This window comes from Sitodiplosis mosellana, unplaced genomic scaffold (assembly GCF_009176505.1).
Source record: "Sitodiplosis mosellana isolate CC-2019 unplaced genomic scaffold, AAFC_SMos_1.0 Smas_scaffold_3, whole genome shotgun sequence".
NCBI classification, from domain to species: Eukaryota; Metazoa; Arthropoda; class Insecta; order Diptera; family Cecidomyiidae; genus Sitodiplosis; species Sitodiplosis mosellana.
The window spans coordinates 3,307,653-3,448,088 of NW_022595246.1; the positions used below are offsets into that span (position 1 = coordinate 3,307,653).

At 35.7% G+C, this 140,436-nt stretch overlaps 18 protein-coding genes and 1 non-coding gene across 45 annotated transcripts in view; 11 read left to right on the forward strand and 8 right to left on the reverse strand.

Annotated features, from left to right (window-relative positions):
* The first annotated feature begins 1,440 nt into the window (after window positions 1–1,440).
* Window positions 1,441–6,445, forward strand: LOC129566407 (chromosome-associated kinesin KIF4A-like). Its single transcript, XM_055442298.1, has 10 exons — window positions 1,441–1,745; window positions 1,840–2,031; window positions 2,140–2,302; window positions 2,388–2,777; window positions 2,879–3,033; window positions 3,157–3,464; window positions 3,531–3,773; window positions 3,841–4,973; window positions 5,059–5,299; window positions 6,173–6,445. Exons 1-10 carry the CDS (start codon window positions 1,656–1,658, stop codon window positions 6,270–6,272), a joined length of 3,015 nt encoding a protein of 1,004 aa, XP_055298273.1. The 5' UTR covers window positions 1,441–1,655; the 3' UTR covers window positions 6,273–6,445.
* Window positions 6,446–8,801: 2,356 nt separating this feature from the next.
* LOC129566408 (putative mediator of RNA polymerase II transcription subunit 26) lies at window positions 8,802–14,892 on the reverse strand. 2 transcript variants are annotated; one of them, XM_055442300.1, is made up of 6 exons: window positions 14,128–14,880; window positions 12,821–13,274; window positions 11,040–11,121; window positions 10,879–10,963; window positions 10,578–10,767; window positions 8,802–10,469 (listed from the first exon to the last, which is right to left on the reverse strand). In XM_055442300.1, exons 2-6 carry the CDS (start codon window positions 12,839–12,841, stop codon window positions 8,817–8,819), a joined length of 2,031 nt encoding a protein of 676 aa, XP_055298275.1. In that variant the 5' UTR covers window positions 12,842–13,274; window positions 14,128–14,880; the 3' UTR covers window positions 8,802–8,816. The 2 variants fall into 2 exon arrangements, with proteins under 2 accessions (XP_055298275.1, XP_055298274.1); XM_055442299.1 differs by lacking the exon at window positions 12,821–13,274 and having other exon boundaries at window positions 14,128–14,892.
* Window positions 14,893–15,660: 768 nt separating this feature from the next.
* On the forward strand, window positions 15,661–18,009 carry LOC129566409 (uncharacterized protein F54F2.9). Its single transcript, XM_055442301.1, has 6 exons — window positions 15,661–15,972; window positions 16,066–16,214; window positions 16,307–16,478; window positions 16,572–16,786; window positions 16,936–17,131; window positions 17,277–18,009. Exons 1-6 carry the CDS (start codon window positions 15,820–15,822, stop codon window positions 17,955–17,957), a joined length of 1,566 nt encoding a protein of 521 aa, XP_055298276.1. The 5' UTR covers window positions 15,661–15,819; the 3' UTR covers window positions 17,958–18,009.
* Window positions 18,010–18,397: 388 nt separating this feature from the next.
* LOC129566608 (small nucleolar RNA U3) lies at window positions 18,398–18,622 on the reverse strand. Its single transcript, XR_008687751.1, has one exon. It is a non-coding gene; the product is annotated as a small nucleolar RNA U3 (small nucleolar RNA).
* Window positions 18,623–23,521: 4,899 nt separating this feature from the next.
* Window positions 23,522–43,501, forward strand: LOC129566053 (glutaredoxin domain-containing cysteine-rich protein CG12206-like). Its single transcript, XM_055441588.1, has 5 exons — window positions 23,522–27,765; window positions 41,307–41,540; window positions 41,946–42,011; window positions 42,314–42,499; window positions 42,629–43,501. Exons 1-4 carry the CDS (start codon window positions 26,623–26,625, stop codon window positions 42,491–42,493), a joined length of 1,623 nt encoding a protein of 540 aa, XP_055297563.1. The 5' UTR covers window positions 23,522–26,622; the 3' UTR covers window positions 42,494–42,499; window positions 42,629–43,501.
* Window positions 43,502–43,790: 289 nt separating this feature from the next.
* On the reverse strand, window positions 43,791–47,317 carry LOC129566052 (protein O-mannosyl-transferase TMTC4-like). The gene is made up of 9 exons (XM_055441587.1): window positions 46,985–47,317; window positions 46,373–46,880; window positions 46,138–46,238; window positions 45,789–46,031; window positions 45,443–45,621; window positions 44,901–45,383; window positions 44,687–44,828; window positions 44,483–44,597; window positions 43,791–44,238 (listed from the first exon to the last, which is right to left on the reverse strand). Exons 1-9 carry the CDS (start codon window positions 47,009–47,011, stop codon window positions 43,880–43,882), a joined length of 2,157 nt encoding a protein of 718 aa, XP_055297562.1. The 5' UTR covers window positions 47,012–47,317; the 3' UTR covers window positions 43,791–43,879.
* A 50-nt stretch (window positions 47,318–47,367) lies between these two features.
* LOC129566050 (probable phosphorylase b kinase regulatory subunit alpha) lies at window positions 47,368–57,210 on the forward strand. 16 transcript variants are annotated; one of them, XM_055441571.1, is made up of 16 exons: window positions 47,368–47,524; window positions 47,672–48,657; window positions 48,731–49,846; window positions 49,971–50,051; window positions 50,137–50,226; window positions 50,335–50,487; window positions 51,861–52,008; window positions 52,699–52,863; window positions 52,981–53,145; window positions 53,262–53,510; window positions 53,706–53,882; window positions 55,260–55,435; window positions 55,564–55,803; window positions 55,893–56,031; window positions 56,100–56,308; window positions 56,371–57,210. In XM_055441571.1, the coding sequence occupies exons 2-16, from the start codon at window positions 48,529–48,531 to the stop codon at window positions 56,851–56,853; spliced, it is 3,720 nt and encodes a 1,239-aa protein (XP_055297546.1). In that variant the 5' UTR covers window positions 47,368–47,524; window positions 47,672–48,528; the 3' UTR covers window positions 56,854–57,210. The 16 variants fall into 16 exon arrangements, with proteins under 16 accessions (XP_055297546.1, XP_055297547.1, XP_055297550.1 ...); XM_055441572.1 differs by having other exon boundaries at window positions 47,376–48,657; XM_055441575.1 differs by having other exon boundaries at window positions 47,409–48,657; window positions 55,290–55,435.
* A 120-nt stretch (window positions 57,211–57,330) lies between these two features.
* Window positions 57,331–58,940, forward strand: LOC129566054 (uncharacterized). The gene has a single exon (XM_055441590.1). The coding sequence runs from the start codon at window positions 57,662–57,664 to the stop codon at window positions 58,619–58,621; it is 960 nt and encodes a 319-aa protein (XP_055297565.1). The 5' UTR covers window positions 57,331–57,661; the 3' UTR covers window positions 58,622–58,940.
* A 36-nt stretch (window positions 58,941–58,976) lies between these two features.
* On the reverse strand, window positions 58,977–61,930 carry LOC129566055 (uncharacterized). The gene is made up of 2 exons (XM_055441591.1): window positions 61,688–61,930; window positions 58,977–61,620 (listed from the first exon to the last, which is right to left on the reverse strand). Exons 1-2 carry the CDS (start codon window positions 61,802–61,804, stop codon window positions 60,094–60,096), a joined length of 1,644 nt encoding a protein of 547 aa, XP_055297566.1. The 5' UTR covers window positions 61,805–61,930; the 3' UTR covers window positions 58,977–60,093.
* A 423-nt stretch (window positions 61,931–62,353) lies between these two features.
* On the reverse strand, window positions 62,354–64,117 carry LOC129565670 (uncharacterized). The gene has a single exon (XM_055440781.1). It carries the CDS (start codon window positions 63,344–63,346, stop codon window positions 62,354–62,356), a length of 993 nt encoding a protein of 330 aa, XP_055296756.1. The 5' UTR covers window positions 63,347–64,117.
* A 10,269-nt stretch (window positions 64,118–74,386) lies between these two features.
* On the forward strand, window positions 74,387–84,632 carry LOC129566368 (alpha-tocopherol transfer protein). The gene is made up of 9 exons (XM_055442241.1): window positions 74,387–75,098; window positions 75,170–76,027; window positions 81,044–81,312; window positions 82,688–82,779; window positions 82,880–83,033; window positions 83,101–83,294; window positions 83,400–83,510; window positions 83,866–84,016; window positions 84,140–84,632. Exons 3-9 carry the CDS (start codon window positions 81,123–81,125, stop codon window positions 84,184–84,186), a joined length of 939 nt encoding a protein of 312 aa, XP_055298216.1. The 5' UTR covers window positions 74,387–75,098; window positions 75,170–76,027; window positions 81,044–81,122; the 3' UTR covers window positions 84,187–84,632.
* Window positions 84,633–95,398: 10,766 nt separating this feature from the next.
* LOC129566366 (phosphatidylinositol 3,4,5-trisphosphate 3-phosphatase cnrN) lies at window positions 95,399–109,149 on the reverse strand. Of its 10 annotated transcripts, none has more exons than XM_055442230.1 (9): window positions 107,876–109,149; window positions 107,033–107,768; window positions 100,508–101,149; window positions 100,026–100,201; window positions 99,666–99,810; window positions 99,031–99,218; window positions 98,469–98,904; window positions 98,214–98,314; window positions 95,399–98,065 (listed from the first exon to the last, which is right to left on the reverse strand). In XM_055442230.1, the coding sequence occupies exons 3-9, from the start codon at window positions 100,617–100,619 to the stop codon at window positions 96,290–96,292; spliced, it is 2,934 nt and encodes a 977-aa protein (XP_055298205.1). In that variant the 5' UTR covers window positions 100,620–101,149; window positions 107,033–107,768; window positions 107,876–109,149; the 3' UTR covers window positions 95,399–96,289. The 10 variants fall into 10 exon arrangements, with proteins under 10 accessions (XP_055298205.1, XP_055298206.1, XP_055298212.1 ...); XM_055442231.1 differs by having other exon boundaries at window positions 107,033–107,248; window positions 108,898–109,119; XM_055442237.1 differs by having other exon boundaries at window positions 108,898–109,116.
* Window positions 109,150–109,652: 503 nt separating this feature from the next.
* Window positions 109,653–114,796, reverse strand: LOC129566367 (stress-induced-phosphoprotein 1). Its single transcript, XM_055442240.1, has 4 exons — window positions 114,699–114,796; window positions 111,829–112,184; window positions 110,205–111,565; window positions 109,653–110,105 (listed from the first exon to the last, which is right to left on the reverse strand). Exons 2-4 carry the CDS (start codon window positions 111,841–111,843, stop codon window positions 110,033–110,035), a joined length of 1,449 nt encoding a protein of 482 aa, XP_055298215.1. The 5' UTR covers window positions 111,844–112,184; window positions 114,699–114,796; the 3' UTR covers window positions 109,653–110,032.
* Window positions 112,376–113,897, forward strand: LOC129566369 (splicing factor U2af 38 kDa subunit). Its single transcript, XM_055442243.1, has 5 exons — window positions 112,376–112,624; window positions 112,731–112,885; window positions 112,977–113,131; window positions 113,265–113,464; window positions 113,574–113,897. The coding sequence occupies exons 1-5, from the start codon at window positions 112,581–112,583 to the stop codon at window positions 113,734–113,736; spliced, it is 717 nt and encodes a 238-aa protein (XP_055298218.1). The 5' UTR covers window positions 112,376–112,580; the 3' UTR covers window positions 113,737–113,897.
* Window positions 114,021–114,713, forward strand: LOC129566371 (protein PET117 homolog, mitochondrial). Its single transcript, XM_055442245.1, has 2 exons — window positions 114,021–114,284; window positions 114,356–114,713. The coding sequence occupies exons 1-2, from the start codon at window positions 114,193–114,195 to the stop codon at window positions 114,510–114,512; spliced, it is 249 nt and encodes an 82-aa protein (XP_055298220.1). The 5' UTR covers window positions 114,021–114,192; the 3' UTR covers window positions 114,513–114,713.
* Window positions 114,797–114,894: 98 nt separating the features above from the next.
* LOC129566370 (thioredoxin reductase-like selenoprotein T homolog CG3887) lies at window positions 114,895–116,436 on the forward strand. The gene is made up of 3 exons (XM_055442244.1): window positions 114,895–115,272; window positions 115,377–115,665; window positions 115,784–116,436. Exons 1-3 carry the CDS (start codon window positions 115,142–115,144, stop codon window positions 115,940–115,942), a joined length of 579 nt encoding a protein of 192 aa, XP_055298219.1. The 5' UTR covers window positions 114,895–115,141; the 3' UTR covers window positions 115,943–116,436.
* A 1,141-nt stretch (window positions 116,437–117,577) lies between these two features.
* On the forward strand, window positions 117,578–122,323 carry LOC129565902 (uncharacterized). Of its 2 annotated transcripts, none has more exons than XM_055441221.1 (9): window positions 117,578–117,758; window positions 118,519–119,118; window positions 119,785–120,106; window positions 120,186–120,358; window positions 120,438–120,662; window positions 120,754–120,872; window positions 121,015–121,130; window positions 121,241–121,488; window positions 121,599–122,323. In XM_055441221.1, the coding sequence occupies exons 2-9, from the start codon at window positions 118,833–118,835 to the stop codon at window positions 121,985–121,987; spliced, it is 1,878 nt and encodes a 625-aa protein (XP_055297196.1). In that variant the 5' UTR covers window positions 117,578–117,758; window positions 118,519–118,832; the 3' UTR covers window positions 121,988–122,323. The 2 variants fall into 2 exon arrangements, with proteins under 2 accessions (XP_055297196.1, XP_055297197.1); XM_055441222.1 differs by lacking the exon at window positions 117,578–117,758 and adding an exon at window positions 118,262–118,278.
* On the reverse strand, window positions 120,707–123,291 carry LOC129565903 (PITH domain-containing protein GA19395). Its single transcript, XM_055441223.1, has 3 exons — window positions 122,993–123,291; window positions 122,690–122,916; window positions 120,707–122,545 (listed from the first exon to the last, which is right to left on the reverse strand). The coding sequence occupies exons 1-3, from the start codon at window positions 123,188–123,190 to the stop codon at window positions 122,335–122,337; spliced, it is 636 nt and encodes a 211-aa protein (XP_055297198.1). The 5' UTR covers window positions 123,191–123,291; the 3' UTR covers window positions 120,707–122,334.
* Window positions 123,292–125,674: 2,383 nt separating this feature from the next.
* The window catches only part of LOC129565893 (uncharacterized), a 17,322-nt gene continuing 2,560 nt past the window's right edge, over window positions 125,675–140,436 (forward strand). The window contains exon 1 of the mRNA XM_055441211.1: window positions 125,675–125,981. The gene's annotated coding sequence lies outside the window, so the exon portion shown is untranslated. The remainder of the gene's footprint in view (window positions 125,982–140,436) is intronic.

Below are 140,436 nucleotides of genomic sequence, written 5' to 3' on the forward strand. Positions count from 1 at the left end.
ATCCAAAATACGTCATTGTTGAATTTACTGTTATCGATACTTACGTGTGGATCGGTCTATTGATGACGGCATTTAAATTCAACTATGGATAAAACTGTGAAGAAAACGAAATCCAAAATTGGGTTTCCAAACGCTTAAAATAGATTATTTTCGTGAAACAATTTAAAAACATGCGTCAAAAATGTGACGATGTTCCAATGTTCCATGAATATGAATGCGTGGGTCTTGTTTCGGTCACCGACTTGAGTTATTTGCTTATTATTTTCTAGAAAGTTGGATAAATTTCTACGGAAAACGCAAACAATAACGATCGAAAAATAGAATGAAACCAATTTCTTCTAATATAACGAACAATCAGAATCAATACATTTTCCATTGAATTGAAAAACGACTCGAACATACCCTAAAGTAGTTGAGTCCATTACATTTCAGGATAAACGAAGAAAATAGTCTTTGCTGTTTGATTTGTATAACATTTAGAACATCTGACTATCAAAATTGGGCAAATTGATATCGATTTCCACAACTATATGAATATCAATTTGAGTCCAATTCATCTCAGTGAAACTATCGTAGAATTGTTAAAAGTGATGAATTTATGCGACCACAAGAATTAAGTCCATTTGACTAAAAGTTCATGCTTTGTGCACAGAAAATTCACATCGCAACATTTAAACATCGTCTTGATGAAGCTCCACGCATGATAGAAGAGTTATCGAAACAGGTGAACAATGACCGACTCTCAATCACTAATTCCATCGCAACTTCACATGCAGAACTTCGTTCACGGCTCTAAAACATGACCGAATGAACGGAATAAAGGACGTTGAATGAATGTGTTAAAATATGCATTGTAGCGACCTCAACACAGTGTATTTCATTTTGACTAAATAAAATTTGAATAAAAAACTACCAAATTTATTCAAGAAAAATCGCATTTTTTTTTCACGAAGAAAAATTCGAATCAAGTTTTTCGGATAAATTGATCTTAATACTAATCATTTTGTTGAAACACTATCGACCACAGCTACTGGAATTTCAATTCGGATGTAATCGACATTGAGAAATTGAGCATGACTAAAAGTGAGTTGATATCACAATATTTCCAAAAAAAAAACTATGAAATTTAATCGAATGTAAATGATACTGCTATAATTATGGCCTTTTTTTGCTATTACCGCTAAGCATTCATTAAGCTAAGAACAAAAAGAAGCATTTTCTACAGAAAAAATCAATTTTTCTCCATTTTATGAATATTGGAAGTGTTTGCTTGCTTCTTTTATTCCATTATTCTCTTAGAATTGAAGAACAATATACCATCGGTAATCGTTGTTTGTTCAGTTTTAAAATTTACAGCGATAAACAACCAGCCCGAACGCACTCCAAACTGATTGAGTCAGATAGCCCGAACTGTCAAAACTGAACGAAGCAGTCACCTTACAAAGTTGATGTTGTTTCATTGTGTGCGTGAGTTGGTTTCAAAAAACGTCGTTGAAGTGAATGTTTAACTGAAAACTGTATTGCATGTATGTGAAGTGTCGACGATCGAATGTTTCAAGTTTTTTTTTATCTATTGTGTTTGTATATTCAATGATTTTCTGAATATTTTCGGAAGTAAAATAAGTGAATTGTACTGTTTGCATGAAGAAAAAACCATGAAAAAGAATGAACATGTGAAAACAGCGATTCGGTGGCGTCCAAAAACCGAAAACAAGGAAGTTGTCATTGAAAAAGTGAACAACAAAGTAAATATACCAAAGCAATTGTTGAGCGTCTCAATTGGATTGGATTCATTTTTGTAGTATTTTGTCACAAATTTCTTTTCATTTATTTTGATAGATTATCAGCGTGCAAGGGAATTCGGAGCCGTTTATGGTTGATACTGTGTTTGACAGTTCAGAACAGAGTGAAGTGTTCGATGTTTTGGTGAAGCCACTGATTGACAAAGCGATTGAAGGCTTTGACTTTACATTCTTGGCCACGGGTCAAACGGGCAGCGGCAAAACGTATACCATGGGCTTTGAACGCAGTGTAAGCAATTGAACGAAACAATTTTTTTAAATCGAACAATTAACCAATGTTATTGTGTTCGTAAAATTTCGAATAATTTTACTTTGTTTTCATTGTTGTTTCTCATAGGTGGATCCAGAGAACAGTGGCATAGTCACGCGTGTATTGAATTCACTGTTTTCCCACAAAAATGCGCCCCAATTTCAAATGCAAATATCGTTTATTGAAGTTTACAACAATCAAGCGTTTGATTTGTTGAACTCAACTGGCGAAAAGCCATTCTACACAAAAGGTACGGACAAAGGCATTCATTCTGAATTATTTTCGGTGCATTTTTTTCCAATTCCACTAAAGAGCATCAAATTCATATTTTACAGAACATCCAAATCATCGGACAAAAACAGGCTCTAAGCAATTGGTGAACACTGCAGCGGAAGTATTGACGTTGCTATCAGCGGGCATTGAAAAACGACGAGTCCGCGAAACAAAAATGAATTCGATCAGCTCTCGTTCGCATGTGATATTCACCATTTATTTGAATGTCACACAAAAAGATAATTCTATCAGACCGACGGTAATCAATTTGGTGGATTTGGCCGGCTCAGAAGGCTTTCGAAAGACTGGGAACACGGGTCAAGCTCACGCCGAAGGGAAGAGCATCAACGAAGGTTTGACAGCATTCAAACGAGTAATTGATGCAATGGCATCTGCCCGCCCCGACACTCATATTCCATTCAGAGACTCGGTCATCACTAAGCTTTTACAAGGTTTGTGTTTCTTTCCCCATTTTTTGTGTTGCCGAATCCACTTTACATATTGTCAGATATTTGATTTCCAAAATGCATAACATTTATTGTTCTTTCCATAGATTCGCTGAATTTACGCTCGTATTTGACTTTATTGGGCTGTATTAGTCCGTACAAAGACGATAGAGGCGAAACGTTGGCCACGCTACGGTTTGTATGCGAGGCAAAAAAAATGAAAATGACACCACAAATGAAAGAACTCGTCATCAATTATAGGGTAAATGTTTTGTGCTATTCAATTTAGTAGCAATTTACCATGTTTTGCTATTCAGTATTGACTTTTTGCGGACAAATCCAAATTTTAATTGAATTTCAATCAATTTTTCTTTTTATTGAATAGAAATCAATGACACCGGTCAAGCAAGCTAATGTCAGCCGAACACTGAAAACAACGAATTCATCGCTGAAAGCGAGAAATTCAATCAAATCATTCACGCCATTCAAGCGGCCATTTCCAATACACAACAAATCGTCGCTCTTGTCAAAGCAAATGAGTGAACCACGCAGACCATTTGTATCATCGAATGTCAGTTCGAGTGCATCGAAGCACCACAGTCGAATGTCAGCAATAAGTTCCACATCGAAGAAGACGAGCCTAAACCAGTCAAATAGGAATCTTCGCAGTTCGGTCGGTGGTCAAGCGAAAAAGTATGAATATCAACTATATATTTGTAGGTTTTTCATTTGATTTTATCTTTTTTATTGCATTACCAGACCAAAAGCTGTCATCAATTTGTTCCCAACGGAGGAGAATGATACAAAGTTCGTAAACGATTCCATCTTGAGTTGCGACAATTGGAATGCGTCATCGTCGAGTGTAATTGAAGTTGAGCCAATTACACCTGAGCCATCAAATGTGAATCAAGTACAACTCAATCAGACGGAAATGATTAGAAAGCAATTAGCTCAAACTCTTAAAACCTTAGTTAAAACACCAATGCGTGAACAACTTATCAAGTAAGTCGTCAACGATCAATTAAATTCCCACAAAATATTTCAAATTCTGACCATTTTCGAATTTTAGTAACGTCATCAAGGCCGTTGGTAGCCAGTTTAAGGAAAACGATGGACAAATCGATGAACAAAATGATGTGAAAGATATTAAGCCAGTACCATCAATAATTCAATCATCACCATTGTCATCACCGTTGCCGTCACCGTCACCATCACCATCACCGTCACCGTCACCACCGCAGACGTCAGTACAATCACCTATGAAAAATTGCATTGATCCAACCACACCAATCAAAATCCATCAAACGGTGGAGAAGCATGAATTAGCGGTAATGAATGAAGATGATTCAACTCTGGATGACACGCCCAATGACGTGACCATGATTGAAAATATCATTCCACAAACTGCAATTGATACTCCAATGGATGTGGATCAAGATGAGCAAAAAATATTGATGGTCACTTCGACCAACCATATTCCGGTTGATTTGCCGCCACCTTGTGTCAATGAGCAAGGTGAAACCGCAATATTGAGCTCAGAAATATCATTTCCGCATCTCGATGTGATTACCGAGGTAACAGAAGTGAACTCTATCGAAGAAGCGTCGGAAAAAACGATCGAAAAATCTATTTTCGCTTGCGCATCGATCCAAGAAGACGTTTCTGTTGCGAAGTCTGAACTGTCACAGGTCACACAAAATTATGACCCAATATTTGATGATACCATTTCGGATGTGGCGGATGAAGTCTTAAACCAATTCGTATCACCATTAGTATTCCGAAAAGTGGAAAAAGCTCCAGATCTCGAAGTGACATCGATGTACAAAATTGTGAAAAAAATTCACAACGAGGAGCCATCGATGGCAAATTGCGTTGAATATTCTTACCCTGACGTTGAGTACGAGGAGCCAGCGATGGCAAATTGCAATGAATATTCTTACCCTGACGTTGAATACTCATTGGCTGATCAACAAACGGCTGTGAATTCGATTCCAGAGCAATTCGAAGCAGAAACACCAAAAACACCCCAACCGCCGGTCATCGATCGTACCAAAACCATTCGGTTTGCATTCTCACCACGCATTATATTGCATCGAATCGAAAACATTTTCAAATACCAGCAAAATTTGAAGCGGGCCTCATCGCAGATGGAAACTTTAGACACTCGGAAACCAAAGCGTGCCAAAGTTACACGAACTGGATGTGAGTAATCGTGTTTATTGGCAACATTTTTGCTTGAGATATTTATTTTTCATTCAATTGATTTTACTATACGTTGTAATTTCAGCTAATCGTAAGACGTCACGAGCAAAAGCGAAACCAAAAACACCAAAAGCGACAAAAGCAAAGACTAACGCCACGTCTAGTGCAATAGTAGCCGCAACGCCAGTCCCAACACCAAATGTGGCATCAATATTGATTGAGAACAACAGAGCGGTTCTGCATATCCTTAACACTGGAACGGTAAAGGACATTGGTAAATTGGCGACGATTGGCCCCAAGAAAGCCGTCACAATTTTCAACTACAGGTAATTTAACCCTTTGATGCACAATTTTTTGTTTTTGAATCATTTTGATATATGTTTTGTGCCACGATAAATAGAGAAAGACCTCATACTTAAATTTTTGAAAAATTGCGTATTTGTCGAGAAAATCGGAAAAGAGTCAAATGAAAAAATTAAATTTCATAAAACTAATGATGCAGAAAGTTAAATTGATGTGTTTTGGTCCTACGAGTCCTAATTTGACAATTGGAAAGAATGTACAAACCCACAAGATAAGAGGAGGAAAAATGTGGAATTCTGCTATAATTTCGCATTTTTTTTACAGCAGTACATGAACAGAAAAAACTTTCCATTCAGCCAGCCGATTGTAGCCTGTAAAGTATCAAATGAAAGCTAGTTCATTTCCCTACATTTGTTTCCAAACAAGAATGTAAAAATATTCAGTGGTTTCATAGCTATAGCGTCTGGCGTATCTGGTTACTTTAGGAACCGAAATGTGATAAAGGGTTAATCAAAAACAAAGAAAAAACAATCTCTAATCTCACGGCCCATCAATCAATGGCATTCAAAATAGTCTGAACCACGATTGTGTGTCATGGTTACCGAACAAAGGGGAAAAAAACCTAGCCAGATTTATTTTCAAAGTCTAACGAAACGATTGCATGTCGCATGTCATAAATGCAATGCAATAAAATAAAATGAACGCTTTGACGTTTGTTTCGGGTTCAAATGTGTGAATTTGCCATTGACACCGAAAATGGTTTGATTGCCTATTTCCATGTTGACATAGACTTTGTGTGCTCTTATCCTTTGCACTCAATCATTTTAAAATGTGTTTGCATTTATTGATCAACATTTTTTATTGGAATTTTTATTCGTTCGTTTGTTTCATTTCAGGGCCCTTCACGGTGAATTCGTAAACATTGATAGCATGAAGGTCTTTTGGTCGGATAAGGCTCACCAGAAATTTTTGATGCAAAACAACCTGATCGTTTAAACGAAAGCAAATCAAATAAAAAAAAATCATTTAAAAGAAAACCGATATAATAGAAAACGAGTTTCGCATTCGTTGTAGGAACATAGATTTATTGATATCCCAGTATATATATGTAACTATCGATAAGTATATATTCAATAAAAAAAATCAATTGAAATCCAAATAAAAACAAATATGAGTCTGGATGAAGAAAGAACAACAAGCATTTGAATTGTTTTGTCGATTTTTATTCAATGTTTTGTTCCATTATACAGAATATAATATCATATTAATTTGCGATGATCACGATTTTGTTTTTATTAAAACAGTTCTGTTTATTTAATATTTTTGTGGTTGTTGTTGTCAGTTTCAAATGAATTAGCTCTTCTAAAGAATTTCTTTTTCCCCACATGTTGAAAACAGTCGAATTTATTTGTTGTTGTAGTCAAACTGAAGGCGCAAAATCGAAATTTTGTCTAGATTTCGATGTGATTAGCCGTTGATGGGCACCAAATGATGCCAAACAAAAAATTAAACTGTTTAAAACGAAAATCAGAGACAGAGATCATTTCGAAAACGATTTTGGCAATATAATTTTTAAATTTGATTTTGTAGCAATTTCTTATACCCTTAAGATTGCCGACAGAATTTTCGGTTGTTCTTTTCTTTTCCATCTTCCTTCTTTTTAATAGATATATAAAAAAAATTCGACTTAAAAATGAAAAATGAGCTCGATTTGGTTCTAGCTACGTCACTCCTTTTCCTCCTAAATTTATTAGTTAGTTAATGAAAAACCAAATTTTTTTATACGGACCAATTTACATTTAGATGATTAAGCATTTAAAAAAAAATTGTGACAAACACAGAAACACAGTTTTAAATTTTTTTAGTCATTTTTTGGTTGTTGTTGTTGTTGCTCAAATGTAGGGTATATCATGTGCAGCAAATTGAATTTCAAAATCGTAAACATATCCTAAAAAAATTGTGTGTGTGTTAAATGTTCATTGGTTTTTTTATGTCTTCTTCAAATAGGTTTCAATCTCATTCGAAATTTGATTATATGATGCATGTTGCGTGCACATTTTCTAAATTTTTTTATCTCAATCTCGGCGCCAAAAGCCACAACGTTCATTGTCTCTATTCGGATTCTATAAAAATACAAAGCAAACTTTTTTTTTCGATTGCGTCTATCTCTGAAAATTGGTTGTGTTTTTTTCTTTCAGTCGTTTTCTTTATCTGTCAAAAAAGTAATCACCAATTCGTCATTTTTTTTTTGTTGTATCACTAATAACCCTTATTTGCTTAACTGTAACAAAATAGCATTTAATTTCAAATGTGTCTCCCCGTGATTCTCACGATTGATGCGTAATAAATGAATATGCTCAAATTTTGAAAATGGTTCTCACTTGCCCATTGGTTTGTGTGCTTCAACATGTAATATTAGTATTAGTAGTTTTATTTTTTGGTGCAAACGAGCAAATTTTCCAAATTGCTATCAATCCAATTCGAATTAAAAATGTTTCCTCAAAGCAGATGTAAAGTACTTAGTATGGTTCTTGTTGTTCTTCATAGCCTTAAACTTGGTCTTTGGCTTCGGAAAAAAAATATATTTACATCAAATATATACTTGGCTATTAAAATTCTATTCTGCGTATAATTTTAGCCTACGTGAATGTGAGTGTGTGTGAGTGAGAGGGGGATATTGAAAGACTTAATCCACATTGGGTGTGAATTATTCATGACATTTGCAACAGCAGCAGCAGCAGAAGAAGTAACACACACCGTTTTAATTATTCAATACGTCGTCCCGAATTTAAATATTCACTCACATTTCAATCCAACCAACGGTGTTTTCTTCCTTTTCTTCTTCTTCTTCAACCTTTTTTCTCTCACCGAACATGGATGCTTGTCTATATATATATGTGTGAAGGGGGGAGAGATCCTTTTGCAAACTTAATTAAAAAATCATGAAATATCAAGTGGCGTGGTGTGTAAATGAGTGAGTATGTGAGTATGGGCTGTATGTGCATAATTCGATTACATCTCTATTTACATGAGCCGCTATTGTATTTTATGTAAGACAACACGAACACGTGTGTGTGTGTGTCTGTGTCTGTGTGTAACGTGAGTCAAATATCACTGCAATAGAAGAATAATTTGCGGTCGAATGGTCGCTTGCATTTTTCATTACGAAAAATAACACACATCCTTCTTCCGCTTGACAATTTCATTTACGATTACGGTCACTTTTTCTGTCTATTTTTGAGCACTTTTGATTCTAACGAACAGCAAAGAAACGGACACAAATCGGTTGTTTGTCGTATGTAAATAAGTGGCTAAATTTCAACATATTTCTGCGGAATTTCAATGTTTATGTGCACGAAATAAATATGAATGTTTAATTTCTCAATTTACTCTCTCTCTCTCTTTCTAAACACATGTCCCTTTTCTTGTGTGCTGTGTGTTAAATAATATGTACAACGGTTGAATTTGAACGCTGTTTTTTGCGCGCAGTTGGTGAGCAGTTGGTTTGTGTATTTTTTCCCTCTGTTTTTGGTTTATTTTTTATGCGTTTGGTTCGGCGTCTTCGTCGTGTTCGTTTAACAGCGGACTGTCGTCGTTGATGTAGGACGCTGGCATTGTGGTGCCGGGTGTGGTCGGTGCCGATTTCGATATCCAACCTTTGCGATTCCGGTTAAAACTTAAAATATTACTGCTACCGATTGGGCTACGTAAATTTTTGGCAGCTGACATGGCAAAGAATCGCGTACGTGGATACGATCGTCGATTTTGCTGTAAAGTTGAAGGCCTTTGGTTCGGTTGTTGTTGTTGAATTTTATTTAACATACTGTTTGATGTGGACGATTCATCGCCATCGTAAGCATCGGCTCCACCACCCAATGACGATGATTCATTCGATATTGTGGTCGCCGCACCGCTTTGGACCTCGTGTTGTGATGATGCAAAACCATCGGGACTGTTCGCATTCTGTTGTAATTGACGTATTTGCTCGAGAAGCTCACGAATTTCCCCGGTTGGGCTGGTGGCCTGTGGCGGTGACGTTGGTGAATCGAAATTGGCCAAACTTGATACAGCCGAACCGCTCATTGAATCAGTGTATCCTCTCATGGCCATGCCGTATTTCTTCAAAATTTCCCCATTTACCGGTGACTCTTCGCTGAATGGCAACGAAGCGGACACATTCAGCGGCTTATTTTCATTGATCACATCGAATTTATCGTGTCGATGCTTGCGCAACGGCCCATTCAGATCGTTGAAATCACGATGCGTGGCTCCAGTAGGCGTTGACACAATCAACGAACGTCCGGCAATCGGCATATTCAAACCACAATCATTTGCATCGTCATCAATTGAATCGTATGAATCGAAGAATCCGTTCGAACTATTGCTATACGATAAACTAGTTTGCAATGGTTTGCATTTGGCTTTTGTGCTGTTACTGTTGTTTTGGTTGCTGCTGATGTTATTCTTGTGGTTTAGTTGCTCGTGCACTATTGTCGCATTGTTCATCATATCAAATGTTTTTTGTGTACTCAACGATTGGGCATCGGCTATCACATTGCATGGTTTACTTAAGTCACTATTTAAATCATCGAGAGTATCAGCGTTATTTGTCATTGTGTTATAGTTTGGATTAGCCCGAATATTGTTGTTGGTGCCATTGTATGGTGGACTGGGTTGGTTTTCGTTAGTGCTGTTGCTTTGCAATTCTTGGAAACTAACACTATTTGATGTGCGTCGAAATTGAACGTATGAAGTGTCATCGCCACCACCAATGCCGCCCACGTCGGCCGTTTCATGGGTGAAATCATGGTAGTGTCGATACAATGTAATTTGTTCGCCGTCCAAATTGCTGTTTGTCATGACAACGGGAATGGATCGTTGATTTTGCCCTTGCTCCAATGTGCACATTTGCGATGCGGACCGCGGCATCGACGAATAATCCTGGATGTTCATTGGCAAATTTGGGCTACCGGCCCGTGAATATGGTGGCGGTATCAAGGTGTTTGCTTCGTTTGCATTGCAAATAAAACTCGAACTCAACGAATCAACGGTACTCGTTGCTGACAACGAACCCACCGGTCGAACTATGTAATTACGAAAGTATTGAACCATTAAATAGCTCGCACCATTTTTTCCATTGTCCGAATTGTTGCACGAAAACACCAGCGGATACAAGTCGGGCTTGTTTGTAACCTGATCGATCGAATCGATACAGAGAAGAAGAGAAATAAAAAACGAAATGGTGACATTCAATTAATTAATTAGGTAAACGTTGATGATTTTTGATGCTGAAATACGAACCTCAGCATACGGCGGTGGCGCATGATGGAACGATGTACATCGACTGTATTGCGGTGGAGCATAGCAAGACCCAGTCGAATCACCCGATTGTGAATGTGGCCGAGGTGAGCCCCAGCCACATATTTGACGCCGCTTTTTCCACAACGAACATGCACACAGTATCGCAATCACTATTGCAAATATCGTACACCTGCGAAAAGAGCAAAGACAAACAGTTTTTTTTAGTAACACAATTTTTTCGGAATGAATTACGGTGTGACTGTAGGGACTCAATAGTGAAAATTGAAAACAAAAAAATTACCAGAAAAACCAGTGATTTATGAAGAATAGGTTGAGCACGTGCGATGTATTATTGGGTACTTGTGCCTTTGGCGCACTCGGCGGTGCTGTAAATATCCATTTAGAACATTTTGAAATCGAGAAATAAAATGCATTCTCTGAGGAAACAATCAATGAACGTACCGTATAAGTAGCAACAGCCTTGGGGGCAGCATTCTTTGGGTGGACTGCACCGATGACCTCCTTCACAAGACCGAGCCGACACCTTTTTCAGTTGAAACATACAAACAATATTATTTACGCTGCCTTTTTCTCTCGTTAAATAAATACGTGTTTTGTTTATTGTTGGGTAGAAAAATGTTTCGATTTCAATTGTTCGCAGAATCCAGTTAACACAAAATGCAAAAACAAAAATAATACGAAAAACACACACGCGCAGGACTTGTAAGTAAGATAATAAGATTTACTCAGAAAATTCCATTCCGAAAAATTAATTATGGATTTAAATAAATAAAGCGACACACAACAGGCTCGTTTGGAGTCTCATGCTAGAATGAACAGCACTACACAATCACTAAAAAAAACATGTTAACTAAAATCTATGGAAATTTTCGCCATTTCTGTTCTATTTTAAAATTTCATTAAAAATAATATGATATTTATAGAACGATGACGGCAACTGGGGATGAATGAGTGTGTGAGAGCGAGCGAGCGAACGGACGGACAGATGAACGAACGAAATGCAGACAGAAAACGAGCGAGAGAGACAGAGAAATTGAGATGAAACGCTTTTTACGCTTTTCAAGTGTTCACTAGACTAGAGAAAAGTTTGTCAATTTGAGAAGCAAGCAAGCAAGCCGTGGGTGAGAGCGGCTTGGAATATTATATACTATGTTGGAAAATGATTTCAGAAAAATTAATCAATCGCTGTTGCTTCTTTTTTCCCCTTTTCTCCTCGGTTCTTTGTATATTGATCGAAGGGCGAACTGAATCGTGTTAATGGATGGAATAGAATATATTATGAATATCGGGGAGTTTATCACACAAATTGTTAAGTCTAATGGAAACTTTTAAAAAAATTAACAAAAATGTCGTGTGGCAACCACCAAGCTCAAAAGGACACTGTTTCTACAAAAGCATACAATATACATATTTTTTCGTGTTGAATATGTAAACAACACACAATTTGTAGCTGGATGACAATGAAAAACTAAATTAGAAGCGTTTCAAAAGAAAGAGAGTGAAAGAAAAAACCGTGGCTTCGGCTTGTGTTTGTTGATGAATTGAGAAGGACACACATGGATATTTACATGTATGGAAAAAAAACACCATGGAAAAGGATAACGATTTTTTTTCCTGTATTTTTCACACGTGGTGATTTGTTTGTAAAATTTTCGGAACAAAAAATGAAGTGGGAGAATTAGTGTGCTAGAGAGAATGAGGGAGAAAGTTAAAACAAAAAATGTTGTGTGTTTGTTAAAAAAAAAGTTTTCGTTAACTGAATTTCTGGCTTGAAGTGGATAAATTCACGCGCCGTTCACATATGAGCACACATTTAGTTCCGGGCGTACCATTCCAAAGCATAACAGCAAATATTTTTTTCACAACAAATAAAAGTATTCCAGTAGCAACAACAACACCACCACCACCACCGTCACTATTCGGTCGGTTTTAAACAATCTATTTTCATTTATAAATGCAGTAAATGAGCAAACTTTGTCGAAATTGTTGAAATTGAACGAGATAGAGGGAAAAAAACACAAGCAAAATGTAAATTGGGGACAAAATGTAACGCTAAAAACAAGCATTATGCAAAAAATCTAGAGTTTTTTTTTATGATTGCTTTTCGTTCTAAATAAAATTGGTTTTCCAAAAATGTAATGGCTTTTCATCTAGTTCAATAAGAAAATGGTACAATTTTTTTGTTAAATTAAAAATAGAGATTATATATGTATTGTATTTACTAGTGACTCAGTTTTATGCATAATCAAAAAGCTTCCCACTACGTTATACACTTTGCTTAAATTTCGTGAGCAATTGCTTGCGATGCCCGAAAACAATGTTTAATCCACACGCTCTACTGTGAGGATGTGATGTGGTTGATGTAGAAGAGAAGTAGGAAGAAATGAAGTTGAAGAAAGGATATTTCGCGATAATGTGTGTTCGATTTTCGTGTGTGGCGTGGTTAGTTTTATTGGTTTTCGATCGACACAACATGTAACGAAGCGTTTTGTATGTAAGTATTTTTTAAGTGTGTGTGTTTTTTTTGTCTTTTATCTACGTAACTGTTAGCGAAATCACATAATACGTCATTTGGTTATTGGTTTGACTTCTATTTTGATTTTTAAAAAAAGATTCTTTTTCTCTGTGTTTTTTTTCTATAGTGTTTTTATGTAATTTGCATTTTGTTGATTACCACTGAAAATAAATACGAAACAAAGATAAAAAGATTTTCAATTTAAATGAAATATTCTGTATATTCACGTGTTATACCAACAATTTTCATTTTCTATCAACAACAACAACAACAACAGCAATAATAAACAACAATAAAAGAAAAAAAAACGTATTATGATACGGAAAACAGGATAAACAGAACACGAGAGTTATTCAGCTGGAGTGACAGAGAGTATGCTATAGACATTTACAATATGGTTATATATGATGGATATGGATATATAAGAATCCAAAATGGATACGAAAACAAAGGAATCGTACACACATGTTTTTTGTACACATTTTTTTTCACTCTCTTTTTGCTTGGCAATTGACGCTGAAATTCATCAGGCATTTAACCGAGGGAAAAAAAAGAATGAATAAAACGCAAAAATTCAAATACACCTATATATACACCGTTTTCTTTGATATATTGGAACAGAAAAAAAGAAAATGAACAGAAACAACGGTCAATGTAACACTTAATTCTCTTGCCAACTGTAATAAATATGGACTTAACAATGAAAATATAATTGATTAGTATATGGTTAGCGCTTGGCTTAGCTTAGCTGCTTTCTAACTAGAACGGATGGATTCTCAATTGTTTTTTTTTGCTTTGCATCAATATTCTATCGATTTTAATGCAATGAAATAGCATTAAAGAAATTTTGTTTCGGCCATGTAAATATGAACGGAAAGAGAACTGAACGAAAAAATCGAAAGAAAAAGAACCAACACCAACGATAACAAAAGAAAGTAAAATTGCTTCATATATCGTTGATCAAACAAAGGATTGCTAAGAGATTGTTTTGTATAGGAACGAAAATAGTCTCACGGATATAATTGGCGCAGCAATAACGATGACGAATCCAGTGAAAATCATGAAGTATCCATACTGTAACATTTTCGTATTGTCGTCAAATTTATCGAATTACAGCTACAATGCGCCAATGGCATTGTATGCCTCCCCTCGCGTCCCCACAATCAATTCTCACACACACCGATTTTCAATCACTTTTCACACGGGGCAGCCCAAAATGAAGGGAGAGAGAGAGACGCACAGAGAGCGGATGATAGAGAGAGAGAAAAACTCAAACGAATTTTCACTTCCTTTTTGGCTGCAGATTTTTCGTCGTTTTCGACGTCGCCTTTGTTCTTCTTTTTGCCCAAACAAAATGTAGCACATTCACACAACACCTCGCCAAATTCCAAATTTCGTCACATATAGGAACTCTCAACTCCTTTCTCTCTATTTTTCGTACACCGTATAAAAATTATATATATATATATATGAAATATCTATTACAATAATTTATTAATTAGCTGCAGCAATTTCATGCTGCTCTTTCGACAATTTAATTGAATCAATTGCCGAACTTAGCACTTTATGCACGACCACTGTGTCCTCGTCGTTGTCTCTTTTTTGTTTCACGTAAAAATCTCTTTGTCTTCTCCACGACGAAATACCATTTTCTAATGGAACAAAACGAAAAATGAATGAACGACGAAAATCAGTTTACAGCACTCTGAATAGAATTTCTCGTCGATGCGAAGCGATTATTTCTCATCGTTCTATCGCACCATACCACCACACCACAACAACTTGGCTTGTTTGCCATGAAATGTGAAACGCTGTATCGTTGATAACAAAGTGCGCATGATCTGGTTCGACGGAGGGTCGATATTCATCCTTCTTTCGTAAACCATTACGCGCGTACGACAATTTCTCTCTTTCGCTTCCTTCTTACGCAAAACACACCATTTTTTGGAATGTTGTCGCGCGCGCGATAGAGCTTGTGCCGTTACTGCTGTTGCTGTTGCCCGTCGTAGTCGTCATCACCATTGCCCGTGCTTATTTTCATTCCTTGACTCTTCAAGTGTCGCATAGAACAACACTCATTTGCATATTTCAAACTAACCGCCAGGCATTCCCACATCAAACACACAACACATATACTCACATGTCTTCCCTTGAACACGAGAAACGCGAAGAAGAGGAAAACAACAAACGAAATGAAAATATAAAATTAGGAAAACAGAAAATTGGAACATTTATATTTATCAGGGTATATGTTCCACTTCATTCGTTGAGTACAGAAATTAGAGCAAATTTGAATTCATGGTATTGTTTACGAACATTTTAATTTTTATTTGATGTAGCTTTGCTAAGGGTAAAGATAATATTTTTCGATTTTAAATTCCGTTGAAAATTACCATTTTTCAACTTTCAATTCTATGGTTTACCGTTGGGTCTATGCATGTTTATCCACAACAGAGTAAGGCCTCATTTCGATGCGACCCACTTGACAACCGAAACCAGCCTTTAACCATATGTTCTAATGAGACGTCAAACACTCACAATTGACAAGTCAATAATTCTGATACTCGGCATTCAGTGCGTATACACAACACAGTACAGCCCTTTGAGCCTACGTGGAAACGCACAATTTTCATCGTAAACACAATGCAAACGTTTTTTTTTAACAAATACATTTCCTAGAAATTAACAATACGGCATTTTGTAATCATGAAATTGATAGGAGTTTTAGGTTTATTGACATTAATCGCATTGAATGTTGACATTGTGTCGGCATGGGACCAAGACGAGATAGAAATATACGATTTGGTTGAAGAAATTGGTATTGAGAAAAACTTTTACACCATCCTTAAAGTTGAACAGGTAATTATGGGATTCATTGTTGTGTTAATTCAATAAGTGAGGTTAATTGAAGCGATTGATACTGAAAATTAAACGTATTTTTATCGTTTACAGACAGCCACATCAGCTGAAATTCGTAAAGCATTCCGTCAATTATCGGTTGTACTGCATCCAGACAAAAATGACGCTGAAGATGCCAATGTTCAGTTCCGGAATTTAGTTTCGGTTTATGAAGTCCTCAAAGATCCATCCAAACGTGAAAAGTAAGAGAAAAATTACATTTTCAAAACAAAAAACCAAGTTTTCATTTAATTTTGAAACTAAAATCATTCTCAATTCTCTTTTCGATGATTAGGTACAATAAAGTGCTGAAAGATGGTTTGCCCGATTGGAGATCAGCCATGTATTATTATCGGCGCTATCGCAAAATGGGTCTGGCCGAAATGGTCGGTTTGGTATTTGTCATTTTCACCATTGGACAGTATATTGTTGCTTGGGCTGTTTATGCCGAAAAGAAATACACAGCGGTATGTTCAGCTTGTGTTCAATTTGAACAATTTCTGAATTCGTTCCTAATTTAGCCAACTTGTTTCTCATGTGTCCGGTTTTTCCCATTCTAGGAAGAGATTTTCGGCTCAAAACTCCGAAAATTGCAGAAAAAAAATAAAACTGCTGTGAACATAGATGAATTGTTGAATCAAATACCGACACCGAGCATAAAGAATACGCTTCCATTTCAAATAGTTCGCGGTGTTTGGAACACTCCACGGACAATCAAGAATTTCTTCACCGATATTAACGAGTACAAAGAGCAAATGCGTGAGGAAAAACGAAGGTAAATTGATTTTGACGATTTTTTTTACTGAAAAAAAGTTTTACGTTAAATTTAATCAATTGTTTGCGAGAAATTCTCAAGTTGGAAATCTCAACCAAGTAAAAGTAGCGGAATTTATAATCTTAATCTCTTTTTTCGTTGTCAAACAGAGAGGCTGAGGAAGCTGAACAACAGCGATTACTTGAAGAAGAGTTGGCCAAAGAAAAGGAAGCAAAGAAAGAAGGAATGCGAAAGCGAAAGCCCGCATTCAAAGCCACGGAGAAGACCGATGAAGAGCTGAAGGGATATTCAAAATTGAATATGAATTTGACAAAAGGAACCGGTGTGAAGGCAGTCGAGGCAAAGGTATATACACATCAAAGAAAAGTGTTGCATTCAAAAAACTTTTCTTTTCTTTACTTTTTCGCACTTTGAAGTCAATAATTATTGCAATTTTAATTCACACCAAGTTAATCGCATCACTAACGTATAAATTTCCATCTGTTCACAGGCGCCAGTGTTGAGTGGTGGTTTTTGGACGGATGATGATTTGTCCGAGTTAACGCGGCTCACGAAAAAGTATCCAAATGGCACTCTGTCCCGATGGGAAGTGATCGCTGGACATATGAATCGATCTGTGCACGAAGTGACGTTCATGGCGGCCAGACTAAAAGAGCCAGGCCAGCGACCTGACAGTGTAGCCGAAGCGATCGTTCAAGAAGCTACGAAGAAAGCGAAAAAAATTGCAACCGATGACAAAGCTCAACCAGCAGAGGCCGTATGGTCACAGGAGCAACAGAAACTTCTCGAAACTGCCATAGTTAAGTACCCAAAGACGACTGCTGGCGATCGATGGCAAAAGATCGCAAACACGGTACCAGGAAAAACGAAAGAAGAGTGTTTGGCTCGCTACAAGTATCTTGTACAAAAAGTCAAAGAACAGAAATTGAAAGAGGCATCAACGCAGCTAGAGGCAGAAGAAAAGGTAGAAAAATCGGAAACAGAAAGAGTTGAAAGTGTGGAGCAGCCAGAGGAAGAAGAAGAAGAAGTCAAAGATGAAGCCGAAGAAGAACCCGAACCAGAACCAGTTGCTGAAAAGAAAAGTGGCGGCAAACCACGAAACAAACGAAAAGAACGCAAAAAGCGAATGGAGTTCTCAAGCGATGAAGAAGATAACTATAGTTATGAGTAAAACGATGAAAAAATTTCACTTTTGAGTGTATCAATAAAACGAATTTCAAATCGATGTGTTATTATTTGCATATATCAACAACTTGTTTCTGATGACCTGGTTTAATTAATGGTTTTCATTAGGCGAACCAAACTGATATCTGAATTAAGTATCTGGTGGTCTTTCAACGGTGAAGTATGTCAAGACAGAAGAATCAAAGACGCATTCATTTTCATTCTTTATCGGCTGATGATTTGATTGAACAAATTATTTTCCAAAATCTATACATGATGATACATTCATGGTGTTTTTTATTCCATTTGTTACGAACTTCATAAAACCGAATTGAACGTCGCTCAATTCGCATAAATGAATAAACATACATACATCATTGGGCATAGAACAAACGCAATGTTTGCAAAGTCATTGATTTTTATGTGAAAAAGTTAAAAAAAGAGGTGGCCACTCAGAAAGCACCTTATCCGTAGCCCACTGAGTTAGCAGGTTCGCGATCATCGACGATTGTGGGTTCTGATACACAGAGTGTATCAAATAACCAACACGAATCTCCCTCACGCTTTCGGATAAAGCACCACAACTCGTCATCGTGGTTGCCGTCCCACTCTGGTTTTAGCCAAAGTTGGTATAAGATATACTACAGAAATGATCCTGTGAAGTATAGTCTTGCCGATAGCTTGTTTTGCCATGAGACTTATGCTCTGCGCTCACACATTGCACCAGCGAATTATAAGACAAACGATGTGAACACGAAAACCGAACTAAGCTGAACAGTATATACGGTTCTATGGTACGCATTGTTGACTATAGGCAGAGCAGAGGCTACCGCATGTACCTACGTCATAGCAATAGACTGATAAACGTAAATATTCACAGCACGTGCTATTGCTTTGAGCCATATACACATACACAGTGCGAGCATTCAGTATTTTTTCTATTGAAAAATTTATATTCTCACTCATGCTATACCATGAATGTGGTGATTCGATAAGTTTTGTATAGTTTTTTGATTTTATGATTTTTTCAAAAATTCTTCCCAATTTTCTTGAATCAATTTTTGATGTAGAATTGAACAGTTGCCAATATAGATGATTTTCGGATTTGGTGATTTTATTGTATAACTTCGAAGGAAACGATTTTTGCTTTCAAAAGTAACAATTTGTCTCTCAAAAATGATTGAACATGCTCTCCGTACAAATGTTATTTCGCATTCCTCTCTGCTCTCGCCGATAATTCGCATCTCTCTTTTGTGTGGAGCTTCTTCGTTATTGCGCTGCAAAGAGCACATTTCAAGTGAGCGTCGTTCGAAATATTCTCAATATTTTTGTTTTTTTTCCTGTTATTTTTGACTGTTGCATCGTCAGTAGTTCATACTGGAAATTACACAAAACCAATTAGAGGCAGGCAATTTCGTAAAAAGAATTTCTTTTGCCTTTCAGTTTTCATGTAATAATAATCGGTTCACATATTTTCTCGCGTGAAACCAAGTTTACAAAAAAAATAACATTGTATAAAATTGCGTGCGTCGTGTGATTGGCATAGTTTTGATAATAATAAACATCTTCATCAATTCGATCATGTGCTGCAAAAAAATGCAATCCAATATGTTTTCTTGTGTGTGTAAACCAATATTTATATAATTTATTCGCCTTTCTGAAACTGATTTTTGGCTGATAGAAAAACGCATTCGCGTAATTTCGCGGAATTGCGTTTTTCTGCCCATTCCACGCCGTATTATTGGATGAACTATTGCATCGAAGGGTTATTTTTTTCATTACCACAAAAAACATACATCGGGCAATTAAAAACATTTTGTAATTTTGATTGAAATTCTAACACTTTTTTTGCCTTTCCACAGCAATTTTCGAGATATCAATCTGTTATTAACGGTGAGCTTCCTCACTTTACTTCACTGAATTTCGTTTCAAGAAAAACACAAATTGATTTTTCTTCGGTTATTCATTTGGCCAGTCGTAAGTAACGAAAAAAGATTGTGTTTCTTCAGTAACAACTGTATTGTGTTAATTAATCAGAGAACGATTGAAAAGTGCCGCTTAACTCGTTTCTACTTCCGACAGTTTTACCTCTAATGACTCTTAACTCTCTGACTTGAAGTGATAAGGAACTATTTTCTATTCGATTTTTTTTCTTTCTTTCTCTGCCATGGGATTATTTATTTATTTACTTTCCGAAATAAGCATAAAAAACGACCAATTTCGTTGAGGGGGGAAAACGTTGATTAAAAGTTAGTCACAAGATTTACGAGCAAATTACACATCTTCAACGCCGTGAGTGTTTGTTTTTCCGTATATACCTGGCAAAAGAAAGTATTCAATTCTGCATGAACTGAGTGAAATAATGAATTATTTTGGACAAGAAAAGTTAGTTTTTTTTTATGTTTTTCACCCGCGATGTTTGTGTAAGCACGTAATGTAATTTTCAATTGGCATCGAAAAAAGATTACTCTTTTGATTTCGATTCATTCACGTTTATTATTATTTTATGTGTGTTTACAAGTCGCTCGATTCTCACTGTCTGAAAGTACATCCAAATTCAGTGCCATTGTATGTACAGATGCAGGCTCACAATGGAGCAAATGATATCTCCATTACAATTCGAAAATTATTATGATCTCTTCAGGCGGTTTCTCTACGATTAAATGCCAAATAATTTGGTTTTGTTATTCTATTCGGTTTATATTTTTTTCTCAAGCAAAAATCTCTCGCATGCATGTGCTACAGACAAGCCGCCAATCGGCTGCAAGATATTCAGAGAGGTAAAGAGGGAAAAATGGGAAAAAAAATCAATTACGTGTTTTGAATAATGCTTGCAGCGATTTGATGATCTACGCAAACAAGCACAAGATTTATACTCCACGACGATGGAAACACATCGGCCGCGATGAATATGATCAAACACGAGTGTGTGCTGTGCTCTCACATCTCCGTTTATGGTTTTACGACGCAAGGCACATAAAATCGGTTGATGGATTTGCATTTCTCTATGTCACCAGATATGCTGTGCCTCACTTGGTTAGTAAATACATGAAAATTGATGCTGTTCCAACAGCCTATTCTACCGATTTATTCCACCTGATCTGATGATCATGTGAACAAAAAACCATGTGGTTTCGTAAAGTTTTACAACCAAATGTTTGCATAGACTTGCTTCGCACTCTCATTACAGAATCTCATAAAATTTATAACGGTTCCTTGCACGTAATTTCATTTCTATTCGAAAAAGGTGTGTTTCGTTTATGTATTAGCCAATTGTTCGATGTACACCTCGAGAAACGATAATAATAATTGAAAATTGAAAGTGAGGCGTTACAAATCGAAACAAAACCACAATTTCTTTCTCTCTTTCTCTTGACGAAGCCCATCTCAGTCGATGAATTAACAACAACATGAGTTATTCAAGCATCGAAATCAATTTATGCGATGCGTTTTATGCTGTACAAAGTTCTAGAGACGCTGTTTGGCGTGCACAAAACCAATTTCAAAATGCAATTCAACGATGATTTATGAGTGTTATGAGTGTGAATCGTGAATTTTAGCAAAATCCAACATCGGTGCAATCAAACGAACTTCTATTCGAGACCAATAAATCTCTTGCGTTGTACTGAACTAACGAAAATTGTGTTTTTTTCGGCCACTTGCTTCTAACGTACTCTGTAGTTATCACTACGACGTTCAATTCATGCTCTCAAAACGCATACAATGTTGTGTGGAAATGTGCATTTTTCTTCGTTAATTACAGTGATATTGATTACACTACGGCCGTATCGGAAACACTCGGTAAACAGTGATGTACACATGTGCCGTGTACGTGGATCATTTGAGGTGCATTTTTTCCAATCCACACTTTGTATGCTGCCGCACTAATGTGGAAATTGCACGCGATGGCAAAACAACAAATTGAATATCAAAATCACGGTCAATGAACGACATCTCAACATATCTATGGATATATATTTTGTGTTTTGAAATATGAATTAGTGATTAGTGCCAGTTTTGACGGCTGTATTGTATATCATTCGAAAAAATTTGTAATTCGATCTCTTTCTTTATAACTGTAATTTCTATTTCGAAGGGGGATAATAGCAAGCGAGCGAAAGACACAACCAATGATCTCATTAACTCAACATTTGCTGAATGAATGACATGTGATGAAAATTTATACACTCGTCAAAATCCAACAAGGTGCTTAACGAAATTATTTTTGAAACTGAAAGAAAAAATTGTATTTACTTTCTTATTAAAAGTGGCGAATGAGCATTTGGAATAAATGGATTTTTTCTCTTTGCAATAATGCTATTGTGTTACAACATTATTTCTTCGATGTTTTTCGGCTTTTTATTTGTTATTTTTGTTATGATACCAAATCACTTGTGCTTATATCAAATAACTTGTGTAATATTTGTAAACGTGATACAATTTTTCTGGTTTAAAAGTCAATTTTCGAGCATTTTTTCCCCCCTCTATTATTCTCACTTTTCACATGGAGTAAACATTTCGCTCTAATGTTGATGTTGGTAACATTGTTACAGCAAAAAAAAGGAGAAAAGAAGAAGAGATTAGAAGAATCCAATCAAAATTCAATTCGATGCAATTGCGAAAGGTGGATATATACCAGCCGACGCCACATTTGATCTTCTTGGCCTTTGGGTTCAAAAAAGGAATTATCTTTTTCCCAGGCGTGAATAATTTGGTTAATTTCCTTGCTTCAATCTCTGAATGAGTCGATAAAATAAATGGAAGCGCTCGGCAAAGTTTGCACAATTTTGCTCAACAATAAAGCCAATTTGTGGAGAAAAGCGAAAAAAATTTCAATGTTTACGGCATCATCGTCATAATATGAGCACGTGCGATTATCAGTTCGTGTGTAAAAAGTGGTAAAATGTGTGTTGATTGTCGCTTTCGCTGCCGAGTGTGGTGTGTCGGTTCGGCTCATTCATTGTGTTCGCGGTTAGAGGTCTAACAATCAAATGAGCTCACTGAAAGTGATTCAAGTGCACAATGGCGCAATGATATCTTTACATTACAATCCGAAAATTATTATAATCTTCAATTGAAATGTGTTTGTGTATTTCGTTGTTTTTTTTTCTTTTCTTCTTCTCTCTGTTTGCTAAAATCCAAACTAATTAGTTTTTTTTTATTATTGTTCCAAGATTTACGAATGAAATTGCGGGCCGACGCATACTGCGGCTCAAATCGGTAAATGTGAAGAAATGTAAAAATCAATTACTACACTTTTGCAGCGAGAGCATTTTGATACACACACATTTGTGTGTGCGCGCCGCAGCTCAATGAATAATAAATGCACTCACATCGCATTTATAGATCACAAGCAACAAAAGTGAAGCACTGAAATTATGGCTCAATTGAAGTATATTTATTAACAACGACGGTTGTGTGTTGTTGGCAATTGCAATCGAAATAGATGAAAATAAAATTAAAAACGGAAAGAAGCTAAAGAAATGACTGATAGAGAAAAAAAAACAAAATTGAAAGTGAGACGTTGTAGAGGCAAGTAAAAACAAAACAACAATCTATAGACCCAAACGCTAATATATCTATTTCTTTCCGATGCCGATTTGATTGGTGGTGTCCGCTGTAGCCACACAACAACATTGCAGAAATAACTCAAGCATTCAAATCGATTTAATGCGCTGCGTTTGTTTTTATGGAGTTGAAAGTTCTGAAATTACCAGAGATTTCGAAATTGGCTGTATACAACAAGTATTTTGCCGTAGATTTGAGCAGAGATAACAAGAGTTTAGATAGGTGCGCTGCCTATCAGTTGCTGCAATCTAATGAATTACAATCCAACGATCATAAAATTTGTTTCGATTTGATCTAAATGAAAGTCACACAGATGCGTAAATTATTATGAGCTTTGACACATCACAGTTGGAAAAACAGAGTGTCGATGTCATTTTCGATCTGCCAAATTGCGATTAGGTGATTGACGCCATCATCGAAACCATCAGCAGCTACAATATTGCGGTGGAGTGAATTTTTTCTGTTCAAATTTGTTGGAGCTGTTAAAATTTACATTATGTTGCTTAATTTGTGAATTGCACGCGATGTGCATATGTAATCACGGTCAATGAACGACACCTGAATCTTGTCGATGGTTTCTAAGGCATTTTTCTCGCATGCAAATACGAAAGTAATGCTGATATTTATGCGAATCTGTTGTTATTCGACCTCCGAACAAACGATCGTATCACCTGTCACAAATCACCATGTTTTTTTGCACAGAAATTTTGATTTCATATCGAAGATTGGCGGCGCTGATCATGCTTTTATGCAGCAATTATCAATACCCGAAAGCAATCGATTTTGCGATAAGCATCCAAAATTGGTGAGCACAAACAATGCCAGCAGTAGCCACATACGTAGGAGCTTGCGAAAATAAAAAATTAAAACGCTTTTTGATTATGTTGAAAATGTGCGGCAAATTATGTAAGCAAATCAGTTTTTTTTTTAAATTTCAACGAAATGCAAATTAGCAATAAATATGTTCGTTCCCGTTTTTATGGATACTTTAAATAATAGTTAGATTTGTTTTTTCCTGCTTGATCACTTGATGTGCCAATTCTAATTAAATTTGCATATTTTCTCCATTTTTGTGGTTGAATCCATCAGGATAAGGTAAGCATTGTACCGTTTTACGGGTGGTAATGATTGCATTAATGGTTTAGAGAAGATTGTTGCATTGATAACAGAAGAGAAGGCCAAATTTCGGGAATTCGGACAAATTGATCTCAATTAGGTCATTGGTTTTGAAACAGAACACTCAAACGATGAAAAAATAGTAAACAGGTATGGAGTGTCATCATGGAATGTTTGTCTGGTTGCGTCTCTCATCTGCTTCTACTGAAAATGATACCATCGAGATTGAGTAAATAAATCACGTTGAACTTTTATCAACTGACAACGTATTTTTGTCATGGTTTTACAAACCTTTCTCTATATGATAAACGCCTGTCAATTTAGATCGCAATCATCATTTAATGGCTTTGCATAGAGCTAAATTTGTTTGTTTTTTTCTTCGTTGTCGTCGATCAAGTTGTAGCCAAATATTTGATTCTCTAGAAATGTGATACATGACTATGCCATTAATTAGATCATGAGACCCTAAAGCGTTGTCCAAATTGACTACGGTGTGTCCATTCTAATGCGAGTATTGCTTTCAATCATATATCAATGTCGAACGAGTCGTAATCCACGCTTTCGACAAAAGCCAAACTGGCAGATGACATATTACAAATGTGGGTATTTTTCGCGTTCAATCGGCTAATGAATGTGGGACATTTCACAGTAGTGCATTTCAAAAAGATGTGCGTTGTTGAAAGTGTTTGGTATTTAAATGCTGGTGCTGGTGCTGTTGCGGTCAGCAAGAAATGGAGCCGAATAAAATAAAAAGTGATTTCACATCAGCTAACCATGCTATGGCAATACATCGGAAATTGATTGGTAATGGTAAAACTTTGCGTATTATTACCGGAGCAGTGTGCGTATGTGTGGTTTGGAGAAAGATGAAATTCCATTCATAGGTAAATATGGATGTAAACGACATTACTCATCTAAATGAATCGATTGAAGAAATGAGACCGTGCCAACGAGAGTAATAAACAAATTGTCGAATGCAGATCAATGTAAAGAAGAAAGAAAAAACCTCAGAACTACGTGTGTTGAATCCGCATTGGCCGTCGCATTCAATTAGCCACTTGCAATTTGCGCACTCAAAATATATGCATGCATCCATACGTACACAAACACGATTTCTCGTGAAACGCAGGAAAAGAAATGAGTTGTATGAATTTTCATTCTTCATGCATTCATTCTCTCTCTCTCACTCTCTTGCCGTGGCTTAGCTAATTCAATTGTTGGATGATGATTTTTAATAGCATACACCAGAGAGACCAAGACCGAATAACCATTAGCGAGCTCAGTCGCTTCACTTCAAGCGCATCATGTCCAGCGTAGCGTTCTCGAGCGAAATATATTAAGTTGTTGCATGCACGCGCAGTCTTTCGACATTATGCGATGGAAGCAGCCGAAGAAGGGAGAAATGAAGTCAAAGAAAAATACAAAAGCACCGTGTAACTCAACGCATAAACGCTTTCGTGTGTGGCGCGCTCGCCCCACTATCTCTCGTTCGTTCGCCATGCCATCGCGCACAACCGACACCAACCACGATCGGCTCATGGAAAATCATTTCTCAAAGTGGATTTCACGCGAAACAAGTGTTTCTCTTTTTTCTGTGTACGCTCTCTCTTTATCTGTACTTTGTATGATCGGTGTTTTATCGACGCCGTTCGATTCGAATTTGAGCTTCAAGTGCAGTGCTTAGCAAACCAAACAAAAATATCAAAAGCAAACATCAATAAAAGAAAAATTAGTGATTTTGAAGAAAGAAAAAAAAAAACGCTTTTTTTAGTAGTTGATTTGAGAATCCGATTTGTTGTTGAAATCAGCGAACAGGTGTTCATTTTGAATGCTAGTGGTATAAAGGTGAAAATAATGAGTTCAAAATAAAAGCAACGGATTTTCTTGGAAAAATTCAAAGAAATCAAAGCGAGAAAAAAGAAAAGAATTCCAATTGTGTTATGAAATAAAGAAAAAAAATACGAAGAAAAGAAGAAAATTTATTCAAAATGGTTCAAAAAGTAAATAGTGAAGTGGAAGTGAATACGAAACCAGCGTATATGTATTATTTGATGTCGAAGAGTGGCCAATGTTCGCCGACCAGCGATACATTGGACAGTGGCACGGGCAGTGATCTAGAAACGACACCGACGACAAATGGCAACTCGTACACATTGCCAACATCGTTAACATTAACGAATGCCGTCTCGAAATCGATGCGCAAATTCGGTGATTTATCACTCGATGGCAGCCCACGTCGACTCAAATCCAATCATTCCAGCAACGATAGTTACAATACGGACAGTGAAGAAAGTGAATCAAGCCTGAGCTGCGATTCGCTAAATTCCAGCGAAATTATGCGCATGAAAACCAATACAACGAACATCATACGTGCAATGCCATTCGGCAGTTCGGTCAGCACGGACAGTTGTCCGGAGCCAACCGAAGGCACCATTATCACATCGGACGAGAATAATGTGACGAAAATAAACTTTTTACCACGTTCACTGCTGCGTGATATACGCGATCGTTCGATGACAATAGGCAAGAATCAATCACATGCCGTCGCATTTTCACATCTCAACAGCAATGGCCACAGCAGCCACAGCAGTAACAGCAGCAACAATGGCAACAGCGACACCGACGAATCTAACGATGCATATCGAAATGATAGTAGCAAAACAATTATCGTAAACAGTCATCTGAAGAAGAAAGAGTGCAACAATACAAGTGCCAGTTACACAAATGAACCATTCAATTTACACCATCGACGTGATACCATAAACAATGATTTTGACCATTTGTTTGCGACAAACGGTAAAAGCATCGATCCATTGCGACGAGTCATGCAAAACATGAACAGCAACAACACTGGCAACAATAAGATGAAGAGTGAGAATAAGCGACACATTTATGAAAATGACAAGTATATCAGTTTTCATTTGAATGAACGTGCCGACAATGCAATGTCTCACGAACGTGACACATTCAATCGAACGAAAGACGATGACTCGTTTGCCGGATACAGAGACATCACCGCATCCAATGTTGCATCGACCATACGAAGTTCAAAGGGAACCATCCGTGGTGTTAAGAATCGCGTACGAAACGGCATCGCCACATTCTTGCAAATGCATCAAACCAACGTGAAGGTAAGTTTTTCTTTTTCAATTGAATGCGCTGAGCGAGTGACTTTGTTTACTCGGTAACTGTTTTACTGTCTTCCAATAACGGATACCTAAACTGGAGTAGTTAAAACATGTCCATATTTACCGTTTGGTGTTTCTCTCTCTCTCTCTCGCTTGTCAATGGTCAAGCCATTCTGCATTGAAAAGTAGCCTTCGCCTATCAACGGGCCAAACACATAGATCAACAATATATTCATTTCGCTTGAAAGTTAATCATCAACTCAATTTAGCTGTGCAAACGCCACAGGGTAGGTTTCGGGCGGCATTTTATCGGACTTTTTTTTTAGGTCGGTTGAGTGTTTTGCTGTTTGCGTCGAGTAATTCGTTTCTGGGTTTATCGCTGTGATCGCCGTTTCCGTTGAATTGACTCGGCACTTTTTGATCAATTTGTTCGTTCATTCGTTCATTTTTCATTCACTTCTTCTGCTTTATGTTTCTAATTCCTTCGTCTTTGATAGATCATTGGCCGACTCATCGTGTGGGGTGCATTATTTAATGTTAGCTCTGAAGCCATTGCTGAAGTGTTGCTTCTGACTCTTGAGCGTGTGTTTTCCGTATTTTGATACGTCTCCGATCGACCAAGTCGACACCCTGTTCAACACGATGCGATACAAATATATGCTGCACATCGTACACATATCAATATAGCCATAGCAATCGATTTCCGTGAAGGTATTTTATTTTTCATGAATGATACTTGGCGCGTACGGTAACTGTAACACAGCATTCCATCAGTCTCCTCTCCATATCTCAATGTATGGCCGACCAATATGCACTCAGCGTTCAACCGCAATCTACATACATGCATTTACGCAAAATCAGTCACTTTTTTCTCTTCTCTCTCTCTCGCTCTCCCCAGATGTATCTCATTGCATCGTCGTCGTTTTGCATTCAACTTGTGAGCGAAGTAATCTGGTTCGCGCGACGCGCTCGCGCACAATTGTGTGCATAATGTTTAAATTGAATGCTGGAACGATTGTGCCAAAACAAGTATGCCATCGCTATTTGTTGCTTTGCTTTGCTGTGTATGCATTTTTACCTTGGTTGTTTTTCTTCCATTGGACAGTTGTTGTGCTGATCGGATTTTCTCTTTATATATTTATGGAAACAAGTTTTAGTTTTCGAGTGGAGAGAAGAAAAAAAAACGGTGTACATTTGTGTTGCTTGCGACATTGTTAATTTCGATCTGAAATTCGATCGTCCGATGAACAATGAAACAAGTGCCATTTTTGATTCGTAAATGAATTTGGGCAAAACAAGTTTAATTTGAATAAAAACGCGATCGTTTAAAAGCTAATTAGTTTCATATTGCACTCAAATTTCGAAGACATATGGATTTCCATATTATGGAAAGATTGGCTCTTTCTTTTGGAATTCACCGCTTTTCCTTGCAACAGGTGCAGCCGCTAATTCTCTTTGCTCTTTGCGCACTTTCAATTACGGCAAAATACACTCGATCGATAAAAGTAAAAGAAAAACAAATAAATAAACATCAACAGCAACAAAACGCGTATTTGTAAAAGAAAGTCGAAGCCAGTTCATCATTTCTAATTTCTCAGAATCCAATTAAATCGCATCTCGTTCTATCATCAGCCATTCTCTCTCCTCGTCAAATCGGCGGCCTGCCGTTTTCCATCATTATTCTTGCCATTTTTTTTTTGGTTTCTGCAACAACCAAATCGACGCACTCATCTAGAACCAGATGCGGGGAATTAATATAAATATTTAATAAAATTGCTTGGCAATTTATGCCGTGGCAAAGCAGCAGAAAACCTGAACGCAAAACGAAGGAGAAAAAAAATAGAAAAGAAAAAAACATCGGGGCATAAATATAGCGCGAAATCAAACTAGAATCAAAATCAAATAAGCATGGAAAAAATGGGTACAAAATCCAAAGAAATAAAACACGAACAAACTAACGATGATCGAGACAAGTGAGAAAAAACAAGTATTTGTGTAGAGCAAAGAAAAAAGACACACACACACACACCAAGCATCGAACCCGTCCATGTGTAGTGGTAAAAACATATCAAAAACCATGAATAGAAACGATGAAGAAAATGATTGCAGACAATACAAATTCTAGGAGAACGGAACATAATAAGCTATAACGGAAATCACATCGCATGTACGGCAACGCTCGCGATCGCGCAACAACACACGGGTTCCGAGTGCATGCACGGAATTGTTATGGTTGTGACTGGATTGTTTGTCAGTCAACCAGTGAATGAGAGAGAGAGCGAGCAAGAGCTAATTTTCTACGCAATATTCATCGTTTGAGACACACGAAAAAAAAGAAACCAAAAGAAAACGCACTGAATAAAGCAATTTAACACCATGAAAAAAAGTATCACTCTGCATGTTGAGAAGTTGTAAAAGAGGAAGAAAAAAAAATGACGACGCACAAAAGACCAAAACAAAGCAGAATGAAATGTAGTAAACAAGAAATATAAAAAACTGACTTGATTCTATTCATAATTTCAATGCGTTCGTTGGTTTTATTTCTAGCGCAGCGAGTGTGTTTGTGTTCGCATTCGAATGGATTTTTGGCGTCACAGTGTTTTCGGAGTGTAAATGGGAGAATAATGTGTTACCATTGTGCGAGTCAATGCACCTTAAGCCGGCAATAAAAACCATTTCTCTGTATGTGTGTTTCATTGTGTGCAGCAGCGCTAAATTTCACACCGCGTATCGAAATTAAAGCCACTTTTAATCTGATCGGGTCAACAACAATTATTTCTCAAGAACAATTTGAAACGGTAATACAGTTGACAGATTTATCTGTTGTTTTGAGTCGGTAAACAACAAGCTCTCCTCCGGCGAATGGATTTTTGCGTCAGATTGCTCACTGATCTAGCTCATAATAACTCGTGAAGTAATTATGAACCGAATGTTTTTACTGCTGACATATTTGCTTTTTCCACCTTCGTCGGTGAGTTAATTGTTCCAACTTGGAACTGGCATTTTCTTGATATAATTAGTTTAGCATTCAAAATAAGCCGCCGTTGTTAATTAATTCACCATCAAAAGACGGCAATAATGCTCCGACAATGTCGATGTGCGGTCGACTCAACATCATTAAAATTCGCTTAAAAAATAGTTCAACAAAAAAAGCGGTCTAGAATCGCGCCTTTTGAATAAGGTTTGTCTCGTGATGTGAGATTGATTACACGGCTGGGTGCTAATCAAATTATCGCCAATTTAAACAGAGATCACTTTTTTTCGCGGCATTTGTGTTTGGCTTTCTGTGACAGAAACTTTCGAAAACATTCTACCGAAAGTGTATGAAACCATACGGATCAATCAGGTCAGGTGAACACATCACGTAAATAGTCGAAACTTTTATTACCGGCCATTTTCAACTGCAATTTGCATAAGCTTTGAGCTCGACGGAATTTCACCTAAATACAACAAAACATTGTTTGAAATCCGCGCTGCTTTTTTTCTTCTTTTCGGGTGACCAAAAATAGCGGATAACTGTAAAAAAAAATCTGTTTTATGCTTTGCGCTATTTATGTCGTTTTTGCTTCGTATCGAAACGCAAACAACAACCGAGAAGCGAATAGAATGATCGAGCAAATGAAAGAATTTGTTCTTTACATTTTTGGGCTAAGGTTAAAAGTCGACGATGACGACGACGTCGACGGCAGCAATCTCTGTTACGACGATGATGTAAAAAAAACAGCGGATTGTGCAAGACAAGAATTACCTACTTACAAAAATGACCAACATATAATTACAGTGACCGAATCGGCATATTTCTTTTTTAGAACGGATACGGAGCTGAAATCGACGCGTCAAATACAATTAAGAACCTTCGACTTTGGATTTTTAAAAAACGCTAGATTCCACAAACCTTGTACAAATTGATAGCGTTATTTTTCTGTGTGGCTCATCACAAAAACAACGAATCATCAAACAAATTGAATGCCGCTACTAATCGGAGAAAAAATGATGGAAAACGTCAAATCAACATGATTTATCGATATAAAAGCACATACCGATGACATAGATTCTGGCCATTTTCAGCGTTTTATCTAATTTGATAAAATTTCGATTGATAAAAAAACGACCCAACTGCAAAAAAACCCATCATTTTTATGATGATGTTAAGTGGTTAAGAGCTCGTCTATTTATGGAACATGTGAATCGTTTGCACTAAACGGACTAATGACCTTCTCCTACTTTTTTTTGGTAATTTTCCATTTTTTTTGCACTTTTTAATTGGATGAACGAAAGGTATTAGCAAAAACGGATGTTCAATTTATCATCTACTCAATTATAATTCCGTAGCCGTTGAGTAACTCCCGTTATAGTTCAAATAATTTGGATAAAAACAAATATATCGGTTAAAAACTGTTTCAAAATGCCAAAAATAGTCATTTTCCATAAAAGGTTCGAAGAATTTCTGTGATAACACGAAGATCGCGCAGCAAATGACCGTATAAAATTTATGGAATGTCTGAATAATTTTGCAGAAAACACTTTCGACAGACGCACGGTTTTTTCGTGTATTGTTACGCATCAAGAGCTCTATTGGAAATGTATGTCATATGACACACATGCTCAAGCCACTTGGACCGTTTCTAAAGAGTTTGAAAATTGTCGACGAGCTCTCGATTCGTTTTCATTCGAAATACACATGAAAAGGAAACAAAAAATAAAACGCGAAACAAATATTGTGACTTTCGATCTTAAGCAAGGCACAAATTCATTGAATGAAGCTCTCTCTTTTTCCCAGAGTCAGCACATTCTACTCAATCATCGATAAGTGTGTGAGTGTGGCGAACAGCACTCGAAAATTCGAAATGCACATTAATCGTGCGTATGAATGCGAATTGAGTGTATATATGTGTCAAAGTGGTTTTGAAAATGATCGAAAAAAGCGATAGTTAATCTAGTTGTTTGATGCGAGTAAGAGGAAAATTAAATGGTTTTAAATCTTTTCAGCGATGTTGTCTCAAAAACAGCGAAACGTCCAATTACAAAACAATTGGCAAATGAATGAATAATTAGAAGGAAGAATGCGATAAAAGATGTACATATTTGATGTATTTATGAGTCAGCCGCTTTTTCTGCAATGAGATAGCGATTACGTGTATCTTGCATGAAATCGCTTGAATTGTGCGTTTTTGCGCATGGTGTGGCTTCTTTTTCACGACACACAAGTCATCTCCTAGATTTATTACGATTCCGAGTTACGAGATAACATTTATGCATATATACATTTCCATCGAAATCTCAAATTCATCGGGAAAAACACACACACACACACTGAGTGGAGCATATTGCAGAAAATGTTCAAACAAAAAAAATGTGTAACGGATTTTTCTGCCATATAAGAAGTAGTTCGCGTAACACTACGAGAGCTGTTATTCAATTACTGTTTTGTATTTAAAATATTTTTTTTTATGTAATTCACATATATTTTTTATATGAATTCGTTAATCTCTGCAATAGGCAAAGAATATCCCAAAATGAGCAAGAGAGAAAAAAAGGCATTAGAAACAATCATTGCACTGTTCGTGCACATAAATTGAATCTGAAATATTTCCCAAACATGTACTAATCGCATGTGTTGAATATTTCTTCTTTTTTTATCGGATGGTTCAATAGCCGTTGAAAATATCGCATTTTCTTTCACAACGCACAGCCCAGCAGATTAAATGTCGGTTCACGCTTCATCAAAACCAATCCACCGGCTTACAATTTTGTATTGATGCAATCATCGCGAGCGACTTTGCTTGGTGTTGATTGCATTTCCAAACCATAATTTTTCGTGCTCAATTTAGGCCGAAATGACACACAAATCATCAGCACGCATCATCAAAGTGGAGCTGCTTCGAGTCGGGCACGCGAATTCCATCATATGTGATTACATGGGATATTCGAGAACGGTTAGCAAATGTCGATACAAATGCAAAAATTATGGTCATTATTGTTTGGTTGAAAACAAATTACGGAACATATTTTGGGTTTTTAAAACACAAAGAAAAACAGCCATATATTACGATCATCGAAATATGATGGCGATGCTTAAAAATTAGATCAACAAAATAAAGAGGGGAAAAAAACACGTTATTTCAACAAATAAAGACAGAACAAAAGAAACAAAAACAAATATACAAGGGCTTTGTGGCTGTGACCACACAAAATACTGCAAACAATTTATGCAAGATGTGCTTTGAGAAATCACAGCAAGGCCCATTTAAATGTTGTGATTGCTAAAGATGCCGCACGTTTTTTCGATTCATGATTGAATTTCCATTCCTTTCTCTTCGTGTGATAACAAATTCTCTTAGAGAAGACGAATCGTCCACCGGCTTGCAAATTCGTTTCCATCATTTGCATGCGTTTCAAACACCGGTCGAATGAACGGTGCCTATCACACCATGTATGTGATATCATTTTTTATGGCCCTTTAACGAGTTTTTCGACAGAGTCCAAATTATTGGTGATCCGTTAATCGATTGAAATTGAATGGAATGTTGATTCAATGACCGCCGTGGAACGGTGCATTTAAACTGGATATCAAGCGAGAATTATGTGAGAATTAAATAACTGTACGAAGACAGCAGCCTTACCAAACGGCAACTGTACCTTTGCCATGGTGTTGCGAGTGCATTTCAAATCAATAGCGTAATCATTTTTTTCCACCAAATGATTGTAGTAGGCGCATTCCGTTGCACTGGCATGGAAAGTCTAATATTTAGCAAGATTTATTTTTCCTTTTTCTCGTGCGATCAATGCCGTAAAAGGCTCGATCTGTAGCGAGCACAATCATTTTCGCTCTGCTAGTGTGAGAGCGCACGCAGCAACAGTAACAAATCTTGATTGGATTTCTGGCGGGTCGATTTAACTTTACCGATAGCTATTAATATTCTTTCACAGTTACAAGATATCTATCTCAGCAATGTAACCAGATTTGTAAAAAAAAGTGTAAAACTATCTCAACACCGAGCAGTTGGCGGCCCTCGCTGCTGCTGCCGCCACCATGCAATCGCACCGTTTATATTCCATGCACTTGCAGGCACAGGCACAGGTTGAAAGGCAATATTTTAAGTCGGCACATTCGCTCCGTCAGTTCCTATTTGTAGATGCTTGGCTTCGGCGTTTCTCTCTTTCTCTCTTCTCTTCTTTTCCATTTTGTACAATGGCGTTGCCTGTAACTTGTTTCATTATTTGTACATGTTACGCAATCTTTTATTGCTGATTCAGTTATGTAAACTGGTTGGGAATGTTGTAATATGTGAAAAATATGATCACGTACAGAACCAATCGAATCGCGCCCAACTCAAATCTATATAAATGGCACTTTTTTGGTCGGCCTAGAAGATGCAGAGCAAAAAGGAGAGATAAAAATCCACGATTCCGTTGCAATGATCGTTTATTGGCCATAATTCTGCGAAGTGCGTTGTTTTATCAACTTTTTCAATGTCATCACAGAGTTCAGACACTCGCCAACGTCCACTCAGATTTTTTTTCTTATTCATTCTCATGTGTAAAACTGTTCTTTGTATGAAGAAGGCGATTTGTCCATTCTTCGTATGCAGAAGGCGATTCGATAAGTAGCAGCAACAATCCATGACTGGCTTGATCGTGCAGAAGCTGAAACGAAAGATGAAAAAAACCAACGTAAACATGAGTTGAGTAAATCATCATGCAAAATACTTTTACCTCGTAAATCGTTCACTCATCTCAAATTCACCGTCACACCGGATTTTGTGTAACTTAATAGCACATTGTCTTCAATTCCACTGTGTCTTTAAAACTAACTTCGATTGCTCAAAGTATTCACGTCACTGTAGACGCTGAAATATGGACGATGATTGGCCAAAAACAAAACGATCTAATTTAAATGTTCGTGTTGAAAATGATGATTATGGCCATAGAAAATTTTGCATATGACCACTCGACTTTGCATGTTTCCTGTTTGTTTCTTTTTTCATTGTCTCATCAAAACGGTCATAACACTTTCGCTAATTCTTTATTACAAATGCAGGAAATGCGCGTCACATAATTTCTTAGTTTTTAACAAGCTCCATCATTAGATTTGTAAAAGTGATTCCCAAAACGAATGAAAAAAAAAAACCGTTTGAGTGGGCATTTGTCTACCTTCACGACTGAAAAAAGAAGACATTCATCATATTTTTCACTTTGTCTCTCTTCTCTTGGTTGGCTGGAAATCGGGATTTTATTGCTTTATTACACACTTGCTGTGTATTAAAATCAAGCAATTTAACCAACGACAAAAAAAACAATAACCTTTAGCGTGTGTGTTTCAGCTGATGCTGGCGTTATGCAACGCCGCGAAAGACAGTCAACAACGGAACCTTTTAAGCTAATTTTTTTTTAACAATTTAGTAGGCATAATGAGACGCTCTTCCCATTAAGATTTTAAAAGTCAATATTTCAATAAATTGCCTGCAGATTGTCAGAATGGTGCAGAAGTGACCGTTGCTATTACCATATTTTACCTTTTTCCTATATTTTTTATACACGGGCGCTTTGCCTTGAGGTGCCCAACGTGTTGTTTTTTCGCATATGTTTACTTTCAACATTTGACATTTTCATCGTCTCATTCCCACTGCAATCTCATCAGTGGCAAATTCAAGGCTTGACAAATCGAGTTTAGTGCTGTTATCAAAATCAGCGGATTAATACCGTCATTTTTTGCAAATTAAATTCGAAATGAGAAATCGACGATGGATACGAAAAAAAGAACACCTTTCATTGATTGGTTTCTAATACATGTTGTCATGTCAACGTGTTGCTGTTTTTTTTCTCTCAATCAATACAGCATATGTCGTTGGGCCTTAACATCGATGATGTTTTTTTTGAACATCTCGATTGATTCAAACGGAAATCGATGGCGAACCTGAAATCGTGATCTAGAGCAAATAGAAAAGAAAAAAAAACAACTAAGCATCAAGAGCAATCACAACAAAGACACCATTTTCGCTTTAATTTGTTGCTGTGCGTTTAATTGGATCAGAATGGTGCTAAACTGCATTTTCTACACACCATTTCAGTGACCGATGATCAGCAGCGCAGTTGCATCGATCCAGTTAGCATCATCATCAGTCACCAATTAACCAATGACATCAATGTCAATTGTTTCTATTTGTGGCAATTCCACCCATTTCGCTCGAATCGATTCAGTTCGATACGAGTCTCGCCTCTCTACGTTTCCACTCGTTGCAGTTTAAAAACAAGACTTATGCGCCACGGCTATGGTACGAGCGTAAAATGTAGCGAGATGGATAAGCGCTCGTGCCTTGTGATATCGAATTGCCGCCGCCGATCGAACGAGAGCCGAGAGAAAGAAAGCCTTTAGTTAAGCCATTTGGAAACGTGAAGCAAAACACATTGCCACCATAGTGATATGGAAAGAAGAAAGAAGAGGCTTATAAAACTATATACACACAGATATGCGGTTGGCGCGCCGAGATGCTGATATACAATATCGGATTCGCACAAGATTGACCCACTTTCACAATTTCCCATGTAGAGTACACCGAGCCGAGCCAGCCGATTGTTTGCTCGATGTGTTTGTGTTTTTTTTGTCTACTTCTTCTCGTTTTCGGTGTTGTATTTTAACGGGTTTCGATGATTTGCAGCACTCAAATGACGTGTGTTTGCGCGCACAAGAGTACCGAGCCCGTCGACTTGTCCAAGAGTATTGTCACTGCCATTCTCAGTCAAAATGGTCATTTTTCTTTTCTTCGATTCGATCGGTTTAGCTCTGACGATTTCTTGTCATGCAAATCCATTTCTCTTTCGGGCTCGTGGTGCGACAATGCTCACCGATTTCGCTTTATTGTTTTACTGTTTTAGTCAATGAGCAATTTAAGGCCATTTCATTCCGATTCCCGTTTAATATTCAATTGATACTAAAACCCACAGAGCCACCATTGATAAAGCATTTCTTTTATCTGATTTTTTTTTTCTTCGTCTCTCGTTTCTACTTTACCATCCAAATCGCTCGTAAAATAAAGAGAAATAAAAAACTATATTTCTTTTCATACCAAACTTACACTTACACTCTTTCTATTTGTGCTTCGTTGAATGCTAAATGGATATGATATGCGGCGGTCGTGTTTTGATCGAATCACAACACGAATAAAAGTACTATTTCTACTGCTGCTGCTGCTGCTGCTATGTATTCGCCGTTTTCGCTTTTCTATTTTGCATTTCAATTTAAGATATGTTACTTTTGTTGTAATTTTTGTGTTATGGTTATATATTTTTTTTGTTCGTTTGTTTCATTCAGTGGAATGTTTTTTGTTTCGTTCATTTCTTTCTGGCTGGTTCGTTCGTTCGTGGCCAAATGAACAAAGCCCACCAAATAATGATATCACTAATGCTTTGCGCCGCTTTTCTATAATATGTAAACATAGTGATTTTCGTGTTTTTTTCGTCAGTTTTTTTCCAAATGTTTTCGAACTTTTTCCTATCGCTTCACAGCGCGCGTCTGGTCAGCCCATTCAACTAGTAAAATACTATACACACTTTCTTCCGTGAAATGATTGCGGCCGTTTAACGAATTTTAAAATGCTGATATTCCACGCGAAGAGTGAGAGAGGCACAGAGAGAGAGAGAGAGATTATCATATGGCTTGACGTTATTTCAGCCCCCTCGTGATAAGCATGTTAACCATCCGTTTTTGCATGTAAATCATATAAATATAGTACGAAAAGTGAAATTTCACACCGTGCATTTTCTTTCGAAACAAAAAACTGGAACCAGATTCCCCTTTCGTGCAATGTACTCTCGTGTCATATCACAAAACAATACGTCTTTGTCTTAAGATTTTTGGCCATCTGTGGTAGTGAGCATGGCGGGCACGCGCGGTACACACACATTTTTTCCCATTCAATTAATCGACATTCTCATATCCAGTTGATTTGAGCGCGACTCGTCTGCGCGAATGCCGAGCGCGCACATCATCGACGTTGTGTGCAACGCCAGCACACCGTTTCAAAAGCAATTTGTCCAATGCAGTCTCGCTTTTCAACGGCAACCTGCCGACAAATTAACATTTTTTTACCTATTACAATTAAATTATTTACAATTTTCAAAGCGAACCACATAAATAATTCATAACGCAAAAAACGTACATGTACAATACAATGAAAAAAAAAACAAATCCATTGCCTTGAAGCTAGTGTTTGCTCAATGGCTCAACGATGGCAGCGGCGGCGGCGCTCACAGCATAATTGTCAGTCAGTTCAATTCAAGTGAAACTCAATTAGCGCTAAACAAATAATTAAAAACCGAAAATTGCACAAAAATACACACAATCGCCTGTTTTGTTGAATACAAACGCTTTTCTTGTTTGTTATACACGTAGAGCATAGTTTTGTGTGTACGCTGATCAGCGCCGTTTCAACGAAGCGCACCGTGGTCTCACCCATTTACCAAACAATCGCCCGACTTTTCTTTATAATAAATAAATTTTTTCTTCGTTGTTGTTGTTCAAATTCAGGCGGTTTTATAATATTTGCCGTGCATGATTCGGTTTTTTATTTTCTTCCACCAAAAATTATGTGAGACAACACCCTTTTGTATTCAATTACTGATGCGCGCTATATTTTGGGCACTTCTTTTACATTGAAACGTCAATAACGGATGTGTTTGGTCTACCAAAAAAAAAACTGTAAAATTCTCATTATTTTGTAGAAATATTATAATAATCAGAGTTGCACCGTTTCGTTGAACCGTTCACACTTCGGCAGATGCAGTTCATTGAGAAACGGATCTCATTATTATTCATGCATTGCAAAAGTTCAACACGTCGATGGCTGAAATGGGTGTGTGCGCACGTTTTGCTCAAATCTCACACTTGGTTCAAACGACTCTGAATACAGAGATAGAATCAACCGGCTATGAGGTGTAGCGAAATGTGCAAATTGGAAAAACAACAACAACACGACTTTAGTGGCATTAGCGTTCAAAATAGATAATTTCATAAACAGTTTTTTTTGTTCATCAATCTTGTTTTATTGAATTGTATTCATTGGAATCAGTATCCTATTCAAGCGTCATGCTCTCTCTCCATCTATCTCGCTGTATTTCCATTCAACGGTTATGAATATGAAATAAATTCTTAGGTTTGGAAAGAAGGAAAAAAAGTGGTGAAAACAGAGGCAATTTCCGAGGAGAAAACAAAGGAGTCGTCAGTCGTTGAACAAAATTCCAATCGATTTTTTGAATATTTGTTACGGACAATTGCCAGTCGATAGAGTTGATGTTTTTTTCTTTCTTTTGATTAATCGAAAACAATGGCATACACAGTACGACGAACTATAATGAAACTTGGTGAAGTGTCCGTTATTTTTATCTTGTTCGAATGACAGATAACCAAAAGAATGACGCGCACACACTCACAATGCAAAAACACACTCACAGACACAAAAAAAACAACAATCGAATGCAAACCATTCATTTGCCGTCCGATATAATTTATTGCCTGTGGACATGTATTCAGCAAACGAAGTGTCGATTTGTCAATTTATCAGTTGTTTCGTGTCTTTGGATTTTTGCGCATCGCAATAATTTGTTTTTTTTTTTGTGTGTTGAACCTGAGCAAATTAATTAAAAAGCATAAATATTAATCTGATATTGACATTTTAGTTTGACCTTTTTTCTCTCTCGCTGTCGCTCTCTCTTTCTTTCTTGGTTCTGATCGACAAATAACGTAATCACTCGTTGCAAAAATATTGAATAAAAAGGTTTTTGTGTGCTGTTCGTTGTCGTCGTTGTCGTGTTGAAAGTTCGGTGTTGAGTGTGCTATAGCGACACAAACAAATAAGTCGCTTGTGATGAGGTGATGCTCCTCCGTACAAAAATGCCAGACATTGTGCCAAAAGACGAAAATCATAATGTAATTAAGTCAAGTTGTTATTTACTCTCTTTTTTTTCTGCTTTCTGGTGTCGAAATTTTATTTGCATGCTATCGAATGATGTTTGTTTCGCTGAGTTGAATTTTGACGTTATTGTTGTTGTTGGTGGTGGTGGTTAAACGGCGATGGGCTCGATACAGTGTGAACCGTAATTTAAAAGTCAAACCATCCGAATATGATGATTTTTATTTTTGTTCGTCGTCGTCTTGTGAAAGGTCGAATCGAAAGATAACACATTTCTTTCGGCAATGAACAACATTTTGCATTTGTTTCGGATGCGAGAATATCATTGTTGTTACACATGATGTTTCTGAATCTGGCTATTTCGTATTTTCTGGTTTTCTCGCTTCTGTTTTTTCTTCTTCTTCTCTTGTTGGTTGGAATTTTCTCTGCTCATTTTTAATGGCAACCAAAAACCCAAATTACTAAGCTAATAACTCTCTACACATGTGAATGCAAATAAAACAAGTAAATGAAAAAAAAACAAACAACAGCAACAGATAACATTAACAATAAATTTTTTTTCGTCTCTCTCTCTCTTTCTGTTTTTTTTTCCGACGTCGTGTTCTACTTTCATTTGGCGCGCCGTGTCGAGAGCAGAATTTCAAAGAAAAAGATGCCGGCAAAGTGGTGCTGTACTCGACTAGCATGGGAATCGTACGCGAAACATATGCGAAATGTGCCAATGTGAAACAAATTCTACGGACTTTGCTGGTCAAATTCGAGGAGCGTGACATTTTTATGAGCAACGAATATCAGCAAGAAATCAAAGATCGCATGCAATCGATGGAAATTCAAGTGCCGCAACTCTATGTTGACGGTCAATACATTGGCGTAAGTGGTGTTTTTTTCTCTCGTCCTACTCTTTATTGTTGTCGTGATTTTAAATTCAGTTTTTATTGTCTCGTTTGGCTTTGATAAATGTAAAAATAATGATTGGACATGCTGTCAAAATTTCACTTTCTTTTTCGATTGGAAAACAAATAAACCAAACAAACAAAAAAATATGAAAACAAAATTGAATTAATTGACCAATATGAAAAATCGACAAATAATCGCGGCAAAAAGAGGCCTTTAAGCAAAAGGTTAATCATCTGTAAGAAAAACCAATTCGACGCGATTGAATAATATAAGTGAATTGTGCGGCATTTGCATGTCTCGCCATATTTCACAAATCCTCAACGCTTTAACGGAATTTTCACACATTTTTTTTTTGGTTTCATCTCGTCTATACCTTAGGATGCAGACCATGTTGAACGTCTCAACGAAAGCGGTGAACTTCGACAACTACTTAAAATGTATAAGGTAAGTGTGATTGCTGTATCAATTCTCCATGGGAAATTACACGATGTGAGTGTTTGTGTGTGTTCTCAATTCAACGCGAAAACGTTCTACATTCCTTCAGTTTCTTTCGAGTCGACTTCGCGGTGGCTTATAGAAAGATCTTTCCATCTCAATTTCTTAAAAATAATAAAAATAATAATGACTTGTTCAGTAAACAATGTTACCAAAATTGTTTTGAACTTTTGCGATATTTCTTAATTCGGCATCAATTCTTTTATATACCAAAAACTAATTATATGTTTTTTTTTATTCATCCCATTCAGACCTCAAATTCAGCACAGACATGTCAAATTTGCGGCGGATATCGTTTAATGCCATGCCCCTCGTGCAGTGGATCAAAAAAATCGGTGCATCGAAATCACTTTACCACCGAATTTGTAGCCCTGAAATGTATGAATTGCGATGAGGTCGGTCTAGTGAAGTGCTACAATTGCAACGATTGATAAACTGTTAGTATTTCATTTCTTTTAAATCAATATGAAAATGGTTCGAACAATCGATTCAATTCAATTCTTATTCGAATAATTTCATGCCAAAAAAAAATTCAATGGTCATTTCTATTTGTATCGATTTTCAAGGACATGACGTTCGAAACACAGTAAACAAGTTCAATAATGCAGATGATGAAGGCGCCGGCCTCGACGTTAACTCAAAACGATTCAACTATTCCGTCATTTGAACACACACACATATACATATATAATCAATTAAATTAAGTGGAGGAGACAAGAGCAATGCTGAATGGAATGCGAGGAGATTGTGGATGAGCAATTAAAATTTCAAGTGCATTTAATAATTTGTTAGTTAAGAAATTATGCCGTATAGAGTCAATTGATCATTGTAAAATTCAGAAGAGGAAGAAGAAGGAAAGGCACAACAAAAGGAATGATTTTAAACAACTCTTAGATTTAAGACCATGCTGACTATCTCGATTTGATTTGGGAAGAATGAATGAATGTTGTCCACAGTCGAACAATGCCAAGAGCCAATTGTAGTTTCGCCAGAATGGATAACTGAATAGAAAAGAGAGAGAAAAAAAAAACAAACGAATTGTACTGGATGTGAAATATCATGGGAGAATTAAAATATTGATTTTCACCTAATTTTCTTTTTATAATGTGCAATTTTAAACATAAAAATTCTTTATATTCATTTTTTTTCTGCAGTTCTTCTTTTTTTTAAAAACTTACATTAGTAGAAATTAATCAATGAAATTCGAAAAATTCATGTTTCTGAAGATGTACGTGCGCGGGATTGGCAATTGAGAAAAAATTCACTTTAATTTATTGGTATTTTCTTTTAATTGTAGCCATAAGTTTTATTGTATTCTCTTAAGTGAACAATGATGAACGGTTTTTTTTATAAAAGAAAATATTCCATATCATTCTAATCGGCAATCTGTATGCATAGAAATCTAATTTCAAATGAAATAAATGGAAATCGAATTAAAAGTGTTGACTTTTTTATTGTCTATTTTTAACGGCCATTTGTCGCAGTCATTTAAATAGTGGACTGTCGTCGATTATCATTAACAATTTCATAGTCTGATCTGAATTAGCACGAGAGATTCTGAGATTTCGACAAAGTCTTTGTCTTGAATAGGTAACACACGACATGATATCATAAAAACGCAACACATAATTTTCGCTAAAAATGCTTGCATAAAATCGAAACTCGTTTTTTGCACATTTTGCGCTTGAAAAACTAATTTATTTCTGTATTGAAATGTAAACAAGCTCATAAAGATCATAATCTCACATTCAAAAATCACCGAAATGTTTCAATTTTATTTCTACCTATTTATGTGGTTGGCCACAGCATATAACAAATTATGTGATTTTCTTCTGTGATTTGTCGGCTGATTGTGCAAATGTTGCTTCCCATTTTTGCATGAACTTGATGAATTTCTCGTCTTTGATTTGAAATGTTGGGTTAAGGTTACGCGCCCGCTTGTAATGCTTTATTGCCTTCTGCGGCTGATTTCGTTTCTGATACTGAATGGACAATTGAACATGGGCGACAAAGTTACGTGGATCTAGCTTGAGGATATGATGGTACAATCGCTCCACTCGCTCAAAGTCAAAATTGATTCGGGTAAGTGCACTTGCGATGGCTGACAACACTGGAACATTGTTTGACATGGTTAGATTGGCTCTGTCAATGGCAGCCATCAACTCGTCTTGTGTACCTTTCGATCGGAAAATTGGTGAAGAATATGGAATTTTTGACGAATTTTCAATAAAATAATTTGAAAAAAGGTAGAAAAACACGAAGAAAATTTCTTTTTCAACTTGATAAACTAAGACAAAAACCGTTTTGACAAAATCAAACGATGAAACATGCAAAGAAATATAGCAATTGAAAGAAATATCAAAAGAAGCAATGAGAAACAATAATTAAACGTTGTAGATAAGCAAATGTGCACTATTTACCGTGTTCACTCAAGTATACAATCAAATTGATGTGAGCACGTTGTGACCGGGGTTCAATTTGTACGCTCTTGCGGTACATTTTCTCGGCCATCTTTCGATTGCCCATGCGTAAGTACTGAAACAGAGTATACATTAGATTGAATTTCATTGCCGGCCGATTATAAATCGTGCGATTGGTCGATTGATCAGTTATAATTTCCATACCAAATTGCCCAAGTTGAATGTAATTTTCTCGTTGTTGGGTTTTAGTTTGTCGGCTTTGAGATAGGCAACCAATGCTTCATTAAATGATCCATGTTCAACGTATGATATTCCTAAATTCATCCAGCCCAATGGATGCTCCGGCCTAACGATCGAATTAATCAAAATAAATAAATGAGAAAATATTAATTTGAAAGAGAAAATACTCGACACTCACTCCAAATTCGTGACTCTTCTATGGAAATCGATAGCATTTTGTGTATGGCCAAGATGTCGATATGCGTTTCCGAGATTAATGAGCGTGCTAGTAGTGTTTGGTTGCAGCTCATTTGCTATCAAATTGTATTCGAGTGACTTGCTTTGATTTCCCTTTGCCGCGCTTATTTGGCCAAGATTATAGTAAATCTTCGCATTATTCGGGCAAACACGAACTGCCGATTTGAATAACTGTAAATTATTTTGCCAGTCGATTGATCTCTCATTGGAGCGCATCATGAATAGCAGCAGCACCATCAAACTTATGATTCGAATCAATTTCGGACTCGTTTGAAGAATGGCTTGCGCGCCGAATGCGATAAGCAAGCAATAGCCTATTGAGGGAATGTACAAAACTCGGTCAGCCAATACAAAGCCAACGGTAACGAGGTTAGAGGATGGAATGAATGGTACTATTAGAAATGCCATGGCAATGCGAACGTGTCTGAAAAAATGAAATGGAATGGATGATATTCAAAATGGATCTTGATTTAGAATGATTACCTTGGCCCAACGATAAACGCTCGAATCATGAGAATATAGAATAGTAAAGTGAGTGCTATTCGGTGATCGGTCCATGCGTCGATGAGTTTTAATGAGCCATACGACCAATCGCAACACAACCAATCGGGACAAATTAGTAACCACATGTTTAGGGCATGAATGTAACATGATGTAAGGAGCTGGAGATAAGATTTAGTAGGTGAAAAAATGTTTTGAAACTTTTGATGCAAAATTGACTAAGAAAAGCACTTTAGTCACTGACCAAGGAGGACTTATCTTCGATCACAATAAACTCATTTGATAAGAAAATTTTATTCTCAAATTCAAAATTGTTGATTCAACTTACTCGTGTGAATAGACTTGGATGAGCAGCGATAGGATTTTCCTGAGCTGAAAACTTGGGTAGTTTATATCCCGTAGAAAAAACACGAATCAGCATCAATCCTATTGTCATCAATGTTAAATAAACGCTTCGCACGATGACTGTCTGGCAGCTCTTACGAAGAAATTCGAATCTTCTGCTGACATCACGACGACGAACTTTTGGTAGCGACATATTCGCCAAAAGGTCATACACAGCGCAAAATGGCTAAAAATAAAAATGAAAAATCGTCAATCAATCCTGAATGCAAAATGAAGAGCTAAAAGTCGCTTAAATCAACATTCACAGTCTTGGTGATTAATCAGAAGCTTACCAAGACCATGATCCCAACTTCTTTGCAAAGTAAACACATTAACGCTACTACGAACAGAATGATGTGGCTTATCCAGCTCACTTTACCCGTCTTTTCGTGGCCTAGAAGAGAGGAGTATGCATCAATTTGAAAGGTTTTATTTCGATTTGAGGAACGTTGTATGCTTCTTGAATATTTCTCACTACTAGTAAAAATAATTCTGGCTAAGAGAATCGATTGAAAAAAAGCTACAAACCTTCGACGACATCTAAAAAATGGCTGAACGTAGTTAAAAAGAAGAAGGTGCACATGAGATCGGCACGTCCCACAACTGAACAAATGACCTCTGTGTGAATGGGATGAGCGGCAAACAGTAGTGTTGCAATTGATATGATTGAATGGTCAATGTCTTTGAATATGCGCCGCAAAACATCGTAAAGCACAGAACAAATGACAATGTGAAGCAGTAAATTGACTCGCTTCATGTGCGCCGGCAAATATGTTTGGTCGAAATACCGGAATTCAAGGTGAAACATCAACGTGACCATCGGCCGAAATGATTTGTGGCTGCGTTCATTCGTGAGATTCTGACCCCAGAAATCATGCATTAGAATCTCTTGGACATTGTGCAATATCGACTGATTAGTGTTTGTGACATCCGAATTTTTCACAATCGCTACACCGTCATCGTACACAAAATCATGATGGTACAACAACAAACTCGAGCCGAAGCTCAAAACGCACACAGCGATTATTTTGACCCACTGGAACAATGAAAGAAAAATGATTCCGTTAGCACAACACAAAGAAAAGTCTTGAGATTTTAGTGAAAAAAGAACACTAATTCCATTCTAAACCAATGTTGTACCTGTACAGTTTCCGTCGAAACAGACATCGCTAACCACTTTCTCACAATATAAATTAATATAAAATTTCTACACCAATTGGTGATAAGTCATTAAAATTGTCATCTATTCTGAAGATTTTGCCGAAAATTTATCTAGATCTATCTAAAACTCTATTGTATTTATGCGGATTAAAACGTTGTTTCCGTTGGATTCACATATTCTTGTGATGAGAGAGCGGCTTTTTTCGACACATTGTTCCAATTCTTTTCTATTGGCACAAATAACTACTGCTACCGATTGTGTTGTCAAACTCTCTTGTTTACAATGCCACTGTGCAAACTAATGTCACTTTTTTCTTGCTCCAATAAGAAAAATGTCAATGTATTGGTGCAGCCCTTGAATTCGCGCAGCACGTGCTGATTCATAACAAAACACGCACACTAACAAACATATCATGTGCAAAAGGAATTAGTTGTACTTGTGATAATTTGTTTGTGAATCAATTTTTATAGTTTCATATCGAGCAAAAGCCCGATGATAAAAGTATTAGTACGAATAATGTAAGGAAAATCTATGAGAAAGTCAAGATAAACTAAAAAAAAAGTTCCATAAAACGTCATAATCTGCGAGTGATTCATAATTTTAAAGGAATTGGTTTTACATTTCGCCTAGCACTTTACTAAAATTCTTCAAATTTCCCCTACCAGAAATCGTTTGATAATATTCCATCGATGTAGTCTGATAAGATAAGAGCTATACACCGTAATTGTAATAGCTAACAAAAATATCAACAAACCACACATACACACATGCACGAGCCTCACATGCTTGAGGCCGAATTGTTTAGAAAGAGACAGCTCGTTGTGTTGTGAATCGCGCTTCACATGTGAGATATTAGTTTCGGGCTTCGGGCTACCAGATAGCGCGCACATACATGACTACCAAACGTCGTACTGTCGCATTGAGATTTTCTAAAAGATTATGACATTGACATGACATTTGCTGCCAATTGGTTTCAGTGTTCAGTGGTTGGTTAATTGTGCGAACAAAGGCGAAAAAGGAGTGAAAAAATCCATTCGATTGATTTTTTCCACAGAAACTTTTTTCAATTTCGTTTCGACGTTTACCACAACGACCACAAAACAACCGAACAAAAGAAAATTTCCCGAATATCATTCACGTTGATCGTGAAATAGTTGAGTTAAGTGATTTTTGTGTGAAGAAATTTCTACGTTCTTCTCTCTCTCTCTCGCTATTACGTCGATTAGTAGTGCATTGTCGATTTGTTAACCAGAAAGTAGTGTGACGTTCGTTCGTAATGAGGCTATAATTATAAACAGAATAAGATGACAAATCAAACCACTTGAAGCGATTCTGTTTCATAACTCAGAACTATTCGGAAAATAACACGTAGAAACGATTATCGAAAAAAAACAAACGTCATTAGTGAATGTACATTTGTAGTAGTCCGGCTACCAAAGTGATTTAACAACTGTCAAAAAACGAAAACATTTTCTTTTGCCGTCCCAATCAACAATTGAGTTGCGGAACAAAAATCAAAATAATGCGAAGTCGCAGTAATTCGGGTGTCCGATTGGACCAGTACCAACGAATTGTACACAAATTGATAATAGCACATCAACAGCCAGTAACGGGTCTGTTTCCAGCTTCACCAAACAATTCACATGCTTGGGTATGGCATTTTCATTCAAAATGTGATACAATTTTTCGCTAAAATCGTACAATGACTTTTGATTCTCTTGTAGATACGTGACAATGTGTACTGTATTCTTGCCGTGTGGGGCCTATCAATGGCGTACAAAAAAATCGCCGATCAAGATGAAGATCGAGCCAAAGCCTACGAATTGGAACAGAGTTGCGTGAAATTGATGCGCGGTCTGTTGATGGCGATGATGCAACAAAAAGACAAAGTTGAAAAATTCAAAACCACACAGAATCCACTCGATTCGTTGCACGCCAAATATTCAAGCCGCAACGGACAAACCGTCGTGAAGGACAATGAATGGGGTCACCTCCAAATCGACGCAATTTCATTGTATTTGCTCATCTTGGGCCAAATGACAGCATCTGGATTGCAAATCGTTTTCTCGTTAGACGAAGTTGCCTTCATTCAAAATCTTGTCTTCTACATCGAGTCAGCTTATTGCATACCAGACTATGGTATTTGGGAACGTGGTGATAAAACCAATCATGGTTTACCCGAATTGAATGCCAGTTCAATTGGCATGGCAAAAGCTGCTCTCGAAGCTCTAAATGAGCTCGACTTATTCGGAGCACGTGGCGGATCGGCCAGTGTTATTCATGTGTTGGCAGATGAAGCTCACAAGTGCCAAGCGGTTTTGCAGTCGATGCTACCAAGAGAATCGAACAGCAAAGAATTAGACTCAGGTCTGCTGTCGATCATTGGATTTCCAGCATTCGCTGTTGACGACCCACAGCTAATCGTCAACACACAAGAGGCAATAATTACCAAACTACAGGGAAAATACGGTTGCAAACGATTCCTTCGGGATGGATACCGAACACCGAAGGAAGACTGCGCCCGTTTGTACTACGAACGATGGGAATTACGAATGTTTGAGAACATTGAATGCGAGTGGCCACTCTTCTACTCGTACCTCATTCTCTTTCATTTGTTCCAAAATGATAAAATAGCCGTCTCGAAATATGCCGCTAAACTCGAAGAAGTTTTGGTCAAATCGGACGATGGAATGTACTTGATGCCGGAGAGTTATGCTGTACCAGCCGATTTAGTACCGGCTGAATATTCAAACCCTGGCTCGCAACCACGAGAAGTCGTGGGCCGTTGCCCATTTCTATGGGGCCAATCGCTTTATATTCTTGGGAAATTGCTTCAAGAGGTACCGTAATCAACTCTAGCTACATATCACAGCCGGCGATAGCAGACGCCAGTGATGAAAATTCCGATCTATTTGTGTTTATCAGCTCATTTAATATTGATTTGAATGTCAACATTGATTTCAGGGTTTTCTTGCCGTTGGAGAGCTCGATCCATTGAATCGTCGTTTGGGCGCACAGAAAAAACCAGATGTCGTTGTGCAAGTCGTAAGTGTTCACACATATAATAAATTTTGAATGGAAAAATCATCATTCAAACGATTGTATAATAAATTCTCACATTGCATCACAGGTCATATTGGCTGAGGACAATGAAATACGTGACAAATTAGCAGAACACGATTTGCACGTGCAAACAATAGCCGAAGTAGCTCCGATTGAAGTAAGTCATCGTGCAAATGAAGTATTAGTAGAGTAAAATTTTGCTTCAATTTTCAATTACTTTTGAAAAAAGTTCAATTTGAATTCTAATCAATTTCAATACCACCAGGTTCAACCAGCCCGTGTACTTAGCCACCTTTACACTTATTTGGGTCGCAATAAGAAGCTTGGTCTGTCCGGTCGAAAGTCTCGAGATGTTGGTATTTTGAGTACCAGCAAATTATATTCTCTAAAAGATCGCGTGTTTGCATTCACGCCACAGGTAACCCAAGATTTCAATAGAGAAAAAAATTTCATTTTAAAAAAGAACTAAAAGAAAAAGAAACCATGAAAAGTTGCTTAGTTCCGACCGGATTTAGTTTTCTTTTTTTTTTAAATACAATATTTTTCTCGTTCCCTCTCCCTCAAAACAACAACAACAATACACAAACGATAAAATGTTTTGTTACGGTCGGATTCAATGTGTGATTAACAAACAATCGCGAAATGAACGTATAATGCGATTGGGATGTTAGTTTGTCGATTTGTCACGTTTTTACATCGCGTCTGACAATGAATTGATAATCGACATTTTGAAAGGAGAGATCAATTTCTTGAAATCGGCCTGGCAAAACTTACTCGGACGACCGCTCGTTACGCTCGTGATCAGGCCAGTTAATTTAGGTCGGTGGTGTTTTTTTTAGTGTTTTGCTCATGTATGATTCATTGAGTGTGTGCTTGATTATTTATTGACATACACTCCGTAACTGTTGTATAGTACTTAAAACCCCCACAACTAAGCTTCCATAAGAATTGACCGAATAATAATAAGAAAAACGAAGATTTTCGTTTTGAAACTATAGCCAATTGACTAACTACAGTGCGTTTTGCGTAAATTGACCTCCCGATCCTCGTCATGCAATATTTATTCTTTATTATTTTGTTTTTTTTTTGTCATTTTTGGTACTTTTGTTATTCATTCGCATTTAGCATATTTTTATTTTCTTCATTTTGATTATATTTTTTTCTTGTTTTTTTTTGTTCTTTGTTTCAAATTTGTATGAATTCTGTTTTTTTTCTGTTTCAATTGTTCTCTGTTATTTTATGTAAATTTTCTTTTAAGCTTTTGAATTTACTCGTATTGAAAAGTATTCCTCATAAATTTTGATTCAAATGATTGAGTTTCATGCATTGAAGTTGGTTGAGGGTAAGCGTAAGAAGTGAACATTCGGACCATTTAAGCTTGAAAAGAACTAGACCAACATTTCAGAAAACATAAAGAATGAAATTCGAAAAAGAAAAAAACACCTTTGTTTGCTATTGTTGTTTTGAGCTGAAGTTAAAGTAAAATTATATAGATTTTCTCCCTGTACTACGTTTACAACGTCCGTGCATCAAATTGCATCGTATAGAGATACTAAAAGTAGAGAAAATTTCCCATCGACTATATATTCAAAATTTCAAAAGTGTAGGCCAATTTAATCGATTTGTGTCATACAAAATTCAAAATTTTCAAGAAATTCTTTCTTTTTATTTTATCCCTAATAATTCCAAATCCGTCAAAATTTTCTAAAAGAAAATCAATCAAAATTCCAAATTCTCTCTCTCTCTTTTAATTCAACGATTGGATTTGCATTATTATTACAACCGATGTAGAATTTCGACTATGAAGAATACTATACGACACGTGACCCAGCACTATTAGCTAGCATTTTCACGACTAATCTCGCATTTGTCGCAAGTAATTGGCGTCATATGTTGGGACGACCAACTATAACGTTATTGGCTACTCACTATCTACTAGGTAATTGTTATAGACCACATTTTTTTTATTTACAACAACAATTGTTTTTCTTCTTTTTGTAGAATAGATTTCCGTTTTTATGAGACATATTTGAATTTTTCTCCGTTGGTCGTCGTTGCAATCCGCTTGAAAGTGTCAAACTGTAAAAATATGTTTAGTCTTCCTTTTTAAAACTAGCATGTTATCTGTTTGCACTATTTTCAACTGAAGCTAATACACTTTTTCGTTTTGTCTAATTTTAAAAAACCGAAACCGTTTTATTCGTTTTGAATAAGATTTTATCAAGTTTTTTTTTCGTAATTTTATTTTTAGTTCACTAGAATTTTGTGTTGCGATGTTCCATGTCCGAAGAGTTGCCTGCACCAAATTTGATATGATTTTATTTACATCGCCATTCATTTTCAATCTTACGTTCTCGCTTCTCTTAACGGCTTTAACCTTTTAAAGCACTTTTTTTCATTTCCCAATCATTCCTCCTTAATGAATAATTTCTTTTAATCGAATAATTTAAAACTTTCGTATTTTGAACAAATCAATTATTTTCATAAATATTTCCTCACTCGAACTATCCGCATGGTAGTTTGAATTCTAGTAGTTGATACATCGCTTCAATATTTCTGCATTGAAAATTTGCTTTTTAGCTTGATTTTTTCTTGAATTACCTTGAATTAATGAGAATCTTTCGTACAGATCACGGTCGTGTGCCATTAGCCATGGTTCAAACAATGAAAAAATTGAAATCTGGCTATATTAACGGTACTCGCGTTATGCTCGGCCATCTTGGTGATTTCTTGAACACATCTGCCATCACCGATTTGAGCTTTTTGGGATCACAAGAGGATGGATATCCAGATCGTAAGTACCTAAAAAACCTCCTTTAAGAGCTCCTCTACGATCTTTTACATATTATTGTGAAGGCTTCGAATTATTCATTGGAAATATTCCCAAAATAAAATTTCAATTTCTCAACAGGTTTAAATCCAGATGTCCAAGCCTACTTGAATGAGCATCTCTTCCGTTCCTTCAGCCACAAGAGCACCGTTAGCGTTCGCCAAACTACGTTGCGACCACGACAATTGCGCAGACGAATGTCATGCAAGGGAGCAATTAAGAAGACTCGTTCAATCAACGCAGATTGTAAGTGGAATCGAATATATTTTTGGTATTGCCATTTAATTTGAAGCTTCTAATCATTCTGCAATAAGTGAAATTTCGATTCTCAAACTAAAATTCCATTCTTTCATCAAAATCAGCTGATACCCTTGGAATGGAAGGGAATGTGATTGAACGTCGCACATCAACCGCCCAGCTGTGGGCTGATGCGCGCCAGCAAACCGTACCATCAACATCGGCAACATCACCCGTTACAGTGCCAGCATACTCGAATATATTTGTGACACCGCCGGATCATGATCATCGGCCTCATTTGGAGCGGATGAAAGAGGTTGACAAGCCGGAAATCGCAGCAAGTAAGCTTAGTCAAATCAAGAACAAACACGACGGTGAGACATCAAAATTGTTTTTTTTTACATTGGCACCACTCTAAATTCTGTTTTCTTCCTTTGAATTGAGACTTGATTCGGAAACACAAGCACGTCTATGAGACAAACATTTCTGATTCAAGCCTGATGGACCTTGAACACCGAATGAAATTTTTTTCGATTTATTACTAAATAAATATTCATGCCTTCTTTCAGTGCCAAAAATTCAGTTGGGACCAGCCAGTGGCCGAACACGTGGCAATGCCGACACAAATTTCGCCGACACCGAAGTGGAAGAATTGATTGCCATGCTACGAGAAACTGAGAATTTAGAAGAGCAAGGAGATATTTTACAGTATCTCGTTGACAATCAAGGTCTTGACTACAATACCGGTACGTATTCAAGTATTCAATTCGTCCACATTATTCTGTTCCTTCCCGTCCATCCAACGATTATTATGGAATGAACATTTAAGAAGAAAAAAACACCGGAATGCAATGACATTATGTGTCACGTTTGTCAAACCGTCTGTATCAATTTATTTATCCATTAGATTGCATGCAAAGACGTTCGTCTGATGATTCTGTGATGAAATGCTGTGTTTGCTTTTTTATGTCCTCGAATCGTATTTTGCTCGCTTCATTCGAATGTAAACCACTAATCGCAACCGGGAATGAAGTCAATTGACATCGACTAATTTTGATAGTTTTTATACAAAATCGAAATTGATAATATTCGATTGAATTTTCAAAGGAAAGAAACCATTCGCCTTACATCTTCAGAGGAAATGCAGATAAACAATTCATTTCCAATGAATTCCGATTGGTCGCATGAATGAAGATTGTTCATTGAAGGATCCCCAGTCCTAATTGCATGCTGTTTCATTTGCCGTGATTCAATACTGAATGAATTCAGCATCAGCATGTGCACTAAATCTGCCTGTCTCCGACTAACTTCATTAAAATTGACTATCGATTTTGACCAAAAATATTTTTTAATCCATATAAGTTAATCAATTAAAGGTGTCAGTTTCAAATATACTTCCCAAAAGTGAAACGCAATTGGTTCTGCGGTATCATAACTTTCAACACCGAAACTAAAACGACAACCAACTACTATTTAAAATACAGGCACACAATTTAAACCAAACACAATTTTAAACAAAGTTACACGTCATTTCTCGACTTAATACCAACAACAAATTACACGTATTAATGGATTTTTCGTGTATATTTTCAAAATATTTGCATTTTCCAATTTTTTTTTTTGTGTATATTATTTTTCTTGACTTTTGAATTATTCTTAACCTTATACAAATCCTTCCCACAATTATTTTCTTTATAAACAAAAATCCAAGTTTAAAACAAATTGTTGAAATCCGATGTATTTCCCGCGTACAGCATGGAATCCCAAATCCAAAAATATATATTCACACAAACAGACACATCAACATCAACCAAATCACACCAATTTATTAACCAATTTATATTTCTCTTCTCTTTTTAATGCGCTACATTTTATGCATATTTAAAAAAAAAACTGGACCGTTTTTATTTTGGGCAAAAATGAAAACTAAAAAAAAACATTCATATGGTTTGTGCTGGGTAAATCTCCAATATTTTATGCAACTACAATCAATTAACCGATATTGCCAAACAAACAAAACAAAAACCACCATCAATATTATGCTCTGTCCCAATTTTGGAAAACACATGAACATTTTTAATGCGATTTTGCGTGATTTTGCCAATTAAACACTAAATTAGTAGATAAATCCGAAACTTTTTCCACATCTGAAGGGATGTTAGAACAAGGTCGTGTTGTTACAGTGAGGATGTTGCTGAAGGGACTGTATGAAAAAGCATGCCAACAGAAACTCTGGGGTCTCGTGCGTCACACAGCCGGAATGCTTGGAAAACGCGTTGAAGATTTGGCGAAAGCAGTCGTAAGTTGATCGGCGAGGGGAGAAATTGAGATCTTTTTATTGACATTTGTCCATATTTTTCTTTTAGACATTTTTGTCATTCTCACTTCCTCACAATTATTCAAAAATACTAAAACTTCTCTTTTTAGACTGATCTGCTCGTCCGACAAAAACAAGTGACAGTTGGAATGCCACCAAATAACGAATACACCATCACGGCTCCATTACCTGAACCGGAGCTTCGACAACTCATCCATGAGGCATACGGAGACGATGAGAGTACAGCAATGTTAACACAAGAGCTCATGGTTTATTTGGCCATGTTCATTCGCACAGAACCACAACTTTTCATTGAAATGTTGCGTTTGCGAGTTGGTCTAATCATTCAGGTATGGCATTCAGTTTCAATTTACTGGTGTTTTTTTCCCACAAAAGTAAAAAACTGAGTCATGATTAATTCTTCTTCAATTCGATGTAGGTGATGGCCAAGGAATTGTCGCGAACGCTGAACTGCGATGGCGAACAAGCATCGGAACATTTGCTTAATTTATCGCCGTTTGAGATGAAAAATCTACTCTACCACATTTTGAGTGGCAAAGAATTTGCCGTTAGCAGTGGTATGCATATTCTTGAAGGAACACAATATTGAAAAAGTTTTTTGATTTTAATCAATGTTCAATTCCAGTTGCCCGTGGTAACTTCACAATTGTGAGCACAACATCGGGTCGTGTGAGTAAAAAGAGTCAAATTGGATTTGCGCCACCGGAACAAGACGATCTCGAAGTGCAAATCGATGATCGCCAGGGACAATGGTTGAGACGGCGTCGTTTGGATGGTGCCTTGAATCGTGTACCACGCGATTTCTACTCGAGAGTTTGGACAGTTTTGGAACGAGTAATTGTCGCTTAAAGAATAATAAAGAGACCGAAGTGCTAATTTTCAATCTCAAATTGCAGTGCCAAGGACTTGCCATCGAGGGTCGTGTTTTGCCACAAAGTTTAACGCAAGAAATGACACCCGGTGAATTGAAATTCGCCTTAGAAGTGGAAACCGCCTTGAATACAATTCCACAGCCCGAATACCGTCAACTGGTGGTCGAGGCACTGATGGTGTTAACACTGGTGACTGAACACAATATGGTTTCGAATTTGGGTGACATAATTTGTGTGGAGCATCTGGTGCACAAAGCCAATCAAATATTCCTCGATGAACAGCGTAAAAGCAACGGTGACGCAATGTTATGCTGTGCTAAGGAAAACAATGAATCTCTCGCGCACACAAATGGCCTTTTGTGTGGTGGAGTCGCTTATATATGCCAACACTTTTATGACAGCGCACCAAGCGGTAGCTACGGTACGATGGTTTACATTGCCAAAGCCGTTGCTGCGGTTCTAAATTGCTTGCCCAAGCATGGAGAGGCTGAGTGCACCATTTCTTAGATTATTGTTAGATGCCAAAGACTCAAACATTTTAATGTGCAGAAATTCTATACTATTTTACAGCAAGGAAACAAAAACACAGAATATAAAATATATTTATAGCAATAATTAGTGATGATGATGATGATATGGTTAGAAGAATTGTAGAGCGAGGAGTTTTATCCAATTCCTTCCTTTAACTTATTGTTATAGAAGACAGAGACTTACTGTTTCCATAATATTTTCAATTGTTTGTTCAGCGAAATGAATTCTAACAGTGAGATTTGTTAACACCACCCATTTACAGCGTTCCTAACTTAACATTGATTGTTTCATTTAGATAATTTCAATAAAATTCGTATACAAAAAGAAGAAAAAGACTTGTTTCGATTTGATGTTTGAAAATTCGCGCAATTTACATACGAAGCCCGAACTGTCATTTGGTGCTACCAATTGGTAGTGCATATGTGTGTATGTGTACGCTTGTGTGTATTAGTCAGTGTCCACTTACAGATTTGCGAATGCGTTGAATTGAATGGCAAAAAAACACAAACATTTGACGTTTAATGAGTGATATTTGGTGAAGTGTTAAAAAAATTGCAAACATTTATCAGCGTGATAGTGAAAAAAATGTTGCGTTTTCTTTGATAATTGCTGCAATTTAATCGATATTTGGTTTTTATTCAACTCATTTCCAACGAATTACGGTTGATAAGACGTGATTTTGTAAAGTTTTTGGTAAATTTTCCATGAGTTAATCCGCCAGTTGTTTTTTTTTTAGCAACATTGCTATATTTTATGTGCCAACACATCATCGTACAACGAAAAGATGTTTTTTGTTTCGTTTATAATTTGCATTATTCTAAGTGTTCACACGATTCAACCGATACACGGTGCATCCAATGCAGAAAAAGTGGTAGTGCCACAGACCAAAGGTCAATCAGCGGAAACAATATTTAGCGAAGGTGGCTCATTTACAATATCCAAAACACCAACAAGAGCCAGCAATGAATCACTTCATCCTGTTAAAGCAGTGGAACAAAGCCTTGTAAACAGTGAAACAAAGGAAGCGAAGAGACATCGAGGTATCACAAACACCGATGATGCACCATCAATTAGCGAGCTCCACAGCAATAATACCAAAAATAGTTTGATAAGTAGTAGTAAAAACACAGCAATAAATAACACAACTGCAACCGTGAATCAAAGCCCGAGTCCAAATTCGAGTCAAACAGCTTCAAAAGTTGAACCAACACTATTGAGCTCCATGCAGAATACTCAAAATATCAAAACTGATAATGCAAAGGTAAATCCACCGTCGCCTAATGCATCGAAAACAACGGCAACCGCGACCACAAATGGCACATCATCTACAACAACAACAACAACAACGACTTCTACGACCACAACGACGAAAAAGCCAACGACTACGACGACGACGACAACAACAACCAAAGCTCCTCCAAAGAAGCCTCTAATCACACAATCCGTCGAAGATGTTCCTGGTTTATTGAAGGCAGCTGAAGCTCAATCGCAGTCCCAATCCACCAAAGACCAGCCACTCGAAAATGTTCGTGACAATGAACCATTGTCACTGCAATCGTCCGAAACAATTTCATATCCAGATCAAAAGTCTAGCCACAATTTCGCCATGCTAATAGTTGGCGTTCTCGTTATAATCCCATTCTTGGTGCTATTAACAAATTACGCCGTTCGTCGTGTTCGTGACTATTGGTCAAAGCGACGATATCGACGCATGGATTACCTCATCGAAGACATGTATAACTGAAAGTGACTGAATAGCAAAACAACAACCAACTACGAATAGCAGAACAACATTTCCGCCATTTTTATTTCCATGCAGCAAAAAAGCTTGTGATTCATGCGTGTGAAAAAAAAACAAAACAAGAAAAAATGAAAACTAATGTAAATACAAACTTGAATGTTAGGCTAAGCGAATGCACCAATTTTAGAAAAACATTTTTAATTCGGTACACGAACATTTAAAACTGTCGAATTTACGCAAACAAATTAAATGATATTATGACATTGTCAACTGAAAAATACCGATCAAATAAACACATTGAAATATTTTTGTATCATTTGAACAGCTGTGTTTAACAAAAAAAACATCATATTTCAGCTTTATTGGGCATTTTTATACACTTATTTTTATTCCAGACGTAAACAGCTGTTACAGGTAAAGATATGTGAAAAAAATTCGAATTATCGCTTCAAAACAATTCAAAATCTATGATAAAATCATTATCAAGAGAACATTTCAAAGGTTTGTATCAAATTAGCTCAATACAAACTACATATTTCATGGGAAGTCGTGTAAGGTATTCTAGTTATAATGCAGTAAGCGAACTCGCTGAACTTGCTTCTTGGGTACATTTTAATTGTAGATATCTTAGATTTGAATTTATCAGCATCCGATTTGTTGAAATCTTTTTTGATCAATTCATAAAAAAAAAACTAGCTTACAGTAGAGAGCAGAGAATGTCTAAAATGTTCAAGAGTCTACTAAAGATTCCTTCTTTATTTGGATTATTACCGTTTAGTCAACCTTTCTTGAAGGTTTCTTGTCAAATTGTTCATAGTTTCATATTTTTGATGATGCATCGTGGCAGCTCAATCTTATGTTGTGCAAATTTGTGAAATTACTTGGAACCACTGAGATTCAGCAACCTACACATTTAGAATTTTCTGATCCGATAACTCATGATGCCTCATTTTTCTATATATTTTTTCATTGATAGGAATTCCACTGAACGGCATTTGGTTTTTATTGAATGGCTTACAATATAAGCATTTTTATATATGTGTTTTTGTGCGCAAATAAATTTTAAACTAAGCTGATTATATTACCAACATTTTATTTTGCAATGATCGATTTCTGGTTTTGATGAAAACTAAGACAAATGAATGGTTTGGAGCGAAAATGTAATACAGAAAAGTTGAGCGGAAAAATGTCAATGATGAATATGCGGGAAAGGGATAGCTAAAGTGTATAGTAAACTATAGTGAACTATATAGCTATCCCGTTTTCATTTGACATTTTTCCGCTCAACTTGTCTGTATTACATTTTCGCTCCAGAGCATTCAAATGATGTTGATGCTCCTATGTTCCCAATTTTTTTGGAAATAGACGCTAAAGTACGAATAAATCGAATCATTCAGTCAACAGACTTGGAAAGTTGTTTTTTAAATGAAAATATTCATAAATTTTATTCCTTTTTTTTAACTTTTCGGTAATGATCAAATACTGGTTTCGGGGCGTTTCAATTGTAGATAGCCTTCAATTTTCTTGGCAGCATCCAATCTATCCAAGTCGTTTTGCGGCAACAATAACTGCAAGGCTTCGTCGGATTCTTCTCGATAGCATTTCAGTGCGTCAACCAACTTGAAGATCAATTCATCGGAGAAAACTAATTTACACTGGTAAACGTACAACACTTTCAACTGGCGGCCAAAGCGGACTATGTCTAGTAAAGTTTCTTCTTCCATTGGTATATAGTCCAGTGTTAGCTCTTCCAAAAGTAATAGTTTTCTTGCCAAGTTCACCATGGATTGCCCGTAGTTTATTATTATTTCCGAATTATTTCCGGAACAACCAGTCAGTTCTATTTTTCGTAAATTTGTGAATTTTGGTAGATTGTCAACAACGCCTTTCAAACTGCCAACTTCCAAACGACCCAAAGAAATTTCACGCAGAAGTGGAAGTTTTCCAAGGCCATCGAAATGTACAACAAAATTATTATTTAGTGGTACATGGTATGGATTACACCAAATATCCAATTTTTCGAGACTGGCCAAGTGTTTTGTGATTGCCGGAAAGAGAGCACGATAATTTTCACTGTACCAAGCGAATCTTAAGCATGTAAGCTGAGGATTTTGTTCAATAATGGATATCAATTTTTCTGGTTCCAATTTGTTGTTGTACATCACCGAAATACTACGCAGGCTTGACCATGGTTTGCAGCAAACGTCCATCGACAATTGTGCATTCACGTTAAATTCAATCAAATTGGGGCACAATGCGTTAAAATCGATCTCATTTTCGAATTTTTCACTTCTATTGACAATTGTTAGCGATCTCAAATTTTGAAGAATTGGTGCGATCGTCCCAATAAGGTTTCCATTAAATCCAAAGCAAAAAAATGCTTGGCGAACGTTCTGGCTCACGTTCTGTGCGATTACTTTCAGATATTTTGATGTATGACTGACTACTTCACTTCGATGTTGAGAACCAGGACCATAGAATAAATCAGTTCGGAATGATAAATCAGTGATATGTTGTCCAATGCAAAGCATCGTTCGACGTACTTTGGCCAGCGTGTCCGTTGGATTGTTAATGTACACTTTGTACTTTTGAATACGTGGAAAACAGTGTAGGCGCAGCAATTGGTTGAACAATTTACACACGAAGGCCATATTAACAAGTGAGTCGATATCCAAGAACTTAAACATATGCAGCAGACAGTCTTCGTCCAACCTGAATATTTCCGAAGTTTGTTCATCATCAACTTCCATATCATCTCCAGGTGGTGGATTGGCATTTTCTAACGGTTGTTCCCATGTGTAAGCTGGCTCAACTTCATACGGCTGCATTTTGTTCATCTTCGTGTCTAGCTCAAAGTGCGATTGCACAAAACAAGCAATTCGATCGCTGACAAATGTCACATGTGCTTCTGGTTCATTGTTGGGCAGCAGTTCAATCGATTCGATCTCGCCAAATTTCCGAAAGTGTCGACGAATTGATTCAATTGAAAACCCTTCATTAGCCTATTGAAAGAAAAATTGCCATTGAGCTTCGTGCAAATATTTGAGGTTACGTACACTAAATACATACCACATCGAGCTGAGTCGGTCTAACACAAAGTTTTCGTGCCACAACAAAACGACTTTTATCGTATGAATCTTCGTTATCTATCAACATCCATTCCGAATCGTCCCAAATGAACGGCATTTTGTGTTTTGAACTTCAGAAAACAAAAAGATTTCGAGCGAATTTTAAATAAACTATATTTTGCTTATCAATCGATGCTAATACGCAAATCCAATTGTTCATAACATGTAGAATGAAATGTCAAGTGACCGCCAAACCGATATTGATGTCTTCATTATGCATTGATGCGATATCAGGTGGCGTTGCAAGTGATTAAAGGGTTGTTTGAATAGAGATTGAACAAAATTGAGTTGACTTTGAATTCGAAATAATAAAATGAATATCATGCGTCAATCGGTATCTAATTTAAAAATGATTTTAAAAAATACATCGAAGATAAATCATCTAAACTGTCCACAGTGAACAGGCTGTTTAATACGAAAAACGATATTATTAACTTAACTTACGAATATACTATATTGATGCGAGTAAATTAAATGCGTGGACTCGTCTCAAAGCGCTTTGGTTGTTTAAATTTTCAGATTTGTTTGACATTGTAGCAAATGTAATATTTACCACAATATTTCATATTTTGTATTTCATTAAATTTCTTTTTGAATCATATCTTTATTATCCAAAATCCACAATTTTCTTTTTCAGCGTACATTCGGGTTGTTTTTTTATTGTTATCATTTGTGGTAAGTTATAATCCAGTAAACTGACTTGTTGCACTTCATTCGTATCGGTTGGTTGATTGTAAACCACTCGATGTTGCACAGATGAACTGTTGAGCCTATGTCTAATCACTTGGTTGACGGGCTTGAATCTGCCCACCACAAAATGTAGACAAATTATGACAAGAATAATGACCCCAACGATCAAGAGTGTTTTGATTGTAGACATATCTTCCAAATGACTTTTCAACAAGCCACTGTCCTTATCTTCAACCTGTGTTTCAGTCTTTGTTCCGTTGTTTACATTAAACTCAGTGGTGTGAACGCAATCAACTCCGCCCATATGCGTTTGGCCTGATGGATTATCAATCAATACTAAATCGTTCCATTGAAGTAAAAATTTCGCTAAATATTCGCAAGAGAAATCATTTTTTGAAATAACCAGCACGGATAGCTCTGGAAAATGAGTACTTGTTATGCTATCAATTTCCTTTAAATTGTTCCCTTCTAAATCTAAAGAAGCTAATCTCTTGAAATTTCTCACGAAAAGTTTAAAATCGACTCGTTTCAAATTGTTGTACGAAATATCGAGTATTTCCAATTTTCTTTGGTGATAAAAAGTTGCGAATTCAAAATGCGTTAAATTCGTTTGTCTCAAGTATAAATGCTTCAAATTGATGAAACGTTGAAATGTGCTCGCCTTTAGTTCACCCACAAACTGATACGATAAGTCAAGTGTTTCCAAGTGTATACTCGCTTCTTCAATTAGAATGGAAATATTTTCTATTTCACTGCCGGACACATTTAAAAGCCGAAGTCTCTCGAAACTTTCTCTGCTAAACGTCCATACGATATTATTTTCAGATTTGTGTAACGAAATAGAATCGATCGGCGAAATTGTGATGATTAAATTGGTGTCGTTAACGCAACTCGCATCCAAATACTCCATCGTATTGATCGAGATGTTTATTAAATTTTCGGACCAATTTTTCAACAATTTGCAGTCTAAAGTGGATATAAGATTATTATTCAGCTTTAAATTTTTCAATTTTTTATTGTTTATCAGCAAATCTGTGTCGATGCTGTAGATTAAATTGCCGCCAATGTCAAAAAATTCCAGCTCATTGAGATTTGAAAAGACTGATGCATTGAAATCGCCAATCCAATTGCCCGATAGATCGATGCTCCGCAATTCTTCAACGTTCGCAAACAAAGACTCATTCACATTGGATAATGCGTTATTCGACAAATTCAGTTCACGTAATTCTAGTGGCTGAATAAATTCGTTGGCAATGTGCCCAAGATATTATTTGACAGAAATAATTTCTCCAAGTGTTCGTTTCCATTGAATATATTCTCTGGCAATGACTTGAGTCCAGCACTTGACATATTGAGCACAATAAGATCTTTGAATGCGTTCATCCCAAACTCCTCACTGAATATTTCAGTCTTACATCCCGGGAATGACAATATTCGAACCAGACTACGATCGATGCCCGATAGATAGTTATTGCAATATAAAAATTCTCTGGTTCGTCGGCTGAAATGCTCCCCATTTTCCACTCCACACATGTAGGTAACATGCTGTAACTTTTCGTCATACGAACAATCGTTTAACCAAAATGTATTCACTATTTGTAAAACTATAGACAAAACAATTAGAATGAAACTTTTTCTTGTGTACATTTTGTACAAGACCCTTGTTTATTGTTCTGATTTGAATGTAGCGACGTTTGCAACTGAACTGATTTCTTGAACATTTTCAATAACATTGAAGGAGAAACTGGATTTTGTGACTTTGATCCCAATCCCACCACTTCGAAGCACACTGATAAGATTGCTTCGCTGTGCACGCTGAGTATTTTGAATAAAAACGACTGAATAAAGTAGCAATTAACATCACCGGAAGATATCAACTATTGTCGCTGCAAATTTATATTTTTGTAATATTCGCCTACAACTTTCGTCATTAAAATTCAAATTCACCAACAAATTTCAACAAATGATGAAAAAATAAAATATCGACAACAATAAGTTAGCGAGGAAAAATATAGCAGCGTCAGAGAGTTAGCCGTATAAAAAATACAGAGTAAGCCGTGTAAAAATTAAAGCAAATAAATCATTTAAATTGGTGCAAAATAGAGATATGATTCATCGTTTTTTGGATAACAGAGATATGACAACAGTAGCACATTTATTATTGTTTACAGTTTATTAATTACGTTCAACTCGCTGTCGCTGCACATTTTTTTTTCTCTCAAACTCATATATTTGGGTAATAAACATATGATTCATCAAAATGAAATTCGATGAGATACAAAATATGAAAAATAGTGGTAAAAAACATATGAGTGCTTGGAGACAAATTTATCATTTTATGTCATTCGGCTCCAAGCGCTTTGGTTGTTCACAATTTCAGATAACGAGTTGCATGAGTTATTTCTTGTAACTGTTTACCACAAGCTAACAGATATTCAGTCGACATTTTAAACAAGCTGTAAAACGTTTTTCATGAAAAAAGGTGCACCAAAATGTTCATATTTTGTATTTCATCGAATTTCATTTTGATGAATCATATGTTTATTACCCAAATTTATTTAGTTTGAGAAAAAAAAAGTGCAGCGACAGCAAGTAGCCCGTATAAAAATAAAGAATGAAAGAATACAGCGGAGCTATGGAGGAGCTTCGAAGCTATGGAGGAGGTTCGAAGCTACTGAAAAAAACGTATAAATAGCAGATGACATCCACTGTAACAATTATTATTACTTCGACAACCGAAGAGTGAACAACAAACTTTGAAAGTGAATTAAAGTGAAAAAAGTGCATTAAAACAATTAGAAGAACAAGAAACGGTAATATAGTGAAAGGAAACAACTTTGAGAAAATTGGTCGTTCGTAAATGAGATTGTGATATTTTTTTTGCAAAAATAAACGGTAGGTCTAAAATCTGACTTAATTTTAACTAGAATAGTCATTCGGAACCTTGTGTGATAGAATTCATGATTCGGACTCAAATCGGACGCTGCACTGGTTGTATGCACTGAGTGCGAAAAATCATAAACTTTTCTACACTTGTGATGATGGATTGATGGACTGTATTCATTCCCTACATATTTATAATATACATTTTTAATGTCTCAGCTTTACATAGTAGGCTGACTCAATTGTCTCTTATTTACGTTTTTAAAGACATTTCATAGTTATTCCACGAATATGAATGATTTATATTGCTTTTTAAGTTAGTAAGTATTGAGAATTGAGATAGTTGAGCTATCACAATGTTTCCGTTACATCATTATCAATCATTCTGTCTTTTTCTTATTTCTCAGTCAAAAATGTCATCTAAAAGGCTACTTCTCTTTGTGGCAATCGCTATTTTTGCACTGAGCGTGCCTATTGTTGCCGAAGAACCCATGGCTTTTATAAGAATCGATGCAAATTTTGCCTTTGACAATAATTGCATATTCAAAATGAATATATCATCGACATACAATTTGAATATAATTCAAATAGTCATGTCGACCAGATTGCCATGGGTTCGGAATTGTCTTCTTAAAATTAGAATCGTTCTGTAAAGTAAGTAGATTTCTCCTTCAATTCACATTTTCCCCATTCATTTTTATTTTCTAAATTAATTATGCTTCGAATTTTTTTTATCTCATTCAGGGCAGTTGAAACCATTACATGATACTAAAAACGTTAGCGTCTGAATGAATGCCGTTTTGTCCATCAAGAAAAGGAAATCGAGAGTACATATTTTGATGAAATAGATCAGACACGTGTTTAATATTAAGCTATCTATTAACCCTCTAATGCCTTATTTTTCCCAGGGTTGGGAGTACTGTAACTTGGTTGATTTTTGGCCATAGATAATAAAAAAAATATTCATAACCCTGGATTCCTCATGGTTTGGTCAAGAAATGCGATTGACATAAATCAGAGAACAATCAAGCCCATTGTTCAAAAGTGTCAAAAATGTGTCTAATTTAGAGTTTGAATAATTTATTTTGTCAAATTTTTGTTTTTGAAAACATTTTTGTTTATAACTTTACAATCATACCACATAGACAAATATTGCTAAAGACAAAAATAGAGAACATTAACGAATAAAAATTCCTTTTGAAGCAATATGATCCGATGTACGGTTTACGTTCTACAGGCATTCAAATGTCCGTCTTAAGGCGGTTGTATGCATTAAAGGGTTAAGTGCCAAAATAATGTTCCATGTTTAATTTTACGTAGACAAATTTTAACTTTCTACTACAGTTGTTACGTGTTAGCAAACGGATGCATTTATTTTTATAATAGTCACTTAAGCAATTATCCAAATTTTGAGTTTCATATCAAAAAATATTTATATTTACTTTGTTCTGAACTTTGTTAAGAAGGTCTCGAGCATTCAATTTGTATATGATATTACCTAGTCAAATAAACGTTCCTTAAATTTGTAAACCATTATAACCATTCCACAATAAGTAGTTTGGTTTCAATGCAACGTTTGATTCAAAGTCAAAGACTTGAACGAACAAACTGTTGAATTTTACTTAGGATAAAAAAGAAAAACATGGAAAATTTGGAAAAAAAAAATTCCATTTTTTTCAAATTTTTGTAAACAATTTTAAAATGGTTTATGTAAAAGAAAATTATTTTAACTAAATAACATATGCTACACTTTAACTTTACATTGGACATTTTGTTTGCAGAGTTGCGCCACCTGCGCCATTTCATCCAGCGACACAATAATCGCATCATTTACAACTTGAATGCGTTGCAAAGAGCCATTGCGCACTGGTATATCCAAATTGATGCCTTCCATTGTTCTGAAATCCATGAATGTGTCTTGTTCGACAAGACAACCTTTGTCATCATCGTTACTGGGGGAAAAGACCAGAGCTCCAGCCAAGTTATGTTTCATCGCCCATCTCATGTTATTAGCTATGTGACGGAATTTTTCGAAATGGAATACGTAAAAAAGTAATTTATCGTGTACATTACGTATTACAACTTTGTACTTCTCGGTGTTATATTTTATTACCTCATATTCATTATACTCACGCATTAGACTCGAGCATAAATGAAAGTAAGGATATGACTCCTTATATGATGCAGCTGGGCGAGGGAATAAATCCAACGACTGTTGTATGGTTAATTTCGTTGAGGGCACATTCATTTTTATTAAATCAGCTATGGTACTCTGGTTCGATATATGCATAAGATCAAGATATTCAGACATTTCAAACAAGTGTGGATCTTCCGTATTGAATTGATTGTCTCCATCGTATGAACCGAATGTTGATGTTAGCAGCAAATTGGTGTAATCAAATACCGTCCGAAACTCTTTCACCAATGACACAAGTGATTTTTTGTCAGTCTTGTTGTAGCTTTTATGAGAAATAGACCAGAATTGAATAACATATAAGAACTACCCATTTCAAACAGCTCAGCAGTGGAATAGATTCCCAAAATGACCTATTGAAATTAATATCGTTACGTTTATCCATTGCAATTTAGCGAAGGTGAGAAAGAATTATGCTTACGTTTAAATGTGGATATTTTTCTCGTTTGTTCAACCATTTTTGGATGAAATCAGGCATATTTATCCAGTGCTCTGCTGCGCTCCACGGCACTTAAAGTCGAAGTAATCAAAGAAGAGGTCAATATTTATTACAAACTCATAAAATACGACAGCTACATATCTGTCGGTTAGACGTAAAAGAATGTAAGTTTGTTGGTTATTAATACCTATTTGAAGAAGAAAGTAGTTTTTCGATCGATTTTGTCTAACTTAAAGAGGAAAATGTTCTGCTTTTTCTGCCAAAAAAAAAATGAAATTTGTAGCAAAACTTCAGTGTATTCAAAGTGATTCTCAGAAGGTTCGAACGAATGTTTGAAATAGAATAACCATTCAAATAAACATGGTTATTGTCGAATGTAAGGGCATCCAATGCTTATTTTCCAGCAGGGCGCATTTACTAGAGTAAATAACATTTTTAACAAAGAAAGTTTAACTACAAAACTTTTGCTGTAAACAATTAATCAACATTCATCTGTTGTTGATATTTTTCTTGCGTTTATTTTACTCAATTTTGGAAATAAATGGTAGAGAACTTCTGGTTATTGGCCAAAATGAGATTATATCTTTAGTTAAAACCAAACATACATCTCGTTATTACTACACTCAAACTTGCGTTCTTTAACGTTTTATCAATAGATACGATCAATTTATTCAATATTTACTTGAATCGTCATCCGTTATATATGTATCCACAATTATATGTGTATACAGATTAAGTCCATTATACTTTTCAAATGTGTCTATACGATCCAATACTTCAATATCCTGGAATACCTTATATTTTTCAAAGCATACGACAGTTTTGTTGTGCGACAGACCTGCCAAAATATTGTATATCATTAGTCGTATTCAAACCACAAGTAGTTTCATGTATTATGCAATAACAATAACTAATATTCATTTTTTAATGTAACAACAATTATTGGATTTCAAATTAAATATTTTTTTTATTCAAAATAAACATATACCAGTCATAGCAGACGTTAGCGCAAAGAAACTATAAATTACGAATATGCTAGCCGATCACATCATGTTGAAATTCCAAATGAAACTAAAAACTATTTGCGTTGTCTTTGGTATTTATTAGGCGAGTGAGTGAGTCAAGTTCTAGGGGCCATCATTAACCCTCAACTGCATAAGCCCGCCTTTTGGCGGGCATCATTTAAACACCTGTATAATGTGAATCGTACGGCGGATGACATTGCTTCAAGGGGAATTTTTATTTGTCAATGTTTTTTCTTTATTTTTGTCTTTGGCGTCATTTGTCTATGTCATACGATTGGTGAGTTATTAACAAAAATGTGCACGAAAACGAAAATTTGACAAAATAAATTATTCGGTTTCCAAATTAGACATATTTTTGACACTTTTAAACAATGGATTTCATTGTTCTCTGACTTATTTCTATCGCATTTCCTGACTAAACCATGGGAAATCTAGGATTATGAATATTTTTTTCGTTATCTATGGCCAAAAATCAACCAAATACCAGTACTCCCAGTCCTAGGAAAAATTCATGCAGTTGAGGGTTAAGAGATTTGCTTTTGTCTAATTTACATTCCTAAACACATATTCAATGACTTTTAAATATGCACAAATAATTTTCTTCTGTCGAATCATCAGACTTTTAGTGGAAATGTATTCATGAATCGCGAATGTTGCAGTCAAAATAAGACAACTGTTCATGAAAAGTTTGATGCGTTTTTTAACAAAGCGGTTAGTAATGAATTAGTTTCTTATCTCATCGAAGACATTGTAGACGGTGAAGACCGGGTAATTCAAATAGTAATGAAACGGTAGAAAAAGAGTATCTAAATTCAATTTAGTAAATTGTTTTGCAAACGGTTTTCAATTTTATTTCGAACTTTTGTATGCAATTTTAAAACTAGATTCTTGGAAAAGAGTAAAGATCACCCATTAAAAACCACTTCAATGTAGTTCAATTTCAAATCTGTTATTCTTTTTCGCGTACTCGAACAAAGTGTCCAATGAACGTCGAATAGAAGTCAGATAACAACAATAAGGACAAAATATGAAAATTTTGAACAATCGACAATATGTTTACGACGATTTTCGATGTATACTGATGATGATAATTTATTGTTACAATAAATCTGTATAAATTATCTTGTGTATAAATTGAGTGACGACTTTTGCAGTCCCAAATTTCCAAATTAAACGCGTAACAGTTAACGCTTCACATAGCCTTTGTCCCTTTGGAAACGTTTACCAAAGGTTATTTTGGACCGTTTGCTATCGGACTAATATCAAGCATTTCCATCTTGGTTGGATGACTGTGTTTTTGTTTTCATGTCCTACTTGTGTAAATGCAAAAAGTTTACGAAAATAGCCAGGTTTTTAACGAGTCGAGAACTAATAGTTATTGTTATTATTAATCATTGTAAGCAAATAACAATTGATGTAACAGTCTTGCACTCTTTTCCGGCCACATTCTATTATAATATATTCAACCAGAGCTTAGCTGTGTTAAATAAAAATAAAAATAAAAAAAAATTGTTTAAAAATAAACATGTCGATTTTAAAAACAGAAATGTTGATAATTCACCTGAAAAACATTCTCATTTACTTTTCCAAGATTTTGTCCTGTGTTTTAATAAGTAAACGGCACATTTTGTCCTCAGCTCTATGTATTAGTGAGCTGTGTATAGCAAGCAATGTATTACACATAACGTAAATTTAGTTGTAATTAGCGTAAACGAAGCAACCTATGTTGCCTATTCTACTCTAGGTGTTACCAGTGTGCAGCATTAGTGAGAACACCGCTCAGAAGTGACTATGTGTGAGAAGCAAGGACGAGAAGTATATCATGAGCCTAATTGTTTAATTACAGTTGTAGGAAATTGCAGCAATTATAACTGTGATTAAATTCCAGAAAATGAGAATTGTCGTAATTTTCTATAATGTATCAATTTTATCACGAACGTGTTTACTTTGAAAGTGAGTTTTGCTCTTGTTCTGTGCCTGATAAAAGTAGTATCAATCTTGGTCTCTTAGCGATTTGGACGTTTCTCATCGGGAAGGTTCTTCTCTAGGTTTCGTCTCGTTGTTGTTATTCATTGAGCAATTCAAAAATTTACAATCATAATAAGAATTTTTGAGGAAAAAAATTCATTTCCCTTTTACAAAATTAATTTGTTAGACATAAGTGTTTGAAAACATCAAAGTTGATTAGATTACGTTGTGACTTTCTAAATGAGACCTTTAGCAACAAATAACCTGGTTTTGGAGTGGCTGTATCTATGTACCCCCGCTGAAGAAACCAGCAAATGGAAAAGACTTGCCAGTTCATTTTTCGGTTTGATCACTTTTGCGTCAACTTTAAGCGGCATGTTGGCAAGTGTGGCTTTCGCGTGGAAATATATTTCAATAGATTTGGAAGAGACGTTGTATGCTCTTTGTCAAATCATTGGCTTTGGTAGCATCACGTATGCCATTATAGTGATTTTTTTCCAACGCCACAGTATGCGAGAAATATTCCAAGGCTTGTCTAAAATCTACACTGCAAGTGAGATTCAATGTATTTAGTAATAAATTGAAACCGATTTCAGTGCATATTTTTTCTTCGAATTTAGACGAAAGTGACGAATCTTTCCAGTTCATTGAAAATGCCAACAAGAAAAGTGAATTTTTGTGGCGCGCTTATGCTGTAATCAAAATTGCTGTAGTGATGACAATGGGATCGATGCCTTTAACTTCAGTGGTTCTTTGGATGATCAATGAACATTTCGATGCAAAACATGTGTTTCATCCTTTTAAACTTATGTAAGTCTTTCGATTCGAATGATTTTTACGTCTCTCCCCTGTAAATTGTTGAATATTTTCCCTACTCTGTTTATAAATTCGACTGAAACCCAATTGGCAAGGCTTAATTAATATATTCGGTTTATTTCAGTCTACCTTGGAACCAATCGACACCGCTTGGATATTTTGCTGAAATATTCTTCATTCTTATCACCACCTTAGCTTACATGGTGGCCAATGGATCTCTTATTCTGCTATTCATTTCCATGTATTTGCATCATAGCGCATTTTACAAACGATTCCAATATACTGTACAAAAATTCAACTCTAGTGATCAATTTTTCGATAATAAACAATGTTTGTGTGACTTGATCGCTTTTCAAATCGGTGCAAAAGAGTAAGATTGATTTGAAACTGAGGGGAATTATGAAGGAATATTTTTTTTCATTTTTACGATTCTCCAGTTGGTTTTCTAAAACCCGTGATGTGTACGGTCCATTCATTCTGATTCAACTATTCAGCAGCACGCTCTGGTTGGCTTGTTCTATTTTTCATCTCGATTTGGTAAAAAATCTCAATATTGTCATAACGATATAAGATTCTATTGATTAAGTACTTTCAGCAACTCAAACACATTGATTCCGATCTGACCGTTGTTATGATTTCATGTGGTGTGAGTTTATCAAATCTATTTCTCAATTGTCTCTTCGGGGAATTGGCCATGGAAAGCTACATGAAAATGTCTGACTGTTTGTATGAGTCTAATTGGCTCGAACTCAATACTAATTTCAAGAAGTATCTCGTTCTGATGATTGCAAACACTCAGCGACCGATTTTCTATCATGGATTCGGAATTACCTATTTGAAACTGGAAACATTTATTAAAGTACGATTCATATTTTCCTCATTTATTTTCATCTTCGATCTTTATTTTTTTCGATTTTTTTCTTCTTTTAGTTGCTCAAGACAGTTGGCTCCTATTACATGTTGTTCAAGACATTAGTCTCTAAATGAATGTCGTTATATTCATGAAGATAGTGGAAAGCACACGTTTAGTTTTAGTTCTCTTATGTGTTAACCCTTATCCGCTGTTCCAATAAAATCACGTATCCGTTGCTACAGTGTCAATTTGACACTAAATGAAAATCTTCGAATGTTTATTATTTCTACAACTAATACAAAGATAATCGTATTTGATGTCGTTGTTATAATTTGTTAGTGCGATTTGAATGTCTTGGAAAACATAAAAAAAAATTGATAAACTACGCCACACTATATATGATATATAATAAAGTAATCGAAGACAAACGATTATTATAAGTAAATTAATGTGATTTTGCTTCATATTTGGCTTACTTGTAGCAATAAGCATGTGTCTATAAGGTATCTTGTACACCAACATGGGACCAAACTATACAATTACAACAACAATAACACGTATTGCACCACTATTTTCAAGCTAACCGTTCCGTCATTTTATCGGTCAATTGGAGATATTTCCCCCGATCCAATTGATCAAAGTGATTCAGTGAGCCATTGTGATGTTTCTTTTCAATCATTTAGCACAGCCATAACATATTTTCCATATGCATATTCATATGTGTGTCGGACACTCTTCGTGTGTAGTAGTGTCAATTTGACACTAACAGCGTTAATGTGAACCATAATGAATAGCTCGAAAACACAATTAAATTTGAAAATAGTGTCAAATTGACACTTCCAGTGGACGCGGGTTAAATACCCTTCTATGTAGTGTTGAACTATTTTTCATTGATCATTTAATCCCTACACAAATTACCTTTTACCCAATTTCTTTTTAAATGTATCCATCAATTTTTAGAATAAACAGTTGAGAAATCATCTGATTGCGCTATTATACAAAGAGACTCAGTATAGTATAATAATTGAAAAGCATTCTTAAGCTTTCACTTTGCATTAAACTTCATTGAACCTGTTGAAATATCCCTGACATCCAATTTGAATCTAATATCATATCGACCTGGAACATTTTGTGAGGTAAACTTCTCCCATGACTCACATTTTCTCCACTTACTACTTACTAGTATTCTTATCTTCAAAATTAATTATGGGAAGAATGGTTGAAATTTTTGGTACAATGGATTTTTTTTCTTCGCAAAAATAAACCAAAATTAAAATATTTTTTTTCCAGACAAAATTTGTTTGGATTTGAATCTAATATTACCAATAAATGTCCCTCCTTAACTATCAAACTACATACCACAAAAAACAGTTTTATTCCAATGCACTTTACAACGGTCGATTCATAGTCGATTCAAATCAAAATTGTGCCAAATTTATGTTTTATATGGCGTCCCCACTTGGGAAATGTAAGCTCAGTTTTATATTTTTTCTGCATTATTCTATGGAGCGTTGAAATTTTTTGTTGTTTCAGTTAATAAGTGAGTGTCGATATAAATTTTGTACAATATTCCAATAAATATCAAACATATTTTAACATTTCACAATTTTTGAATCAGAAATGATGATTTTCCTTTGCAAATGTATACATTTGAGTATTTTGAGTGACTAAATCTTGATTTTCCATTGCCATCGAAAAATCATCCCTTTCAACAACAACGGTCAACATTTCCACCGGTTTGGATCGGGCAACTCAGATGTCAAAAAGAAATTAGGTCACAAGTGAAAGTGACACAGGATACGTGTGAAATCAATATTAAATTAAATAAAGCGGTTTTCATCTAAAATCCGTGCAAATGAATAGTTCGTTGGGGGTTGAAAAAGATGACGATTTGATCATAGTGCATTTACCTAAAACTTAAATCTAAAATTAACAATTCGGAAGCGATTCAACTTTGAATGGTACATTGATTTGTTGCAATCAAACATACTCGCGGATCTTAGTTCCCAAATATAATTGCTTACAATTCGATGAAAACAATCAGAAGTATGGGTAAAATTCCTCGATTTTGCTGGAAATCGGTAAACAAAATGACGAGACAGTTTTGAACGGAAATCAGTGTGCTATCTATCGCTGTGTGATTTTTTTTAAGGAAGCTCACCAAAATAAGCGCCAATAGGAATAGAATTGATATCAGTCGACTGCTTTCTCGAAAAAATGTCATCGAATCGTGTTGTTCTGTGTTGTAGGAACGCGAGCGAGAGGGGAAAAAACTTCGAATCATTGAAATGATTGTTTTTGCATTAAAATTCATTGAAATAGAGAATTTGTCATATCTAATCCATATGAATTGGATCGTTCGAATGGAATCATATGTAAATTGCACGGTTGAAACGAATCCAAGCAGAATAATGAATGGATTGAGTGCAAGCGACTGTAATTTATGACTTTGTTAGATGCGATGTTTAATTTTTTTATATAAAAGTATAAATCGATCAATTTATTAAACGTGATTGAGTAGCATGTGTATTAAAATTGAGCCATTCAAATTACAGTGGCTGACTGGCATGTTCCCGCTTTTTCCCAGAACGGAAAAAAAACAAATGGGCAAAAACGATACGGCAATTGCTTTGGATACGATAGCTACGTTCCGTCCGGTCAACCGATCTAAATGGGCGCATGAGTGTTGATTTGTTTTTTTTCTAGACAACAAACTGGACCCGATGCTATACGTCGAGAAAGAGACTACGCAATCAGCTTATACATAACACGGCGCACAGCGCAGCGCAGCCGTTTCGCCAGCATATTTCCTGATTATGCTGCTAAGTAAAGCCGATAAAGACTGTGTGTATGTGTGTGTATGTGTGTGTGTGTGTGTGTATACTAGCGCGCTCAGCTGAAATAATATTTACAGCAACAACATCAGCATGACGTTTGAGCGTTGCGATCGCGTCTGCTGTTCGCATGGTTGGTTAAATGCGTTGTTATTTGCTTAGTGCACAACGTAGATTGAGATTTGGCGTTTGTGCGTTCGTTCGTTCGTTTTTTCGTGCATTCAATGTTGCGAGCGGTCGCAACAGCACCGGCAACACACCAACTAGAATATTGTGTTGTTCACTTTTATTTGGTCGAACGCTTTGAATTTTCGATTAGTTTGTAGTAGGCTCTCGTGGACAACAGACCTATTTCAATTCAGTTTTCTCTCTCTCACTGCTCTATCCAAATATTGTGTTTATTGTGTTGAAAAAGAGAATAAGAATTGTTTTATTATCTGCTTATTTTTTGTTTTGTTCGTTGCATTGACTTAGAACTATTTCGTCTTTGTGTTCGTCATTAGAAAGAAAAAAGACCGAGTTATTACTTTTTTCGCGTGTCATATTTTGCAAGAAATCAACAGCGTACGTGTTTTAAAAGTAAGACAAATAGAAATTGTTTCCAACTCATATATTTATTTTTTATTTGCTGCATTGCAAATAGCACTAATGTATAATTCAAACGAAGTCGAGGTGAAACAAAGAACCTTTTGCATAATCGTCCAACCAGTGAATCATATGTTTCTTGTGAATGCTTGAAAACAGACTTTCTGATCGATTAACTTCACACACATTTTGATACGGCGATTTTTTTCCATTTGTTTTCTTCAATTACGATAAATGATCATCTATGAGTCAGAAAGAGGTTTTTTTTTCGAACCGAAGAAAAGAAAGAAACTTAGTTGTTGGAATGAAATTTATCTCTTGAAATATGTTCTTCTGAGAATGTTATCATTGTGTGAGGCTGCAATAAAGTCCATTAATTCATAGTATGTTGCTTCTAAAATTGACTCATTCACTGACCTCAATGTGATAGTCTCACTGAACAGTTCCGTTGGACACTGTCTCTTTGGACATATCTGAATAAAACCGGTACAATAAAAAGCGATGAAAGATATTTACAATGCTAATTCATCGGAAAGAAAAGAAAGAAGAAGGGGGAAAAGGAACGCAAATTGTCGTCACGCCGTTCGATTTTAGCGATCAATGCTCTGATGAGCCATTAGTCCAATGGAAAATACAGACGATTCCCATTTTTATGGTCTCGGTTTTGATCATTCCATCGGAATATTTATTGATCTAGTCTCTGATTCATTCTCAAAATTTCTCCAAACGATAGACAGAATAACACCAAACCGCACGGGGGAAAAAACGAATCGAACAAAAATAACAATTCTTCGACCAAAGGTTCATCGATGACCGTTATCGGTCAAACTCATCGGCATTTGCATAAAAAACGGAAATTTGAATCACGAAATGATTAAGCAATTTTTCTGTATTTCAAGAAGTTTCTCTACCGTTTTTTTTTCGTCAACACTTTTCGTAAATAAACACCGAAATTGAACTGGTGTGCTAATGGCGACGATAGGGTATGCTTTGCGCATGCGCTTATTTAATCAGACAAATTAAAAATGCTAATTTCCAAATGCACTCTGAGCGTTGTTAATACAATTACGCCGCTTGTTTTTGTTTGCATCACTATGGATCCTGGAGCGAAACCATTTTTCTGCAAGATCAATTGACGCCAATCGAAAAGATTCCACTGTAATTCGATTGGTGGTTGCAACAAGTTGAATAAATTATTTAATTCCAAGACTAGCACTTGCAAAGAAAAAAAAATTAGAAATATAAAAAAGATTAAAACCGCATTCAAGTGTTCATTCGATTCCGTTTCCCTGGGTGGGTATGGAATATAATTTGAAATCCAGTTTTGCACATACAGCTCTGTAATTAAATTCTGCAATCACATTCCTATTTTAATCGACTAGTTTTCATTGAGAATTTTTCAGCTCTAGATCTTCGTTTGTGAAATGCATTTTTCCCGGGCATTTTCACTTTACACCCAGAATCCCCTTGAGAAAGTGGCATACTTGCACTGTGCACTGATACGGTAACAATAGATTTTTCCTCCGCGTACCGCAACACATTTCCTAATTCTTTTCAATTTAAAATTCATTTTCGATGTGTGCTTTGTGTGCCATATGGTGAACACACTCGAGACTTGAATGAAAACCGAAAACAGATAGATAACACAAAAACTCTGAGCCAGCACAACGCTTAAATTGCTTATGCATAGAGTATTGCATAAACATCAGCAGCAGCAGCAGTAGTAACAACTCTCACTCAATGCATTCGAAAAACCACAACAAACCAAATACACGCGTTTACTTTCCACATTTGGCCAAGTACTGCTACGCGTGTACGATGTTTATGATTTGTGTGCTTTTTGTTGTGTATTGCGTGCTCCAAACGAAGAACGACGTAGTAATATATTATTTCTACTGTTTTTTTTCATCGTCATATACACAATGAAAATCGTTGTTTATTCCACGGAAATCCACATGGAACGTGATTTCTTTGGCCCTTGATATGTTTTTGATTGTGGATGGATCCATGCGGCGAAATAATGTTGGTGTTGTGGCAAATGAAAATTTAATTGAAAGCACTCGCTTATTGCTCGATAGTTTTAGATTTTGAGATGCGAGAGCAAGAGAGAGAGAGAGAGAGAGAGATGGAATTTCAACATAGTTTGTAGCCTTCAAACTACATTTTGATACATACACTTGTACCACACATTTTGCGCCAGCAATTGGGTTTTTGTTTATCTTTCCCAATGAGACGCAAATTCATCTGAACAATAAAATGTTTCCAAATGACGAAACCACAACCATTTAAACTCTTATTTAGTTCATTGATTGAAAATAAAGAGTTTTAAGGTATTATTGAAGTGCAAAAATTCCCTGGAAATGACGAAATTTCACATGCCAAACCATAAAAGTTGCGATAAATATATTTTCTTTCTGCCAAAACCTTCAGTGTCAAAAAATTTATTGTTTTTTCTTTTGATTTATTGAACAAAAAAAAAATGCCAAAGAATTGTTATGCACGCAAATGATGTCTTTGCGTCGATCGCACAAGAAATCCAAAAATGTGAAGGCGACGCACGAACAGTTGAGGCATTTACGTTTATTGTTTGGTATTCATGAAGTGGCCACTAGAAGCGAAGAGCAGAAATTTTCTTTACGCGGACAATGACTGTCGATTGACCTTCGACAGAACTGTTATTAATAAATGTGTTTTTCTTTTCTACTATTTTCTCTTTCACTTGAACTAACATTCGATTGAATGCAGTTTGTCCATTCGTCGGTTTACCCATTCGCGTCGTCATACTACGAACATTGCTGCCACAGTTGGCTGCGGTTGAAAAAATAAAGAGCGGAAAATTGATGACTGTGTTTAATAAACGCTCATTAAATATGAAATGTCATTCACATCGTCTCCGTGTGAGTTTTTGAACTTTTATATTCACATGTGACGCAATCCGCTGGGATTTTCCGCATTCGCCATTGAATAGCGGTAACAAAGACGCGCACTCATCTTGCAAGAGAACACATCTCTTGTTGACACTTGGACTCAATTCATTCTTATACCGTAGAATCATGGTGTGCGGCGTTGATTTCCGTCTTCATTTATTCATTCGTTCGCATCATTTGTAGTGGTTACTCATCCAAAGCAGAGTAGCAAAAATGCAACAAAAAAAAGAGTAAAACACACATACTTCCTATCTAATCGCCCATTAGGCATTGCTACGCACTGCGCAAAAATGTCGAAAGAATGCCGAAAACAAAACGCAATGCATGTACAAACAATGTTTCTTTCAAATATATACGCTATCCAAATCTGTTTAAAGTGTTTGTTTTGGGCTTGAAATTCAAAAGAAACAAGTGAAGAAGGAGAAGGAAAAAAGAAGTTGTGTATTGTCGCACACCCTCGACACACGACGAAATTCATATGATACAAGCACGGTTCCACTTGCCACTTTAACATGATTGAATGTTACTTCATCTTCACTCACTCACTCTCTCTCTCTCTCTCTCTCTCTCCCTGTCTCATTGCTATTTTTAAACCGCGTTTGTGTGTTTTTTTCCCTCTTCTCAATGCGAAATGCACGGCCGCCGAATGCAACATGATTTGAAATTGTTAAGGCTTTTTTTGTCGTCGTCGCCGTTTGTTGTTGTCTCAGGCAGCAGCACGTCTGCTCATTATTATTATTGATCATTGTTACGTCGCATTGCATTGTCATTCAGTGTCTCTTTCTCTCTCTCTCTCTCTCTCTATTTTTTCCCTCTCGTAAACATTCATTGAAATGGAAAAAAAGAAGCACACAAATACATAGAGTATATTGAAAACACTGCAGCAAATTAATCAATCATTTTGCTTATTCATTTGTACGATAATCGTAATTTGTATTGAATTTGCGTCGCCCAATGACTATGAGACGATGTTATTTATTGTTTATTTTAGCGTACGCTTCGGTATTCCATTACACATACTCGGTTCGTTTTTCATCGTCGTCGTCATATTTTATTTTCATTCGATCAAGTACAATTTTGGTTTTGATGATGGCAATATTATCAAATTGATTCGATTTTGAGCAATGAAACAGACATATCGGCCCTAAATTATCGACCGGCACATATATCACACACAGCTCAGTATACCTCAGCATTCGATTGATTAAAACAGGTCATGATGCACTCATTGTCATACACATTCGATTAAATAATCAATTCCAAAATTTCAATGAAAAAAAAAAACGTTTCGATCGCGTTTTTTCTTCTTCTCCTTTTGTATTCTATTGCACACCTTTTTTAATTTGTCGTTATTCTATTTTCGACTTCATTTATCAATGTTAGGTCGAGTTTTGTATTTCAAGTCTGTGATCTCTAACCCGAATTCACCATGAACGGAATACAATTTCGCCATACGCCGTCCGTTTTTTTCTTTTTCGTTCATTCGTTCAGTTTGTCCGTTCTGCTTTATTTATTTGAAGGAAATGAAAGCCAGCAATTTCGTTGTGTCATTACGTAAAGACTGCGAAATGAAAATTATTTAACAAGATGCTGTTTTTAATTTTTCGTTTAAATGAGCGCTTATTCGACGATAATCATATCATGTTCATTGAACCGTACAACACACAAACTTTGCACAATCCTCATTCTGGAACAAAATTCATTCCATTTTCAATTCTGGCACATGTTTTTCCTCTGATTCGAAGTTTAGTTTGTATGTTGCGCGATATGAAGTGGCAAAGATTGCGCGAGCCGTGTAATCTTGCACAGGAAAGTATTATATTATGAAAAAAAACAAACCATGTTTCAAAACGTACAGAACGAAAGCAAAAACAACGAAAATCAACAGCAAGAAATGCGAACTGAAAAAAAAACTCTCTCATTACGTGCTATTTGCCATAAACATATATCAACATTGGTCACTGCCCCTTTCGAACTTTGCACTTCGATAAACTCCGTCTCATCGTAGGCTTTGCTATTGATCGATGAAATGTAATATGCATAAAACAACTAACATAATTTTTGTCTTATTTTTCTTCTGCAGAATATTGACGGGATCGAATTGAACCATTAGAAATTTGAATCGGTTGAGAATTTCGAGAAAAAAAAACAGATACACAAAAATGTCTGCGCAAATTGTAACCGTGAAATATAATGAAAATAATGTGCCCTACATCAGCCTGGGTGCGCATGAAATTCGTTTGGAGAGTGAACAGCCGACGGAAGCGGTGTTGGAAAAGGCTCGAGTTGAACTCCGAGAGCAGCCAGAAATTACCGGTCCAGCAATTGCCGAACTGCGTGAAATGTTGAAAGGTGAGTTTAACCAGCGCACTAAAGCGGGAAATTCCCGTATGGGTCTTATGACGACAATTGCATACCGTCAGATGTGCTAATTTAGTGTCTCCTAATTGATTTTAATACACAACTTGAAGATCGGATGCGGCCGGATTTTTTTTTATCAATGAATGCGGATTTTGAATGTTTTCGATGCAGACCGATGCGATAAGAGATACGTCACACTGTTTATCCTCCCCCCATGGCTATTTCGGTCAAATGAGTCACTTTGGCCAACCGATGGAACTGTCCGGCGATGCGTTAAATTGTGTGCATGAAATGAAATCGCTAGATATCACGTGTTCAGCAAATATCTCAGTCCACTTCGACTGTTCAATCGGTTTCGATATGCGCGCGCGTGTGTGGTTTATATTGTGCTGAGCTAACATGAAAAAAAGCTCGTTTCAAATTATAGAATGAAAAAAACCTGATTTTCTCTCATTTATTTCGCGTTCGTTCTATTGAACGCTTGTCATATGTTTACAGTACAGCGAGCTATGTTCGTTTCTTTCGTCTTATATCGTCGTCGTCGTCGTCGTCGTCGTCGTCGTTGCTGCCATCGTCTGTTTTTCTTTGTTGTTGTTAGTGTTGCTGTTGAATTGTGACATTGAAAATGTTTTAATAGATGATATTTAAAAGTTTATAGACGCGCGGTTTTCTGAAACGTTGATCAGCTCGTCAGAATCAACTGTATTGTGTTCGTATGGCACAATTGAATGATGAAATAATAAGCGGTAGGTGTCATAAACAAACCCCAAAACAGAAAATACTGTGAGAGACTCTTCTCATACACCTCAACTACTTGCAAATGATTTTCATCTCAAAGTTATGATGCGCGATTATTATTTCACAAGCTGAAGCGAAAGAGAATAGAAAATAAAGTTGAATTTAACGACGTCATTCCAAACACATTGTTCATCACAATTTGCAAATGATTATTTTCTCCATTATTTCGCCCGAATATTTCGATGCTGCTTTGTTCGCATGACGAGAGCACACGCAAAGTGTGATGAGAATTCACTTTTGTTTCCATTCGCTATAGCATCGTCACGCTAATTCAGTTATTGACTAGCGTGTGCTAACTGCTGAAACCATTGTAATTAAAATCCCATCGCAACGAACCAACAACATTGAATCATGCAAACCTGACTTGGCCAAATTGCTTTAACTCGAAAACTAAAGTTCAGATTAGAACAAATTATTATCTTTTTCTCTGCACGTTTAGCGATAGAAATCATACTGAAATTAAAAGTGAGAAAGGAATTTTCTTGTTCACCACTTTTTAGCACTTATTAAAAGTTTAAGTTAATGTTTATAATTTGTTTTTGTTTGTTTTCATTGGATATTTTCACAGGTGAGAAGACGCTTCATGTCCCAACCGACGATGAATTCCTGAAAATGTATCTCAGACCATGCAAATATTATCCAAAGAGCGCATTCGATCGTGTAAGTTGTGCGACACCATTGATCTACAAATTATTCGCTAACGTCACACCTGATTGACCTTCTTTCATTTTTTTTTGTTCTGACCATTTTCTATCTTTAGATCAAGACATTCTTTAAACTCAAACAAAAACATCCCGAATTGTATGAAGACCTTTATCCAAATTCAGTTATTCACGTTTACGAGCAAGAACTCGTTAAATTGGTTCCAACACGCGACCGAAACGGTTCTCGTATTCTGGTCATTCAATGCGGAAGTAAGTGCAGCATCGATTATTTATTCATTTGATAAGTACAAAGGTTAATAACAAAAATAATCCGTAGAAAAATGGAAGCCAAGCAAATGCTCACTGAACGATTTGTTCCGTGCAATTCAAGTGGCAATTGCCGCATCAATGCTCGAACCAACCACACAAATTTGCGGTGGATGCGTCATTTTGGACTTTGACGGTCTGTCGTTGAGCCATATCATGCAATTTACACCATCATTTGCAGCACTTGTTCTTACATGGGTTCAGGTAAGGAAATCAACATTTGAAAGTCACACAGACGGAAATCATAAAGAAAAAACAAATTATCCATATCTTGATCAATTAACAAATAAATGGATCTAATTTTCCTAGGATTCCTTGTCATTGCGATTGAAATCTGTGCATATTGTCAACAATTCGTACTTGTTCAACATGCTATTTGCTATCTTCAAACCATTCATTCGAGAAAAATTGCGCAAACGTGTAAGTGGACAATTGACATTTTTATTGACCTAGCCGTTGACCGTTAACTATTATACTAGAATTTTTTTTTATAATGGCTTTTTGGCTAGACACAGATTTTTTTAAGTCACAAATTTTAACGATCTTCATAAGAATAGAAAAGGAAATTGTCGTTGGATGATTAGAAAAAATTCGCTTGTCTTTTTTCGCATCATTTTACCCGTAAAATTCCATTTGCTGCTTATTTTTACTCATTTTCTTTCCAATTTTTGGCCAATTTTTTTTCTTCAAAAACCTTTTATTTTTCCTACTGCAAAAAAAAGCTGGAAAAAAATCGAATTTTACTTATGAAAAACCTATTTCGTCTCGTTTTCAGATTCATTTCCATGGCAGAGATATGTCATCGTTGCATCGTCACTTTGATGTCGAGTGTCTTCCAAGCATGTATGGAGGAAAAGTTGATATTCCCGACGGTACTGGCGTTGCATTGGGCGATCTATTCCGATTGTATTCAAAGGAATTCGAAAGTATGTGCACTTCTCAAACCATGCAATCATATTTCAAATAGCATTTTTAGTACTTACTTTTATTATCTATATCTCTGTCTTACCTTGACCATAATTTTGTTTTTATCTTCTTTCAAATTCCAGTGGCAAATTCATTTGGCTATGATTCACCGGCTCGTAATTCACTGTAAACATTTCATGACATCGTAAAATCTGTGATAGAATTTAGAAACACAACAATATATCCATTGAAACGTTCCCAAGGAGAAATGACGAAAAACGACGACGAATTTTTTTGATGTTTATCAAAGAATTAGTCCGACAACCATTGAGAGAGAAAAAGTGTGAAGAAAGACTATGACAACCAACGAGAAAAGACCCTATTCCAAAAAAAAAACTTACATATTTTTACTATACACGTACTTTATATAAAGATAAGGGAAATATTTTTTTTAGATTTTTAAGTCCTTTCTACTTTTCTTTTTATTATTCTTGATTTGAAATTTTTCTTTTGTTCTTTTCTGTTAGTAATCAATCGAAACGATTAGTTTCGAATTATTTATGTGTGTTGATTGAATTAATCATCATTGCATTGCTACGATTGGTGTTTTCAAAGAAATTTTAGGAAAGAGAATTATTTAAAAATCTTTTTATTCATAACGAATTATGATAATGGAATAAAATTGCAAAAAAAAAAAACATAAATCAAAGAGAGTTATTTGTTCTTGAATTATATGTTCCCCTTGACCCTTAGCACTTACCTCATTAGCAGTGCTAATTTGCTACTGTTGGTGACGTCGCTGGAATAGGTTGAAAAGTCATATCGAGAAGAGAAGAGAAGAACAAAAAGAAAATACGACGGCTCAATGCTTTAAAATTTGATTTTTATTGTTCATGTGGTCCTTGATCTATTCAATTATTTCCATTTTGTTGTTGTTGTTTTGTAATTTTTTTTCCACGTGATATACAACACAGAAGTATAAAAAAAGATTTTATCATTGGATTTTACAAGCGAGAATATCTGTCTGTCGCTTTCAGTGTTACTTACGCTCTTATCGATTCTTATTTTTTTTTACTTGCTAATCAGTAACTCTTGTTGTGTCCATGAAATTTTTTCTGTTCTCAATTCTCTTCTCTCTTTTTGTTGTGTGTTTGTGTGAGTGTGTTTAATTAATCTGGCTTTAACACTTTTAATTCGATACGTACAAATAGACATAGATTTATTATTTAGATACGTGCGTCAATCGCGTAAATAAAAGTAAAAACCAATTATACAATGATGAAAAAAATAATAATAATAATAATGATACACCTTAATCTTAAATGCTAATTCAATTGTGTACAAAATAAAGCAAATTATCGATTTATGAAAACGATTAGCTGCAAGACTTCAATATAAAAAAAAATTACATACTTGATCTCTTTTTTGTTGTTGTTTTCGAAATTACAGGAAATAAAGGGAGAAATAATTCCTCGTCATATGGAATATATATATATTTGTTTTAAATGTTCGTGTGTGTGTATGTGTTTGTGATTATTTTTTTTCTGCTGTTGTTGCTACTTTCACGATTTTTCCATTTTTTTCTGCGATTTTGTTCGCTGTTTTCCAATGTTTTTTCATTTGTTTTAAATCGTAGGCAAATACATTGACCTTGTATGAAATATCTTCTACGCGAAAATAAAACAAAATGATTTACTTTATACTTTGTACTTCATGGAGAGTTGCAATGAAAGAGAAACAGTCAAGCACTGAATTTTTCACCCGGTTTTGTCCACATTGCATTGGCGTAACTGTTCGTGTATGTGTGTGTTTCGGTTCCACAATGAATCAAGGGGGGTGTCGGTGTGTCTGTGTGAGGGATTTCGAGTGCATCTTATTGCTAATGAGTGGTGATTGTATGATTAGAGTGATTGGTTTGTGAGTGTGTGTGTATGTCTTGGTGGACTGTTTGATTCTTTTTCGAATGCACGCTGAGCGCCGTTTTATGCGATGGTCTACATTCTGCATGTTAGCACTCGATTTCATTCGAACATGGTCAGTTGGTCAATGAATGTGACAGTAATTGTCCAATTTTTTTTTTTGTAAATTCTTTTTCATTTTTTGTTTTATTTTGAGTCTGCTATCACAGATATGTTGATTCGCCTGCACGATGTATGTGAATGTGTGTGTGTGTGTGTGTGTAAAATTGTGTGTGATTGAAGGATGTGTGACGTGAAACGAACACAAGTGCAAGGATTTTGGGTTAGGAAGAAAAAAAGAAAAGAGAAGAAAAAAACAAAAAACAAAATTAAATTGAAAATCAAAATGGTTGAAAAAAAAAATCAATGAATATATGAAATGAGTGTAATGACTGATAATATTTGTTGTTGTTATTTTGACCGCTATCACTTGTGTTATCCTTATCGATTAGAATTATTACACTACTAACTACGAAGATGAAGAGCTACGAAATTTAATCTACAGATTAGAAAAAAGCCTTCGAAACTAAAGACACTTTTGCAATGCTTTCTCTCGATCTCTTCTTCTCATTTCGTTTTGTCGACCATTATGTTGAAACAGATAAAAATGTTAGAACATTTTTAAGTACGTTAACTAAATGTCTTTCTTACGGCTTTTGGTAAGCATGTGAGCCAATGACATCGGATGATTTCGTTCTACTCTCTCTCTCTCAGTCTATTTATGTTCCTCGGGATAAAATTTATCCCGGGGTATAAAATGCAATTTATACCGAGGGATAAAAATCGCAACTTATCCCTCGGACAAAAATTCATGCTGAACATATGAAAAATAAATCTTTTAATAGTTCTCGTTGTATGTAAATGAAAGAAGAAGTGGTTTTCTTGTAAAAAATTCATAATACAGATGCATGTGATGTTAGACTGGTCCAGAAATTTTTTTTCCTGAGATATTCATATAAATTTCGAAAATTGGCCTCAAAAAAATAAGTTTGACATCAAAAACTTGGAAAACGTAGAAAAAAACCACTTTCCAAAGAGTTATCTATTTTTTCATTCCACTCGTTTCGGAAGCCATTTTAGATCGCAACATTTGGACCAAAATAATTTTTCCAAACGACTTTCGGCAAAAACTGATGATAGGGTTTTGTTTGGCTCGTCAATATATATAAATTTTGCCAAGACATTAGCCCATGAAAATGCATTCTGGGCCAATTACAGTGTGAAATGACCAAAAAAAATTCAAATTTTCGGCATTTTTTACATTTGACCCATATAAGTCATCCAGATGGTAGACTTTTGTTCAGTCTTTGACTTGTATCGTTTAGCCAGAACCTGTACAAATATTTGGTTAGTTGTCAGATTGTGATTTGGATGGAATTTGGCGTCAATTGACCCAGACATAAAAGACCAATTTCAGACCAAAATGAGCAAATCACGAACTTGAGCTTCGGTTTGACAGATAAAAGCAAGCGATTTCTATCTTTTCTGCCTTTGAACATCTAGTATAATCCTTTATGAACATTTTGGATACTTACACGACCAAATCGAGTCATGTTTTCACATAGCTCTACCCTCATATTCGATTGGTTCGATTCCAACTTTCAAAAAAATCGATTTTTCATCGAAAAATCCCTAAGTTTAGGCTTTTTGAGATTATAGCTGTGCTCACGATTTTTTTTTATCAAGATATCGTAATAAACTAAAAATATCGTTCGATATCGTCATTATGATGGAATCTTAATAACGCTATCAACTTTTTATCAGGATATTAACTATATTCAAATAATAACGTTATCGGATGAATCTTAATAATATCTTTTGGAAGTTATCAAGATCGAATCCTGATAATATATCAACATTCAATCTTAATAATCTTAATCATCAAGTTCTGGAAGTGGGTTTTGGTGGATCCTCAGGATCGACCAGAACTGCTCCCAGTTCTGGAAGTGGATCTTCAGGATGGACCAGATCCGGTTTGACACTGCCCTTGGCCCATACGAAATGCTGAGATGCTCAGCCATCGGAAAACACATGTTTGATGTCGTCTAATTATGTTTATTAGTTTATTGGGAATTCGCATTGAAATGTTATAACCGAAGTAGAAGTTCAAGGAAATTTCAGATAAAATTATTGGGCCAAAACCAAACTTGTGCAAATGCGATCAGCATGAAACTATCGGAATCTCATTTTTTCGCCGAAAAATGAAATGCGAGAAAGTTTGAAGCTATTCGGAAGGGGGGTTTACGGGTACCACCCATACAAAATTGTCAAAAATTTGCTAAAAATGATCAAAAATCGATGTGAAATCGATTTAGTATTGTTTATAATAAATATGGTAAAAAATACGATAGCAGCGAGTAAAAAGTGTATATTCCATCAGAAATGACTAAAATGAATTGTTCGAGGCGATATACATGATGCGCCAGGTCCCAATCAAAGGTTTTTGCACAGTTCTGGTTGGAATGTTCTTTTCCCATGATTCTGAAACAAATAGGCTATTTGCTCCCAAAATACGTCAACTTTTGTCGAAAGAGGCGCAGTCTATTCATTGAGCACTATTGTGATCTCTTTCTGCCTTACCGACAACTTCTATAATATGCGTCTTTTTCATCTGACTCCTACATGCTGTTGTAGTTGTCTGCGTGTGTCCAATCACCCCGTATTTGTATGGAATTGGAGAGATAATCGCGCGAATGCCGTTAGTCAGCGCCATCTCATATCTCGTCGGCCAACTCAATTTAGATTTTTTGCATTCATTTTATTATATTTAATAATAAAAATGATAAAAATAAATAAATGATGTGAAGGGCCAATAATGATAATATGTACCTTAAAAACATAATCCTCATAAAAAAATATAAAAAAATTTGTTCATAAAGAGAAACACTCAAATCATTCTCTCCACGTCTTCATTTCATTCTCTCCACATGTTGTTTGTAATACGAATAGCCGTAATTGTAGAACGGAATGAGAGATGGCGCATAAAACGGCCATCATTTTAGCTATACAAGGGAATCTTACATGATTGCGTGTGTCACTCACACATTTCACGAATGAAAAGGCGAAAATAAAGAATGCAATTGATGTAGTAGCACATGAATTGTCAATGCGGCAGATAGAGTGATCACAATATTGTCTAATGTGCAAAACTGTCAACAAATGTATTGACGGTTATAAAATATGAGCCGAATGTTCAATTTGGTAAAGTACTAATACGACAAAATCGTACAAAATCGTTTAAGAACACTTTTTCCCAACCTTTTTCAACTTTTCTGGACGTTTCTAAACGTGTCATAAGTGTTGGTATGATTAGAAATGATATCTGTTTCTGATCGATCTGACACCTCCGGGATAAATATTTACGACCATGTCCCGACATGGTCGTAAATTTCCGAGGGATAACTCTTATCCCGAGGGATAAATATAATATCGGTATAAATTTTATCCCCAGGTGGTATAAATTTTATACCTTGGATATAAAATCCAAGCAAAAGAACCTGAGTAATGAAAAAAATAACGAACTAAATGTCAGAGAGCTTGAAAATCATCTCTATTTAACAGTATTGTTAGCCTGATCAAATTTTTGAAGTAAAAAATATTTATCCCTGTCAACATAAATTGATTTTATACCAAATCGGACAAAAATTTTATACCTCGGGATAAATTTTATCCCGAGGAACATAAATAGACTGTCTCTCTTTTTTGTGTGTGAGTCTGTGTATTGCTTCATATTGGTTTTTATTAAACGGATGAAGTTTTTGTTTCGATTTTTTTTTTAAATACAATTCGATCAACTGCTGCTAGTCGAAAAGAACAACTCACTGGAAAACCAAATCGAAAGAAAATGATATTATGTTCATGCCTGCAGCGCCATCGGCTGAATTGAAATCGCCGGACAAAAAAAGATTTCAACGCTCGCAACACAGCCAGAGACACTGACACGGCGGGCCAGCAACGGAAGAAAAAAACCCAAAACGAAATGTTTCTTTGTGTTTTTTAATAAAAAAGATCGTAAATGTATTTGTTCTCTAATACATAATAATCAATACATAATAATTCATTTTGTTTTGTTTTGTAATTTAATTTTTTTTGTGTAGAATTTTTTCCCCTTTTACTTTTGCTTGCTTTGTTGTTATTATTCATAGGTTCGTATCGTATGCGCGCAATGGCGCACAACAGACCGTACGATTCAAAAGCTGATTTATTTGTCACAGTAAAAATCAGTTATTGAATATAGATTTGATGAAGTGGTCTTCTTCTTCTGCTTCAAATGTTAGTGTGTGTTTGTTGTTGTTATTATTGTTGTTTGCTTTTGTTTTATTTAAATAATTCTACGTTTTTTTTCTTTCTTCTTTCAATTATATTTAAATTCTAATTATTTTTAAACGCTATGCACACTTCTAGCTTGAATTGTCCAGGGTGTTGAATGAGATAAATTTTGAATGAGAGAAAAAGAGAGCTTCTCGATACACGGCTGATACTTATAGAAAATGAGATTTTGCGATAGAATGAAAAAAAAGAACAAACGATTTGTTTTTATTAAGCATGTTGTTAAATCTGATTCAAGAAAAAATGGTGTAAAGAGACGACACACGCGCGCACGACACTCCGTTGCAACTAATATTGAGCGCAATTCATCATTCGTTTAACTGCGTAATTGAGATTGAAGCGGCTCATTTGCGCAGCTTAGAGACAGTTGTTCGAATTGACATTGGCGATTTTGATTGATTATCGCAATTGGATCGAGAGCTGTGAGTGGCGCGAGAGTCGAGTTTGCATGCTATTATTTATTTAAATTTTTTGTCTTGTTCTTATTCTTTCTTGTTAAATATGTGGTGTATGTCTATATGCTTGAAAAATCTGCAAATTGATTTTGGTATTGGTATGTATACTGAGTCATTGTAGATCAATGGGTATGTGTTGGTTGTTGCTATTCTCTTTTGTTTGCTTCTTGTTAGATCAAGTTCCCCTTGTGTATTTCTTCCTTTTACTTCTTCGTGTTCTTCTCCTTTTTTTTCTTCGTTTGAAAAACATAAAAAAATTGTTTAAGTTCCTAATCAATAATAGTAAAATTGTAAATCCTATTAATTTTTTTTTCTTTTATATATAAAAATTTTGTTTGTTTGTTTCATTTCATCTTTCAATGTAATATAATAATAATATTGAATTTCATCATCATACTCCTCCTCTACTCATTATAATTCGATTCATTTTTTATTCTTCACTTTTTTTCATCGTGTTTTATCAAATCAACCTGCAACCAAAGTCAGGTTGACCATTAAAAAAATATGATTCACTCACACTTGTGTCTTTCAATACAAATCAATTTCAATTAATCATTCATTTTTTTTTTTCGAAATTCTTCTTTCAAGTGTGTTTTTCCTCTTTTTTTTTTTATTACAGACAAAAAAAATTTTGCGTTACCAACTACGAATAGATTTGTGTGTTTATCCGATCCTGAACTGAGTTTTCGTTATGTTTCACAATGAATAAGAATTTTGGTTTATTTGTCGTTAAATGTATCATTTATAATGCATGACGTTTGTCACGTGAAGTGAATTGGTTTGGTTTGCATTTTATCTTTGCATTTTCATCGTTTCCGTGTATTGCAGATTTGTTGTTGTTGTCAAAGACTTATCGTTTTATGTTGTTTTAAATTGGTTGTATTCATATTTGTCGGTCGGTTTTTCCGCGAAAAACTCACATGTTAAAATCAAATTTTTGTTGTTGATGATGAATTGGCTTTGTATATTTAAAAAAAAAACGTACATCAAATTATAATGGAGTTTAGTTTGCTTACTATATCAAAACTAGTTGACAAAAAAAATTTAATTCATAATCATCACTTCTGCTTATTATATTTTGTTTGTTCGTTTTATATCCACATAATATGTATGTGTGTGTGTGTGTAGTTTAGCACACAAAATCCTACATGATTCTTAATTTTTAGTTTGTCGTCTCGCTATCATAATGTTTATTTTGTTTTCTCTGTTCACGTTTCAAGTACGGTTTGTTTACACTGACGGTTCACGTTCACGAGTGCGATACAAAACCGTGCGTGACTACAATTCGACAATATGCACTTTACGAAATCGAGTGCAGTAGCACGAAACGCTGATAACAATAGCGAATATCGCGATTTAATCGAATTTCGATTAAAAATTGTCACCGTGTTTTTTTTCTTTGGTTTCGCTTCTTCTGTGTCATCATGTTTTTTTTTTATTTTGACAAAATTCACGTATAAAAAAAGTGTCGATCGTTTTGCTTGCATTGATGGCGCCATTACTTCTTCTTGGAATTAAGGGATTCTTTTTACTTCCAGGCAAACGCGTTAGCATTCTCTCACTCCCGCTCCCACCACATACACCAAGTTTGATGATTGAGTTTTGATGGTCGGTCGGTCGATTAGATGGAAAACTTTTTCGCTACTGTAATCGATTTTTGATGACGCTATTCTCGAATTGTCGCCTCGGTTCCGTAGCACACATCATTTTGGTTATGTTTTTCTTTTTCTTCTTCTACTTATGTTTTTAATGTTGTTACTTTGTTCACATCTCTTGCAAATATATTTTCTTTTCTGTTTTAGTATTATTTTTTTATTTAATAATATCATTTGTAATATTTTGAAAAAAGTTTTCTACATAAGCACATCGAATTACATTAAAAAGCATTGTGATTTGTTTTTTCTTCTCTTATTTGTTAATTCACTTGTTCTGTTGTTGTTGTATTTGTTGTCCAGAATGAGTGTGTTTGTAGATGAATACAAAGCACGGCACGGCACGGCTCAACACATCTTTCCTCCATTCGGCCTGTGTTACTTTAGTCCTGCGATGTATCACATGTTCCTGATGATTCCGAAATTCGTTCATTTCTTCATAGCTCCGAAAGATGATGACTAGTGTTGGGTTCGAATAGCAGCACGTGCGGCATCAAGAACGGTATCGTTTCGTTTAGGGAGTTTCAAATGGTTCATAAATTTTTTTCATTTTGGTTTTTGGTTGAAATTCGTATATATATTATCGGGGATGCAGCTTTGAGGGGGAGGGCCATGGCATCTCCGGGAAAAACATACACAACTGCAATAGATAAACTAAGCTCTACATGATGCGAAATATGGCATCTACACACAAAATCGGTTGGTTTTCTTCTTCTCTGTTTTCATTTTCTTTTGTATTTTTATGTTGTTGCAGTTGGCGCATCAAAATGAGTTAACCGGCGTCCAATGGCATCGTAGTCATACACATACACGCGCCTCGCATCCAATTCAACATTGTCGAATCGATTGTTGTTGTTGTAGTTTTCGTCGATTTGATGATCAGGCTTGAACTAAGCTATTGTTGTGCGGGTCATGTGCATAGACGGTGTCAATATCCGACTCTGATAGAAGTCGATAACGACCTATTGGACTTTCTTGTGCATCAGCTGATTGTCGCAATAACACAATTCAGGCAATGAAAACCAACGGGATCGTGTGCGTTAATTTACACATTTTGTTACGTGTGTTGAGAACGTCACAAGTGTCGAATGGTCCGAAGTCAAAGTGACGACAACAGCCGGATAACAGATGTGTGGAACAGATTGTGAGTTTTTCGATTACGTTGCGAATGAAAAATGTGGCCGAGTTTTGTGGTTTATTTTTGGTATCATTTGGCGGTTTATCACATTTGCACGAGGCAGGCAGCATGTAATTATAACATTAAATACAAAACTTTATTATAAAATTGTTAGTAAATCAAATAAAGTGAGATTAAAAAAATTTGTTTATTTTTTCACATCGATTCTTAGCAACAACAGCAGAACAAAAAAAAAGGTTGTATATCGAAAGCGTGTACGAGGCGTGAATAAGAAAAAAAAACAGAAAACGGCCAATTGATCACATCTATTTTTACTGGTTGAGTGTGTGGGTGGTGGTGGTTGTGGTGGAGATAGAAAAAGAGGGAATAAAACATCCCGAGTAGAAAAACCAAGCAATAACGAAACCAGAAAATACTTTTGATTTACCCATTTAGCAAATGATATCTCGATTCTACCAAAAGAAAACAATAATAAAAAAAACCAATCTAGCGGTGATAAGAAATCATGATTTGCAAGAGATTTTTTTTAGAACGAAACCCAAACATATGAAATAAAGATAAGTCCGAATAGGGGAGGCAAAAGAAAGAAATCATGAATGGTACGACGGTTTTTTTTTGAAAAATAAAGTAAAAGGAATTAAAATAAAAGATAAAATGGCTGGTGAAAATCAAAAACACAGGAAACAAAAAGTGACAGAAACCAATGTAAATAATAATAAAATGATATAGTTAAATTTCGAAAAAAATTATAAATTTTATTTTATAAAGTTTGTTGTATTTGTTTTTCTTATCTTTCGTTTCTTATATTCATTCACATATAAACTAAAATTTACTTAAGCTAAACTTTGTTTGATTGGGGTGTGTGTATGTGTGTGGATGTAGGTGTAAATTTCGTGTGTGCAACTGCATAAACGATTTTGATTGTATTTTTTTCTTCTCATTTCTTTTTCTACATACAACTTAAATTACTACTAAGAGACACTACAATTAAAATGAAAACAGAATAATGTTATAGATCGTTTCAAACGAATGAAGAAAAAAATAATCGATAAAAAAATAAGAATGCCTTGTTTGACAGTTTACTGTGTGTGTTTTTTTCTGATTCGTTGTCGAAAATAAAGCTCAAATCAATAAGCCAACAAACAAACACAAGAAGAAGAAAAAAATATTAGTCTGAGTTCTGTATGTGTATGTGTATGTGCTTAAAGATTAAACAAAAATATAAAGTGTTTTTCTCTCTTACACTAAAGCTAAAACATAAAATTTGATTAAATTTTCTCTTCCTCACATTTTCTCGATGACAATGATTCTAACCTATACTTGTACTTAAATTGTAACCGAACGAATTTTGTATCTATCTGTATGTCCCGTCTCCGTAGAAGAAACGAGATTTCAGCCATCAAATTCAAACGAAATCTTTGAAAATAAAGAAATTCTTTCTAAAATTGTTGATAGATAGCATTAATGGCAAAAGCAGCATCAACTGTGTGTGATTTTCCCTTGATTAATAAGTATTTGTTTCAATGGCCATTGCGTAACATCGCAACGCATTTTTTTTGCGTTTGTATACTTAGAAAAAAGTGGCAATTTTTTTTTTCAATTGGCAAAGAAATATCTACCAAAATTTTGTACTTTTTTGTTGTTGTTTGTTTTTGCAAGTGTTTTTTTTTTCTCTCTTCGTTGAACGCTACTTAAATATTCGACGAGCTGTTTCTCAACAATGATCTGCTCAGTGTACTGTGAATTCAAGGTATTTTCGCCGTCAAGAGTAATTTGAATACATACAATAAAGTCATATGTGCGACGTTATCTATTCCATTAGATCTGATTCGAAGGGAACGAAGAAGACAAAAAAGGTGAACTATACGTGGTGTGTGTGTGTTTGTATTTAATATTCAGCAAATCAATATAAAATTGTTTCATTAATTTAGTTAAAAATTCTCACACGTTGGCGACTCTTCAATATAATAGCATCATTATTATTATGGATGAACATTAATAATGGCGAAGAGCAAAAAAAAACTGCTTTACATTCAATATGACGAACGATTATTACAGACATAAAAATTTATGTAATCGATAACATGTCCCATGATTTAGTTTAAACGTACTCCTTTCATTTTTTTTCCCTTTCAAATGGGCCTTGTCTAATGATGTGTGTATTTGTGTATAGTAATTTTTACGGTTGTTGTTTCTTTCTCTTTCGTTTCAATTATTTTATGTGTGAATTGATTATTTTTGCAATTAAAAAAAATCGTATAAAATTATTATCAATAAAAATCTACGTAAGTTTAAATAAGAAAAAAACGGTGCTTTTTCCTCTGTTTTATGTACATATTTCCGAGTTTTTAAACTCAAAATTTTACGTCGACACTTTAACTATGTAAATTTGAACGACATTTCATAACACTAAGACTAATTTGTTGGTATAATTTTTTTTTTTTTTTTTCATAGAAATGTTACTTGTGTGTTTTTGCTCGCGTTGACAAAACATTTTTCTTTAAAGGCATAAGATATAATCTAAACGACATAGGTGATGATGATAATGATTAACTACACAAAATACAGTCGACACACTGCACGCATACGAAATTAGATGGGGAAAAAGAAGTGGAAGAAATAGAAAATCGGATGAAATATAGGCATGTGTAGTCCAAATATATTTTTTTATGGCAAAAGGCATTGAAGACAGAAGAAAAGAAACAAGACGAAAGAAGGAAACAGAAAAATGTAGTTTGTGTGTGTGTGTGTGCGCGCGGGTCTATTTCGAACTGTTACTACGATTTTGTCGCATTACAGATCGCAGTTCATTGCGTATTTCACGAAATGAAAACGGTGGGCGACTACGTTTAATATTAGTTAGAGACGATGATGAAGAGGATGAGGTCGAAGACCTCGCGGTGAGATCGGTTTTTGATCCACTAATGTCGGATGTCGATTGTTTATCACTTGTTGGCAACAGGCCCACGTCAGCCGACCATGAAGGAGTCACATGTTTGACGCCACCACCACCGCCGCCGCCGCCGCCATCGACTTCATCGCAATCGGTGGTCGATGACGTGGAAGCTGATCGCATTGGTGGCAAAGTGGATTTATGTTTCGTCTTGAAAAATGGTATCATTTTGGATAATGTTGAATGCGATTCGGGACATTCATCGGTTGGACTGTTGCTGACACTCGTGTCAGTGCTGTTGCTGTCCGATGAGCCGATTATGATTTTTGAATGCTTTTTACTTGGGCTGAGTGAAAAATTGAATATGGAATTTTGTTCGTTTGCTATCGATAGGGAGGAACTGGAACTGGCGCTCACCGGAATTTCAAAATCGAAATCATTGGATTCCGGACGTTTCGGCGATTCTTTCAGCAAATAATCAAGTTTTCGATCGCTTTCGATTCGTTTTTTCATTGCTTGACCATCGGCGACGGCATCCAATGATGATGATGACATTGACATCCCACTCGTACCGGGTCGCAAATCATTGTTTAGCTTGCCAGCAGCATTTTCTCTGTCATTACTACAACTACTAGTTTTACTATTGGTTATGGTGTTTGTTTTCGTTGTTTCTGTTGCGGTCACTGTTGCTGTGGTGATCGATGGATCGATCACATTGAAACCTATGGATTGAGATTCAAGCGGTTTGGCCACAACCAGATCGAAGCGTTCAGCACTGGCCGCCACATCCTGGTCTTGTGGTGCGAATCTTTTGTTTGCGTGCATGTATTTGCTGTGCGCGGTATAGTGCGGGTGATATCGTTTCGTGTTAAAACTGTTCGTTCTCGAACGCGTTTTCATTTGATCGCTTAGCATTGACGGGACACGGTCACTGGGACTTTTATACGGTGATCCTACACTAAGTTGATTATCACAGATGGCCGAATAGATATCTAAACTATCGCTTGACGGTCGACCGACAATGCAACTGCCACTACCTACAATGCTACTGCCAACAGTCAATTCCGATGGCGTTTGAATGTTTACCGTTTTCACGATGGTCTCATGAAAATTCGGATCGCTACGCATATTATTCCACAACCAACGCAATTTCTTTGTATTCAATTTTCTTAGGTGTAAATTATTATTGATATTGACATTGACACTGACATTATTGCTACTACTAAGATTACTGGTGTTATTGAATATTTTGATGCTATTCGATTTTGCTTTGAATTGATGCTGATGTGATAATTTAGCGGGTATAGAACTAGTGGAAGTAGTGATAGCAGTGTTTGCAGTTGTGTTATTATTATGTTTTAAATTAGCTAATTTTTTTGTTGGTTTCGTTTTGCTATTGCTAAATGTACGTTGCTTTGGCCAATGTTCTACAACAAGTTCATTTGTTTTGAACTCACCAGATTCCCAGTCACCACCTGTTGACGATTCAGAACTGGATGCTTCGGGACTTTCGGACGGCGTATGCGCATCGACAAATGAATTCATACTCGATGTTCGTTGATCATTGTTCATGATGTTCAAGCAACGGCTATCGTGCATGTCGTCATCGGCGATGCTTTCGCTTGGCTTCAATTTCACTCGGACCTGTGTATGTGGATTGCATCGTGTTCGAATCGAACAAGCAAGAAACAGAGAGAAAAAAAAACGAATTATATGTTAGGTTTTCGCTTTTCGGTATTTGTATTCGAAGTTGGTTGACTTGGTGGAAAAAAAAACTTCAAGCGGAAATTACCTCAAAATTTGCCGGAAAACTTTTACAGTGGATGTCTTTGCACGCGTTGTCTATTTCACTTTTCGTCAGCCCATATTCGATGAACGGGTTGTTGTTGTCAGCTGTACGAACGAGAGCAGAACACACATCACATGAAAATGAAAAAGACAAAAGCAACCAGAAATTAGTTTCGACACATACAGACACACACACCCAAAATAGAGGGAGAAAAAACTTTTGTACGAAAACTTTGTTTGGTCGTACACATCGACTTACCATCATTTTCCCTTTCGCTCACAAAGTATGTGTTGAACCAAAAACTGAACAGAGTCTTTTTCCGTGATATTCTCGGTTTCATGTAGAATTCGACTTTAATGTCGCCGGAAAGCGCTTTACAACTATCTAATGTGATCACAATACAGTCGCTGGTATTGTTGTGAACACCACCGTTACTCCCGTTACTCAAGCCATCTGGATGCGATGATGCAGCCGCCGTCGCTGCCGACGCTGTATTGTTGGTGGTCGATGCGGGTTGATTTGTTGCCGCCGCCGCCGCTGCTGCTGCTATTGAATTTGAATTTTTCTTCGTATCAGGTACTTCATCTTTATACACTACACATTCCTCGTCATTGTCTACATATGATATTTTCAAATGCACACTTCCCTGATGGCTGCTTATGAATGGCAATGGCGATAATTTTATCTCGCATATCTGTAATAAAATAATTTCGTATGAAACCAAAAAAAAAAAACAAGCAACAACACCGCTACCGTCGCCGCCACACGAACGATGTCAATGGAAAAATTCTAAGCATTTGCAACAACAAGAATGGCATACCTTCAGTGGAACCGGGTCGTATGGTTTCTGTGAGTTGATTAAACGCGCGTAATATTCAACGTATCGTCTTTGCGATGGAATTGTAACGCCTTTGTGATCATGTGTTCGTTTCTCACCATAAAATCTAAGTGCTTCACTCGCACTACTAAATCGACCATTGTAAAGCATGTAGCAGCATATCATTGTCCCTGTATCGGCAAGTGCGCCCATAAGTCAGCGATGCAAACACAAATGTGAGCAACGAGTACGATGTTGTTACGATATAGTCGATTCGATAAAAAAATATATATATATCCAGTGAACAATGGAAATAAAAATAAAGTCACGCATGATTAATATGTGGAAAATTGGTTAATTCATCAACAATATCAATATTTTATTCTCTATCTCTGTCTTTCTCAATTTATTAGTATACATATTCAAACTATTTATATTCATATTTGGACGAGAACGAGGAGGAGAAAGAGAGAGAGAGAGAAAGACAGATATTTTTGTTGTGTAATGTTTTGCATTTCGATTTTTTGTCAATTGTAATCCTCATTTGCACGTCAGACTGGCTGCTTGTTCAGCACAGACATCCGACACTGTTACTTGTCAATATTGATTTTGTATTAGTAATTCAATTCCACACTCACCGGTTCGACCTTTGCCAGCTTTGCAATGAACGGCTGCCACATGTTTTTTGTCCGCGCTTAGCCACTTGTGTACATCCGTACAAAAGGATTGTATTAATTTAATATTCGGAGGATTATGGTCCGGAAATGGATATTTTGCAACTCTCTGCGCACGACACGATCGTTACATTTTAATTTGTTTTTTTGTTGATTCGCATTTTTTTTCCATTTTGGAATGGATAAAAAAGGAAAAAAGAAAATAAAATTAAATTTCCAACACATTTTTATGCATAAAAATAGAATTCAGCAAATAAAAGCGAGAGAGAAAGAAGGAAAAAAAAACGAAATGAAATGCTGCCCGAGTCGACAGCCAGTACTCACAGAATGAAACTTTGTAATATCGTAGTTTTTATCACGTTCGGAACACAAATTGTAAATTTTATAACAATTCTCGTGTTTCATTTCGAAAAATTTGTAAACTTGTTCTATATCATTCCTATAAACACTTTCCATTCTCGCCGCCGGAAAACCCATCGCTATTAAATTATCTTGAATGTCTGTTCATCCATTTTCGGTTTGACAGACAAGGCACCGGCACAGGCAGGGCGGGCACCGACACGATGACGATGACACAGCATATACACGGCATACAAGTGATGAGAGACGAGAAGAGCACAGGAAAATATGCCAAAAAAAAAATAAACGAAAAAAAATCGATTGGAATATGCAATTTGAATATGAAAAGCAATAGAGAAAATGAGAAAATGAAAGAGGAAAAAAAATGTTTCGTCTTCATTTTTTCTTTCTCTCTTTCTTACTCTCACACCCTCTGTGGTTGTTGCGAGAAGCGACGATTTACTTACATGATAAGTCTAGGTTGAATCCATCCTGGGTAAACCGCTTTTTGCTCTTACTGACCATCTCCTTGATCGGATTTGTGATTTTCATGCTGGAAATTGAAATGATATTGGCCATACTAGTCAACAAAATGTATGTGGCTAACGCCGTTCTCTCCGGTAAGCACAAGCACACACTTGATTCCGCGTGACTGCTATGTGGCTAATGTGTAGAATTTTTCTTCTAGTTTTTTTTTGTTGTTGTTTCGTTTCTTCTTCTTCTTCTTCTTCTTCTTCTTCTTCTTTTTTTGCGTTAGTTTCTGTTGTTGTGGTTCGAGGGATGGGAGCAACAGCAACAACAACACAGCACGTTGCCTGCCTGACACAATGGTGTTGCCGCTCGTTCTCTCTCTCTCTCTCTGTCACCCGTGATATGACAACAACAACAACGAAAATAACGACGACTACGACGACGACGATGATGAAAAAACGTACACCGAAGTATTGAGATCAATAGTGACGCCTTTCACTGCTTCGATTCCAGTATTGTGCTCAAATTGTTTCCATTTTTCCGCAGTAATCTCATTTTGTTCCGTCGATTTCAATTCGAGCAAAAAAAAGGAATAAAATAAAAGTCGCAACCGAAGTGTATTCCAGAACTTTGTCAATCTGCAAAACACATAGACACAAGAGAAGAAAAGAAGAAATGAATAGAATTGAATAAGTCATGCAGTCATTGAAAGCGCTTCAACAACTTTTCGTAAACTGACAGAGAATACAGAAGAAACAACAGAACGAAGAGCGAACAGAAGGAAAAAAAAATCGCGTTGAATTCGGTAGCAAGCAAGTAAGCAAGCAAATGAGCAAAAAAAAAACTCGTATATATATAAGTTTATATATATATATATCTGTCTTTCTCGACGAACAGAAAAAAAATCGTCTCAAAAACTTTGGCGCATAGAAACAAATGATATATTCATCAACCGAACAGCTGATTAAATTTACAGAAATGAAAAGAATGAATAATTATATAGAGTCGATCACACATGAATTGCTTGCTGCCGCGGCCGTCGCTGCTACTTTTATATCGTTCTATCGACATCGGTATTTGTGTATGCGCGCAACCGACCGACCGACTGTACGCTTTTTATGAGTGTATATCAATTGCATATGAATGATTAATGGAGTTTAAATATTTGTGTAATTATCCTCAAGAAAAAATTTCGTTTTTCTTCGTTCACCTCAACTAAATTTCATTTGATTTGTTGTTACTCAGTCGTTTTTTTGGACTCTCTTCTTCTCCGAAATAGTTCTCAGTTTTTTTCCCTTCAATATATTTAAGTTCTCTTCTCTCTCTATCTCTCTCTCGCTCTCTGGCAAGCCTTACGAAGAGGCGAGAGCTTTATCCACATTTTTTTTCTCTTTCTCTGCTGTTGTTCGTGGCTGATTTTTTTTTCTCTGTGTTATTCTATCTCTCTTATTCGCCGTTTTCATGACAATGATTGATATGGTATTAAATTGGTGGTGTTATGTTCATGTTTCATTTTCCGTTTGATCGAAAGCTATATAAAAAAAGACCAAAGTGTATAGGAAGCGAAAAAATGAAATGAATCTCGCCGTTCAATCGACTCGGTGCTATATTGTTCTGTATGCGCGTTGGATGAACAACGCTATTATATATGTAGCAATGCATTGTGTGTTCAAACAACGAGCGAGAAACAACGGCAACGAGAGAAATGAACGGCAACAACAACATCACACAAAAAAAAAGTATAACGATCCACACAACGCGATTGATACAAACACACGATGTGTAAAATAATTACATTTAAAAATTGCTCACATTGAAGGGTTCACACGTTTAAATGTCTCCGCGCGTTTTGCGTTTCACTCTTCGATATATTTTATTTTTCTTTCTTTCGACGGTGTGCTTCAATTTCAATTTTGAAGCATAGCAATTCTCTATGTGTATTTCTTTTTTATTCACTCATCGTCGCTGGCTTTTATTGATTAGATGCTAATCTTTGTTGAGGTGGGTCAACAACAAAACCATAAAAAACCGAGGCAAACTATATGTTTCGTAAAGATACGAAAATGAATATACACACGTACTGCCGTCATCGATACGGTTTTCTTTTTCATTGTGTCTCTTCTTCTCATTTATACGTGTTTGTCTCTCGCTCTTTTTCACTCAGTCACTCTGACTTTGCTGCTATCGGTGCGGCTGCTGCTGCTGCTGCTGATTTCACCCGACACACTGACTGCACGAAAATGAATTTCATTTGAAATGTCACTTTTTCTGTGTCTTTCTTTCTGTCTGTCTTCCATTCGGTCGCTGACGGTTTCAACGCCGAACGAAAGGGATGATGAACGAGGAAAGAGGGAAGGAGAGAGTGAGAGAAAAGGGAGAAACACAACAACACACACAACTTGGCGTTTATTTCTTCTCCTGTCGTCTTGGTCACATCATTACACTCATTACATTTGGATTTTGTTGAAGCCGACTAAACTCTCCTCTGGCTCTTTCTCTTGCTCGGTATGTATCTGGTTGGGCTCAACAGCGGCATATAATCATATATGTGTACAATACAAAACAGTCACAATACACACAGGTCGTCGGTTCTCTTTCTTAATTGAAAATTGCTTCACTTTACATAATACGAAACTGAATCCTTTCAAGGCCAATTAAAAATAATATATCATTTTGCAATGTAAACGGAAGAGTCGCGGGGCAACAATGTTGCTTCTGTCGGCTATACACAGTGACTGACTCTCGGTATTTGATTAAAAAAAACAGCAGCGAACACAAAAGTTTCGCACAAGAAATAAGAATTATTATTTCGCAATGAATCTCAAGCCGTTTCTCATCATATGCACATATGCACACACACACACACTGGGCTGACTTTTTGTTCTGACGTTGTTTGTATGTAGAATATTTTTCTTTTTCGCCGAGAGTCAGAAAGACACTCTTCACTTGAGTTTTTTTTTCTCTGCATATACAGTACATTACTATATTGTCGCCGTCAAATGAACAAAAAACGAATTGTCTACAAACACCGATCGTACCCATCCCATCGCAATCTTTTTTTTATTTACTAAGGCTTGAGCTTACGTCATAAAGTTAATGAAAACGCGTTTTCTTTTGTTCTATTCACACACTGCGATTGAAAATGAAAAAAAAAACAAAAAAACCAAAAACAGTAATACACACAGCACAGAAAATATACGACGAAACACAAAAAAAATGAATGTATAACTGAAACACACAACTGATTCTCAAAAGACACTCGAAATATATAGAGAAGATGATGATAAAAAAAACACACACAATTTTTTTTTTGGTTTTTGTTTTATTGTGAAGAACACACGGAGAGTAAGAGAGAGCTAGAGCACGCTGTAGAAATTGTGCAGCGAGAGCAATCGTAATCTTGTGAATAGAAGAGTTGAAATGAAAGAAAAGTGTATCTAGGATGTAAAACATGAAGTGGATTCGGATTCGGTGTTCGATTTATATGAATATATATATACTCTCTCTCGCGCTTTATGCACAAGCACATCACATCACATCACACACCGCATATGAATATATACAACGTATCGGCACGTATTATATTCGGGCCCATTCTCCCTTTCTCTCTCGCTCTTTTTGTGTCTCTATTGAGTTTCAGTTTCAGTTTCGGTGTTCGGTGTGTTGTTACGGTTCGTTCAGCTATGGCTATTGCTGTGAGCCGCTGTTGCTATGGCTCGGTAATATGTGAGAATGCATGCATATAAAATATATACTTGAAACTAGTGAAAATACGCGATGAAAAAGCGGCTTCGGCACCAAGTATAGGAAAAATACAGTGTGAAATTGACTTGCACATACACACACACACACATGCATTGCCACCATAGGCAGCACACTCCAAGCGAGAAACATACGTGCAAACACATAAACACACTCACTCGCATAGCATATGTATGTATCATACGCAGATCCACCGACTCTGGCGAACGAGCTCTCTGAAACACCGATTCCAACCAATACATGGCACATTTTTTCTTTCATTCCAACACTTTGCGGCTGTAGCCTTCCAGTCGTTCAGTGGCTCTCACTCCTTCTCCAATCCTCATTACATACGGCCAATATATACGTGTGTATAACATCAGCTTGAAACCAACACCATCAGTACATGACTCTGCGTGTGTGTGTGTGTCTCTTTGGCTCTGCGCCTTTTACGGCATCTATCTATCACCCAGACCAATGCTGTATACAGTGCATTTTCATCCGTATTAGGATTTATATTAGGGTGTGACGACTTTTTACAACACACCAAACTTTTACGACACTAATTGCTTTGGGATTTCCGAAGAGGATCATTGAAAGATACACACACACATGAAATAAAAACGAATTGGCCTTTTTTTTTTTCTACCGAAAAAGGAAATGGGGATTATTGGCTTTTTTTTGTTCGAAAAGTTCGAAAGTCAAGTCGATTTTAATGGAATTTCCCTAAAACTGATGCTACAACGATAACCAGTCTTTGTAAATGAATGAACCAAAGAAATTGAATGGATTGAATTTGGGAAGCGCTTAACCTCGGTCCACCCTAACGTACGTACATATATATATATATATATATAATTTGTGTATCAAAGTCAACGTTTACCGAGTGTCGTAGCATGGTATCATCTCCTATACGTATATTACGATGTATATGAAGATGAAGCGATATTTTACATGTACACTCGCTCACTCCGCTACGCGTTCATTCTCTATCCCACTCGCGCACATACAGCACACAGGGTATTCGACGATACACAGAGAAGGAGAGAGTGAGCAGCAGCAGCAACAGCAGCAACGCGTTCAGCTCACCGATTTCGATTCGGGTACGTAATATAATGGCATTTAGTTGATTATTAAGCACTCTGTCATATCAAGAGACTTCAGCGTATTGTGTGTGTGAATTGTGAACTGTGTCTATCTATCGTGCATCTCAATATCAGCGCGTTTCCATCGCTTCACCGTCGCTTCAAATCGTTTTGTCTCATTCGCTCTCTCGCGCACGCTGCGATGATTGAAACGAGAGTATGAGAGCGGAGCGTTTTACTTCTGCCGAGTCACACACATACACACAATGTGGCCGGGTGTGTATGCGTGTGGATGCCATTGATGTACGTGATTGTATGCGTATGAGTTGAAGCATGTTGAATCTGCTGCTGCTGCTGTTGCTGCTGCTGCTAGGGCTGCTGCTGATGATGATGAGAATCCGAGTTAAATTCAAAGTAATATTAATTAAAAAATGTAGCGGAGAGACACACTATATGTGTATATGAAGCAAAGCCATACAGAAAAGAACCGAGAGCAGAAAGAAAAAAAAATCGAAAACTATATCCAACGTGAAGAGGAATGTCAAAATGAAACTCCGATAAATTTCCATTATGTTCCGTAGCCCGCTTTGACATTGAAATCAGTGTATATTGGACTGCTGACCAAAAAAAAGTGAAAAACGTATTTGATTCTTTTTTGGCATGTAGTTTAGTTTGCTGTTGTTTTTTTTGCTTCTTCTTCTTCTTCTTCTTTCATTTCGTTTTGGTTTCGCTTCTCTGTTGCTGCTCGGTCTCATTGCTTGTCCACTTGATCGTCTCTTGTACGATTCATTATTAATAAGTTTGCGTTCGGAAAAAAAGGATTTGATTCAATTTTTCTTTCCAATTTTTTTTCTCATCGCAACGGACACATTTTCTCCGTATACACTGCGGCATTGAGCGTCATTTACTTCGTTTTTGTCGTCAAAGAGAGAGAGAAAAAAAATGGGAAAATGATCAGAAGAGCAGAAAAAGAGCGATTTTGTTTAATGACGATAGCAAAAGAACCAGCGACAGAGATGTAAAGTGGAGGCGATGTGAGACAAAAAAAAAGCTTTTAACAGATTTGGGCCAAATAATCCGTAGTAGAATTACAAGAGCACAACATTTGTGTAAGTACTAATGTGCGATCTTTCACATAAGAATGGACGAACACGATGAATATTGAATAAATTAGTTTGTAGCTTGGCGAATGTACCGAAACGCTTATACTTCAAGTGTGTAAGTATGTATATATAGGGGGAAAAAAATGTTTCGTCGAGAATGGGTAAAAGAACGGCAGGCAGCAGCGAAACTGAGTCGTAAGTAATAGCAACGGAAAAGGCAGCAGCAGCAGCAGCAGCTTCAACAACCACAGAACACAGAGCAGAACACACACTGACAATATCGTCAAAATGAATAAGAAATATAATGAGTGATGCAAGTTGTAGGAAGAGGAAGAGATTAAAATATACTCTTATAATGCATTTTCACGTACTGAACGACGATTATATATGTATATATGTATCGAAAGAACAACAGCAAAATGTACATCGAGAGCCGTGAGCGTATTATGTACAACAGCCGTTTTGAGAGTCTCGAGAGTAACACACAGAAGAGGAAAAAAAAGCGACACACACAAGAGATCCGATGGAAAAGAAAAGAAGGCTGAAAATGTCTTCATGTAGTGAAGGAAAAAAAATTTGTTATGTTTCTTACCCGTTTCTACCGAATGAATGCGTCTTGTTGCGAGGGAGTTTTATTTTTCGCTTGATGGTTCTTAAATGTCTAGATTACATTCAAATTTTCCTTTTCATCCATTGTTCATAAAATGCAGTTTTTTCCGTGTTTCGTTCATTTAATAAGCACAGACTTTTTCTTTCAAAAACAAAAAATAAAATCACTTTCATCTACGTCTTCTATCACATGATCGAACTATCAACAGAAAAAAAAAGAAACTTCATTCTTCTTCTTTTCGATGCAGCTCACACAGTGTCTCTCACTCTCTGTGTGTTCGCTTTCTGTTTCACCGGCCGTGACAGAATGGCGAAAGAGAATTTCAAATAATGATTTGAAAATTCCCTAGCACATATTTTCCATGTTTCACATTCAATCCAGTCCAGTTGCGAATTGCATTCGACGGAAAATTACAATAAGCAACAACAATAATGGAGAGAAAAAAAAACTCCACCGCTGAAAATCACTTTGAAAACGGCAATGAAAATTTTTCTCTATTGCTTTTGAGCTTTTATCGGCTTTGGCTTAGTGTTCGTGCACCAAATCACTCTTTCTCTATCGCACATCTATATATACGTTTCATACTTTGTATTTTTTTTTCTTCTTCTTCTTTTACTCGCTTTATTTGCATACACACCGTCGTTTTCTGTTGTTTCTATTGAATGTTTCGTTATTTCTTGTGTCTTTTTTCCACATTTCACGCGTCACTTTGGAAATCCTGTGTCGGTGCCACAAATTATAATCATATGCACACACAAAAAATAAAAATTAAACGAAAAATAAATCAAACGCACTTATACACACAGCGAATATATCGCAACTCACTTGTAACACACTAACAGCCGCAGCGCACTGTTCGTTAGTTTGATTTACCATGTGTACAGCGTATGTAATATATGGCGTGTGTATGATTCCTTTTTTCTTCTTCTTTCGCTCTCGTTCTTTCTCTGTCTCTCCCTTTGTACTGAAAATTCAATTTGGCTTTCAATTTTCCTCGTTACTCGGCTATTTTTTCTTTTGTCCAATCAAATTTAATCGACTAATTTCATCGTGACTCTTTTATCCGTTCGATTTTAAATCTACGTTAATTGTCTCGGTTCTTCCTCGATGAGGATTTTTACAACGACGAGTAAATTTTTGCATTTGAATTTTGCCCCAACAACTGTGGCCAATTTTATTGTATCACATTTGTTGGTGTTGCGTGTGTTTTTCTCTTTCGAAATGAAGGAAAAAAAATGACCACAGAATTTGATGCGATTTGTTTTTTCTCAATAAAAAAAATTCACTTTTTTTTCCCTGTGTTGCTTCCTTTTTCGTTCTCATGTCAAAGTCGATAATTTTTTTTTCGTTCATCGCACGGAATCGATCAACACATATATAAAAGCGCACACAGTTTCTTTTACTTTTTTCATTGCTTCCTCTTCTTCTTACTTTTTTATATACATATATATATATATATAGTTCTCTTTGCTCTTTTCGCTCGAAACTTTTTGTGTGTGTGCTATAATTTACGTGCGTTTTCTGAGTCGAACAATTAAATCACAAATTTTCACAATGCACCACATTAAGTTGACATCCATTTAAAGAAAAATGCATACACCGATCAAATGTTCAAAATATTTGGACTGAAAAAGAGACAACTTTTTTTCTCTCTCTCTCTCTCTCTGCTGTCGGATCCTACACTCATAAAACTTGACCCGAACGAATGTGAAAAAATGTTATAAAGAAAGAAATCAAGAGTCTTTTTTTTTCGTCGAATAAAAAAAGAAATATTCTGCCTCTTATTTCACGATTTTGATAATCACTTTATTTTTATATCACGATTACAATTCAAATCAACAAATTACTTGTTAATCTTTCATCGAATTACTGAGTTACACTACGAAAATTAATTTGTTCCGATTTTTTGTTTCCTATGATTTCTTCCTATACTGAAATTTTTGTTCAGAAGAGCTAAGGTTTTTTTTTCTCGAGAGCTGAATTTTTTTTCATATACTGACGGTGCCCTCTACACTACTACTATCATCTGGATGAAATTTTTTTTTCTGCCTTTGCTTCTGTACATTCACATACTACTTGTTTGAGAATCGACCATTCGATTTTCAACCATATGTTTTTTCGGTACAAAACGCACACCAGATGGCGTCTTGATTGTCAAATCGATTCAAGCATGCCATTTCGGAGGCAATTTTTGAACAGATGATTTTTTTTAGCTAGAAATTGGTCAAAACGTTGCATGTAAAAGGTTAAAATTTATGGTTTCTTTCAATATTTTGTTATGAAAATTTGAAAATGTCGAAATCACATATGAAAATTAAAAGTTCTGCGGTGAAAATTACTGAAAAACATTCAAAAGCCAAAATTGACATCTGAACTGTTTGACGAATGACAAAGTTCTGATACTTACTGTTCGATTTTTCGAGGCTTTTCGTAGCCGTTCTCGTTAATTGTACTATGAAAAAAATCAATTAACGCCCCAGAGCGTGATATAAATCAATCCAAAATTAAATGAACCAAAACTGGTTTTTACGATGCGTCATTTTTATTTGTTTCTTCAATAAGCAGATTTTTATTGTTTCAATAGATAAAAACAAGAATGGAATACAAGATATGGAGATTTTTATTTTGCCGTTGAATGAGAAACAATGCAATACAAATGAAACTGAAAGCGACTTTAGAAGAGAATGAAAATGGATTTTGATTAGCAAAAATGATCGAAATTTTGTTTCCAATTTAAGAAGAAAGTGTAAAAATTGGTTGACGCTGTATTTCTAAGCTTGTGATATTATCTCTTATCTCTCCCTCATTCTCTGTGTTTCCCTCGTTCAATTCACATTTGTGTTTCGGTGTTGAGACTGAAGTCTCCGTTTGTGTTTGTGTGTATATATATCCTTTTTTTGTGTATTTTTTTTTGTTTTCCACCGCTTCTATTTGGTACGCATCACTGGTTACAGAGTCGCTACAATTTTTTTGCGATTTGTTTCAATGAATTTGGATGATACCCGATTCGATAAGTTTTTGTATTTTCGATGCTATTTCTGGGTTCTTCAAGTGGCTGTTGAAATAATGGGAAAAGAAAGTAGAAAAAAATGCTCATTAATAACTAGTAAAACGACATTACGAATCAAAAATATGCTAAGTTCAATGCACTTACTCTTGAACGGCTTTTGGATCGCTTTGCATTTGTTCGAGAATCATTCGCATGGCTGGATCCCGTAGAATTTCCTGCACATCAGGATCGGCCATGGCGCGTTGACGAATCTCAGCCGGATTGCTGTGCACGGCCATTGAACACTGGCGATAGCCTTCAAGCGCTTCAGCATTTGATGCATCCAATTCCAAGGCTTTTTGATAGGCTGACAATGCCTTGCTGGGCTCTTGCATACCTTGCAAAATTTTTCCTTTGCGGATCCAACCTTTAATGAATTTGTCATCCAATTTCACGCACGTATCACAATCCTTCAGACCCAAATCGAAGGCGGCCAATTTGGTGTAGCAGGCAGCACGGTTGCTGTACAATTTTGGATCATCGGGATTGCGGTTGATTGCTTCTGTGTAATGTTTGATCGCTGTGCTGTATTCACCCTTTTTGAAGAATTCATTGCCCTTTTCCTTTTCCTCTTCGGCTTTGGCTGGATCAACGTAGGCCTTGCGCTCTTCTTCTTTGATCTTCTTTTCCATTTCGCTGGCCAGCGTCTTCACCTCGGGTGTACGGTATTCGGACAGTGATTTTTCGTAGTTAGTTTTGGCTTCCTTCCATTTTTCCAATTTTTTGTACGCATTACCAATACGACTGAATGCCTTCGAAATCAATTTGAAATCGGCGCGATTTTCACGGCCCACTTCAATTCCCTTTTCGCATTCCTTTATGCATTCATCATACTTCTTTTGCTCGAAATAAACGGCGGCGATGTTATTGTAGTACGTGATATCGGTTGGATCGTGTTCGAGGGCTTCATTGTAGTGTTTGATTGCCGTTTCGAAGTCCTTCTTTTTGTACGCTGCATTTCCCAATTCTTTGCTTTTACGTGCTAATTTAACGTTTTCCGGTAGGTTTTCATCTTCGGCCGGTTTGGCTTCTGGTTTCGGTTTTGATGGTTCGGGTTTTGGTGATGATGGTGCCGGATCATCGATATCCATCGGTTGACCTTTCATAAGTTGCGCCAAAACGGCATTGCGAATTTCGGCTTGACCTTGTTGCAATGCAGCATTGTTTGGATCCAGTTCCAAACCCTTTTGGTACACTTCGAATGCTTCCACATACTTTTGCATGTACGACAATGCAGAGCCTTTGCGCGAATAACCCTTTGGCCATGTTGGATTCAATTCGATTGTTTTGTTCGCATCTTCCAAAGCCAATTCATATTTACCGGCTTTAGCATACGCGGCCGATCGATTGCTAAACAATACGTAATTTTTTGAATCTAAATTGATGGCTTCCGTATACGCTTGGATGGCATCGTCAAACTTTTCGGCTGCCAATGCCTGATTCCCTTTTTCTTTCAATGCGTTTATCTTTATGAAAGAGACGAAAAAAATCGAATGACAATTCAATTTATTTACTGGAGAGTGAACAAAATCTGGGGTTATGTACACGAATGACATATAGCGAGAAAAAAAAAATTGCCACCAAGTACGGTGATTAATGTTTCAATATTGTAAAATAATTCTTTTATGGCAATTCCGGTTATAGTTGATTCTTTTAAGCACATTCTTTTTAGTATCGGAATATTGCACAAACGATATGGAGAAATGATTATTTTTTTTCTTTCACTTACCTGATCCGTACTCATTTTTCACCCTAAAATTGTTTATTCTGTTTTCTTGACAATTGCGCTTTTTTCTATATCGTTATGATATTCTATTTCGGAACACAAGAATTGTTCAAACACAGTTTGAATGTTTCCAGAGTTTTAATGGTAATGAATGATTCAATGCGGACACCGCTTCGAAAACTTATTTGTTATTCGAAAGTACAAGAAAAGTCGAGAACACATGTACATACACAAAGCCAAATCGAAAATTCATGAATAACACTCATGTTGACCTCTTGCGGGTTGCCAACGGTGAACGGTGTTGCTGTTGCCATTCGAACTGTCATCTCGGAATGTTTCCAGTTCCATTCAAACGAAATCTATGTATATTTTTACAAGCCGAAAAAAAATCATTTTGCCAAAAAATTTCTCTGAAATTTTAAAAAAGTTAAAAAAAATATTTAAAAAAATCATTCCATTTCGGTAACAAATTGTGTGTTTTTCTCTTCGAAAGCCCTTTTTTCGAAGTTATGCAGTTGATTGCAATGTGATCAACTTCATGCGAATTCATTTGCCGCCATATTCACACTCATTGCGGCTATGCTTGTTATTTGTGTGTTTTGGGCAGCAAAGCATTTGATGTGTAGTGTGAGTTTGCGGCACGAAAGCAAGAGTGTTTGTTTTAGTTTATAATTTTCACGGTATTTGCATCCAAACATCATCAAATTAGACTGTAGGTACTATTCGGGTTTGAAGTTTATACTCAATTTGCAACGATGGCAGAATATTTGGCATCGATTTTCGGTACCGAAAAAGACAAGTAAGTTGATAGCATTCCACACACAGTAAACGATGAGTTGTGTGTGACAGCTGGCTACGAATGGGGACGTATTTTCAAACTATGCCAATTTTTATTCAATTTTCAGGGTTAACTGCTCGTTTTACTTTAAAATCGGTGCTTGCCGACACGGTGACCGCTGCTCACGTATTCACAACAAACCGACGTTTTCACAAACCGTTTTGCTACAGAATTTATACGTGAATCCACAAAACTCTGCCAAATCGGCAGATGGAAGCCACTGTATGTATACAACACCCCCTAATTCAATTGACACAACTTTCTGTTCGTATGCTTATCCAATCATAATTTAATCCATTTTTTTGTGTTTCAGTGGTTGCAAATGTTAGTGACGAAGAAATGCAAGAGCATTATGACAACTTTTTCGAAGACGTATTCGTTGAGTGCGAAGATAAATACGGTGAAATTGAAGAAATGAATGTTTGCGACAATTTGGGCGATCATCTCGTTGGAAATGTTTATATTAAGGTGAGTGTGAAATTCGCAAGTGTCAATGATGACAACTTACGATTAACACATCATTCTCCATCGAATTGTTTCAATATTTTATGATATTTTTGAATTAAAAACAAAGAAATAATAATAAATTTGTTCAAAACAGTTTCGTCGCGAAGAAGACGCAGAACGCGGTGCAAAAGACCTAAACAATCGTTGGTTCGGTGGTCGTCCGGTGTATGCAGAACTATCGCCAGTCACCGATTTCCGTGAAGCATGCTGTCGTCAATACGAAATGGGCGAATGCACACGATCCGGTTTCTGCAATTTCATGCACTTGAAACCAATTTCCAGAGACTTGCGACGGTTTGTATCTTTTATTTATACTCAATGCCGAGCAAAATGCATCATTCCAAGCTTGAAAGTATCATTTCATGTTTGTATTTCTGACTAAACCCATTTCCATCTATTCCAGATATCTTTACTCTCGTCGAGGTTCACGCCGTTCAAAAAGTCGTTCACGATCACCACCACGCCGTCGATCTCGGGAACGTTCAGATCGTCCAGATCGCCCGGATCGTCCAGAACGTCAGGAGCGTCGCCGTTCAAGGAGCCGTGATAGAAAAGGTCGCTATTAAGGAATTGATCTACAATATTTCAATCAACCATAAACAGAAACAGAAACAGAAAAAACAATACCGTACACGCACTTTATACGTGCATTAATTTGCTCCAAGTTTCGATCTTGAATTTGTATTGACTTTGATTTTAAAGAAAAATAAAGGATAAGATATATCTAGGGCATGTGTTTCATTTAGTTAAAAAAAAAACTAGGATGGAATTTTACGCATTGCGTTTCGACGTTAGTCGTCACATCATACGTTTGGCATCGTTTTTTGTGAGACAAAGTGACACCACTATTGAAACGTCAAACGCTTGTCAAAATCCAATAACCCCGAAACAACCGTATTCATTCTTCACGCGAGATGAGCTGAAAATTGCTCTAAAAAAAGATTGAATTGCCTTTTTAATAAAGAGTTTTTACAGTGAACAAAAAGAAATTCTGCGTGATTCTTTTGGAATATTTGGAAATTATGTCGACAGCAGCCAAACTAACATTTGTAGCGTCTCTGGCCACTACTGCCGGTATCATCTCTTTCATTTACTACAAGCAACATGACGATAGGTATCCAAAAATCCCATCTTTCTCAATAAAACCGTTTTATAATTAAAACGATTGAACTCTATGAATTACAGAATAAAACTGCATGCTGGAATCATACGGGATGTTCAACGGCAAGAGCAAAGAAAGTTTGAGAATTTGTACGTATTGGAACAGCAACAAGAGCTAACGAAAAAGCTAAAGGAGCGTGAACAAAAAGATTTAGAAACACAAAATTTGCAGACCAATTAATGTTCAAATTTAGTTGTAATAATGATTCGATTAGGCGTTATTTTGGCTCTAGTCAAGGGTAGAAAAAATAATTAAATTGTTGTTAACAGAGAGACGTATCGTAATCACAAATTTAAACTGTATATTAGTTTGTAATAAGATTATCAGAAGATTTACATAATAAGAAAAATATAAAACAAATGATACCTATTCAAAATCGTATCCAAAAATTATTTTATTTGAAATTCCAAAGATTATTTCAGTGTATTGAGCATTTGAATATGATGTAAAAGAAGACGCAAAATAAACCAAATCGAAATTCAGATGTGAACAGTGAACACCCCAATTCGTCTAGTTCGAAATAAGTGGCGCCGTCTATGCGAACGGACCGAATGCGAATGTCAAAAAAGCCAATGTCATCATAAGACATCAATTGAAAATTGCATTAATGAGTTTTATCTATACCTATTAGTAGACAAAGTGCGTTTAGCATTAATTCCATTTTCGATACAATCAATACAAACTAGTGTAACGCACTGAATTTTTCGCTTTAATTTCATCATCAATTCTTGTTGTTACTTAGTATACACGGTGGATAAGGTTAAGCGATTGAATTAGGGAATAAAATATAAAAACGAAAAACAAAAAAGATGATTTCAAAAATCGGTAGCGTGATTTGCATTTGCTTTGTAATCAGTTTGTTCGCTATTGGCGGCGGTTCAGGTGAAAAAGAAATTCCGCAAATGGCCAAATTTCGGCCAACAATGAAATTCCTCTACTGGTAAGACTTGTGCAATTCCATGGTGACTTATCACTTAATCAAACAAGATATAAAACCACGTCACTCACACTCAACATACGTGCTTTTTGTTGTAAATATTTTAGTTATTCATGCGGTTACCGGAAAGCATTCGAAGAATATACAACTATAATTACCGAGCGTTATCCACAAATATCGATTGAGGGTGCTAATTATGAGCCGTCTGGCATCAATTTCCTGTTGTCCAAATTTATTTTAGCAGCGAAAATGATTTTCATTCTGATCATTGTGTCGCAGTATGATATTTGGGGTCAACTCGGTCAAGCCATCCCTCGGTGGTTCACATGGTGCACGGAAAACAAGATTTATGCCTGTATGATGGTATTCTTCGTTGGCAATATGCTTGAAGCTCAGGTAACTACGTGTGTTGATCTTTTTGACATTTCTGCATTAATTCCAGCTTTGTAGGCAGTTTGAAATTCATTTCCAAAACTAACATTGCTAATGACATTTTTTGCTCGTTAATTTGCAGCTGGTGTCATCGGGTGCCTTTGAAATTAGTTTGAACGACATTCCAATTTGGTCGAAACTGGAAACGGGACGCATCCCATCACCGCAGGAACTATTCAACATCATCGATAATCAAATTAAAGTATTTGCTAATGCTCTGCCGAGTGATTTTGATCAGTAAAGTCACAGCCACGATTCAAAGCAATCCTAATCGACTAGTCTTTTGATGGTGGTCCTGCAAACAGAATCCTCAACGCATGAATGATGTAAATAAAATCAAAGCAACACGAATTCATTCATCCAGAAACTCATAATAAAACCGTTGAATAATAAGGGCAGCCGTTAAATAAACCGAGTAAATGAGAAAGAGAGATAGAGAGAAGAGGAAAAGGTGTATTTAGCCAAAGTGCTTTTTGGATCCAGTAATCGAACAAACAATAAACAACAAACAATTTAATACAATAGAATCGAGAGTTTCAATTTCCTAAATAATGAAGAGAAAAAAAATAACAGAAGAAAATCATTTTCTAGATAGTAGCACATTTCCGACTAAATAATAAAGACTTCTTTTTGAGAATTGATTTTAAGATATGTAATCCGAATGAATTTGGAAATTGAATATTCATTATGTTTTACTTGATGGAAATAAAATTTGAGATCGAATATTCACCATTTTTTCTACACACATTTTTTTTGAGTATGATAATGGATGGAGTATGTAGATTTTCCCATTTATTTCTCTTCTTTTTCGAAGAACTGCTTGATTGGAATACACTTCATATTGTTCAATCAAATTCCAAGCATAAAAATGAACTCAAGCCTCCGTAGCAACATATAATATTTAAAAAATTGGAGCAAACTTCTTGCATATACGAATCAAAATCGAATGAAAGTTGACGATTGGTAAGTGAAAACGCAGTAAGTTGTAATCAGATATCGAAATCAAAAAATTAGAGATCGACATCAATTTCTAACTCCGTGTTCTCAGTCAGAATGAGAAATTTTACTTTCTCTATACCGTACATGAGTATGATTGACTGAATTTTACGAGCTAAAGTAGTAACAATTTCCACAAAATGACGATACGTTGATGAAGCGACGAATTCTGAATCTGACGTAAAAAGACGAATCCTATTGCGTATCTGATTATTTCAGAAGAATTTCTTTTTATCTCAATTCTTAATTAACCTAATAATTTTGAAAAGTACTTTGAATAATAAGCCATGCATGACATGTGACACCACTCACCTGTTAACATAATTTAAATTGCATTTTTATTGTCTTGCATGCGATATTGCGATTAGCAATTTGCAGTGATTTCTGAAAAGAAATCTACGTATCACAATTGAATTAACTTTTTTACAGTATGGGTTGAAAATATGCTTAGATTTTCGATACAGCTCATTCTTTTCTCGGAAATAATTATTTCTACTCTTCAAACAGACATATTGGAAAATGTATTTTTCTCCATTAAAAAAATCTTTAGGAATTGTTTCGATTCTCCAGAACTTACATCATGGCGTTTCATGTGAATGGAAATGCTTCATAAAAAATACAAATCACTCACACAATTCGTGCATTCGATTTAAATTTCAAATCATAACCGATGCCATAAAACTCCGTGAGAAAAAAAAACAAAAAACGAATTCAAACAGGCTCCGTCAAACGGCATCGGAATGTGGCATCGGAAATATGTGCCAGCCCTGCTGCGGATCGATAAAGCGTGCGCAATTAAAAGTTATCGTAATTCAGGAATGGAAATATTTTGGTGTGCAACATATGAGTGGTGAAAGGACTCGACAATACTATTTGCCACCCCTCTCTCGTGTGCCTTCGTCGTCGTCGTCGTCGTCGTTGTCGTTGTCGTTGTCGTTATCGTCGTCATCGTGTGTATGTGAGTTCCATGCATTTGCCAAAAAAGCTTATGGCTTTTTGTCAAAACTGCGAATCAATTATTCAGCAATCCGGAAAAAGTAGTTTCTGCGCTGCCACACAAGGTAAGTTTATTGTGCTGTAAAAAGTGAGACATTTAGTCATTTATTGGGGAAAAATTTGTATGATTCACAGTGAAAACGTCAGAAACCATTCCAAGAATTGGAAATAGTTGAAAGTCGTGTATTTTTTTCTTCGTTCATTATTTTCTTTTTCGTTGCGTTTGGTTTTTTTTTGGCGAATGAGAGAGAGGGTACTCACGCTAGTGATTTACATCGCTAAACGGCAGTATGTGATGGAAATTTGCGGTTATCCAATAATGAATTGGAATTTATTTAATAAATTAAATTCGAAAATCGTGGTCTTATCTGAAAATCAAATGAGCCCATGAATGCGTGTGTGTGTGTGTGTGTGTGTGTGTGTGTGTGTGTGTGTGTGTGTGCTGGTTTCAATCAGATAGATTGGATATATTATGAACATCCAACGATATGATGGAAAAGCTCTCAATGAATAAACGAGTCATAAATCAATCACATTCATGAAGCTTATTGATTTCAGACAAATGCGACTCTCTAATATTATATGGTATGAACATTATAAAGTATAATTGGTTGCATTTTTGCGGTGCGCGTTCAAACTGCACACAATTCACATGAATACATATTGTTCATGTGGTCGATCGATGAAGTTTCGTATTTTTTTGGGGGCCCATACATTGAAAGAAGAACAAAAACGGCCCCCTTCGAAACACAGTCGAAACAGACAGAGACACACCTGACTCATAATCGTTTTTTTTTTTAATTTCTTGTTTACTTAATATTTCAGCTTTGGCGCAACACAAACACAACGGAAAGTAAAATACACACATCGCATAAGCACAACAGACATGAATGACCAAGCAGTAGCCAAACCGCATTTCAAATAGCTCTAGTCAGGCATATCGAACGGTTGGGAAGCGTTGAAGAAAAGTTGAAAAAAATATATCAGTTTTATTTTGGTTTGTTCAGTCGAAACCAAAACGACCGCTTACTCGATCCTCCCGAGAGGCGAAAAATATAATAAAACGAAACGAAAAAATATTAACACAAAAAAGAAACGAACAGAATCGAAACAAACGTGAGTAGAATCGAACGTGAATTATGGGCATTAAGAAAGTGCAATCGACGAAAGCCGTAATTGCAACAATCATGCAGTTTTCGCAATACATTTTGGTTGTGCTCACCTTGTGCGAAGGGTTTTTAACGCAAACCAGTGCCAACGGTGTTACATTGAATTTGTACAGAAACAAAGATGTCTTGGCAACGCGAACCATTCCCGATTTAACGGCATTGAAATTTGGTAACGGCGACCACAAAAGTGAATACTTTACCAAATTGCTTGCGGCATGGGATAATCTGAATTTTGACCGAACATTCATATCGAGAGGTGAGTAGAGTAATTCATTTTCGATAGCATTCGTACGTGATACAATTTTATATTGAATATTTTTGCGCTAACTGTTATTATCTATTTGAACGGTAGTTTTGGCGAAAATACGGAAAATAACACTTAATTCCGATGATTATAGTGGAATAGCGTGTGTTCGTGTGTTTTAAAATTCCATAGGAATTTCGTACATTTGTGCATTTCATCTTTCTGAACGATTTATAACAACGGTCATTCCTCAAATATTTCTTTTTCGACATTTTTCAAATTCTAAAATTTTTGCGTATTTCATACTACAGCCTTGTTCCATAGAGTAAACAAACGATGTCTCATTTGAGAGACATTACTCATTTGAAAAAGAAAAAACGTTCGTTCAGACCTACATTCAACAATGGGGCTTGCGATGCATGGACGGAATTTCAATTAGTCACATGCTGAACAAGTAGCGTAAATTCAAAGCATTTTTGTGGCTACCGAATCGCTTATATAAGTTGAATCACCGTCAACACGCTAAGAATAGAATACGTTCTCGTATTTGTTGTCATCGCAAATTCTCGGTGTTCAGTTTTCTAATTGAATGGAATTTATAGCTGACACAATAAATTGCTTGGAGATGCTTACAAATCGATTAATTAAAGCCATTTCTTGTCCTTTGTCGTCAAACAGATCTCGCATTTACGGTGGTCGTTCCATCGGTGGATATATCAACAATAAACAAAGATCGTCTCAAGGAATTCATTTTCGAACACCTCATTCCTGGCGAAGCGTTCACAACATTCAACGAAGAAGATTTGTATGGAAACTCAAACAATCACTTGATAAAATTCACACATTTGAACAAATACAACGAGAGCATTTGGTCGTTGAATGATTTTAAAATACTCCGAACAGCTGCGCTCAACAAACAATGCTCTGTTATTTACATTGATGGTGTTCTTGGTGACAAACGAACCTTGTTCTCGAAACGGAACATTCATGACAACAATCGGTATGCATTTTTGATATTGATTAGCAATTTGGAGTCAGTCAGTTAATTTGGCCAAATGAACCCATTCCCATAATTTTAGCTACAATGAACCGCAAAAACTCGAATGGAAAAATGCCACCAAAGAAGAAGTCCTGCCATCCAAATATGAACTCAAACAAAATGCTCTCGTCACATTTTTGATGAACATGAAAACTGGAACCAAAGTATTCCAACATTTTCTCATGAAGACCAATCTGTCGCACTTGGTTGATGGTACTATAAATGCATTTTTGATATCAAAAGACTTGATGTGATTTCCAAATTTTTTAATTTTTTTTCTCGTATCGAACAGAAAAAGCCTACACAATTTTGATTCCGATGGATAGCGCATTCCAAAGATGGCATCCAATCGATTGGGGCTTCTATCCATTCAGTGTGTCTGAATTTACAGAGAACATTTTGCGGAATCATTTTCTCCAATTGAAAGCTCCGATTCGAATGCAAGACATTAAGAAAGCCACTGAAATATCCAAAGTCAAAACGATGGGCGGTGAAAATGTGACATTTAGAAACTTACGTAAGCACGTTTCTTGACACAGAAACTTGGCATATCATTTGAAATTTAATTGAATTTTGATTTATTTTTTTTTGAAAAAATATGATTACAGCTCCAACGGTTAACAACGTAACAATTACGGCCGATTACACACTTCCAGACGGATCGCAAGTGCTGTTGATTTCCGAAGTTCTCTTTGTATCCGAAGCGGTTGTATCACGATTACATCAAGTATATATACTCTTTTTGTTTTAACCTTTTTATCATTCTTATTTGTCGCTCCTTTTCTGAATATATTCTAAACTCGTTTTTCTGGATTTTTCTCTTGTAAATTTCGTTATAAATCTCATGTTTATGTTTTTCACGCTTTTAGATGCACAAAGACAAAGAAACTCCGCCACTGTTGGCCTTCCCATGGTTCGGAGCTCAGTTTTTGTCTCACTCATTCTTGGCATTGGAAAGAGATCCACGTTTCACCTTTGTTACGAAGTGAGTAATTCCTTGAAAAATGTTCTGTTTCTCTTTTTTGTCCTTAGTCTCTTTATTATTTTTACAATTTTCTTTCGAGTCCAATCAAAAAATATTTCGCTATTTCGCAGATTTTTAAACAATGCTGAAATCGCTCAGTATGTACCTGGTGCAAACTATACATTCTTCGTTCCAATTGACGATGCATTCAACAAGTACGGTTTGGGTCGATTGACTGAGGATGATATGTCATCGGAAACAGCGATTAAATTCCTTTTGAATCACTTTATCAAAGGGCGACTCTATGATCGAAACTTGAAACACGATGAAGTATTCGAATCGATTGGCGGAACTGGCTTGAAAATCCAACGACTTGCAGGTAGAAATCGATTTTGAATGGATTTTAAAAATGAAGCGAAAATATTGATGAATCACTTGTTAGAATAATTTCCGAAACAAAGTACGTACTAATTTATTCTATTTCCCCAGGTAATGTGACTGTGAATCATGCTCACATCGTGGAATCAGAAGTATTTGTGTACAACTTGGGCACCATGTATTACATTGATGACCTCCTCTACCCCGAGGTATTTGATAAAATGGTAAAAGCATCCGATTTGCCAACATCAACCGCCCTTCCAACCACATTCAAGTTGACTACAAGCCCAGATGCCGACATCGAACCAGTTCCGGCCGTGACTCAATCCGCTGAACAAGGCAAAGACATTTTCGTGTTGAATGAACGAGGTGGAAACATTGACGAAAGTGACTTTGATCACGATATCGATGATGCCGACGACGAGGAGGAAGATGACGATGAAATCGTCACACCACGTGCACTTCCTGTGCAATTTATGATTGAACCGCCAAAGAAATAAGTCTGTAGATTTGGTTTTTCATACGCTCGTACGTGTTTAAGTGACTCAAACCCCATAATTGTTAATTCACCGCAATAACACAACAACAACAACAACAAGAAAGAAGAAAAAAAAACTTTAGCGACTATCATATTAACATTAGACATTTGAATAAAAATTTTATCATTAGAATTTAAATTATACATCTAAACTATGCTGTATTTGACCTGCGATGAAACTGATATCATATGTGTAACCAATTGCTATACTGTATTTTTTAAAAGTGAAAATAAAATTAGTGAGAAAACATGAAACATTTTACAATGAAAAAAAAAATGGCTCGTTTATTCTGCTAAATTGAATCGATTCTATTGAATTCGATGGGTAACCGAGTCGAATACATTGTTTTTGTGATCGGATACATTTGGTGCAGATTCATAATTGCAAATTGTAACACCGTGATAATGAGCTGGAGAGAATTCACCACGAAGACCAATATAGTAGATGCGAGTTTTGTCTTCGCCGAAATTCGATGGGAAGTGCAGAGTCAAATGATGTACTGATGAAAATTGAACGGGCCTGGAAATGGAGAAAAATGTTGGTTTAATCGGTTCGGGCTTCAAATGTGATTTGAGATCAAGTCAAAATCAGAAATGTGAGATACTCGAGTCGAGAAACTGGAGTCAAGTAATTCGACTGAGCATTAATCGAATGACATCTTACTTGATTGGGTATTCTAGTTCGCCGGTTGGATTGTGTGTGAGATCGAACTCTTCATCAGCTTTCGAGGATGCATCATCAAATGACATCTTTGGTCGATTTTTGAACAGTCTCACTTTCTTCGGGTGTGAATTGTCATTGGCACCAATAATAGTAAGTCCTTTGATTTTGATGTTGCCGGTGAATGGTATGTTGAATAGAAGCTCTTCATCGGCATCACTTTCAACAAACTGTCAAAAAAATGATAATTTTTCAACATTTTCAAAACTGTTAACAAAATGGATGCTACCCAATGAAAACTCTCACCTTATCAAAGTTCAGCCGATTTTCATACGATTTGAAAACTAATTTGCCAGATCCATCGGTACTTTCATTTAGACATTCCAAGTTTTCCATGTCAATTTTCGTGTATAAACTGTATTGAATGCCAATCTCCTTCAAATAATCCGAATCGGCGGACTCGTGGACACATCCACCCTCATTATGATGATGATCGTCTGGCATTTTCCAAAATATAACCTGAGAAAAACTGTCTGCAACTTCTAGAATACTACGTTTGGTTTACGAAATTCAACCATCGACAAAAATGGTCTCTTGAAATGTCATCGCATTTGACGTATTCCATTCAGCCGCTAGATGGCTTCGACAGTCGCAGCACAGCATTACGTCATACATCTCGTTGCGTGTTCTGCACACTTTCGGAAGATTTGCGTTCTAATGTGTGGATGTGTGTGCGCACAACCACAGCTAAACTTGAGCAAGGATGGATAGAACGTTTGCTCTCGTTCCGAAGGTTGAAATGACAATGAAAAGACATTATACTATTTCCTCATGCCAATAGTCGCTTCAGTTTTTCAGAAGCAGTCATAGTTCCTCTTCAAATTCTAAGATTGACACGGTTCGTGGCAAATGCGCATTAGAAAAACCAAACAGGTAGCGTTGATTTGTGTGCCGCAAAAGTCGCAATTAACCAGAGTAAACAAAAAATGGTAGCGCGTGCACACGTTTATTGAAGCTGCGTATTTTGATAAGCGAGAAAAACACTCGCGCCAAATTGAGCACATTTTTTTCCTGTTTATTTCACTCAAGTCATCGACATCGCACATCCCACAGGTGGGATTGAGTTGAGTGGAAATGGTCGACTTGTTGGCAAAACCACTCGAGCGGTTTATTTTTTACTCTCCCCGAACATATGATGTGCATTACACTGATAAATAAAAAAAGAAACAACATTCGCTTTCACTACGTTCTTGCGCGCTCATATGGAGCGCAATTTTTATGACCACACAAAAAATATTTATTGGCGTAGGTTATACGAACCAGCGCGCGTGCTTTGTATTAGAAAAAAGTGCAGATGAAGCTATTTTGTTTTGTTTATGTGGTCATATGTTTCAATGGCTTGACTTTCAATTTGAGATTTATGCTCGTTGATATGATTTGAATTATTCCAGTGATTTATAACAGATATAAAAAATAATTCAATACACTTATTTGGGGATAAAAATATAATTGGAAGACTGAAAATTTATACGATTGTTTCATCAGCTGACCAGAACCTAGGTCGTTTTAATACATTTTAATTTTATTTAGTTTTTTTTCTCATTAAAATCCTAGTTTTTACCATTATTGAAATCATGAATGAATTAAATTAAAATAAAATTGCACCACGAGGTTCTTCATTCAAAAAATAATAGAACGAAATCATGAGTCTATACTCTTTTTTTGCTATTTACAAAAAACGTTTTCAACCTGTTCTTTGAACATGACTGATTCAAATTTTGTACATTTTCGTCACTTCATGCATCATCTCTATGAGGTAACACCATACAAAGATTGCGATATGTATATTTATTCATTCTATTTAAAATGTGCTATATTCTTACCTCAACACACGTTTTCGATGTCGACGTAGATAAATAAAGATGAATTCGTCAATGATATTTGTAAACGAAATTAGATTTTTATGTTTATTTTTTACCAAATGAAGATTTGTCGAAATTTGATCGAATCAGAACTGTTGAATCGAACTATTATTTCGAAATTTGAATGGAAAACTTTGACGCGCATTTTCAGCTAAAATAGTTTGTGATAAATATTTATCAATATTGCACAAATATTTATTTGCTTAAGCCATCATTTCTTTCTATGGCCGGCGGAATTTTTTCACATCTCTGTCAAAATTAACGCACCATCCGCGGAATCATTTGAAGACATCATATCTTAGCCATGTGATCGCTTTGTTTGTTTGATTTTTCTCGACCAACGTGAAAATATTTCAAGTCGGCATTAATTTAATTTAATTTGACACTAGAATGTATTTTATCTGTTTCTTTTTTTTTTACCTTTTCGCCGTTTTGTTTTTTCTATTCTTGTCAAAACTTGATTGCTAACCGTTACACATATCAATATCTCACATACCTAGCAAAAAAATTCGAAAAAATCGATTTATTCCAATAATAAAATAAAAGCCAGCGTGTTCCGCGCTATAATTGGAACTAATTCTGACTTCATTCCACTCGCATGTATTACATGCACCGCTGAAAAACAGGCAAAAATTTGAATGATTTCAAATTTAATGATCAAAGATAAATGCTCATAAGAGCCGTTTAGTTTTATTTCTAGATCTTTTCCGCTGGTCGGCTATTTACATTCCTTTTGCCATTAAAAAGTGTAAACACCATTAAAAAAAATGTTGTCAACAATAAACAAACGGCACAACAAAGACAGAAAAAAATGGTCGTCTTTGAGTGTAGCTTAACAAGCGAACCGGACAAAAAGAAAGCCAATAAAGCATCAAACTAGAGGTCCATTCATAGTATACGACCGCTCGCCAACATTATCTATTTGCACATAAAATCAAACTTGTTTTTTTCTTCTGGCTATGTGTTGCTGGAATCACGCGCTGCCATCGCTAATAACATTTGTACACCGTGCCGTGTGCGCTTCTCAAATATGTCTGCTGAACGTATGCGTTCAGTTTGGCTTCAGTTGTCGAAAGAAACGGTTCGGAGTACAACCGCAGTGCCACAGTAAACGTTAACATTGTGTTGCTTTTGATTTTTTGTTCAAAACACTGTGAATCTAGTGAGAGAAAAAAAAGCTCGAGCGCATTGTTCGAATAGAGAGAAATACACAGAAAAGCAACGCGAAAAAATCGGAAATTTTAATTGTTTTGTGATCATTTTACGAATATAAAAGCAAATCGTTGCAACAATGACCATCTATGCGAAAATCGTTCAAATCATTTTGATTAACTACGTCGATTCGACTAAATTCATCTAATAAAATTTAAACGGTAGGTGAAAGTGCTTCTTTTCTACTAAATTAGTGGAAATTATCGAGTTAGCCAAATGTGGCAAAACTAAATGAACCTTGTGACTAACGAGTTTGTCGTTTGGTGCTTGTCACGAAGCAGACGAATTCGATTAACACCATCTTAATCGTACTAATTGACACATTCGACAGCAACAATTGATGGTTCACATTCGTCAAAACACGTGTAATTAACGGAATTTTGATGGCACGGGTCAATTTTACCACGATTTTAAACTGATTTCAGTGGTGATATGATGATTAAATAACGAGAAAAACGTTAAGTGATTCATTCACCAAAGTCTGTGATCTTACTATTTAAGCGCTCAAGGTCAATGAAGCATCTTCGCTATGATTTTTTTCGGTCGTTTACAAGACATAAATGGGTGAATGAATTCATGTGTTAAAAACTCATAAGCTAATCGCATTTAAGACTCTTGCATTAATGAAAAACATATTTTTCAGTGGGCAAAACATTCGATGAATAAAATCTTGAAAATCATGATGTGAGTCTTATAAATTGGATGTTGTGGTGATTCAACACGGTGGTGAAACTCATTTCAACTATCATTCGTAGTCATATGATTATACGTACGAATCGAAAAAAAAATCAAGTAATAAATCGTCTAAACCCCATAAAAATTGATCGTGTGAACAGAGTTTCGCATGTAATTACATCAATGCAACCAAGTTACACAGGAAAGAGAATGAAAAAGCGCACCAAATTGCAAAGATTAGTTATATTTGCTGGTATTTCTTGTGTTATTCCTTCCGCAATCCGATACAATCGCACCATGGCGTTAAGATACATATGTTTTCATACACCAACCAACTATATATACGAATCGAGCTGGGAAATATGTGTACCAAATTGAAAGCAGTAACAAGTTGAAATTCGCTGAAAAACAATTTTTTTTCAAATAACAATAATTGAACTTTGATGAAATCTACAAGCTCTGGAATGTTTCGTATATTGTTCTGTAAGATTTGCCTCTCTGTATATCACTTGTGATTGTCATTTCCTCTTGAAAATTCGTCGAATCTTCCATTTTTTGTCTATCTCAGCACAAGTCTTCTAATTTCCACGTCATTTTTTTTCGTTATTTGTTTTTTCTCAATTCAACTTATTGTCACTGACTCCGTCTAACCGGAGAAACGTGTCAAAACCACGCCATAATTAGTTGAACGAATTTCTAAATCCAAGTGTGAATTAGCGCAAATTTGTTTTTCCTCTGTTTCACTCAATTTGTCTCGATGACATTTCGTTTTCTAAGATGTTCTTGCTTGAGTCAGAAAATCTTGTTTTGTTCGCGGTGACTAACGAATCAAGGAGATTCCAATTTTCGGAGTTGTCAACGGTGTGTCAAATTACAGATAATAATCATCGAACTAAAATTCACAAATTATGTTTTCTTTTCTTCTTTGCGACTACATTCCATAATTTTGGTAATGATTCGGATGTCCTTCGAACAGTTCAGCCGATATTAGACTGTCGTTCGATGTCAAGTGCTTCTCAGATTAATCGTTTTTTCGAAGCTATGAGTTGTTATGAGTGTTATGAGTTGCAAAAAAAGTACATGCTTAAAAGACACGACTTAATTCACGCTACGGAAAATCCAATTTAACCACATTTTTTGTAGAAAGAACATCGTGCGGCGGGCAAATAATTGTAGCACAACAATTTAATAACAACGAGTTCGATTAAATAATATTTTTATGGAAAAAATAGTTTCTGCGAAGAAAACACTTAAAATAAATTTCCGCATTGGGTGTTTTGTTAATAATTTAACCCTCTAATGCATATATTTTATACAGAGCTGAGAATTTTTTTCCATGCTTATTTTACCTCATAAGCACTTAAAAAAATATTCATAATCTGGTATAATGCTGGAATTATCAATAAATCGCAAAAATCAAAATGGTCTTATAAGTACAGTCATGCATTTACGACCAATATGGAAATTGCGAAGTATATGAACAAACCGAATTTGCATAGCTGTACTTATAAGAACAGCTTGCAAATTGAGTGATGTTGACATCGGAATTCGTGAATATCATTTTTTCTGGATTATTTGTGATAAAAATAGGTTAAAATAAAATGAAAATAAAATTCCACACCAAACCAAGCACACAAAATATCAAACAAAAAGAAATCCAAATTGCATGGCTGTACTTATAAGAACAGTATGCAAATTGACGGACAAATGTTGCACAATTGCAAAAAATCATTGAACTTGAATTGAATTTGGTTAAAAACACTCCAAATAAGCAGAAAAAAAATTCCTGAGGTCAACAAAATAATTTTATTCGATTTAATCATGTTTCAAAAACAGGACACGAAACGAAAATAATTTATTTTTACGGAAACGTCGTTTTCTTGTACAAATGTTGTCATAACTTGACACTGGTTGACCGCACACAAAATTTTTATGAGAAAGAAATGTGCGCTAGTGTTCTCCAACGAAAACTGTCATACATTATTTTGTGACATAATCAATGATTCGCATTATAGAAAGGTTTAAATGAACCAACCTTATAAGTTCACGTATGCACTAGAGGGTTAAAGATAAAAGAAAACAAATTGAATGACCGACAATTTTATGGAATGAGTTATCAATTTCCAAATGTAAAATGAAATTCCAACCCAATGAATTGGCAGTTTAAATCAAAAAGGTTAATCTTTATTTGCAACTGAAGTGAAAATGCCACTGCTACGTGCTTCCGATTCAAGCCGATTAAACAGACAAATATCAGCTTTGTTACGATGTCTGTATTATGGTGTCTGTAAACAGAACAACAAAGAGTGTATGAAAAGCGAAAAAAGCGTTGAATAAAATGAGCAAGTAATACAAAAGTCCATAAGGAAGCGATTTTATGTTTTATTTGATGTTCAACATTTGGATTTAAATTGTAGCAAAAGTTCAGAGGTTTTTAATTAATTTGACATCTGTCTGCGGAATCGATTGAATTGCACGAATGGACAAAGCACATGACCGCTCACAACCTTGATGCATTATACACCAACGACACCTTACTGAAACATGTGAGATTGGAGCTAAAACCGCTTTCATGAAATTAAATGCATTTGAATCGTGTTTTAAGTTATTGGATACGCGCGTGAATTTGCACTTAAGTCAATTGCAGCTAGAATACATTCTACATAGTAGCTAATGAATGGTTATAAATAATCAAGATACGCATTCAAACATTCTTATTGAGAAGTAGTAGAGCAGATGAATCGTGGAAAAGATTAGAGAATTACTGCAAAAAATTTGTCTGATCGGTATCGCATAATCGAATTGGACTCATCGAATGCGTAATTATTCAAGTCATACCGAACACTTTACACACGTTTTACTGGTCAATATCAAGGTTATCATTTGGTTGGCCAGTTGAGCTTTGCGATCGCGTGCACACAATTTTTGCACAGTAAACGGTTCTCTCTAAATAAAATTATTCACTGTTGTTGATTACCTGGGTGTTGTACAGCGGAACCACGTACAATTGACTTGTTACGGTATTCGACGAGTTGAACAACTTGTTTCGTTCCGTTTTAATTTATGCCCATTTATCGAAACTTATGCACGCCACACATTCATCGTTGAGTTTTTGAAAGTCACCACCCTTTGAACCAGTTTTTTATTAGGAAAAAAATGGTTCGTAATAACTTCGTATCATTGATTCTATTTTTGTTTCTTTAAATCATTTTGACATCTCAAAGACACCCACTCTAAAAATATTTCCGGCAACCAAATTATTCATCCTAATTTTTCAATAACCACTATCCACGATTAAGACCCGATGGCTGAAGTAGAAAAGCCATAAGATATTCATTGGATTTATCCTTGTACAAGAAATGCGTTTGAACGTGTTTGAATTCAAAATGGAGTTGGACAAAAAATCCAAAATGTATCTTTAGTACCGAAAATGAACAAAAACGCAAAGCAAAACTGAACAGACAAACTTTGATTAAATCAAAAGTCTCTTTGGTGAAGGTTTTCAAAAATGAATCAAATGACTTTCCTTGGCGATTTTGCAATGATCAAAGATAAAGCGAATGCATGAATTTGATTGCCCTTTTGGTGCTTTTTCTGCCGATTCCACAATTTAGGTATATATTGACATTTTACGAACGAATTGTACATTTGCTGGGCTCAAATCAAATTTGAGCTGGGCTGAACCATAAAGGGATCCATAAACATGATTGAAAGAATTTTGTCTTGTTTTTAATTGAAAAAAAAAATCAAAATATCATCAATAAATATTTTAAAGATTGCGGTAAAATACGTAATCTTACTCTAACATGAAAATAATAATAAACACATAAAACAAATCAAAAGATCACCCTACCAATGCGTTGCAGAATTGAAATAGCAAAGCATAGCGAATGATTGTACCTGTCCTTCATAATTGAAATTGGCTACTATCTAATCGATATGATTCAAAACGTAAGCAAAAATTGCATGACAATGCGTTTTAAAAGGGGCCACGTGATTTTATTGAGTCAAATTATATGCATTTCCAATGATAATACCGTGCCAAATGAATCGATACGATCGCGGAACTACACATCAACAATTGTTGAATATAATCAATCTTGATGGGTGGCATGGAAATATTTGCAATTGAATGCAAAGTGCGATAATGTGTGCTTGGGCGGGCGATTCGTTTTTTTTTACGGTCAATAAATAAGCGCATTAAGTTTATATATTTTTCCATGTGATTAGAATGCCTTGATAATGGTTGAAAAAAAAAAATGAAATATCGAATGTAATCTTTTGACTGGTAAGGCGACGAACCTTTTCTTTCATGAGCGTTCATAAACCATTGTGTTTTCCCATATGACGGTAAGATTCAAATAATAAACGGTATAAAGAAACAAAATAGCCGTACAGTGCTATAAATTAAGTTGTAGATCGCAAGTGAATCGATATAAAACAATTGAATGTGTGGATTTTTTTCGCGATAAGCACGGAAGTGAATCGGGATTGCAAAGATATCTACTAATAGATTGACATCGGTGAACCGAAGCAGTATGAGTTGGATTGATGACGTAAACTATTTGATCGCATCATTCGTCAGCGATGCTTCAATTTGGATTTTGTCGTCTGTTTTCTCAGGCATCACTACTGAATCTCGTATTCAAGCCCGAGCGTAACCGATGCAAAATTATCCGCAGTCATTATGGTTTTTTACGACGGCGTCAATTAGGTAGCAATTCGTTTGACTTATTGTTTTGTTTTCGATGTGGTGAAATTGGCGCACAAGGTTCGTATTTTTGCACCATTAAGCTGCGACACGAGACGGTGGCGCACGCATACATTCTATCGATAATTTGAAACAATGGCAAATGACCGAAGGGCAGTCATCAGTGGCACTCAATCGGTTTTATCACGTCTGATACAAAAACATCGTGACAGTGGCGGCTTTGAAAACACATAATCGGTATAGAGAAAAACCACTGAATTATTGCGGCTTACAAAAGCCGTGCATGCCTAACATCGGCGCACAACAATTAAACTCATTGATTTTACAAATCATTCTTTTGGGCTAAATTTAATTACAAATTTTATTGTTGTTATCAAGTCATAAAGTGTTTACGAGTGGTGTAACTCTACTTTATAGATATTTAGCCCTTTTATAGGCCCCATTTTTTCATTTTATAGGTATTTAATTATCTTTTGCACTGAAATTCACAAACAAAACGATGATTGGTCGTTCGAGAGCCACTTGCGGCCACAATCTAATGGGATCGATTCAAGAACAAATTGTGTGCGCAAAATGCATGACAAAGCCTCTATTCCAATCAAACCATTTTTTTTCCTTTTATCTAACACACGAACGAAAAATTATTGTTCAGTTCGTTTGGACAGAGCAGCGACGAAAACAAAATTAATAATAATGACGACGGCTTGTAATTGATTGATTGACAGTTGAAATTAGCAGGTATAATCAAGACAAACACAAACAGCACCCGAATTTACTGGCATCTTTAATGATCCCAAATGAATTCAGTAGGTCAATCAGTTGTGTTTATAGGCGAAGGTCGATAATCACTTGGTCTATGGTCAACCCAATAAATCGTCGTTCAACTTCTTATTTTCTTTTCATTTTCACCTTCGTTATATCTGAGTCATGTATGCATGCCATAAAGCATTGTCTGTCATTATATTTGAACCGCGTTTCAAAAAGCACTCTTCCAAATGATACAAATGAACAGTCATGGCGTGTGAATATTAAATGGCTGAACAAACACTTTGACAAGCACTTTTGAAGTGCACTGAACCTTCAAACTTGAAATTTTATTGAAATAAAGAGAACAAACAAAACAAGACAAGATTGATTACCAAGCTAAGTTTGTTTGTATTATAGACCAAATTTGCGAAGCAATTTGTAGAAGTGAGTCACAAATTTGATCCGATGCACCGATTGACATTTGATTCGTTCTCATTCACCATTTGCTTGAATAACTAGTCTCGAAGCGTGAATGCAATAAACTCTGGATAATTTACTTGCAATCGAATTTAAAATTATAATTAATTCTTATTTTTTTACAACTTATTAATTTTAAATTAAATAATTATACTATTTTTTCTTTTTGCTTTTTACTATTAGTAATATATTGCCAAAAAGTAATTAGAAAATGTAAAATTGAAAGTCAACAAAAATGTGATCAGAACTCATAGGTGAAGAATGTTATTGGGATTTTTTCTGTTTTCAACACCATTATAAATCAATAAAAATAAAAATAAAAAAAAATAAAAATATTAAATCTTTTTTTATCAAAAGAAAACAAATAATTTCATGAAACAAAAGGTTGTGTCCATTAAAATGCGTTTTTTATTGGTGAAATTAATGTCTTGCATTCATATCATTTCATTTTACATTTGAGCTTATCAATGCTAAGTAATTATGCAAGTAATTTTGTTGATTAAGTTGAAATGTGTTTTTCAGATAATTGATTACATTCTACATTTCGGTTTGAAATTTTTTATATATTTTTTTTAAATCTTCAAAAAATAATCATGGAAATTTTTTTTTATTTTATTTATTTGTCGAAAAATAATTTTGATTCGTCAACAATTGCGGAGCGTTTTATTTCAATTAAATCATAGTTGACATATAGATTTTTTTCTGCCATTTTTGTTTCGAGGTAAAGCTCTTCGTCGAGATAAAGGGTTACTTTACATGCTGCCGACAAACTTTTACGATCCTCGTTGAATTGTGATAAATTCTTTTGAAATTGGATTGAGACCAATTCGTGAGAATTACGATGCGTTTCAATATGGAGTTCCTTTAATTTTGGTAGTCGACGAAGGAATGGACGAAATTCATCTATTGATTCGTAATATAAACGTAAATAAACTTTGCGTAAATTTGGAAATGAGGTTGTTAGAGCCTCTAAACCAGTCTTCTTCGAGTCAATGTGATTAAAACCTAGTTCGTTAAGACTGACAATCGTTGGAAAAGATATATAATCTTCAAATCGTCCGTACAATTTTTCAAGTCCACCCAACGCACCGATTCGATTGATTTGATCCTGTGAAATTATGTTCACTGATGATGCTACGACTTCTAATCGTTGATAAAAACCATTGTCGTAAAGTTTATTTAACAAAGTACTCATTTCATGACATATGGACTTCGACATAATATTATTAATATTCAAAACATCTAATTTTATTTTGAGTTTGATGAATGTGTTGCTGTATTTCAAAAGAATATCACTATCGGTTTTGAAAGTGTGAATTTGTGAATTGTTCTTGAAAAAAACTCTAAGACTGTAACCAATATCATGATCTTTTTGATCAAATAGCGCCAATTGTTCAAGCTTTGGGTATTTACGTCTTATCCATTTATTATCAAACCAGGCAGGAGTGGTTAGTCTAAGAGACTTCACGTTTGGACAAAATCGTAAGACATCATCATATAACTTATTCCTTTCAATTGGGTTACGTATAATAAAATTAATCGTTTCGATTTTATCCAGTTTTACTTTGATGAAATCTATCATGGCTTTAGTCAATCTAATATTCCAAAAAGAAATTTGTCGAAGTGAATCACAATTTTCTCCAATGTACTGAAAATCGTCCTCTTCTCTGTAGTAATTAAATTCGATGCTCTGGACGAATCGTGCAAATCCACTTATCTGACAGCCGTTATAATAGATATTTTGATTTTGACAAAAAAGGAGACAAGTTTCTTTGAAATTCTCTTGAAAATAGAGACCGGTGAGTCGATGCATCCGCTTACAGGTTTGGCCCAGTGAATGCAGATCCTGGATTGATAGCCACTCAAATAGATCATCACAGCAAATGGCATTCAGCTTGAACATGGCTGGCTCCTGGTTTGCAACATTCACAGCAACAGCAATGGTATTTAAGTCGTCATTTGATTTCTGTTGCTTAGATTTCTTGTTATTTTCACCATCATTTTTACGCTTGCTTCTGATTCTCATTGATCTTCTCATGTTGTTTAATTACTGTTTTTTACACTGATACACTTTAGTATTGCAATGAAGTCGAAAAATAAACAGAGCACTTGATTAAATGAAAAAATTAAAAACTTGTAATTGAATCGACAATTTACGGAGAGTAAGTGTTACATATCACTGCATCAATAACACTAATCGTTATTGGCAACAAACATCATGTATCGTTAACTTATTGGACGCTTTGGTCTGAAGTTGACCTCGTTTGATATCTATCTGAAATAACACCTTCAAATTTGATCAAAACTATTATTCGTTTGTTTCGGCTTATATCATTGGCGTAGATTTAACATAAAACAAAGTACATTTATATTTCATGTAAACATAGATGAGCGCATTGCAATTAATCAATCACAAAATTAATCATATGCTGCCCTTACACTATGTTGCGCTTACGCTAGTGTATTGCAACCACACTTGCATTATATGTCGTTACATACAACTCATGAACATCAGAATTTTAGGTATTAGTGAAATAACCAATATGCATCTTTTTCATTCACCATTCGGTTGAATTTTATTTCTCTAAATAAGTGTAAATACATTAAACCCTGGAAAATATCAACTGTGTTTATCCTGAGAAATAAAAACTTTTAAATAAAAAGTTGCACCGATTAAAATGTGTATTTTATTGGTTAAGCTATGGCCGAACATGCATATTAAAACATTTTACATTTAAACGTGTTGATGCTAAATAGTAATTTTGTTGATGATGTCGAATTCAAATATGATGAGCATTTATTGATTTTTACATTTCAGTTGGAATATTTATTTATTGAAATATTTTCGAAAAGTTATCGAGTTTTTTGGAAAAATACGTTTGATATGTTGCTCGCTGCGACGCGTTTTATTTCAATCAAATTGCGGTTGGCATATGAAATTTTTGTCGTCCTTTTTGTTTCCAAGTAAACGTCTTCCTCCAGATAGAGCGTTACTTTGCCTGCTCCAGGCAACTTTTCACGTTCCTCGTTCAATGTTGATAGATTCATTTGGAATTCATGGGCCTTACTATAGAGTTCCTTCAACTCCGGTAGTCGCCGAAGAAATGGCAGCAATTGTGCTTCTGATGCTGCTTGTAAATAAACATGGCTTAGATTTGGAAATGAGGCTGTCAGAGCCTCTAAATCAATATTCTCCAATCGCTTATTATGAATACATAGTTCATTGAGGCCGACAATCGTTGGCAAAGCTATATTATCTCCAAAATTGACAAACAGCTTTTCAAGTCCACCCAATGCGCCGATTTGATTAATTTGAGCCTGTGAAATTATGTTAGGTGGTGATGATACTATGAGCTCTAATCGCTTATAAAAACCATTGTCATAGAGTTTATTCAACAAAGTGCAAGTATCGTCAAAGTCATTCGGACCATTTGCGATGCTATACCACACATTCAAAAGATCTAATTTCATTTCGGAATTGATAAATGCCTCGCTGCTCTTCAGAAGAATTGGATGATCGGTTTTGAAACTCTGAAGATGTGAATTTTTCTGGAAAAAACTTTCAAAATGACGGTCGAAACCTCCATCTGGTTGATTATAGAGCACCAATTGTTCAAGCTTCGGGTATTTATGGTACATCCATCCATTTTCATTCAAGTCAATGCTATCAAAGCAAAGGGTCTTCAAAATTGGACAAAATTTCAAGAAATCTTCGTATAACTCAGATGATAGTGATGACTTGGAAAAATTAATCGTTTCGATTTGATCCAGTCTTGCTTTGATCAAATGCATTATGTTTTTAGTCAATTGAACATTCTGAAAAGAAATTTTTCGAAGTGAATCACAACATGCTGCGATGAACTTGAAATCTTCTTCGCTGTTAGTGCCATACAATCGGATGCTCTGGGCGTATAATTTGAATCCATTTAATTGTAAATTATAGAGACAAATCTTTTGATCCTGGCAATGAATTCTAGAGCTTTTAAAATTCTCTTGAAAATAGAGGCCGGTGAGTCGATTCATTCGCTTGCAAGTTTGGCCCAGTGAATGCACATCATGCAGTGAGAGAAATCCAAACAGATCGCCACCGCAAACAGCATTCAGCTTGAAAATGGCCGGCGGCGACTCTTGGTCTTCGACATCCATAGCAATTTCATTTAGGATGTCGTTTGTACGCTTGCTCATCCTGATTATCGTTGATTTCCTTTTTTTAGTTTTCCTTACTTTAAATAACTTTTTGTACACTTTTCAACTTTATTTTGCCTTCGAATTGCAAAACAAATAGAAAAGTTTCTTATATTACTGCAATAGTTAAAAACTTGAAACGAAATTGAAACTGTATCGATAATTTGTAGAAAGTTAACTTTATGTTACGCCTTGAGTTCACGAATAACACTAAACGTTAACGATAACAAACATGAGATATTGTTAATTTTTTGGACGCTTCGATCTGAAGTTGACCTCGTTTGACATTGGTTTTATTTGACATTTGCATGCAGCCTACGTTTTGCGTAGAGAATCGTTGAAAGTTTGAAATGAATTCATTTAGATGTGTTTTTTTTTCTTCAAATATAACCCATTATATTACATGTGTATAATTTAGAGCCCATTTTCTATGCTAGTTGGTTGGAGTGCCGCTATAACTCTGAGTCATAACTAACAAAGTGAGTCCATAAAACATGTGTATGATACATTCAAATTTCCAATCATACTTGAATAAACGCAGTTGATTGGCTTTTAAGGGTGTGCTCAATCACCGTATATGGAATGGAAGGGAGTTGAACGAGTTACACAAAAAACAGCTATTGAATTTGTAGTACACAATTCATATTCTTCCAGATCTACTACCAACTCGAACCTGAGACTGATCCAAACAAAATTTGATAAAAGTAAAATTGTCAGGTTTATTTAAAACTATTGTGTCATATCGGCAATACATTTCTTGGCATAGCGCATAGGTAATAATTAAATAAAACTAAAAACAGATCCAGAATTTAAAAAAAGTGAGTTCGAAGAAAAAGTGTGAAGTTTATAACTATACATTTCACATACAATGGTGGAAAAAAGTAAAAAATGACGATTCACTATTCGTGCGCCAATTTCAAATTCATGGGAAAATCCGATACATCATTATGACTCATAATTTATGAGTGGGCATACGTCGTATTATTATATTGAATAAAACTAATATCTTATTAAAAGTGTTTTCACATTGCAAGCAAACGGTTTTCAATGCGAAAAAGTCCCATTTTCGGACTAAGTCGTTGTTCAGATGAGTTGATTGTAATTAAAGTCCAATTAAATGTTGTTGTTTTTCCATTCGAGGAATATGATTAGTTTGTTCAAACTTCGTACGTTTGACGTGCTCAATTACGGAGGTAATGGTGTCTCCAAGACCTCATTAAGCCGATTTTTTTTAAATGTGAACACCAAACTGTCTGTATCTTTTCAAGCTGATACAAAATAGCTTCCCGTTAAATGGATTAGCCGATTGTGTTGTCAGAAATCATTTTGAATTTACAGTGTCATTGGCCTTTTTCCACTTGTTCAATCTTTCATATATTATCCCCATTAAAATTCACTTACTGAATAGACACACATTTAATTTCAGACTTGAATAATGATTTTGATGGGCAAAAGTGTCGTAATTTTAACTTGAAAGATGATCGCTTTTCGAAATGTAGATGCCGCTTTAGTTTGGCAATAAAAAAGCCATTTTAAGAAGCTGCTTTTGGTATACGATACCGAAAATCCACAACTGGTGACAATTAAAATGAACGGTCATTCAAAAAACGCATTATAGAGAACTAATCATTGACAATATATTCGATAAGCAATGAAAAAATTCTGAAATCTCTTATCCATTTACGAACATGTAGAATGGGAATTGTTTCCATAAACCAGTAAAACAAGACAGTTGAACTCGCAGACAAAAATCGAAGCAAATTTACCCAAACTCAAGAGACGATTATGATAGTACTCGTGTTGACCGCTTTCAAATGGCACGCTCTGAAATCCCAAAAAGTCTATTTTTGTTGTGTCAATTAATTTAAATGCAGTGTGTGCGCCGAAACAATGAAAAAGCAATTTTGTGTAAGATTCCGTCGTTTTTATAACATTTTATCTACATTGTTTGTCATTATCATTAAGCTTGTGAGTTATAACGTCTACTAAATATATCGAAAATATCGTAAATATATCTTATACGAGTAAATAAGTATAATCACGACGTTGTCATTGCATGTTTGCTCGTCGAACGTTAAATTAAAATACGTACATTCTGGCAACAAAGCTATAAGCAGAAAAGATGTGAGAATTTGTGCATTTAAATGCAAATATTGTGTCTAAATGACAAAGAAAAATCAGAATTAAAATAATCATTTTACGAGAGACTTTTTTTTTAATCTTTACGTATTGAATGAGTAATTTTTTGTTATTGTTTCGTCGTCGTTGCGTTTTTATTGTTTGACGGATCATTTCCTTGTATCGTAATTTCTTGCAGTCAACAGTGTTTCTATCTTCATTTGCTCATTTTCTATTTTTCTGTTTATGTTTTTGTTGACAAAAACGTTTTCAAATACAATTGTAGGTTACGGGCCGTAGCCATACGATGACCGTCACACTGTCATAAAAAATGTCAACTTTGTATTCAAAACGCTTAAATTCCGTCAAAATTCGCACATCAAATTATTAAAATCGAGTGTAAATTATTTTATTCTTTCGGTTCTTAACATAAATCACTCCTTTTACCCATTCTTCAAAAAAAAACTTAACAAGGAGGAAAACTGGATCTCGAGAGAACTGGAATGCACGCGTCGTCACCTAATTCCCAAATGGACTCATATTTTAAACAAGTTGAAAGAGATCCAGTTCCGAGTTCCAATTGTATTTATAAATCATGTTCACGCTGCATTCGCATTCCATGTTAACCTTGAAACAGGTTAACCACATCTTTCTCGCATGGTGTACCAATAACCAATGTACCAATCGTATATGTGACTCGCGTCTCACTTGCATTTCATTATCGTTGCGATCGACGAGGGGACAAAGCAAATATTTACCAAGCGTGTTTGTACAACAATCGTTTTGACATTATGAGAATAAGTGTGGAAAAAACAGCGAACGTGCTTGTCCGTTGCATCAAAACAAAGCACTCGACAAGAACAAACTTGAGTCGCTCACAAAATCGTTATCTTCTTTTCTTGTGAATCTTTATTTTATTTCGTTGAAAAAAGTTTATTTGAAAAGCAGGTCTCTTAACGAGTTAAATCTTCATTAACATCGATTATTTCCATTAAAAATCATCCGACGTGCTTGAGCTGTGCAAACTTTACATTTTTCGAATTCCAATTCACTTTTTTTTCATGTCTGACTTAATGTTGTTAACGTTTTGAATTGTTCGCCCTTTGATTTTGCGTCGGTTGGATAATCGATTGTGCATTAATGCGCTAATGCAATTCAAATCGAACAAATCTAATTTAAATGTACCGTCATTATTCAACTGCAATTGTCAGCGTTCGAGATCGCCTGACGCGATGACATGTACAACAAAATGCTTCGTGCTTTGAGAACTGGTTTTTATTTTAAGCGCAGAGCATAACAAACACGGAGAGAGAAAAAATAAAACAACAGCACGCTTTGATAACCGGTCGTTTGAGACGTTTATAATTAAATAATAAATGAATGGTTGGGCGCTACGTTGCAATAAATGTTGTTGTCACCATGACTGTGTACAGCCGTTTTTTTTTTAAATTTGTTTTCGGAAATTGTTTTTTTTTTGTGCTTCAGCTCACCATAACGAAGAGCACTTTAAGTGGAAGTTTTTAGGCACGGTAGCCGTAAAAGGCAACATATGCAAAAAAAGCCTACACCGCGTGTATTTAAATGACGTACTTGAACTTGATTCGGTAGTTGTTGCACGACGATGCATATTGAACTCTCGCAATATGATTTACTGTGGGAAATCGCATGATTCACTCCCCCTTTTGTATATCGACGCGCAAATG

Bases quoted from the DNA above. Each gene is read 5' to 3' on its own strand.
- LOC129566408 (XM_055442299.1), bottom strand. From the start codon at position 14,196: ATGTTACAGTATGGATACTTCATGATTTTCACTGGATTCGTCATCGTT. The intron at 11,122-14,127 runs GTGAGACTATTT...CAACTGAAAAAG, and splicing joins TTGCTGCGCCAATTATATCC to GTGTCGGCTCGGTCTTGTGA. The intron at 10,470-10,577 runs GTTCGTATTTCA...TCGATCGATCAG, and splicing joins CGCCACCGCCGTATGCTGAG to GTTACAAACAAGCCCGACTT.
- LOC129566053 (XM_055441588.1), top strand. From the start codon at position 26,623: ATGGTTCAAAAAGTAAATAGTGAAGTGGAAGTGAATACGAAACCAGCG. The intron at 27,766-41,306 runs GTAAGTTTTTCT...TGTCGAGAGCAG, and splicing joins TGCATCAAACCAACGTGAAG to AATTTCAAAGAAAAAGATGC. The intron at 42,012-42,313 runs GTAAGTGTGATT...CATCCCATTCAG, and splicing joins AACTACTTAAAATGTATAAG to ACCTCAAATTCAGCACAGAC.
- LOC129566050 (XM_055441570.1), top strand. From the start codon at position 48,529: ATGCGAAGTCGCAGTAATTCGGGTGTCCGATTGGACCAGTACCAACGA. The intron at 50,052-50,136 runs GTAAGTGTTCAC...ATTGCATCACAG, and splicing joins CAGATGTCGTTGTGCAAGTC to GTCATATTGGCTGAGGACAA. The intron at 55,436-55,563 runs GTAAGTTGATCG...TTCTCTTTTTAG, and splicing joins AAGATTTGGCGAAAGCAGTC to ACTGATCTGCTCGTCCGACA.
- LOC129566052 (XM_055441587.1), bottom strand. From the start codon at position 47,011: ATGTCTGTTTCGACGGAAACTGTACAG. The intron at 46,239-46,372 runs GTTTGTAGCTTT...CCTCTCTTCTAG, and splicing joins TTTTTTAGATGTCGTCGAAG to GCCACGAAAAGACGGGTAAA. The intron at 46,032-46,137 runs GTAAGCTTCTGA...TTTTATTTTTAG, and splicing joins AAGTTGGGATCATGGTCTTG to CCATTTTGCGCTGTGTATGA.
- LOC129566055 (XM_055441591.1), bottom strand. From the start codon at position 61,804: ATGCCGTTCATTTGGGACGATTCGGAATGGATGTTGATAGATAACGAA. The intron at 61,621-61,687 runs GTATGTATTTAG...TTCTTTCAATAG, and splicing joins GACCGACTCAGCTCGATGTG to GCTAATGAAGGGTTTTCAAT.
- LOC129565902 (XM_055441221.1), top strand. From the start codon at position 118,833: ATGGGCATTAAGAAAGTGCAATCGACGAAAGCCGTAATTGCAACAATC. The intron at 120,663-120,753 runs GTAAGCACGTTT...ATATGATTACAG, and splicing joins TGTGACATTTAGAAACTTAC to CTCCAACGGTTAACAACGTA. The intron at 120,873-121,014 runs GTATATATACTC...TCACGCTTTTAG, and splicing joins TTGTATCACGATTACATCAA to ATGCACAAAGACAAAGAAAC.
- LOC129566369 (XM_055442243.1), top strand. From the start codon at position 112,581: ATGGCAGAATATTTGGCATCGATTTTCGGTACCGAAAAAGACAA. The intron at 113,132-113,264 runs GTGAGTGTGAAA...TGTTCAAAACAG, and splicing joins TTGGAAATGTTTATATTAAG to TTTCGTCGCGAAGAAGACGC. The intron at 113,465-113,573 runs GTTTGTATCTTT...CATCTATTCCAG, and splicing joins ATTTCCAGAGACTTGCGACG to ATATCTTTACTCTCGTCGAG.
- LOC129566054 (XM_055441590.1), top strand. From the start codon at position 57,662: ATGTTTTTTGTTTCGTTTATAATTTGCATTATTCTAAGTGTTCACACG.
- LOC129566409 (XM_055442301.1), top strand. From the start codon at position 15,820: ATGAAATTGATAGGAGTTTTAGGTTTATTGACATTAATCGCATTGAAT. The intron at 15,973-16,065 runs GTAATTATGGGA...TATCGTTTACAG, and splicing joins CCATCCTTAAAGTTGAACAG to ACAGCCACATCAGCTGAAAT. The intron at 16,787-16,935 runs GTAAATTGATTT...GTTGTCAAACAG, and splicing joins ATGCGTGAGGAAAAACGAAG to AGAGGCTGAGGAAGCTGAAC.
- LOC129566368 (XM_055442241.1), top strand. From the start codon at position 81,123: ATGTCTGCGCAAATTGTAACCGTGAAATATAATGAAAATAATGTGCCC. The intron at 82,780-82,879 runs GTAAGTTGTGCG...TTCTATCTTTAG, and splicing joins CAAAGAGCGCATTCGATCGT to ATCAAGACATTCTTTAAACT. The intron at 84,017-84,139 runs GTATGTGCACTT...TTCAAATTCCAG, and splicing joins GTATTCAAAGGAATTCGAAA to TGGCAAATTCATTTGGCTAT.
- LOC129566370 (XM_055442244.1), top strand. From the start codon at position 115,142: ATGATTTCAAAAATCGGTAGCGTGATTTGCATTTGCTTTGTAATCAGT. The intron at 115,273-115,376 runs GTAAGACTTGTG...TAAATATTTTAG, and splicing joins ACAATGAAATTCCTCTACTG to TTATTCATGCGGTTACCGGA. The intron at 115,666-115,783 runs GTAACTACGTGT...GTTAATTTGCAG, and splicing joins GCAATATGCTTGAAGCTCAG to CTGGTGTCATCGGGTGCCTT.
- LOC129566367 (XM_055442240.1), bottom strand. The intron at 110,106-110,204 runs GTAAGTGCATTG...TTATTTCAACAG, and splicing joins GATCCAAAAGCCGTTCAAGA to CCACTTGAAGAACCCAGAAA.
- LOC129565670 (XM_055440781.1), bottom strand. From the start codon at position 63,346: ATGGAGTATTTGGATGCGAGTTGCGTTAACGACACCAATTTAATCATC.
- LOC129566407 (XM_055442298.1), top strand. From the start codon at position 1,656: ATGAAAAAGAATGAACATGTGAAAACAGCGATTCGGTGGCGTCCAAAA. The intron at 2,032-2,139 runs GTAAGCAATTGA...TGTTTCTCATAG, and splicing joins CCATGGGCTTTGAACGCAGT to GTGGATCCAGAGAACAGTGG. The intron at 5,300-6,172 runs GTAATTTAACCC...GTTTCATTTCAG, and splicing joins GTCACAATTTTCAACTACAG to GGCCCTTCACGGTGAATTCG.
- LOC129566366 (XM_055442230.1), bottom strand. From the start codon at position 100,619: ATGGCCAATATCATTTCAATTTCCAGCATGAAAATCACAAATCCGATC. The intron at 100,202-100,507 runs GTAAGTAAATCG...ATGGATGAACAG, and splicing joins ATTCAACCTAGACTTATCAT to ACATTCAAGATAATTTAATA. The intron at 98,905-99,030 runs GTATGCCATTCT...ATTTTATTACAG, and splicing joins ACGACCCGGTTCCACTGAAG to ATATGCGAGATAAAATTATC.
- LOC129566371 (XM_055442245.1), top strand. From the start codon at position 114,193: ATGTCGACAGCAGCCAAACTAACATTTGTAGCGTCTCTGGCCACTACT. The intron at 114,285-114,355 runs GTATCCAAAAAT...TATGAATTACAG, and splicing joins TACAAGCAACATGACGATAG to AATAAAACTGCATGCTGGAA.
- LOC129565903 (XM_055441223.1), bottom strand. From the start codon at position 123,190: ATGCCAGACGATCATCATCATAATGAGGGTGGATGTGTCCACGAGTCC. The intron at 122,917-122,992 runs GTGAGAGTTTTC...TTTTTTTGACAG, and splicing joins ATCGGCTGAACTTTGATAAG to TTTGTTGAAAGTGATGCCGA. The intron at 122,546-122,689 runs GTAAGATGTCAT...CTCCATTTCCAG, and splicing joins GAACTAGAATACCCAATCAA to GCCCGTTCAATTTTCATCAG.